Source organism: Hyalella azteca, unplaced genomic scaffold, assembly GCF_000764305.2.
Source record: "Hyalella azteca isolate HAZT.00-mixed unplaced genomic scaffold, Hazt_2.0.2 contig429, whole genome shotgun sequence".
NCBI classification, from domain to species: domain Eukaryota; kingdom Metazoa; phylum Arthropoda; class Malacostraca; order Amphipoda; family Hyalellidae; genus Hyalella; species Hyalella azteca.
In genome coordinates this window covers 53,365-186,930 of record NW_025930780.1, presented here as the reverse complement: position 1 = coordinate 186,930, position 133,566 = coordinate 53,365, and the positions used below count along the sequence as shown (strand labels likewise).

General features: G+C 37.2%; 9 protein-coding genes across 10 annotated transcripts; 4 read left to right on the top strand and 5 right to left on the bottom strand.

Moving 5' to 3' along the window:
* The first annotated feature begins 10,599 nt into the window (after positions 1-10,599).
* LOC108672630 (protein abrupt) lies at positions 10,600-19,502 on the top strand. Of its 2 annotated transcripts, none has more exons than XM_018160335.2 (4): positions 10,600-10,758; positions 11,046-11,672; positions 12,252-12,413; positions 13,266-14,477. In XM_018160335.2, the coding sequence occupies exons 1-4, from the start codon at positions 10,651-10,653 to the stop codon at positions 14,208-14,210; spliced, it is 1,842 nt and encodes a 613-aa protein (XP_018015824.1). In that variant the 5' UTR covers positions 10,600-10,650; the 3' UTR covers positions 14,211-14,477. The 2 variants fall into 2 exon arrangements, with proteins under 2 accessions (XP_018015824.1, XP_018015833.1); XM_018160344.2 differs by lacking the exon at positions 13,266-14,477 and adding an exon at positions 17,503-19,502 and having other exon boundaries at positions 10,606-10,758.
* Positions 19,503-31,035: 11,533 nt separating this feature from the next.
* On the bottom strand, positions 31,036-40,838 carry LOC108672641. Its single transcript, XM_018160352.2, has 5 exons — positions 40,771-40,838; positions 38,049-38,958; positions 37,285-37,419; positions 35,527-36,770; positions 31,036-32,069 (listed from the first exon to the last, which is right to left on the bottom strand). The coding sequence occupies exons 1-5, from the start codon at positions 40,792-40,794 to the stop codon at positions 31,806-31,808; spliced, it is 2,577 nt and encodes an 858-aa protein (XP_018015841.1). The 5' UTR covers positions 40,795-40,838; the 3' UTR covers positions 31,036-31,805.
* A 6,525-nt stretch (positions 40,839-47,363) lies between these two features.
* LOC108672568 (angiopoietin-2) lies at positions 47,364-57,465 on the top strand. The gene is made up of 12 exons (XM_018160267.2): positions 47,364-47,592; positions 48,352-48,429; positions 48,653-49,302; positions 49,518-49,720; positions 50,768-50,933; positions 51,316-51,452; positions 51,658-51,806; positions 52,282-52,413; positions 52,993-53,110; positions 53,315-53,456; positions 56,360-56,635; positions 57,375-57,465. Exons 1-12 carry the CDS (start codon positions 47,500-47,502, stop codon positions 57,463-57,465), a joined length of 2,235 nt encoding a protein of 744 aa, XP_018015756.1. The 5' UTR covers positions 47,364-47,499.
* A 1,759-nt stretch (positions 57,466-59,224) lies between these two features.
* Positions 59,225-64,273, top strand: LOC108672589. Its single transcript, XM_018160290.2, has 5 exons — positions 59,225-59,948; positions 60,876-60,997; positions 61,487-61,584; positions 62,831-62,935; positions 63,350-64,273. Exons 1-5 carry the CDS (start codon positions 59,766-59,768, stop codon positions 63,565-63,567), a joined length of 726 nt encoding a protein of 241 aa, XP_018015779.1. The 5' UTR covers positions 59,225-59,765; the 3' UTR covers positions 63,568-64,273.
* On the bottom strand, positions 64,201-66,461 carry LOC125177693 (mannose-binding protein C-like). The gene is made up of 4 exons (XM_047879921.1): positions 66,385-66,461; positions 66,009-66,139; positions 65,437-65,533; positions 64,201-65,103 (listed from the first exon to the last, which is right to left on the bottom strand). The coding sequence occupies exons 1-4, from the start codon at positions 66,440-66,442 to the stop codon at positions 64,859-64,861; spliced, it is 531 nt and encodes a 176-aa protein (XP_047735877.1). The 5' UTR covers positions 66,443-66,461; the 3' UTR covers positions 64,201-64,858.
* A 4,476-nt stretch (positions 66,462-70,937) lies between these two features.
* Positions 70,938-73,202, bottom strand: LOC108672608 (transmembrane protein 18). Its single transcript, XM_018160312.2, has 3 exons — positions 72,847-73,202; positions 71,723-71,989; positions 70,938-71,478 (listed from the first exon to the last, which is right to left on the bottom strand). Exons 1-3 carry the CDS (start codon positions 72,928-72,930, stop codon positions 71,374-71,376), a joined length of 456 nt encoding a protein of 151 aa, XP_018015801.1. The 5' UTR covers positions 72,931-73,202; the 3' UTR covers positions 70,938-71,373.
* Positions 73,203-76,358: 3,156 nt separating this feature from the next.
* Positions 76,359-79,206, bottom strand: LOC108672559. The gene is made up of 4 exons (XM_018160257.1): positions 79,173-79,206; positions 78,488-78,590; positions 78,114-78,204; positions 76,359-76,669 (listed from the first exon to the last, which is right to left on the bottom strand). Exons 1-4 carry the CDS (start codon positions 79,178-79,180, stop codon positions 76,359-76,361), a joined length of 513 nt encoding a protein of 170 aa, XP_018015746.1. The 5' UTR covers positions 79,181-79,206.
* A 1,243-nt stretch (positions 79,207-80,449) lies between these two features.
* Positions 80,450-101,279, bottom strand: LOC108672549 (monocarboxylate transporter 14-like). Its single transcript, XM_018160245.2, has 9 exons — positions 100,923-101,279; positions 95,255-95,464; positions 94,790-94,982; positions 93,641-93,784; positions 92,465-92,650; positions 91,756-91,870; positions 89,951-90,053; positions 84,160-84,294; positions 80,450-82,231 (listed from the first exon to the last, which is right to left on the bottom strand). Exons 1-9 carry the CDS (start codon positions 101,220-101,222, stop codon positions 81,443-81,445), a joined length of 2,175 nt encoding a protein of 724 aa, XP_018015734.1. The 5' UTR covers positions 101,223-101,279; the 3' UTR covers positions 80,450-81,442.
* Positions 101,280-110,616: 9,337 nt separating this feature from the next.
* LOC108672541 (copine-8) lies at positions 110,617-122,254 on the top strand. Its single transcript, XM_018160234.2, has 6 exons — positions 110,617-110,851; positions 111,240-111,957; positions 112,322-112,457; positions 113,461-113,703; positions 114,471-114,629; positions 120,202-122,254. The coding sequence occupies exons 1-6, from the start codon at positions 110,793-110,795 to the stop codon at positions 120,564-120,566; spliced, it is 1,680 nt and encodes a 559-aa protein (XP_018015723.1). The 5' UTR covers positions 110,617-110,792; the 3' UTR covers positions 120,567-122,254.
* Positions 122,255-133,566: the final 11,312 nt, after the last annotated feature.

Below are 133,566 nucleotides of genomic sequence, written 5' to 3'. Positions count from 1 at the left end.
AGCTGGTTGACTGGGCTGATAAGTGGCAGCTGCGTTTTAACGCTGACAAATGTAAAGTTATCCACCTTGGCAAGAATAATGAACAGCAAGATTACAGTATGAGAAGACACGGTTGCAACGACAGAGTGATGATGTCGAAGTCAACAACGGAAAAGGATTTAGGAGTTAACATCGACAATGAGTTGAAATTTTTCTGTCTCTTATACACATCTAGATGTGTATAAGAGACAGGACTTGGACTGATCAGACGCTCTTTCGAGTTCCTAGATGCAGAAACGATGAAGCAGTTGTTTGTTGCTGTCGTGCGCCCGAACCTAGAGTTTGGAAACGTCGTATGGTTACCGAAATTTGAAAAGGATAGAAATTTAGTAGTGTTCAAAGACGCGCAACAAGGATAGTTCCGGGCTTGAAAGGCAAGTCCTATGAGGAAAGATTAAAGATTATAAAGCTTCCAGGCCTCAGTTATCGACGTCTGCGTGGGGACCTCATTGAAGTAAACAAGTATTATACAAGCTCTCAGGATTACTAGAATTTGAAACAAGAACCAACACCAGGGGCCACGGCTATAAACTTGAAAAAACAGCGTTGGAACACATCCCTGCGTCAACATTTCTTCTTGCTTCCGAGTCACCGACATGTGGAACAGCCTCCCTGATAGCATCGTTGACTCTCCGAGTATGAACATCTTCAAAAACAGACTAGACGAAGCTATGCAGGTGCATATGTTCAGTCTTAAAATGCCTAGCAAATTACGGACCAGGCAATAAGTCCAGCAGCTATCTCAATCAATCGTCAGCTATGGAAAGATCGGGTTCCAAAGGCCGGATCCCTTGTGAAACAAGTCACGAAAAGTTCAAAAATCGGCAACAGGCCATGGGCCTATTTCTTCAACGCCGAAACTTTTATTCTATCACTTAATTAGCCACCATTGTGCATCCATTTCGCCGTAATTCGTTGCATGCTTCAATACGTAAATCTGCGAAGGCACTTAATTAAAATAATAATGGCGGTTTCGCCGCTTATTAGGCCGTCGACATGTCGCCGATTCTCTACATCACAGAACATTCACTGCTTGTTGAGGTCCTGAGCTCGCAATTAACTCACTTCTGTAGTGCTTAACCGCCCGGCCTCCTCCGATTCTGACCAGAAACTGCTGCACAGAGCTGGGATCCAGGGTTGCCAGATGGAGCCAAGAGAAAAAGGCCAATTTGACTCACAAAAAAGGCCCAAAAAGGCCCCATTTGAAATTAATAGAAAATTTTTAAATTTAAGGTAGTTCTAACCATTTGCAGTGCATGCATTTACTCTCAAGGCTTTCAGACAGCAAAAAATTCACCAATTTCATCACGTGTATGAGCTGAATTACCGTCAATGCTACATAAGCCGCCAGCCTGCAGCGAATTGCACGTTACTCGCCGACCGTAAATAAAACCGTATAATACATGATATTGAGGATTCAAATGCGACCTAATTAACAACCATAAAGCTTTTCGTTCGCGTTAGAGAGTTTGGGGACTTTGGGCTCAGTTTTGCTATTTTGCTAACAAAATAGATAGTAAAGGGGAGCGCAGCCGTGCACCACCAATTTTGTGCACCAATAAGCCCTGAATCGAACGCCGTGGATATCACCGGACATCCACCAATCAGCCGTGAACCACTCGGCTTTGTCTTCCTCCGGCCTCGCATAGAACCTGCCGTGCACCACCAGGCCGCGGATCGAATCTGACTTCCGGGCATCGTTAAATTACGTAATTTTACGTTCACCGCATCTGAGGTTAGGTTTCAGATAGCATAGTTCTGTTCCAAAATTTATCGTCTTTCGACAAGTAGCCGTTCGACCGAGGGCTGGTTCGACCTACGGCCTAGATCCGGACGGCTTCAAGTGATGAAGGCGACGTTCCGGAAGGCAGGAATCATGATGGCCCATTACATCCAGGGCAGTAGTGGTCTTCGACAGGCGACCCATGTGGCGAAGTTTTTGACATGTTGGCATTGACGGTAGAATATTTATAATCGGAAGATGAAAAAATTTAAACTCACTTCTGCGGTATAGAGATGATGTGGTCCTTGCAAGACTAATCTAAATATTAAAAGTCAATCCTATAAATTTATCACAACTTTTGAATGCGTAGGAAAATTATATATTGCCTATCATTAGTTGCACAGGAAATAAAATTTATTTGTTCAAAGTGATATCTTGAAGTGACTCACACCAGAAGGCTGAATATATCGAGAAGCTGTGCTGTAACCTCAAAAAATAGTGCTAAATGTACTGCTCTTTAGAAGTGAAAACTATACTCGATTATACGCTCTGTCAGCTCTGCCGTCGATGGTTCTTAATTAATACGAGTCGGCAATTGGATAATAGTCCCATGGTTTAACCAAAGTGTTGCCCAGATTAGGCAGCACTCGCTAGTGTTCCCATCTAAACCGAAGTGTTGACACAGTTTCGTGACAAAATTTGAGTGTACTCGTCTTGGGCAAAACTGAATTTGGGTGCACTCGTCTTGGATAAAATTGAAGGACAAAATTATCATAAAAAAAACGAGAGTTACATTTTTCGTAAAAAAAGGCCCAAAACGGACAAAAAGGCCTAATGAAATTTTTCAGGCCAATGCATTTCAAAAAAGGCCACATTTGCGAAATTTGGCCTGAAAAAGGCCCATCTGGCAACACTGCTGGGATCGAACCCGCACCTCTCTGCTTCAATCTCGGTACTCTGATCTTTAACCACTGGGCCACCCTGCCCAATCATGTTACTAGTGTTGTAAAACGGCAATAATGTTGACTAGTAAATCCGGAGCATTTAGTTTCCCGGTGCTGCGACCTAAGTTGACCGGTAGGGGAAAAGTTCTTTGCGCATAACACCTCATTATATTTTTCGTGCGTTTAAAGCCAACCTCGAGTGGTGTACTGACGATTCATAATAGTCCTCAAAATTTATTTTATATTCACAAGTTCTTAGCACGACATAAATTCGGAAAATTCTGATTATTAAATTAGCTTTTGAACCCGTTTTTAAATAATTTTATTGGTAGGTGTCCAAATGACTCCAAATGAATTGTGAAGAAGGTATAGATTGCAGCATGAAGCTTACGCAGTGAAATTGTTAACTGCGAACTGTATGACTTAGTGCCATAGTCCGTACTGAAGTCAGGTATAGACTATGGATACATTTGGATTGGTTATTTCTCAACGCTAATCATTGGTAGTTAGTTAATTAATTCTAATCTGTGATTAGTTATGGATCAAAATACATAGGGAGCTAGTTCTCAACGGGGTATTTTTACCTAGAGCCCTAGTAACTTGCGTTGATGGCAAGGCAATGATGCATTAACAGAACTCGCAAGTTGTTACGGCAAAAGGGTGTACTTCTCTTCGACAGAAGGGCGGCGCTCACCGACAGTTTCCATATCTCCCGACTCCAGAAACGGATTCTTCGCACTCGTGTATTTCAACTGAGCGCCCGTCACCTGCACTTGCAGATGACGAAATGACATCTGCAAATAATCCATGGAACGTCGCGACTGTTCTTAGCTCACATGGTAGCACGTGAGTTATGACGCATTGATTCGTGTAGCCGCCCTTTAGTTGCTCGTCATGCAGCTGCGTTGATTCGTAGATCCTCCCCGACCCAATGACTATGGTAGTGCCTTCCACGTCTGTGCTGTTTGCAATGCATTGAAGCCGTGGCCGTACTAATTGCGACTGGCGTGAAATCTACCGCCGCCGACGCAGGTTTATTATCGTGGTTGGTCCTGTTTACGTTGGCGTACTTGAAACCAAACCACTGTGAATTTTTGAGGAACGGCTCCTCTGGGCACCGGGTCCAGTTCGAATGTCTGTTGTGCATAAAATTCGGTACGGCAGTCAGCATCATAAGATATATAGAGGCAAGAGTCCGTACAAGTACAACAGATACCCTAAATGTTGCGCCCGTACCATTTATTTTTACAACGTGTGCATGTGCAACATTCCTGTACACTCGGTGTACCATTATTGTATCGTGGAAAATTACCTACTAACGGAGAATGCAAATTATTTTTACGTGACACGCCGCTAATCTGGTGTTAGATCATCGAAATTGATTTGAACGTGTGGGAAAGTTGACCTCCCAGAATCCTCCGCTCCTCATTCACGTCGCCATCGTCTTCCTATAGTATATATACAATAAAATATTCATATGATTAGTATCAATATTTCCATCCATAGTGTACGTTGCATTATTCAATGTGACATATTATTATTCAATGTTGCATTATTCATCATGGAGACATATTCAAAACTTTATTTTAGGAAAAAGTTGAATTAATGTTAGGTTGTAGGTTTTATTTTGAAATATTCATATTGGAGACAGAAGCAGAAGATGAACAACAGACTTCAACAGATGAAGTTTTGTTCCTAAAAACACTGCGTGTGATAAGAAGCACCGTTTTACACTATATCTTTTATTTCGAACATGTTTCGTTACATGCGACAAGTAGGCTTGTGGGGTGCTATAACCACAGTCGCATTTATAAAAATCCATGTGCCCCGGCAGCCTTGCGAGGAGGACATAGCCCAGAGATTTTTTTGGACACAGCCCTGCGAGGGCGGTTCATGTTGATATGGATGAGCGGTTGGGTTGATGGGGGGGTTGTGCTCCGTAAGACCGCGGGGAGACCGACGGAAAGCGCTGCACTGTTCCCAGTTGCTGCTGCAGGGGCCTCTATAAACTGGGGCTCAGCTGAGAGGGCAGGGGCAGCAAACAATTCCGCTTCGTTGTTGTAAAAATCTGTACTTGCAAGAATTAGTTTTTGCTCCTCATGTATCCTGACAATTTATAATATTTCACTACTACGGTGTTTCGTGATTTGCAGCAGGCTGCTCTCCTCAGGTGAAGCAACTGGCTGCTTGCTTCTCGACAGGAGGTGCACGCGGCTTAGAAATTAATTTCCATCGGCAGTTTAGGCGGTTCGACTGCAGGGAATGGCAGATCAAAAATTGCTGGTTCCATATCCTCTCTATGCAGGATGTGAACGCATAGTCTGTCGGCAGATAGGACAGGATGTGCCCTATGTGCCTGCAGGATGTCTGACTATGCAGCATGTGAACGCATAGTCTGTTCGGGGCCTTTCATTTGAAAGTATGATCACCGGCACGGTTTTGAATCTTCGGCTTTTTCCCGCCGTCAATATTATTCCGTTCACGAGATTTTCTAACGGTATGATATTTTCGGAATTGGAACTTCGTGGTAAGTCGAAGACAAATCCTTCGGGGTCTTCGAAATTTTTAACGTGTATCATTGTTTTTTCGTCCAAGGTGTTCAATTTGATGTACCTGTGTACAATTTCCAGAATTTTCGCCACAAAACTTTTCCCGGAATTGCCACGATCGTCGTAATACCAGCAAATGTATACATTTACTGGTATTACGACGAGCGTGGCAATTCCGGGAAAAGTTTTAAGGCATATACAATTGTGCTACAGAATACACAACAAACAATTTCTATCACCACATAGAATGATAGAAATGTNCGTGTCCAAACTCTAGCTTCGGGAACACGACAGCAACCAACAGCTCCATCGCTTCTGCATTAGGAACTCCTTATTAAGAGCGTCTGATCTATTGCGCCTACGGCCGGAAAAGTGTCCGAGCGCTGCCATCAAAACTGGAAATTTGTTTCTTGTAACGGCAAAGAAGTTAAATGTTATTTGTAGTAGTTTTAGTTGACATTTAATCATACACCTAAAAATTTTTCAAAGGATGCAATACAGCGCATATAAAAAGCAAGTGAAGGCTATCTCGAAGCTAATTTTGAATACTGCATCTGAAACTTTTATGGCAGTTCTATGTTCACTATGTTTCTACACAAAATCAAAAAGATCTTTGAATACTAATTTTGACGTCTCACGAAGGTCTTGCGAAAACTTTCCTGTTTGAAGATCGTTGTTGTACATTCCTAGAAGTGTCGGGGAGCGCAGCCGTGCACCATCAATTTTGTGCACCAATAGGCCCTGAATCGAACGCCTTGGATCTCTCCGGACATCCACCAATCAGCCGTGCACCACTCGGCTTTGTCCTCTTCCGGCCATGACCACCACCTGCCGTGCACCACCAGGCCGCGAATCGAATCTGACTTCCGGGCATCGTTAAATTACGTAATTTTACGTTCACCGCATCTGAGGTTAGGTTTCAGACAAGTGGCCGTTCGACCGAGGGCTGGTTCGACCCACGGCCTAGAAACGGACGGCTTGAAGTGTTGAAGGCTACGTTCCGGAAGGCAGGAATCATGATGGTCCATTGCATCCAGGGCAGTGGTGGCCTTCGGCAGGCGACCCCAAGAAATATCAGAACGACTTTGTTAAAATCTTTCGCATGCCAGCAGTATCTTAATAATCAAGTAATAATGTTACTAAGTAATAAGTGATAATGTCACTCGTTTGCATGAATCGCAAATTCACTAAAAACTTTAGAGCAAAGAAAACTCCACAAAAAATCATAGTATCTCTAAAGGAAACGTTTCGAAGTCCAGCTCCCCTCCATCGTCAGTTATCAAAAATCGTCAAAAGATGTAAATATTCACTTGAATAAAGTTTCGTTGTGGATGGCTTGCTTTATAACGATTGTCAGTGCAGTTCTTGATTTTTTTTTTTTTGTAAATTATGCTGTGACTACAGCGTAGGACAAGCCATTACCAGCAGAAACGAAACCCTTTTGGGGAAAACGTATACCGTGATGTTCATCCTATAACTGTTCTGTGTATCTCAAGTGATCACGAACACCAAGTTTTTAGCTCTAGGACGCAATACTAAACGCTTTTTGTTTTATTTGACAGACTTGTTGGTGATTAACGAGTGATTATAGAACTTAGTTGGTGACTAGCCTATGAATTTATAAATCTGCGCTTATATTTGGATGAACTTTTTAATAATAGTTTATTGCGTCATGAAACGTACAGAGTTATATGTTATTGACGATAGATCGTTCTGAAATAACGCAGCTTGTGCCTAACCACAAACACAACTGAATGAAATGATTTTTAAATTAATTTTGGTATACAGTTTACATAATTATTCAAATAATATTATTGCCTAAATGTAGTGCGTGATTTAAGAGAACAGCTAAAATGAGCCAAACTTTACCGAGGTTGTATCCAATCAACTACGTAAACCATCCGTTTTTTCGGACCTCAAAAGTATGAACTATTTGCTACCAAACTGTCCGTGATCGATTGAATACCGCCTTTATAGATGCAGAACAGTTGCTACATGCCAGATTGAGCAACGCCAAAACGAATTTAACGTGATTTACTTGAATATTTTTTCACTTGATGAAGCATTATATAGAAAACCGAATCAATAGAGCTTCAAAATTCAAATGGCCTAAAAATTTTTATTAGTCCCCACTGTCCCACTCGGGCTTCGGCGAGCGTACTGTAAGCGTAAGGCGCAAGGTTTTGTTCCATGGACTTTTGCTCGTCTAACGTCTTGAAAGTTAAATTCCGACTCTTCTCATAAATCCTAATGCTTATTGCATACATCAATGACACTTGAGTTGCATTAATAAAATTTAGTCCTTCCTAAAATAAAATTTTGTCTAAAGTTTTCACAAATGCTGCTGTCAAACTAGGCTATTGAGTGACAAGTGACTTGAGAGTTGTGTTGAGTTGTATGATGGAATTGTTGGAATATCCGCCCGGCAAGTCAAATATGTTTGCACAACGACAATGCCATAGCTAGCAGTACAATGACTGCAATCTATGTACAAATTTAAAAAATTAGTTGATTAAATTGAACAAGCATGTGCTGGATGTGCATCTGCTGATGCTGTGATCTGCAATTCTGCATAGGCCTGGTAGTGCCGTTACTGCCGTAGTGCGGTAGTGGTAGGTGCCTAGCCTAGGGCTAGGTGGTAGGCTGGGGTAGGGGTAGCCACATAGCACATGCAGGACATGCCCACATGATGCCACATCCCACATGGACATGGTAATTTCACATGTGCTGATGTCAGTGATGTGCAATGTGCCACAGTGTCACACCCACATGCACATCACATCAGCACATGTGAAATTGTGAACAACTTAACAAGATTAGCATTTAGTACTTTACTGTACTTAGTGTACTCAAGTAGCACACTGCCCTTTTGTACCAGCTGGCAGCTGCCCACTGTGCCCAGCATAATGATACCTAAATGATGGAAGTTTTTGTCTTTTGAGACTGTTCCTCAAGTTTATTTTTTAGTCCTATCACTCCTAGTCCTATGAGGCTATGAGTATGAGTAGCCTAGACCAGCAAAGTATTTAGTATTATGGTACTTATATCATTAATATAATATATATATCACATTATTTTGATATAATGTTAGGTCTTGTTTAGGTTTTATGTCTGCCTTTGAATTTTGACTTTTAAAGTGATTTTATTCATTTTTAGTTTAGTCAAACTGATGATGGAGCTGGACTCCGAAATGTTTTCAATATCGATATGGTGATTTTTTTGGCGTTTTCTTTGCTTTTAAATTCCTTAGTATTATGGATATTGGATTCCAGCATTATCATACATAAATTATTGGTTTAAATCTTGAGCAAATAAAGAAATTGAAAATGAACTGATTATAAAAAATGTCTGATTTGCAATTGCCACTATGTAAGTACTAAGTAGGTACCAGTCTCATATATTATATATATGGCCAATATGGGTTTAGGTTATTTAAGCTGTAAGCACGTATGCACAATACCCATGGTGCAACGTGCAGAGGGTGCAAGGCACAAGCAGCCATAGCGTGATTAGTGTCAAGGTAGTGAGTTTTTTAGACCTTCCATCAAGTTCATTTTTGAGTCCTATAGGCTATATAGTCAAATGGGGTAAGACAGGATCACAGCCTTCATGGGGTAAGAAAGGACCAGCCCATGGTGTGCATTCTAATTGCACTGAATTTAATTTGACAAAAGTATATGTTAGTGCAATCATTGCCCATCATTTCAGTGTTTGTTTCAACCCTCTTCTGCAAATAATGAATTTCTGGCTAATTTTCAAAGAAAACCTATGTAAAGAAGGGTCACAAAATAGTTAGGGGGAAAATCATTGTGTGAAACATGAAAAATAATTATGATCACAACTCTGTGAGAAGGCATGAGCTATGTTTGAAGAAGTGCACCACAAATGCAGTTAGCAAGAAAACTCATGATGTCTGACACTCAAATTATTATCCATTGGTTTTATTACCAAAGTGAAAAATTTTTCAGACAATGACACTAGGTAATGGAATATACAGGACGCATTTAACAGTGCTCTACAATGAACCAAAGCCAACCCACCTTTATTATGCTTAACAAAGTTTTCTCGTGACAAAAACTTCAATGTGACTGATATTATAGTTGACTTCCCGCAACACAAAACAGTAACAAGTGGTTGTTTAATCAAATAATGTATTTCTAGATGGATAATATTGAATATCAGATTTGTACTTTTATTAAAAACCTTGTAACATAAGAATAACCAGTTGGTCCTGTCTTACCCCATGCCTGGTCCCATCTTACCCCAATGGGGTAAGATGGGACCAGCTCACTTTTTTTAATCTTTACAGAAAACTATGTTAGATGCAAAATGTCAGAGTTGTAGCTTAGAAGCCCATTGCATAGATACACCTTGTGATAGGTTTAGGATTTTTTAATTATTCATGGTATAGATGCTACGGGCTTGTTAGTGATTTCGGTCCTGTCTTACCCCATCTGACTATATATGTATTATGTAGACCAGTAAAGTATCCTTGATACCTGCATTATCATACATAAGAAATTGGTTTAAATCGTGAGGAAATTAAAAATTAACTGATTCTAAAAAAATCTATGGTTTGTTACGAGTCACGACACTATGCAAGCAGCTTTGCCAATATATGAATTTTTAGCCCAAAGCATCACCAGCCATTTTCAAGATACATCGGCGGGTAATTTTTAATAAGAAATGCTGCTAACAACTTTGATAGTATATCCCTTACTATCCACGCACTGCATCATCACAACAGATTTCTGGAAAAGCTTCACTGCATCCTGATCCATCCGACAGACTGACGGACCAGAAACCTTACTGTGTGTACTTGCGGTCTTCCAGATTTACAATAATTTCAAAGGAATTTTTAAAATGCAATAATTTCAATCCAAATGTGTTAGCAAGATCTTCTGAAGGCGTAAATTTTGCTGCTGATGCCTTTTGCCTTGCCACTAATCTTTCAATATTCACCCCTTTTTCTGCACCCTGGCACTGGCACAATACCAATTTCATCTGAATTCTGAATATTGCAAGGAGGCTAGGAGCTGGATTGAAAAAGACCTAATTACTTTTTAATTTTTATGTATTTCGAGATGCCTAAAATTTGAATTTATTTGAAGTTTGACTATGGGAGCTGGTAGAATTCATTGGTAAACAAGATTCTTAAGGAGTGATCTGTTTATTTACATTGCCTTTGTTTGATATTTTTTGATAATATTCTGAAATTTAAGCCCTAATTTTTTATGAAAAGCTAAATTAAATGTATAACCTGATAGTTATGGTTGGAAAATGATTTAAAGGTGCATAAAAATTTTCTAATTACCAGTGCTGTTTATACATTTCAGAAATTTAATGTTAATATTGTATACATTTTCTTAGAATTATAGGATGCTATCAAGTCACAATGACTAATGATTTAGATGAAAGCAGCCAGAGCAGCCATTTGCTCTCTTTGAAATGGAACAACCATTTGTCAAATTTCAGGATAGCTATTGCCTCACTACAAGAAAAAGTAAGTCATCTGTTACTGTTTTTCCAGTAAATATTTATCATTAAATTTGTCTGATACCATGGGATATTCATTCAGGTAATGAAAAGCATTGAATTTATACTTCTTGGGTTCTTAATTACATTGAGTCCATTATAATTGAATGACTTTGGAAGCATTCAAAATCATTTCTTGATTCCTTATATGATTACTTTTTTATTTAAATAATTTTTTCCTGATTTTGTTCATCACATCATTTTAACTATAAAAAGGCATTGAAATACTCTTCATTCCTTCCCTGTATTTTTCAGGCTATGCTGAGTGATGCCACCATAGCTTGTGATGGACACCTCTTCCCTGTACACAAGCTGGTCTTATCAACATGCAGTGATTTTTTTGCCCAACTTTTTTCAAGCACTCCATGCAAACATCCTGTGGTAGTGCTACATGATCTACCTCATCAAAACTTCAATTATTTATTGAGCTACATGTATGCTGGTGAAGTAAACGTACCACAGGCTCATCTCCCAACACTCATCAAAGCTGCAGAAACGCTTCAAATCAAGGGACTCGCAGCTCCAGATGAAGAACCAGCTCAGGGCTTGATATCAGTCATTAATAACCATGCTGAGAGGAACTCAAGTTTAAGTGACAAAAATAATTCCAAAATACTCAAGAAAAGAAAGAATTATCTTTCAGGAAGTGCAAGTAACTGTAATCAACAATCGTCTAGTGATAGTATAGATAATGTTTCCAAGCGTTTGAAAAAATCTTTTACAAATGATTTAGGAAGAAGAGAATCATCTCCTGATGAGGTTGTTCTGCAAAATGATCATCAACAGCTGCAGGATAGGGAGTTTTTGGAGATGCAAGATAATGTGAAGGAAGAAAAATCCCCAGACTCTAGTGAACTCCACAATGAATTGTTTGAGGAGCAGGTAACATTTTAGCAGTAATTGCTTTTTCTTCAAATTTGGATACATATTTAGAGCTGATCTATTAATGGGGCTGATTTGTTGTTCTGCAAATTAATCAATAAATCATTTGCATCAAAGTACATTGATGTATTATTTGCAAGACTAGGTATTAATTTCTTTGTAAGTTGCAAAAAAATGTATGAGAGAAAAGAGCTGTGTCTGATTTTGCAGTTTGTACCACCCATATATTATTATCAGCCATTGATCCATAAAGAAATTGAATTAGAGATTTGAAGGCATGCATATTTTTTACCCTAAACATTTAACATTTGGTATTTGAATAAATTCAAATTCCTGTTACTGTTCATAACTAGTACAGAGGTCACAAATCTCCAGCAGCTGAAGTATGTTGTTTTCATGATAAGCACTAGATTGCTTACAATCTGTCAGTCGCCTTCTCAACTAATCTAACGTTTTGCATTCAACTAATCTAATGATCTAACCTATAATCACACATGTCAATTTCTCCACTTAGGGTAATTCTATTAAATCCTTATTGCATTTTCCCAACGCTTTGATGATATTAATTGTCTCTTATAGGGCATCAGAGTTAAAGAGGAGGGCGAGAGTTCTGACCGAGACTTGGACGACTCGGTAGCTCAAGTATGGCAGCAGCAGCAAGGATCCACAGCAGTAAGCTGGAGTAATGAATCTGCCAGCGATCTTTCTTGGCTACCCTTCACTGCTGCTCGCGACAGAATGGTAAGAGACTACATTGTATGTACAACCTCTTTCATTTAACCAGTTATATTGTTTTCAGGAAATCAGGTTGAAGAAATGAGATGGGATGTTAAATGTTACCAGTTCAGCTTAGGTTGAAGATTTAAATTTTATATCACTCAATTTGACGTTTTTTAAGTTCTAAGACCAAACGGATAGCAAATGTCTATTTGATGTTGTTTTAAGACAACTAGACCAATGCCACTGACGATATTAAATGCAATTTCAGTCCTCAATTGTAGTGCTGTCTTCCTTTAACATTAGCTTTATTCAATACGTGACATGAACTGCCTTGTGGGTTAAACTGTAAAACTGATAACTATCGTGAAGCGTGTCTACTAGCAAACGTAGTGAAACTGAAAAAATTCATAGAGTAAAAGATTATTCTTTCTATACACGAATGTTTATTCAGATGACATTCATACTGTGCATTGAGATTGATTCATACAGTAGTACGGTCTTAGACGTTTTGGTTTCATGTTAGCTGTCGACGTGCAGATCATTTCTCTCGATCTTCATGTCATATTCGATTCGTTGTCAACGTCGTAAACTTAAGCTCTAGGTCATGAATTGGTTTCTCTTGAATGAAGCCCGAAGGATGAACGTGTGAAAATTCTGGTGCGATTGTAGGTTTTGTCTTCAAAGTATTGAGATTTTGTTAACCCTTTTTCGTTTGTATTCTAAAATACTCACCACTTTATACTTATCGTCTTTTGTTGGATGTATTATTATTTTTTAATTGTATAAACGCTACTGAATAAAACATGGTAAAGACTAGTTCGTGTTTGAGTTAGCCCTTCCTTCACTAACTGGCTCCCCTCCCTCGGCTCTCAGGGCCTCCTGATGGAGGTGAAGGATCATGGGGAGGGGAGCCTCAGTGATGGTGCCCTTCGCATGTCACGAGCTCAAGTCAATCCTGATGGAGGAGCAGCGTCGGAAGACCTACCTCCTCTGCTGCTCTCGCCGTCCGCTGTCACAAGTTTGACGAGCGAAGCGCCGGTGGACGCGGCCTCAATGGACACCTCGAACAAATCTAACAAGATCAACTGGGCCAGCAGTGACAGCCACAGGAGAAGGACGAGTTTCGATGGATGTAACGGCAGCGACTTGCGAAACTCCTCCTTGATATTTGATGCCAACCGCGGTGAGGGGAAGTCTTTGGTGGGTACTGGAGGTGCATTTAACTTCTTCAGCGGCATGGCGCCCTCGAAGCTGGGGCACGGTAGAGTCGCTCATCGTCAACTTCTGTGTCCTTATCCGCAATGTGGATACGTTACAGATCGCGATTCTTGGCTTAAAACGCACATGAGGAAACACACTGGCGAGCGTCCTTTCTCATGCCCTCACTGTCCTTACCGGTCAGCACAGAAAAGTAATTTGACGGTCCATGTGCGGAAAGTCCACGCCAAAGATCGTGAAGAATTCCAACACTTTAATGCAGTACCGGGAACCTCTGTGCCGTTTGATCGTTGGCCATCCAACGACAGCATGTCAGATCACAGCATGCCCGGACCCCAGCACCCTAGCCACAGCACCATTGAGCAGGCAACCACCAGACCCAGTTCATCTTCGACATCATTTTCTGTAGTTGATCTCCAGTCAGCTCACTTGGATGCTCTTGGTGCGCTGATGAATCTTCCATCGTCTTCTCTTCAGATACCAAGCTTTTCGGAGCAGCTTTCTTCTCCTCCAAATAATTCCACCAGATCGGAAGCAACGTCTCAAGATACAGTCTCCTCCATTGCAGAAGTCCCGCGGCTTAGCAAATCCCAATCGTAAACTTAAGCTTATTTATTGAATGCGTTACAGGAAATATGTGTAGTGTAACGCATATAGTGTAGTGTAACGCAATATGTGTAGTTCTCAAATATCAATATTTCTCAGTATTTCTGGTCTAGGAAAAGTTATTGCACCGATAAAGGCTGCGTCTACATGAAAACACAAAACAAATAATTATTACTTTTACGAGTATAAGTGTTGGTGTTGTGAGGTGTGTGGTTCATTCCTAATTTTCACAGTAATTTTCAGATTATCGGTTCGATTATCGATCATAATTCGATTATCGATCATAATTCGATTATCGATCATAATTCGATAATCGATCATTATTCGATAAATTATGATAATTACCAATCGATTCGATCGATTATCATAATTTTCAGATTATCGGGATAAGCGTCGTAAAGTTTTTGCTGTACATTGTATGATGGAATTCAAATCCCTGAATCGTGCACCTAGATTTAAATACTAACAATACTATTAATCGGTTTCATAATTTACAGTTTTTCGTATTTTTACAGACGCTAATACATCAATTATAGTCATTATGCCCTCATCACGTATGAGTAATAATCGTACAAAGCACGTCATTAATCAAGTGTTAAATATTTAGACTACAATCAACACTTAAGTGATTGATTTCCCACCCTCTCGCTCTCTTCTTCTCTGTGATGATGTCCTGATAAACATGGAGGTAACTGATTAAATTTTAAAAGGTTTGTATTAAAATTATTTGCGTTTCAATTGTATGTCAGCTTGATGGCTGAGTTTTAATTATTCAAATTTATTGCTGAATAATAATGTTCCTTAATTTTACCTCTGCAGATAAATCTGTACACTGCTTGAATCAGCTTGATGGCTGAGTTTTAATTATTCAAATTTATTGCTGAATAATAATGTTCCTTAATTTTGCCTCTGCAGATAAATCTGTACACTGCTTGACAAATGTGTCGACATTTTTGAGTGCCATGTAGAGCTTTTGAGTGCCTGGGAGCTTTGGTTTCAATAATATCTCAATTAACATGAAATGTAATCGTATATTTGCTGAAGATCAAGCACACCGATCAACCTTACCCTGGTGCATTTGTGGGAATCACAGATCAAATGTTTGTGCACTTCATTTTCTGTATGAAGCTTATCAAACAACATTAAGCGTCACATAACCTTTCATGCTGCATTCCTTGGTGTTACAGAGAAAATATTTTATTGGAATATATTTTCTGAGTTAGTTTATGTGAAACAGAATAACAAAGTCACTCGTGCCCATGCACCACAAAAGCGCCTTTGACACCCGGAATGAAGACGCTGTAGTCAATGCAGTAACGTTGTATTCATGTTAACTTTACAGTGGCTGAACATGATTTTAACATGTCAATGCAGTAACGTTGTATTTATTCATGTCAACTTTACAGTGGCTGAGCATGATTTGTACCAAGAATTATACTGAGGTCTAATGGTCTTATTGTGTTTTTGTGTTGCATTGTTCTCCACCCGTTAGCTGCGGCACGTTTAATGGAAATACGGTCCTGTTGCAGCTTGCGCTTGTGAGCGCTAAATGTAAATCCAGGTGTTCATGCAGGATGATATTAGAATTATATTCTTATTTTGCTTCTAGATTTTAGTTCCTCACAATCTAAAGTGTGCTTATTGAAAAATGGTATAGAAGGAAACTTCATAAATAAGCTATCTGTTTGTTTTCTGTTTTGTGTCAAAGAAGTTCTCAGGTCTTGGTATTGAGTCGTGGCTCGTTGTCTAGTTTTAAATATTATTAAGTAGAATCTCCGGTTTATAAAAGGAAATTAAAATTAAGTATTTTATCAGCAGTGGAATATCAAAGAAAGATCATCAGTTTGGGTTATTGAAACTACTGCATATCATCGTTAGATTTAATTGTTTTGTAGTTTGATATAGTGTTAGTTTGCTACGAATGTTCTAGTTAATTATGTTCAAGTTAAATGTTTCAGTATAAATGAATTCACAGCATTTTTTATTCCACCAATAAAAATGTAATTATTACACCACCGTAGAGTTTCTTCTTATCTTTACATTGTTGCGGTATCTTTGATACTTCTATGGAACCGGGAAATTTAATTTTTGTTTTAGGAGATTGCCACACAAACTGATGGTCATTAATGCCGCGCTACTCCTGGGGCCATACTTTCAAAACTCGCTAAGTGAACGTAAGTACTTACGCTCTATTTTCTTGTCTATGATTGATGGATTCTGTTTGGAAGGCCGTCAATGATTGGCTGATGAACTTACGATCTCTTAACTTTTTTTGAAGGTATAGGCCCTGAGATCTGATCTCGTTGCATCTGTGTGATGTTGTTGACGTTGTTTCGTTATAAAATGTTATAATAAATGCGTTGCGTGTATCAAATCAGTCGTGGGGAAAAAAGCATTTTGTTGAATTACCACGGCTTCCAGTTAATATTTTCTCCGTGTTGGAATGTTAAAGTGAATTTTTACGCGACTGAGATAATGATTTTCTCATTCTCGCGGATAATTTTCCATTACAGTATTTACATTGATTTTTTTAAATTGATTCATGTTCAGCTCCTCGTTTCTTGTAACTCAAGGAAATAGTATTCGGAAATTGTTCACTTGTTGAGTATGACTTCTTTATCAGACCACTTGCTTACACTGCACTTTACTTTCGATATGCATGCTAGCGCATTCTAAGGAAACTACGTATGTAATGTTCTTCAGTGTGCCATCTACGTTAAAGAAATGAATTTTAAAATTAATTCGAAGAGAAATAGTATTTATTCTACAGTCTCTTCACACATGAGTAAAGTGTCGTAAATTCGTACATGCTTTTCGTTACAATCCTTCCAGAGATCTTCAGACTTCTGTTCTGGGCCTTGCAGTTATTTCATGATTAGATTTGAGTAGAAAATTTCAAGGTCATATTCAAATGATAAATGATTTTAATTTTCAGTTCTGATCTTCCGAAAACTGGGCATTGACTCGGCATTTTCAGGGCTAGTGAAACGACACCGGAGAATACGTCTTGATGTCGAAAGATTTCTTCTAAACCTTCATTAGATATGATGATCTATTTCATAAAACCGCGGTATATGTGTTAGGATTGAGCTGCTAATAGATGAACTTTTATGCTGATTTAAAGAATGTCAGGTATTGGTAGGGTTTTGAGAATTGCAGCAGTACGAACCTATTGTTATCACTTACGACCAATTACCGGAGACTCCCATAAAGAACGTACAATCTTATGGAATATTGAACTTATTGAACGCAAAAACATTCGAATTTATGCCGTTTTATGTTTTAGGTGTGTTCCAGCGACGCGGACCTGGGAGCCTTCTCAGCCCATAACAGCGATCCTACAACTGTAGTTGCCTCCGCCCAGAACGCCTTCGCGTCCTCCGTAACCAACTCTTCAGTTGTCGCCTCTTCAGACGCTAATGGCGGCTCGGCGTTAACGGAAAATATTCTCACTGCATCAGCTTCTAGAAATTCTGCGTTCAGCGACAGCGATCAGCAGCTTCTGGCTTCTGTTGGACGCTTGGAAGCATTTAGTTGTGCCACCGGCTACCTGCCTCTATCATCATCTGCGTACGATGGCGGAGGCGGCAATTACCGCAAAACTTCATCTTCTCGTATTTCACATATCATGCAGGGCAAGAATACTGCGCGGGAAGAAAGCAGTGTTTATCGCTACAGAGACAAATATTCTCGAAGCAACGGAGAGGACTCGAGTGTTGGTAATGGGAATTTCTCGATGTCCGGATCATCGGCGCGTCATTTAATGTCGTTTGGTGTATCAGGGACGACAGGTATCCATGACTGTCACGTGTGTCTCAAGCATTTCCAGTCCCGAGCTGACGTGGTGAGACACATGCGAACACACACTGGGGAACGTCCCTTCAAGTGTCCCCATTGTGACTACAGCGCCGCGCTCAAAGGCAATCTTAAGAGTCATATCCTGAGCCGACATCCCGATGCCCCAGGTAGTATCGAATCCATGTTACGCAATGTTATACCCCACAAATGATATCAGTGATGGGCATCCCCCTCTTATATTCATGAAGTATACTCTGAAAAATGAACATGACTTTGTCCAAATAACGATGCACTTTTTGCCTAGTGTAGGTTATCGTGACTCAGTTTAGTCCGGAAAAAGAGCGTATTAGCTCTACGTGCAGAAAGTGTATCACTATTTGGAAAGCACGACCCACTAATTTTTTTTAGTTATAGCTTCCATGAGTCGGTCAAATGGAACGTCATGTTCCGGCAGCTAAATTATATTCTCGTTAACAAAATCTTATTAGTTATTATTATCACCGCCGTTTGACCGCGATTATGCATTAGAGAAAAAAAATAATTTGCTCCTGATTATTTATTTATAACGTGGGCAACCTGGAGATTCTCTTGCCGATTTGGTTGCGCTGTGAGTTTGATAAATCTTAATCAAAGTTGTGTTTACATTCAATATGTTGGTTTAACTTTCGATTATTACTTCAATCTTACTGAAGAAAAATAAGAGTATTAATATAGTAGTATTAATTTGGATAGATACTCGTGCAATGAGCAATCACTCAAAGTTTCATATGTAGTATGTATTTTTATGTTATGATACCGGCTACGATATTTGATACTATTTATAATCATGTTATTAAAGCTTCCAGGATTATGCTGACTCTATGGCTGCTTGCAATGCAGTTTTTTGTGCTCTTTAACCCTTAATCTTCTGCTCTTTAACCCTCAATCTTCTGCTCTTTAACCCTTAATCGTCTGCCCGTTAACCCTTAATCTTCTGCTCTTTAACCCTCAATCTTCTGCTCTTTAATCCTTAATCTTCTGCTCTTTAACCCTTAAATTCCTACTCTTTAACACTACTTCCTATATAGTAGATCGCCGGCTCTATGTGATGAATAGCATTGTCATGAATGTGCAAACAAAGGATTAAATTTACACGCAATATTTTATGTTTCAAGTTTATACGTGAATTTTTATGTTTTTTCTCCTAAGTAGCTGGAGTTTCAGTTCAATAGAGCTTTAATGAAGGTGCCCGAGCTCGTCTACTGAGGGCGATAGGTTGTTGAGTGTTGATGTAATGTTCTAGAATAATGTACATGTAGGAAATATTGTTTCTTTGCCCAAGACATTGCAATGTAGTGGAACTAATATCACGGTACAAAATGTAGTATTTGAGGCAGCGATTATGTATTGGAGTGTAATGAGGCAGCGATTAAGTATTGGAGTGTAATGAGGCAGCGATTAAGTATTGGAGTGTAATGAGGCAGCGATTAAGTATTGGAGTGTAATGAGGCAGCGATTAAGTGTTGGAGTGAGGCAGTGATTAAGTATTGGAGTGTAATGAGGCAGTGATTAAGTATTGGAGTGTAGTGAGGCAGCGATTAAGTACGGTACCGTATTGTAGTGTACTGAATTCTGCCTCTGTTTACACTACTTGTATGTGAGTCGCTATCATTACGTTTTGCGAACAGAAATTTTCTCCGTGAGTAGTGTAGGGTGTGGAAATGTCTTTTTTCTTCGATGTGAGACTTTTTCTGTAACTGCAGGAGATACGGAAAATTGATTTTTTTACACCATGTGACTTCGTTTTTGAAAGAAATAAGAAAAGGAAATATGTTGTCCCATGTGACACTTTTTCTTGAAGTTCTCTAGATTTCTGCAATTCGAGTTTCCTTTTTTTTAACTATATTTGCTTCTTCACATTTTTTTCAAGGCAGATATGAAAAAAGTTTCAATAGCGTTAATTTTTCCTTCGCCACGGGCATTGTTGACGAATTTAATGGTAATGCAAATAATGCCTCACAGTTATCGTTTTTATCAAGATTTATGAACCCATGCATGCTGTGAGGTAAAAGTACAGAGTCCGACATGAACAATGTTTCTGTGAACGTATTTCTGGTAGTACCTATATTATTCAATGTATTGATTCTCTCATAATGGACGCTCTTTCACCCTCGAGCCTGGCTCCGTGTCTTTATTATTTGATATGAATCGCGTCAAGTAATCATTAAGATGAAGCATCGGTAGCTATTGTTGTCTTAGACCGACTCAACGGTGATCCTCATAAGGTTGTTTATTTTTAAAGTAACGCTTTTCAGTGCCCAACCTCCTTGTACTTCTGTTATCGCGTCTAGCTTTATTTAAATACGTTGCATCGCTCGTTGTACATGTTTATAGTTGGCCGTATGTATATAATGTTCCGCCGTTTCTCAAAAGGATTAATTTGTTGTTATTTTATTTCTTATTTTGTTATATGTCTAGCGTCGTAGTACAGATGCTGTATTCTTTGTGCCACTCGCGTCTCATTCACCCTATTTATAGTGACGCTCTTCAAACTAATGTACTTTAACGAGTGTTTCAATGCATGGTTTCACGAAGCCGTTTTTTCGGATGCTGGACTTTTTAATTACATTCGCTTTCCTATCGTTTTCATTCATTGGAAGACTTTTAATTGGAGGTAAAAATGAAAATGAATTTATATTCAGAAATATAAGTCTTTTTTTATATTGCTGTCTAAAATTAATTGATAAATGAATGTTGTTTACACGTAAATCACAAAATGTACTTCGACACATCGATCACTTATTCAAAATTATTCATCGAAAATACCAAATATAAGATTATATCTACCAGTGCTTAAATAGAACTAGGGTTGTTGATAGTTCCAACCAAACACTTTCACTCTAGGGTTGTTGATAGTTCCAACCAAACAGCTTTAACTACGGTTGTTGATAGTTCCAACCAAATACTTTCACTAGGGTTGTTGATAGTTCCAACCAAACACTTTCACTCTAGGGTTGTTGATAGTTCCAACCAAACAGCTTTAACTACGGTTGTTGATAGTTTCAACCGAACACTTTCCCTAGGGTTGTTGATAATTTCAGCCAAACACTTTTAATTGGGGTTGTTGATAGTTCCAACCAAACACTTGTAACTCCGGTTGTTGATAGTTCCAACCAAACAGTTTTCACTAGGGTTGTTGATAGTTCCAACCAAACACTTTTAACTCCGGTTGTTGATAGTTCCAACCGAACACTTTCACTACAGTTGTTGATAATTCCCACTAAACACTTTCACTGGGGTTATTGATAGTTCCAACCAAACACTTTTAACTACGGTTGTTGATAGTTCCAACCAAACACTTCCACTATTGGGTTGTTGATAGTTCCAACCAAACATTTTTAACTAGGGTTGTTGATCGTTCCAACCGAACACTTTCACTAAGGTTGTTGATAGTTTCAACCAAACACTTTTAACTACGGTTGTTGATAGTTCCAACCAAATACTTTCACTAGGGTTGTTGATAGTTTCAACCGAACACTTTCCCTAGGGTTGTTGATAGTTCCAACCGAACACTTTCACTACGGTTGTTGATAGTTCCAGCCGAAAACTTTAACTCCGGTTGTTGATAGTTCCAACCAAACACTTTAACTCCGGTTCTTGATAGTTCCAACCGAAAACTAGGGTTGTTTATAGAAGCAGTTGTCGTAGATGCCATGGAATGCATCGCTGCCCAAGGGCCTGTCAGGCACGATCTGCATGAGCAGAGCTATGAACGTCACCGTCACCCCCAGCAGCGACACCAGCGACTCGCTTCCCAGTCTGATGACGTGACGCGAGGTGACGTTAGAAGATATTTTTTAAGGTAACTCTAAGATTAAATATGTTTGCAGTCAAATAATATTGAAGCTAAATGTCCTGTAAGTTATTTTTTGCCCTGAATGCAGTGGTTAAGTGTTCATAAAGCAAATCAGAATAATGCTTGATGTACGCGGTAAAGTTGTTCAGGAAATTAAAGTCCTGTGCTAAAGATGGAATGAAAATTCTAATGATTCAATAACTTTACTGAATTTAAGTTTAGATTAACGCCTATATTTGTCGAGCAAAAGTTATTGTGAGAAGAAGGCTCGACGTTCTACTTTTAAATATTGTTTTCATTTAATACGCCTAGTTTGAAGGGGATAAGGGTCCAAACCCCGTTAGGTGTTTGAAATATTTTTTCTGGCCTATGGTCGGATACTTTTTAGACAGGCCTCGTATAATAAGCAAATAATTTAATGCCCATGCAAAGGTCAGAGACGGTGTGAATGTTAAAGCTTATTTAAAGTGAGCTCAATACTAATGTGTAGCTCCTTAAAATATGAACTGTTAAAAATATTTAACGCATCTGAAACTTCAATATCAAGACTCACCTTCCCAGTCCCCAAATTTGAAGTTCAGCTCTTCTAGCTTCCATCCTCGCCAGAAGAAGACCCATCCTTCTTTGGCAGGATAATTTTGATTCCTTTGATCCTTTCTTATTAGCAAAAGGCTTGCAATAATTATTTTTGGTGCCATCTTCGTTACCATCGTTTTCATTCTTTTGTCCGTGGTGCCGCAAGGATTGGCCAAACATGGGACTGACGGATAGAAGGTTTTTATTTAACTTGAGATCAGATTCGTGATCGAGGCTCGAACGTTTCAGTGGAGAGAAATTTGATTCACTTCTTGGCAACGAAACTAAATGAGTGGATGTTTTCTTGCTCCTAGTATTGTATTTTTGTCTGTCCCGTGTCATATTTCCATCTATGATCCAGTCTTGGCTGGTTGAATTCTTGGGAACTAGAGAAGAGGTCTGGTGTAGCTCTGTAGACTGCATAACCACCAGCGGCACCTCAATGTCTTCTACATTCTCAACGATTCGAGGTTGATTGCGAACTAGATGTTCTGAAATGTCGAAAATGAAGTTTGGAGAGCGCGAAAGCTGCAGGTTTTGAAGGATTGTATTTTGTTCCAAAATGCTTGTGTTATAATTGGACGAATGATCTCCAATCTTCTGGTTCGTGTTCTCAGTCGGGAAACTAGAGGTCAAGTCGTTGGTGATTTCCTCCGCTTGCTTTTCCGTCCGAGTGCTGCAGTCAGACTCCGAAATTATAATTTTTGGAATCACAAACTTTGTGCAAAATGTATCTTTGTTTCTGGCTTTCTCAACTGATAAATTTCGGCCGTTCTCTAAAATGGTATTTTTCAATTGTAGGTAGTTTTCTCCTGTTCGTTGTATCCTTCCATTGTTCTTTTTCTCTTTGGCCATGCAGATTTGTACAGCTCCAGAATTTGTACTTTCGTTTCGCCTCAATTTTGGTTTGTTATTGAGATTAGCTGCGTATGAAATCCTCATCTCTTGCTCTACGTTCAATTTTGCAATATTTTTCGGAGACATTTTATTTCTGGGGTGGTTCACGTTCGACCGTAGTACCCCTCGTTCCATTCGACACGATTTTCTTGCTGATTCGTCCAAAGCTTGTTTTTTGATAACAACTCCAGAACTGATTATTTTAACATCTGATCCATCGGTTTTATATTGCGGTGCAATTTGCATTTTTGCCGACTTCTCGCTTACTCCACCATCACACTGATTGATTGATCCTCTTGCAGATTTCGATAGGTTATCAACTTGGGTAATATTCCTCGAATTCTGTATTGAACCTTCAATAGATCTCGTGTCGTTGCTGAATGGCAGCTGTCCATTTGTAAATATGTATGCAAGGTGTTCCCAAGCGTTGTTAACTACTGGACTCTTCATCATTTCTCTACTCTCCTCGTGCCGGTTGCGGAGAAACGATATAGAACCCGTTTGAAAGTGGAGAAAACTTTTCAAAATTCCATTGGACATAAGTTTTAGACGCATTTCCTTTCCTCTTGTTCTTGAGACGACGCTTTTGTCTATTGGACTTTTATGGTCGCATTTCTGGCCACGATCTAGGCTGGATGAAGAAGCTGTCTTCACATCGTATTCTTCGTCAACGCATTCATCGAGTCCACGATGAACCTCAAGGTGACAAATAGTGGTGTGTTGTTCAGATTTTTCTTTACTTTTCGGATAACTAGAACTGGTGTTGTTAGGTTTATTGACCTTGATCTTGTTATGCGCGTTAGATATTTCTCCTTTCGATTTGTCTTCTGTCTCGTTGGCGCGTTGGGATGACGTTGTATTCATTCGTCTCTTGCGTGTATTAGTGACTGAAGAATAATATACCTTCAGCAATGCATGATGAACTCGCCAGTACTGGAAGTAAATTATCGTTATTTATCGTCTGCCATCAGTATAAATAACGTTTGCACCGTAATTATTTATATCATGAGTCCTCCCCGTGTTTATAATGCTCCATTTAATAAGATACCGATGGAGCACTCAACTGGTTTCAAGACATGAACATTGAAAGACGTGAATCATGAACACGCGCTTATTAGTGTTGCTTTCAATTATAACAATTGAGCCTGCGTTGCCCGGGATATATATTCCATGAACTTCAACAATCACAATATCCATAATTTCAACATTCCGAATCGTTTCATCCCAGACCCGAGAAACATTTCTGAACTAAAGTAATTTTTGTAATCACGAAGATACATCTTCAACGTACTCGTATATTTCCATTTTAAAATCGTTTTGGGGGTATTAAGGAAATTTGAATTTTATTGATAGTGGACGCAGATTAAATAAATAAAATTACAAAAAATTAAATGTGATTCCAACCCCGATCCCAACCCCATGTTCTGAAATGTTTCCTCTAGAATAAAAAATGTCCGATCTAGGACAACAGGATACGGATCGTGGATTCGCGCTTATGCAGCTGATGATGGGTTTCAAACTAACTCACAAACATGACCAACAAATATATGATATTTTCGTCACGGTTTCTTAGCGAGTTTGTTGCTTAGAGCCAGGAAAATATTATATAAAATTTTAATATTTATATATACATAATATCTATATTATAAAATATAATATCCCCCCAAATAAAAATATTTTGGGGGAAGACAGTCGAATTTAGGAAAGTAAAATGTGATTTTTATTTTGATCAGTGTACGTATATTCAAGAATAAAACGCTAAATTTTTATTTGAGGATGAAATACACGAGTTAAATGAGATTTCTAATCTAAACGTAGGTTCGAGCATAATTTTTAATTAACGTACTTTAGTTTGAAAATTCTTAAAAGGATCCGGAATGACGGGATTCGCGATTAGGGGATTCTGAATTGCGGGATTTGGGATTAAGGGATCCCGAATGACGTTATTCTAGTTGGCGGGATTCGGATAGCAGGATTCTTAAATTGCAAGTATGATCCATCCCGGTAACGCCGAGCTAACCTGCAAATGACGATGAAGACGAATACAATGAACCATGAAATTTATGTGCAAGTACCTGCTCTGAGAGACCATCTCCGCAGCTGCACAGTAAGTAGAGTCTGAAAATAATTTCTACGCTCGGGATGAGAGTGCAGATGAACAACTCCAGGCACTTGCCCTTTAGGTCGATGATGGCTGTTAGGACATAGCAGTTCGCCAGCATCTGGCACAGGAACAACGTTCGACGCACCAGCAAGGTCGCCGAGAACGCCTGTGTGTAAAAATGTCCGTGTAATTAATTCATGTCCGAAACTGCATGTCATTTGACTTGATTTATCTAAATAATCACAAATCTATGATATATTCACTCAGAAAAATTAACCAGTCATATTGTTCAAATGGTGTCACACTTTCTTACCCCACAGATCAAATTGTGGTCTTAGCTTTTATATACGCTCTTTTATCGGGCTAAGCAAGGTCAGAATGACCCACACATGTTCGAATAGTTTATCGCTATTGGACAAAATCTCACTTATTTCTCTGAGTGTTTGTATGGCTCAATCAGTCGCTTTTTTCTAATCGGTTAAAATCAAATAAATGATGGAGTATATCTTTGCCACAACATCCACATTGTTCATGTTCGGAAATATTGGAAATAGTAACCATTTTTCACTTGAGGACCATAATGTATAGGATGTATAAAATAAATTATAGGAGAATATAGTATAAATAGGAAAAATAAAAAATGTATAATAATATAAATTCTCATTTCCTTAGAGAAATACAAGAAATTTATAGGAGGAATCGTGTTGTAAAGGAGAAATTACACTTTTTACATACCTCATTGAAGAAGACTGTAGTTTCGTAAATTGTTTTAAGTTTAAATTCTAGCTGTTGGGATTTTTTACCAGTCCAGTGCTTCGTGTTGCGTATTGATTGCTCAGCAAGTCGATACGTGTTGTTGAGAGCACGTGTTATGCAAATCACGTACATGTCAAGTAGTCCTGGTGTAAATATTGATGTGAATAATGCCACTGTTATACCATATGCTTCAGGCGGCATCACAATAAATAGGAGAAACAAATTTAACAAACTGTATAGTACTGTCACCACAGGCGCTATCATGTACATCGGATGTCCTTCAAACTTGTGCTGCTGAAGAGACAGTAAAAAGTTCCTCAACTTTTCCTTTTCACGGACTGCTCGAATGTAGATCCCGAGAGTGTACAGATGCATCATCAGGTACGGAAATGTGTAAATCCGGAACCACGGCGGGAGGCTTTGTCCGAAGTAAAACCATAATGTGTAGAGTGTAGCCGCAAAAGTTGCCGTTGCGTGCAATAATGTGAAAAATAGTTTTGTTTTGATTAGTTTGCTGATATCTTCGATAGAGAAGATAAGGACTCCATTCACTGACAAAACTGTGTGTATCAGCCAGAAGTGAGACGTGACGTCCGCCTTTCGACGATGAAATTCTCTTTCGGGAGCTGATTGTGACGAATCCCGGCATTTCGTTTCCTCGTCGCTATTGCGCGGACTAACGTCGTTGCCGAAGACCACTGAACATGGACCGCTACATCCTTTCCTAAAACTGCTGTTGAGACGTGACCTCCGTCTGAAGGAGCTGACACTCGCACAGTCTAATTCTTGAGATGGACCATCAGAAGGCCTCCTGCCGGGCGAACTTTTTTCAGCATCATTTGGACTCAGAGTGGGAAGATTGTTGGCAGCGAGGACCAGTTCATCCTTCCAGTTACCCATGCTATTCGACCTTCGTTTTAATCCTGTTTGTTCTTCAGCTGAACCGTTCCACAGGTTACTTCTTGAAATAGTCGAGTTGAGAATTTTTTCATTCATTGTATGATAGTTGTTTCCCTTAGAAATATCCTTGATAATTGCTGATGTCAGCCACTGGAATTCCTCCTTCGTTTCTATCGTAAGGTTCACTCTAGAATTAGACGATTCTTTCTTTAACAGTATTGACTTGGCATCATCAGTGTCAACGGTCGAATGCTGAATCTCGTTTTTTCCAGCTTGCAAAAGATTTAGAGTTTTTAATGTTGAGGTATCAGCGGTTTTTGCGTTTCTAAAAAGTTTTCCGACATCTTGCAAGTAAGTGTCATGAGCTTCGATTTTTTGTTTTGACTGAGTTTTCGAGTTTCCTGCAGCCACGCTCAAACTATCATCATGATTATTGTTGTTCCTTCCCATTGTTATGGAAGTTTCATCCCTTTGCAATATATTATGAAACCTGACCTTGCTTCTGAAACAAATTCCTTGATCTGCATCGTATTCTTCTCTTTCTTTTGATCCTTTTTGCCTGTTTACCTCACAGGCTATGTGGAACGCAAGAACGTTATCGGACATTTCCCTTGCTGATTCTTTGAGAGAGTCTGTAGCTCCTTCAGTGATCAATGTAGTCGTTGATTCTAAATTTAAGATATTTTTTTCTTTGCCCGTTTTTATTTTTTCCACTGCTCCGTCAACCTTTGTTTCTGTAATCACCTTATTTATCGTGTTGGGTAGTAGCACAGTTCCATTTCCGACATTCTGCCTCTCAAACCTGGCTGCACAGCCAACGCTTGTACTTCCATTTTCATGCTTGTACATTTTTTCATTGACCGTTTTATCCTCTTCCGTAAGTCAAATTATTCATCACTCGATCCCAAGCCAAGCGTTCGTTGCTGTTTTCCAAATCTTTTTCGCTATAAAAAAGAGATATTGTTCCATGTTAATCAAACCCAACATTTTTGGTTATTTCCCACATTTATCTCCATCAATTATTTAATATTTCAGGACTGAATTTGCTTTGATATATTTCATCCTTTACTTGCAGAGACTTTAATTTATTTCTGCAAGTGCTTTCATACACCTCGCGGCCTTTGTCTACTTACCTGCCAATGGACGGCAGTAGTGCAAAATGTTCACTCAATTTTCTTACACTAATATATTCTATATTTTTTTGTACCGTTGTGAACTGCTTGTTACAGTACAGTAGGCATTTCTTGCTTAGCTCAGATTATAATGCAATGGATGATTAACGAGTTATTTTAATTCTTACAATGAATTCTGTTTAGAAATAAGCTCGATTATTGTATTATGTATTACCAATTATTATCGTTAGTTGTTCAATTTCAATGTTGTTCAATAGTGGTTCAATGTTCATTCTTTAAAGTTACCATATTTTTTCTGTATTTAGTTCTGTGTTGAAATAAGATAAGAGATTGTATTTTTAATACTCGTTCAAATGATTAACGTAATGAATAAATTAAAGAAAAATTAATTTTTTTACAAAATAACGTGAATCTGCTTCAATAGTACAAAGGCAAATCGATACTATTTCATATCTTAAAGTCACTTTGAAAACTGATTGTTATTCTATTTAATTAAACATTTATTATTTATATAAATTAAAACAAATCAAGTCACTAGATGGAAATCCCTGTACATCTCTATAACTGACTGTAATAGTGATGGAAATGTTCTGAAATTAAGGCTTATGCGTCCTTCGTAAGCGATTCAACTAATGCGCTGAAAATTTTCAGATTTTTAACACGTAAATTTAGTTAAAACGCACATTATTTTAGCTCAAATTTTAGAGAGAATAATGCGCTGGAATACAAATATTTATGAATACGTTCAGTTTCAAATTTATGTTATGTCCAGATATGGATAATGTTCTAGCCCATTTCATTTTTTTGTTTTTAATTCAACGCTCTAAATAGCTAGTATTTTATAGTTTGGATTATAGACGAATAGACAATCAGGAAAACCTATAAATATACTGACAATATTTACTGTAGTGTTTTAAAATGAAATATTTTCGTAATATTTTCATATAAATCGGGTAGCCAATTTGAACTAATGAAGTTCAAATTCGATAAAAAAAAAATTAAAAATTAGATTTGATAAAAATCGATAAAAATTAGATTTGATGTTAGCTAATAATCGCAACACGAAACAATTGAACGATGGACCCTTAGCACGACGAAGCTGCCGCAGTTGTTGGGGCTGTGTTTTATAAGGCTTTCATCTTTCTCGTATCGTCGTGATGGTCGACTTATCGTCATGATGATGGACATATCGTGATGGATTTATCGTTATTATGGACACGCTTAATGTGTGTGTAGCTGATGGTATCATAGAACTCGAGTACTGAACAAACTTGGTCATCAAATTTATCGATGAAATCAGGTAGCGAAATCATACTTGATTTAATTACGATTTTTATTCACGGTATTCAGTAAGCCCTGATTTATATTCAAGTTTTTGCACTTCTAGCGCGTTGATCCATCAAAAGCTATTTTGATGTTGTAATATGTAAATAGTTGATATATAAATATCTTCACATGTTCATTAGAATACATGAATGCATGTGAACTCAAATACAGCATCTCAATTTTTTCTATCATAAGCGCTATACCTTTCACTGAATGGTGGATGCGTATCTGTAAGGAAACATTATGCTCACTATTACTGTCAGAGTATAACTGTCAGCTAATAATTGATTATTTGTACTATGCATGTAGTTTTTAACGATGTAGTTTATTTTACAGAGTCGTGCCATGAAAAACAACCCGTATAATTTTAGGCATTCCCAACTTATTCTATATTAAAGCAGTATTGGAAAACAAGCTTGTGAGATATCCAGCTTGTTATGTTTTCCTTTCTAATGGGCAAGATAATGTGTTTTCATTAACCACACCGACCTTTATCGTTTATCAACGTGCTAATGGACCCTGATTGAGTTAACGTTGAATATTCTTCGTTCTGGTACGGAAACATTATTATTATATTATTGATGTTATTAATATTATTATTATATTAAATTATTTGTGTATTATTATTATATTACATTATTTGTGTTATTTCTCGTATGTTTCTTCATATTTGGTAATGACATGGGTTTTTAAGAGCAACATAACAAGCACTATATACGAATATAGAATCAGCTAATTTCTCTATGGGAATTTAAAGCTTAATAATGTTCTTAACATGCGAGGAATGCGTCGAAAGATTTTTACAATCATGAGTTCATGCAGCGCCTAATTCAAAATCATGAGCTCAGTGCCTTATTCAAAATCTGTGAATCTTGATGTACTTATCAAGTTTGTGCCATGTTATAAAATTTGAATAAGTATTGAGGACTTACTTATTATGCACTTTCATATAGATTAAAATATTCTATATACCGAAACTTAATACATACTAACTCTATATCAACTATTAACTTAATACTAAGCTCACAAGCGCTCACACGGCCGCTGTGAAGCTCAATAATTAATGATGATATAAAAAATTTATGAAAATATTCCAAGGAATTAAAACACCATCCTCTTGAGAAATTTTTATGATGAAATTTTACTACCACGTATAAAAGCATCTCAACCGCAAATAATTCAGTAACGAGGCCAATTGTTTGGCTGAATGATGTCATTTATGGTGAGTCACTTAATTTAGGCTTCAAAAATGGTTATTCAGAAACTACACTGGTTATTTAATTAATTAGGAATCAAATTTTAACTCAATCATCCATCATCAATTCTATAATTTATTATTTTACGTTTACCTTTAAAATGTTGATCCTTAAATTGTGGTGAATCAATAAAACTTCAAAAAAAGGATGTTTAAAAATACACTGATCATTTAGGAATCAAATTTTGACTCAATGAACCATCATGAATACTAAAATTTATTATTTTACGTTTACCTTGAAAATTTTGACGTGACATCTGCTTAGTATTTTGCATTTTTATTTGAAACAAGAGAAACTGCATCGAAAAAGTGAAGATCGTGACATGAATGCGATCAGAAGGCCTTAATCACTATACGTGAGCTGTTTTGAAATATAATTTTGACTTTTTGACAACACGTAAATCACGAATTAAATATCTCTCCTTCTATTAAATCCTGCTTTAATTTCAGCCAGACACTGAATTCTGGAGTGGCAGAAATGCCTCTTTAAAAGGTTGTATTTTTCACAATTGACAAAGAATACATTCAAGTGTTCTCGACTTATCCCATTTGCTGCATGTATGAATGAGTGAAAAATTCTCTATTCAATATTCGAATAAATTATTTAGCTGTGATTGGCCAAAAAATACTACGCATAATATACGAACAAACTATAAGCACTTAAATCAATTATGACTTCTAGGTCTGACTATTATTAGCAGATTAAAAGTCTGAATTTCTCTTCCCCTTGTACTTTACTCCTGGAGAGAACAAACAATTAAACGTTCATTCTTTCGTAACAATGCGATAGTTTATTGAGTTAAAATTTAATGAGAAGCATACATCAAACATGACATAAGGCTGTATGTGAGACATCAATCCAAAAACCATTTTGCGATTTATACTAAAATTCAATTTCATTGTCTATCATTTCTACCGTAAAAATCGAAATCTATTACAAAATAAATGACAATCTAACTCATCATCACAACCTTCATTCATTACTCACTCCCTTCAAATCGTCCATTCATTATCCAGCCAACTCAGGCCTTGCGGGCAAGTATTCCACATTAGCCTGAAATCCAGAGAATTTATCAGCCGTGTAGGAAACTTTTCTGGTGATGCCGTCTGGCTGAACGAGCGAGTAACCACCAACAACTGTCCCGTCGGCGAGCCTCGCCTCATGCGCCGCCTTATGGTCCCCGGTGCTGGGGCTGTGCACCGCGTAATGGTACGTGTATTCCTTCTGATTTTCACCGCTGCCCGGGGCGACGCCAGCGATCCACGGCCGATTCTAGGAAGAAAGTTTTAATTATTCGCGTTTTGTTTCAGCCTCAGGTAGACAACGTGTTGTGATACGTTGTACGTGTCGTTGAATAATTTTTTACGTTTCTCTGATAAGCAACGTATTCTGTAGTAGCCAGACTGTTCAGTGTGTGCAATAGCTGTGAAGTTTGCTTTGTAAGTGCTACAGAATATTCAACAGGAGAAGAAACAATAAACCCAGTCGTCTAATAGCTAGATGATCAATCAAACTAATGTTCAATGGTTTAATTACGAGGTTGTATAAACATTTATTTGAGTCCAGTACATGACAATCTCTGGACGGAATTCATCCAGAAATATTGAATTTAGGTGGAAATTTTCAAACTATTATGTCGTAGTTTCGATCCGGTTTAACCCTTTGTATGCTGACAGTAATTCTTGTCACTTAACTCATGGCTATGAATAGCATACACGACGGTTAATGCATCTATAGGCGATATTCTTAACCATCCGGCCTCAACTTAACCACCAAGATTTTTAAATCATTTGGCCACCTTGCCGATTTAGACCAGAATTTTCTGAACCAATTGCTGGTTTCGAGCCCCCAACTCGCTGCTCTAATCTTGGCGACCAGAACCATACTTTCAAAACTCGCTAAGTGAACGTAATCACTTACGCTCTATTTTCTTGTCTATGATTTGTGGATTTTGCTTGAAAGGCGGTCAACGATTGGCTAATGAACTTACGATCTCTTAACTTTTTTTGAAAGTATGGGCTGAAGCATTCACTTAACCCAAGCATTATCATTCCTTTCGACACGAATAGAATTGACGACAATTAATGTATCCTTACACAGAAGACACTAATCCGAAAATAGCGCAATATATCATAAAAATTGACGATTAGCTGCTTTGAGCGCAAGTGCGTGGTAGACGTTACAGCGCGTGAAGTGTGTCGCCCACCTACACTTCCCGGACCCGCCTCAGCATCGGCCTTCACAGTCACGCTCCACGCGAGCATCTAATTTTACATACGCGCTACGACAGGAAGCCTTCAATGCCTGGCTGATCTCGTGGCACACTTGCTTTCCATAGTCAATATTCTCGCCTCTGTTTGGGGATAGCGTTAATGATGTCCAGAGTGTCCTTTTGTCTTGTATGTGTGTGTGTGCTTTGAGGGGTGACTTGAGGGGTGCTGTGAGAGGTGCGTGGATATGTGCTCTGAGGAGTGCTTTAAGAGGTGCTGTGAGGAGTGCTTGAAAAGCGGCGTTGAATACAAGAAATTTGGCTCAAAAAAAATTACGCATCAGGGATTTTCCACACAAAAGACGCAAAACGCGATTTGTTTCTGCATTTGCACCCGTATCATCAGCTATGTACCCTATTTCTGATATCACAACCATTAGTAAACCTAAAACTTGCTTTCCATAGTCAATATTCTCGCCTCTGTTTGGGGATAGCGTTAATGATGTCCAGAGTGTCCTTTTGCCTTTATGTGTGTGATTTGAGGGGCGCTTGAGAGGTGCTGTGAGAGGTGCTCTGAGAAGTGCTTTAAGAGGTGCTTTGAGGAGTGCTTAAAGTGCATTGAGGTGCTTAAAGTGCATTTGAGGGGTGCTTGAGAGGTGCTGAGAGGGGTGCTTGCGAGGTGCTCTGAGAAGTGCTCTAAGAGGAGCTTTGAGGAGTGCTTAAAGACAATAAATTTTGGCTCAAAAAACATGACTCATCAGGGATTTTCCACACAAAGGACGCAAAACGCGATATGTTTCTACATTTTGCTCCCGTATTATCAGCTCTGTACCCTATTTCTGATATCACAACCATTAGTAAACCTAATTACGCTACGTGATATGCTGAAGGTAATAAGCGCAGTCTGTTTTATTATCGAACGGAAATTCCCTTGTGAATATTGCCCATTTAGGAAGGTTACTGCGTTATTCCCAGGCTCGGTCGTTCACAGGAATGTAATTATATTTCAAGAAGTTCTATAGTGACGTGCCTCAACTTCAAATGTAAATTACATACTGGATTAAAACTAGCATTTGACGGTAAATTCATAATCCAACTCGCAGCTGCAGCGGACATTACAGCATTAATGGACCAATTACTTCATGCTAATGGATTTTCAAGGAATTCTACTTATTTACAGTAACGAATATTTGACGCATTTGTTAATTTTAATTAGAACTAATATTTACTGCTTCTATTTGTATGTTCGATTCACATTTCTTAATCACGATTCATTTGATTTGGCTTGAAAATTTTCAAGGAAGTTTATCTGTTGCGATGCATATACACAGACATATAGAAATGTCTATACGTATCAAAACATGCAAGTCTCTGTGTGACCCATATAAAAACATATAGAGACAGCGATGTTGTTTTTAAATATTCTGGCAAAAAAACTTCCCTGATAACGACGACCAAGAATAGCCACGCAACAGCTAATGAATTAACGATAAAATAAAACATTCTGACAGCTTCCGGCTCGAGAAATCCTTGTTCTCTTTCAGCTTAAAGTGATGGCAGGAACTCCAGCGAACGGGTCCAGGAGTAAACTATTTATTATCACGTGCTAGAGTGAAAAGCATTCAGACGCCTAGACATTGCACATGATTCATGAAACTTGTAGTCAAAGCCAACCTTCCTTTGGTTTCCGGTAGTCAATCTTCAGATGTAGCAAAGGACAAAGTTTCAGAAGTATAGATTAATACATCCGGTTCTGTCATCACCAGAAAATAATGAGTTCTTAATGTGAAGACGTCGCAGTAATAAAATTAGAGTAAAAAAATAGACTGAGTAATAAACACAGCTACAGGAAACGCACCGAATGACGTCATCACGTTAAACAATTCCTCGTTTGCTTACCGACCGTGAACCTGACTCGGCCCACACTGCTGCTCTGAAGACCGGAATCTTCGCATGCATGCGCGATTTTTTAACCAAATAAAAAATTGTTAATTACGTAAAACAATTTAATTTTTTACTTTTGTATACTAAAATAATATTTTTTACGGCGCGTTAAGTAAGATTCATGGTTTGAGCAAGGTTAAAAATCGTCATAAATCTGTTGCATATATAATTATGCACGAGGTAATTTTGATTACGTTAAGATTAAATTTGCAGCTCTTGCTTGGTTCGGTATTTCTTTGGGCCTCTTTAATAAATGCGTTTATGAATATAAGGTGAAGTTTAATGTTCGTTATCAATCGAATATAAAACGATCGCATCGCTTGGACTATTGACAGGCAGTAGAATTCTGCTTCCTCATTATTAACAGTTTGTGCTGTGATTGCACCTAAATATCGGCAAAAAACGCAAATTCTGATTCACTTCTGTTCGTGAGCGTCCCATGTACTTTGACACCATCGTCGGATTTTAGTTCGATTATTCACGGAAAAATCATAATAATTGCACCGAGGAAAATTTTTATCTCCTTCCTATTTTTCTGGGGGGGGGGTTGAAGCTAGAGATTCATAGTGCACTCACCTTGTTATTTCCGTGGCTGAGATGCTCCCCGGAATGGTACTGGGAGCTGTAGTCCGTGAGCTGGTTGAGGTTTTGATCAAATCTGGTTAGGACGTTCGGATTCTGCCGAGGTCGATATCTTGACGACCCTCGCCCAGAATGAGGGCCTTTGACTTTCGAGTACTCAGTCTCTATAATCGGCGCAATGGTGCTGGAGAGAAATGGTCGAAGAGTTGTTGAGAGGAAGGGTCTTTCTGAAGGCCTGAAAGTGCTTGCGCTGAAACTCTGAGGAGGAAAGGCCGTGGTGGGCGAAAACCTCAAAGAGGAAGGTGTCACTACTGCAGTTTCTTCGTGGATGATATGGAAAGGTCTAGGAGTAGTGTGGGTGATGACAGTGTTTTGTCCTCCTAATCCTATTAAAGGATTTATCTGGTCAGATTGAGTGGGAGAGGCAAAATTGAAATATGTTGAAGGATTAAACGAATCGCGTAATGTGGTCGGGCGTAACGATGCTGGCCTGAGAGCAAATGAATTTCCTCTGTCGTTATTTGCGATTGATAACAGGCTATCGTCATGAGAAGTGATAATAGGTCTCCCTGTGACATCGAACGAAGGGAAAGCTGATGGTTGTCTGACGAAAATATTTGAGTTTATTTCACCTTCATCGAAGAACTCGTTCTGAAATGGAACCTTCAAATTTGGTTCTCGTGGTCTGACAAACGGAGAAAGATGTTGGTTATCAACGTTAAGGAAGTGATCTCGAGTCAAGGGCCGGCGCTGATCATTTTGAAAAGTCGTAATGCTCTCTAATAGCGACGGTGCCGCTGTTGGTCGATGAAAAATAGTCCTGTCGTCAGCAAATGCTGCCAGCTGCCGAGGCGAAAATGCAAAATTGTTATCAGTAATTCCCAATAACCCTGGCGATAGGGTCGAAAATGATACTCCCGGTGATGGTGTTACCCCTAGGAAGTTGTTGTCATGACGAATGAAAGGATCATTTTGGTGGAAAATCAGATTATTGCCTCCGAGATAAGGCTGCAAAAAATTGCTTCGGCCGGTTACGGGAAGGAGGCCTCCTTGGGATTCGAAGAAACTTGCTAGATCCCCTTGCTGCTGATTTAGCAGGTGCAGGACTGAGTGGTCATCTCGGGGGTGTGGCACGCGTTTTATTTGTCCGTTGTCGCCTTTAGCTTCAACGTCAATGCCAGCTTCGCTGATGAAACTGTGATGTGGTCTCACTATTCTCTCGGAATCCAAAAACGATTCTGAGAATCATAAGAAGAAAATAGAAGAATTTTAGAAAATTATTCAATGATTATAAACTTTTATAAAAAATTAGGGAATGAAACAAATTAACAAGTTGTTTTTCAAATTTAAAAATAAACACATCACGAAAATTGTATGAATATGTTCCCTATAACTCAAATAGCTACATAAAAAAACTTGAAAACAAAATTTTTATTTGTGTATCTTCAATGTCTGTCATTTCAACTTGTGACTTCATGATTAAATAGTCGCTCAAGATATTTTTTTAGACATTCTACCTCTTATTGTTGGTTTCTCGTTCATAATGCTATTTTAATTTCTGCACCTTAACGAAAATTTTCGTTTAGTTTCATGCCAGATTTAGCGCAGGATCAAAAATTTAAAATATATAAAATGCTACGGTGAAAAAATTATGATATAAATTTTGCAACAAAATAAGATTCCATCTTGCTTAATAAAATTAGCATGAAGTCTTATCGTAATTTATAAAATTATTATAAGATAACATCATACTTTTAACTCCGGCGCTGTCGAGTGCCTTGGGCTGGAGCTTCATGAGCATAGGCTGCTTGCCAGGCTTTGGCGTCCGCACGCGCACGTCGAACGCTGGTCGCTCCGATGACTCGGCGCTACTCTTGGCAAGCAGCTCTTAATAGTGAAGAAATAGGCGTAAAATTTTCAATTGTATGAGTGATTAAGCCGCTATTTATGTATTCCTATGAAGTAAAATGTTTGAACCTAGCATCCGTGTGGACAAACTTTTTATAATTAGGGGTGGACAAACTCTTTCATTATTTTTAAACATGATTGTTATCAATGGACCGCACGTACTGAATTGTACTCGTAAATATTCTGTATTTTTCCATTATGATTCACCTCTAAACTGAGCCATTTGCCCAAAGTTATCACCGTTTATATGTCATTCGAAACTCAGAAATTTCGTTTTTTTTCTTAAAACATTATTATTTTAATGTAGATAATTTAAGCCTATTTTTGCACTTTAGCTGGCTTCTGTTTCAGTTTCAGCTATTTCAGTTTTCGCATCAAAACATGCAAGCATTATATAGCTGCGTAATTAAATCTAAAAATAAATATTTGAAAGACTTATAGTTGCCTAATCAAATATAAATATGAATATTTTGAATAATTACAGCTGCATAATGAAATCAGGATATAAATATATGAAAGGATTATAGCTGCCTAACCAAATTCAAATAAAAATATTTGAAAGAACTACAGCTGCTTAATTGAAATATATTTTTACACTGGGTACTTACCATCAACCAATTGATGTTGTTCAGCTAAAGCTGCTTCTTTCAAAGCGTTCTTTTCTTGGAAATGTTGTTTGACAGCACCGCGTTCCAGGTTGGGAAGTGGAATGAAATTTTCACGGCCTTCCACCCCAGGCGGAGGAAACACAACAGGGAAGAGGTCGTCCAATGGACCGAAGACTTGTGGTGATGGTCCTGATAAGGGTTCGTTGCCGGACAGCGCCGTGTTTAATTGAGAAGTTTTGAATGTTTGAGATTCTGGCATCTCATTTACGAATTTTTCATCTTCCGTGACTGGAGAGGCAGTAGCCGTTGAAGAATCAATTTCCGCTGCGTTAGTTGGCGGATATGAGGTCTCGACATGAAGGCCATCAGCAACGGTCGTTTGTGTCTCTTTTTCCGGATCAGTTATTTGTAAAGTGTTTGCAGTAACAAACTCTTTTATACTGTCTTCGATTTTTATTTGTTCATCATTATTTTTTCCTGTAGTTGCATCCGATTTTTTCGAAAAATCCTTGGGCGAAGTGGGATCTAGCACCAAGTTATCTTCTTCATTAATCAACTCACTTGCACTTGAAGTTTTCGGTTCTTCCGTTGCTTTCGGAGATGTAAGAAACTTTATCAACATGGATGATACCTTAAAGATTCCTTCAGGTTGATGGGAAGCAGTCGAGGTCTCTGTCTCTCTCTGCTCTGAGTTGCTGGGCTTCAGAGAAGCAGTCGAGGTCTCTGGCTCTCTCTGCTCTGAGTTGCTGGGCTTCAGAGAAGCAGTCGAGGTCTCTGGCTCTCTCTGCTCTGAGTTGCTGGGCTTCAGAGACGCAGTCGAGGTCTCTGGTTCTCTCTGTTCTGACTTGCTGGGTTTCAGAGACGCCGTAGTGCCGACCACCACCAACAGCAGCAACAGCAGAACCAGACGCTGGAAAAATGTTTATCAGAGAGAATAAGCTATCCAACAAATTAAAAGAAAGAAAAAAAACTGAGTATATTTCTCATAAATTATCTTATTATTTGCGTTTTTGCGTTTTAAATTCTTGGTTAACTTGCAATCTAAGGAAACTAATGCTATAATAAAATCATAAATCTCAACGGAAAGTTATGAGCCAATTCTAAAAAGTATGAGGTATATTTTATTTTGTTCCATTAGACAGGGGTGTATGATAATACAACGGGAAACACAGTAAGAACAAATTGAGTTACATTGGAAAAAAAAAGTTTTTAATAATTAGCCGGAGCTGTCCAATAACACACAATTTCCTTACAAATTTTCTGAACAAATGGCTTCAACAACTTAACTTAATCACATGCGTTGATAGCCTAAAATGAACATAATAAGAATGATACAAATTTGAACACTGCTATAGGACAACAGATTAACTATACTCTTTTGATTAATTTGTCACTTAAATATTAAATTAGTTTCAAACAAATATTAAATTTAATTTATTTAATAATTCATAATAATTTTTAATTTATCATAATTTCAATTACTTCATAATTAATTTATTTTTAAAAAATTCAATATAATACCAGCGCTCTATAAATATTCTACGCTGAAATCACGTTCGACATCTGGCAAGATCTGTCGGCAATGTTTCAGCACATATACCTGCTATATTGTTATAGAGTAAGAGTCTGTGTTATCTCCCTAGCATTACACAGGAACTGTGTTCCTAGCAGTAACCTTGGTCACCCTAAGATTGCATATGGCAATTTGGTGCTCTTATCTATCTTTTCACACATGAGGTCGTTCTTTATCGAAGTCCTGCTCAGTTCACACTGCAGGAAACCCTTTAGATAATTCGTCCTTGTTAACTAATTTGCAGGTATTTTCTCCAGGTATTTATTAATCAGAGAAAAAATCGATTGAATCAATTGAGATTCAATGAAGAAATTTAGGAGGCTGACATTGTGTGTAACTAAATGAAATAAAGTATATAAGGGGGGGGGGGTTTCCAGAAACACGTTTTTCATTGTAATTAAGGTAAACAAGCACTGTGCTGTAATTTTGAACACTGACCTCAAGAACATTGCCACTTAGCGTGAAATCTAACATTCATCAATAACAAAATTAGCTGCAGCACATGAAGGGCTAACGCACTTCATGTGCTGCAGCTAATTTTAATACTAATTCTAAAACTAATTCATTCTGTCAAAACGAATGTTAATATTTTTGATTGTCGCTGTACCGCTACCCTTGCATTTCATAGTTTGTAGGACTGTGTGGATGTCTCAGCCCGTTTTACAGCTGTATTTAATAAATTGGAAACTGATAAACTTTAGTGATTAATAGATTAATATAAATTGCGTCTTTTTATTTAATTAAAGAAAAAATGAAAACAGATTAATTGACTGCATTATGCCCCATTTGGACAGACACTTTACGTTTCTTTATAATTTAACGCCTAAATGCACACACTCGTGTTCGTCATTAGGTACCAAAAACGAGTGCTTGTATTCACGCCAAGAATATGAAATATACTGGAATCACTCATTAAGCATTATAGCAACAATGGATTTTCATGAATTTATTAATTCATCGAAAGGTTTCACCTCGTCAATTATTTCATATGACGAGATTACGCATGTAATCCCGTAGAATAAAATAGAAATATCGGCACTGAAGAAATAGGCCCGTGGTCTGTTGCCATATATAGGCCATAATCTCTATTCTGCTACTGAGAGACTTGCTGCTTTCATCACTATTGAAAATTCAAGCCCTTATAAGTACCTTAAATACACGTGACGTAGTCATGACTAGCGGATAGCAAAGACACGCGTGCTCTCACATACGCTCACTGATCGTCACTTGTCTGCTCACGAATCGCGCGTACGGTTTTACTCACCGACCGACCTTGATCTGCTAACCGACCGTTGATTATTACACCGGATCCTTACTTCTGCACACCTCGCCGTATCCTTACTTCTACACACCTCGCCGTATCCTTACTTCTGCACACCTCGCCGTATCCTTACTTCTGCCCACCTCGCCGTATCCTTACTTCTGCACACCTCGCCGTATCCTTCCATCTACACAACTCGCCGTATCCTTCCATCGTCATCCTCAGAGAAATGAAGGCTACCTTGTTGAAATTTCGGTGCACTTTTCCCTTAAGTGGGCCATCCTAACATAATTTGACCCAGCAAAAGAGCGTATATGTGCTACGTCTGCTCTTAATTTGGCTCTGTGTAAGAAAATCTGTCATTTGGATAATATGACACATTTCTTTGTCTGAGTGCACCGGCTCGTCACTCCGTCCTAACCATGGTTGAATTAATACAGTATTAATTCAACCATGGTCCTAACGGTTCAGGAACAAAAAGCCTAATGTGATCCAAAGCAGTCACAGTTGAGTGCGATGTCTGTTGCTTATTTGCTTCCACCGGCAACAAGTAGCTTGTCTGAACTTTTTTCAGGGAATATAATTTGTAGGTTCGTTTATATAAAATTACGCATCCGTGTTTCTGCAGTCCGTATGCTAGATCTCGCTTGCACAGGACTTCAGTATTCATTTAATAATAAATAAATAAATAATTTAATAATTTTTTGCACAACTATAGACGATTATCTGTATTGCCAAAACTTCTTTATCTGCCGTGCTTTTAAAACGTGACCAAATACAAGACGCAGCCTAAGTTCCGTTACATACATACATCCGTTACATACATCCCCAAAAACAAGACACAGGCCACATCAGGCCTACACTTCAGCGCCGAGATCACTATGTTATAGCGGCCTATTTCTGGAGAATGATTGGTTAGTTTGGCTAGAAAAGCCTTCACTGATAGGCTGACGGATTTCCGAGCTATAAACTAATAATTATAGTACATCCCCTGAACAATAATATTGCTCCAAATTACGACCTGTTTATGATTTAAGCGCAAATTTATCAAGTGCGAATTACCCACGGCTAACCGCACGTCCTGAAACGTCGAGCACCTGCCATCGTGGGAGCCTTCAGCTTCAATTGTACAAGTTTTGGCCGGGTTAGTTCACAATTAATTCAAGTAATAACAAGGATTAATATAAACCTTTATTACATCGACTGTCGTCATTAATATTTGTACTTAAAGACCTGGTAACGAGAGATACCGCCAGTAAACAAACAAATAAAATGCAATGTGTGAAATTATATGCAATTCGAACTCACGTAATGATCCAATTATCCTAAGCATTAAAATCCAAACGCTTTAAGATATGACACTGCAATACAGTGGCTGTGTTATCATTTTACGGACGCGCAATAGCGAGTGACGTATCAAGGAGCATCCGGTGACGACACAACGAGAACTACACCTTCAAATTATTTGGAACGGTTGTTCGATCAAATCCCCTTTTTTGCGTTAAATACCTCGAGAAATCTTAACAATCTTTCTCAAAGTGTTGAGAGCAGCAGAAAAATTTTCATTTACTTGCAACCCTCGTCCAAAACCTTATAGCAATCAAACCGTTCATAGCAATCAAGCCGTTCGAAAGTTTCAGATGAGTGTTAATCTTCCTGAAAATTGGGCCATATAGTCGCATATTAAAATCTTTAACTTTTTTATTCGTGCTCGTTTTTCGAAAAACATCTCCTTCCATATTTAAAACCCCCCTGAAAAAGAAAAATTAATTTTTTTAAGCGCCGAACTTGGATCACGGTTTAAATATTCCTAATGTTTTTCGTCTGTATATATGCCGTTATTATTATAGCGTTTAATTATTGTCTAAAAAACGTAATTAATAAATTGTACTCCGTGGAAAAAGTTTGAAAAATAATTCCTGGCGTGGAATAATTTTTTTTTAAACTTTAAGTAACCGGAACGTGTGACAATTAGGTGAGTCATCCCTGTAATTTCCTGCGGCAAAAAACGCATATAGTGTAGAAAAATAAAGATTATACTAATTGAACTTTATATAACCCTAAAACTATTTAGATACCTTCAACTGACGCTTTTAGATTTGGGCAATCACATCTATTTTTGATAACAAGGTTTTTTAGTAAGAATTCCTTTTATAATATAAAATTAAAGTAATAATTAATTTCTCTGAATACTTACCAAATATCATATTAAATTTCTATTATATGTATGATGTATCCACAATAGTTAACGATATCTGCATACATAGTCAAATAGTATGCATAGTCAAATAGTATGAAATAGCATGAAGATGTATATTCCTTAGATTAATTCCTTATTTCCACTTCATTACGGCGTGCAGTGTTATAGTATTTAAATTCAGTATAGTATTTAATATATAGTATTTAAATTCAGGAAATGAACTCATATCGCACGCTTGATAAGAAAAAAAGCGATGCAAGAACTATAATTGACGACAATTATTCATTTGACCTCGACTATGAAAGAAACTTCGTTCTTCTGCAAGCGTCTGAAACACCAAAAGTCGTATTCACTAACGGTTTATCATTTGTCCTTAGTATCACCGTTTTAATAAATTTTTAATAAATTTAAATTTTATTAATCATTTGTCCTTAGTATCACCGTTAAACATTTGTCCTTAGTATCATCTTTTATCACTTGTCCTAAGGATAAGCAATCGAATCATTACGGTGATGTCCCGCGCTCCGTACCTCGATAGAGATGACGGTAATCACGTACAATGAACATGAACAATGATAATAATTTTCCCACAGAATTTTGCCATCTTCCAGAATTATGGAACACCGAGTGTAACGCTACTGATATGGGAAGAATAGACATGGCTTTCGGAAATGTTGAATAATGTTGAAATTATTTTGATATAACGACTGAGTTAGGAGTATTACGCCATGCAGTGAACTATTTTGATTAATTTTCACTCTTCAGTAAAATAATTAAACAACTGTAAAATTAAACGTAACTACTCAGAAACACCAGAATTACAACATTTCTCTTGTCATGAGCGAATTTTTATAATTTCCTATCAATTTAATGGCTATTTGCTATTCAATGCTATTTTGTTATAGGAAGAATATAATTGAAAATGTTGCAAATGTATATCTGCAGTTTATTTTCCACATGGGCACTAATGGGCAAGATAATGTGTTTTCATTAACCACACCGACCTTTATCGTTTATCAACGTGCTAATGGACCCTGATTGAGTTAACGTTGAATATTCCTCGTTCTGGTATAGAAGCATACGTGTTAATGCGTTAATTTATCGAGTATTTATACGCATGTTGCATCGTATTTGGTAATGGCATGGGTTTTTAAGAGCTACATAACAAGCATTACATACTAATATAGAATCGGCTAATTTCTCTATGGGAATTTAAAGCATAATTATTTTATTAATATGCCATCAGGAATGAGTCGAAAGATTTTTACACTCATGAGCTCAGCGCCTCATTCAAAATCTGTAGAATCTTGATGTACTTTTCAAGTTTGTACCATGTTATAAAATTAGATTAAGTTTTGAGGGCTTACTTATTATGCATGTTCATATAGGCTGAAATATTCTATATACTGAAACTTAATATTACTAACTGATAATACTAACTACAGGGTGTACCAGAATTAACTGACCCTTTTAATTTGTTAATAAATAAAAAACTAAGAACGTTATGAAGTTGAAACTTGTTTTATTTAAAAGAAGAACATTTTTATGGTAATATTGTATCCTATTTTTTAAATATAATATCTTTTAAATGCCCACCACAATTGTTTTGACAAAATAGGGCTCTTCTCTTCGTTGCTTTCATAACCTTCATTAGTAATTCTGGCGAAAAATGTTTTTTTTTCATTAGAAAAAATTATTTTTTTTTTTTTGAAGGACTGATTCTTGTTTTGAAATGGATCCTGTAATCACGTTGAATTTCTGTTATTGACATCGTCCTGATGTAGGTTTGCAGAATTTTCGTTCTTTCTTCTTTACTGTAGCGAATCATGATGAAAATTTAAGGCTTGATAATTAAACACAAATTTAGCAAGCTATACAGGATGATGACGTAACTATGATACAATATTACCATGAAAATGTTCTTCTTTTAAATAAAACAAGTTTCAACTTCATAACATTCTTAGTTTTTTATTTATTAACAAATTAAAAGGGTCAGTTAATTCTGGTACACCCTGTACTAAGCTCACAATTAAGCGCTCACACGACCGCTGTGCATGATGCTCAATAATAATGATACAAAAATTGTTGAAAATATTCCAAGGAATTAAAACACCATCCTCTTGAGACATTTTTATGATGAAATTTTACTACCCATAATAAAAGTATCTCAACCGTAAATAATTCCCTACAGAGGCCAATTATTTGGCTAAATGATGTCACTTATGGTGAGTCATTTAGGCTCCAAAAATGGATATTCAGAAACTACACGGATTATTTAGGTATCAAATTTTGACTCAATCAACTATCATGAATTCTAAAATTTATTAGTTTACGATTACCTTTAAAATGTTGACCCTTAAATTATGGTGAATCAATTAAACATCAAAAAATTATATTTAAAAATTACACTGATTATTTAGGAATCAAATTTTGACTTACTTAATTAATCAACCATCATGAATTCTAAAATTTATTATTTTACGTTTACCGTGAAAATTTTGACGTGACTTTTGCTTAGTATTTTGCATTCTTATTTGGAACAAGAGAAACTGTTTGGAAAAAGTGAAGATCGTGACATGAATGCGATCCGAACGAAGGCTTGCCTTCCTTTAACACTATATACGTGAGCTGTTTTGAAATATAATTTCGACTTTTTTGACAACACGTAAATCACGAATTAAATATCTCTCCTTCTATTAACTCCTGCTTTAATTTCAGCCGGACACTGAATTCTGGAGTGGCAGAAATGCCTCTTTAAACGGATGTATTTTTAACGATTGACAAAGAGTACATTCAAGTGTTCTCAACTTGCCCCATTTACTGCATGTATGAATGAGTGAAAAATTCTCTATTCAATATTCGAATAAATTATTTAGCTGTGATTGGCCAAAAAATACTACGCATAATATACGAACAAACTATAAGCACTTAAATCAATTATGACTTCTAGGTCTGACTATTATTAGCAGATTAAAAGTCTGAATTTCTCTTCCCCTTGTACTTTACTCCTGGAGAGAACAAACAATTAAACGTTCATTCTTTCGTAACAATGCGATAGTTTATTGAGTTAAAATTTAATGAAAAGCATACATCAAAANGACGGTAATCACGTACAATGAACATGAACAATGATAATAATTTTCCCACAGAATTTTGCCATCTTCCAGAATTATGGAACACCGAGTGTAACGCTACTGATATGGGAAGAATAGACATGGCTTTCGGAAATGTTGAATAATGTTGAAATTATTTTGATATAACGACTGAGTTAGGAGTATTACGCCATGCAGTGAACTATTTTGATTAATTTTCACTCTTCAGTAAAATAATTAAACAACTGTAAAATTAAACGTAACTACTCAGAAACACCAGAATTACAACATTTCTCTTGTCATGAGCGAATTTTTATAATTTCCTATCAATTTAATGGCTATTTGCTATTCAATGCTATTTTGTTATAGGAAGAATATAATTGAAAATGTTGCAAATGTATATCTGCAGTTTATTTTCCACATGGGCAAGCTTTACTTCAGTTAACTGAGTTGTTGTATACATATAGGAGCGTGCAGTGTGTCTCTCTGATGAGCTAAACAGACAATGCCATACAGTAGAGTCCCTCAAGGCTCCCTCGTACCTCTCAGTTTAGCGAGAGACTTGCCGCTTTCATCACCATTGAAAATTTCAGTCCGTACATTTTAATAATCAAGGAAATCATTGCCAGTTATACACAACAATTTTTAGCCATAACAATAATAAAAGAATCTGGCGAGAAATGCTCAGAGGGGCTTATAATTTCAACACGAATTTTACAATTCTAACGAAAGCTTGAATGCATAAATGCTATTGCATTCACAGTGCTCGGAATAGGTGCAGATAAATGTTGCTAGATTTTCTGGAGTTAAACTATGGAATGACAGTTTTCTATTTAATATATTAACCGTGATTTCTCGGTTTGTGACATAATTTTAAAAGCTATATGAACGAAAGAGATTTTTGTTCTATTTTTTGATGTTGAGCTTAAACGTTACTATTAGGAATCATTGTTGCCGCACTTTGGCATATAACAACAAATGGACATTTATCTTACTAGTGATTATTCGATACTCTTTCTCACCTGACTATAGTTTCACAATACAAAGCTAATTTTTTTGCACTTCACCTAAAAATGAACGTAAACTATTTTCCACTGTTAACGAGCGAGATCACCCCATCTTTCACACATGACTAAATTTAAGATGGGTTTAAGCTTATAAAATAATTATAAATAATAAATTTGAAAAAAGTTCTATTAAATCACTGAACCTCTCACCAACTTGAAAAGATTCCACTCCTTCAGAAACTGTTCTCTCACGGTCCATAATAGCGTTACCTTCTAATACCATGAGCTGAAGTAGAGCATTTTAGTTGATACATTGCAATGCTGCCTTCAGTGACGATATTTATGACAGTGCTGGTGGTTGTTCATGGTCAACAACTTCCTGGTCAAAATCAAGGAGAAATCTCGACGCAGGTATATTCATATCGTAGAGAATACGTGAAACATTTTAAAACAAGAATATTTGAAATTAATTCATTGTTAAAATAAACTACTGAGAAAATCACAACTAAATGAAAACCCTTTAAATGATTAATTTAGAATCTATATCAACTGATTTGGCTAAAATTACGACTAGTAGTGAGATTCAGTTTTCAGAGAAATAATTCGCTTCATTTGCTTCCGAAATTGAAATTATCTTAACTTACGTTAGTCAAAACCTACGTTCCCAGTAAAAAAAAACATGGTTCAGCATCATTTCTTGTTCCAATGAACATAAAATTAAGCTGACAAAGACTGCATCTTTGATGCTCGATAGTCTATACTATAGTATATGTAGCTAATGAGTATCATAAATCAACCAAGTCTGATAACCCCCATACTTTAGATTGTAATAATTCGCTAATTAATATTTACGATATTATTCATTTCATTTGTGTGGGGAAGTTCAATGTGCTTTAGAATTTGAGAAAATATGTAGTTATGACAATCAGAATAGAAATTTTGTTATGTCTCACCTGACAATGAGTGTATGATATTCTTTCTCATTTAGCATACAGGGGCCATATACTTTCAAATAAAGCTAAGAGATCGTAAGTCCATCAGCCAATCATTGACGGCCTTTCAAGCAAAATCCACCAATCATAGACAAGAAAATAGAGCGTAAGTCTTACGTTCACTTAGCGAGTTTTGAAAGTATGGCCCAGCTACTGAACCTTACCGTAACTGTTTCAGCCTCCAGCAGTGGGACGGCAGCGCGCCTACACTGATCCTGACAGCATCTTTACGATTCACAGCGTCAAAAGAAATCCGGTGGGATTTGAAAATTCTTTAATCATTTAAAAAATTATTTCTGCATTTTCTTTTTCTTGTTAATAAATAATGCTTAATAACGTAATCCGGTCTTTCAGTTAACGCTATAATGGTTGATGATTTAGAAAAATTTCTTGTATGTTACTGAGCCCATTATGGTTGTATTTAAATTTAGTTGAAGTTTCATGTATTTTTAGGAAAACCACTTTTGATCTTCCGACAGGACCTCAGCCCAGTCATTGGGCCATCTCTCGCTCCTAGCTATGTTCGATTTCATTCAGAGAATGAAAATGTAGCCAACACTTACAACCCGGAGCCCACTTCGAGCTATGGCAGAATTTCCATGCGTGAAAATTCACAAGAATCTGTGCACAGGAGCAACATGGATTCTAGGGTAGCTTCGAGCTCGGCATGGGGAGGCCGAGGCAGCGGATTGTTGTACAGGAACCGCGGGCAAAGTTTGCCATGGACCGAAGACGCAGCAGCTGAAACTGACAGCCATGTGGGCAGTGGATCTAAAGATGATCAAAGTTTCATGGGAAGAGTGGAGAGCAGTGACGCTAGAAGTAGAAGGTTGGATGTTGAACCGACTCGAGACTATACATCTATTTCATCACGAAGTGATAGTTCTCGTGCTACTAGAGGGCCTCATCGCGGCGTAGGTGTAGGACTAGCAAGTAGCCGAAGCCAAGATGAGGGTGAAGAAGCTGGGAGAATTGGCCGTTACAGAGACAATTTTTCTAATAATCGTGTTGAGGAGCGCCAGAGACTGGATGGTATAACTTTGTTATTGCAAAGAGTCGGCGACAGACTTCTTGCTATTGAATCTGCCCAGACTCAACGGGCAGAACGAATCGACTCAGTCAATTACAGGTTAGCGGACGTCTCATTATGGCATCGAAAGTGACTGTTATCTTTTTTAATGACTATTTTTTTACACTTATTTATTCCGTAATGCGGTAAAATTCATTGCAATGCAAAATCCTTTCACATGAAAAAGTAGCAGGACAATTTTGGATTTGAAAAACGATTAAATCACATAATTTTTCCGCCAAATGTTCCAACTTGATGCACCGTATTTTTTCTAGAATAACTCGTCTGGAGGTCTCTGGAGAGGAGCAGAAGTCAGCCATCAACGAGCTGTCGGCTGCTGTCAGACACCGGCTACAGACGTCAGATTTTGAACTCGAAAAGATCAGAGACGGACTGGACGAGCTCAGAGCTTCGCTTGTGGCAATAGCAGCTCAGAATACCAAAATTCAGGCGTCCTTGGACGTGCAACAAGCTGCAGGTAAATTGCAAACTTGAATCAATGAACTATGTGATATAATCGAGACATAACAATTTAACGTGGTTTGGTAAAACATGCAACAAATGTTTATCTCAATTTATTAATTTCATTTTTATTTTACTTTTTGTTCATTGTGTTGGCATTGGTATTCTTTTTTCCATTCTTAGTATTGAGTGAAATTTGCCAAAGCCTTAAAATACTGATTCCGGTTGAATAATTTGCTCGTAATTTGATTTAATGGGTGGCGGGGCGTTTGCAACGCTCCTCATCATTGTCAAGCAGCACGGCCCCTTCTTGCGAAGGGCACTACTTCAATGATCCAGCATTTCCAAATACGAGTGAAGCGTCTCCTTGTTTTTAACGAAAAATTATGATTTTATTGCTTCGTTCCTCCCAATTATCGATAAATTAATCAAGTCTCCTCCCGTTCCTTTAAAAAAAATGAAAGTTGAGTGACCTTCTGAGTCTTTCTGTATTATAACACTCGTCGTATATCTCTGTTATTCTGTCTCTGTATCTTTAAACTCTCATGTATAAATAATGTCTTTCCGGACATTATAACATAACATAACATATTGATCTCGGCGCTTAAGTGTAGGCCTGATGTGGCCTGTCACCGATTCTTTTCATTTTCGTGCCTTGTTCACAGAAGATCTAATATCGTTTCATTTGACCGGATCTTTTCATGACTGACGATAGTTTGAAGTAGCTACTAGACTTCCACCTGGTTCGATATGGTGCTACTGCTGACAAACCAATTATACTGCTGACAAACCAATGAACATTGATGAATTTCATGTTTGTGCCTCCATTCGCGGTATGGGTAAGGCCACTTTCAATAAATACTCATTAGCACTTATCTAAGGCACTACTGTAAAAACTCAAGTACACGTAGACGCCGATTTCTCGTCCTTTTTTGTAGGTTTAACTTGAAACCCCGATAGTGAGTGACTGACGGACTAACAAAATCTAATTGTTTTTTATTGTGCTACCAAAGCTGCAATTTTTTTAAATCTTTTAAAATACCGAGCATGTAATGCGTTCAAGGCGCCGCGGCATCTGCTGCGTCTGAGGGCAACGCCGAGGGTGGGCAAGGCGCTCGCCTCAAGTCTGTGCTGGCCGCGGTGCACGGTGTCAGAAATCTGGGCCAAAACACCGCGCGGCAATTGGAGTTCTTGACGCAGAACGCCTCCGTCTGGAACAACGTATCCAAGTGAGATTAAAACTTTATCCTTGTTTGCTTGTATTTTATGCAATTTTGTGCAATCGAGTCCCTTTGGAAATTGATTATGAGATAGTAGACTATCCGCAAAGTGATGAGGTTTGCAGAAAAATGGCAACGTCACAATGTCATCACGTGTTAAATATCTTTATAGTTGAAGCCATACTAAGGCATATAGTAACTTCTGGATGAGTGGTGCCGAACGAATAAAATAAGCAACAAGAATCTAATATTAAAAATTAAACAATGTTTCTTTAAAAATCAGACAAACAAGGTTCATTGAATTGCCTCATAATGCCTGTTGTAAATTTCAGTAAATAATACAAAGTTCTAAAGTTTTAAAGTGTCGAATTTTTTATGCAATGCCTTGTAGCTCTCTTCAACGTCTCAGCGAGAGCGCGGTAACTAAAGCGTTTCTAAGGAGCAGCTTGGCGGAGCTGAAGAGCAGCCAGCTCCACACACCCATTGTCATACCCACTTCCTTGAACCACAGGAACCCTGAGCAGCTAAGTATGATTATTATTATCATAAAGACTACTTGATACCTTAATTGAACAACTTTAACACGTTCTGTGAAAATTTTCAATCGGGCTAGTATGTTCCTCATTAGTGGACATAAGTAATCCGAATCAATGGTAAAATCCACACATTTACTTGTTATTTCATTATAAGTCACACATTTACCATATTCATCATCAATGACATGAATTCTCAGGAGATCCCATGGACTGCTACGAGGTGCAGGAGCGAGCGAAGAAGTCCTCGCAGGTCGTCAGTTCCGGTGTGTACCGCATCCAGCCCAGGGACGCCTCTGGTCCCTTCTTCGCCTACTGCGACCTGGAGACTGACGGGGGAGGATGGACGGTGCGTAAGATCTCAAGAGTTTGTCTAATTTTCCTGGTTAATTTAATTAGTGCGATTGGTCACATTAATGAAGTCAAAATTCGAACAACTTTTAAATTTTATTAATTATATGAGTGCGCCATGATTGTTCAATTTAAAAACCACATGGCTCGGTAAGTGGCTCGGCAACGACCCTGAAGTCAAATAGGTTCGGCAACGATTCTAAAACTTAAAGGTTCTGTGGTGAAGTTGAAGAGTTTCAGTGATTGCTCGAACGTTGAATTTTGCTGATGAAAATTCTGACTTTGAAGGGGCTCGATGACGACTTTGTCGTTGAAAGGCTCGGGGTCGACTCGAATGTTAAAGAATTTCGGTGACGATTCGATTGTTGAAGAATATCAGATTTTCTTAGACGATTCGATTATTATTGAAGAATTTCGAGGACCTCTCTGACGTTAAAGAGGTACTATGACGACTCTGCCGTTCTCTGCAACAGGTGTTACAACGTCGTCTGGACGGTTCCGTGGACTTCCTGCGTGACTGGCAAGACTACAAGTATGGCTTCGGGAACCTCGCTGGCGAGTTCTGGCTTGGCAACGACCACATTCATGACCTCACCGCGCAATACGTACGTCTCTTAATTTCAATAATTCGCTAGCTAAGGCAGAACACGAAAGGAAACAGAGGACTTAAACTAACCATCGAAGGGTAGAGGTCGACGCGACGCACTAATGAATTGTCTGCTAACAAATAATTCTAGTTATAATACACATGAACTTTCATCGATCCATTAGTGTTCCTTTTTCGTAATTTTATGACACACGTGATGCAGTCGGGAACATCGAACAAGTAAAACTGGCATAGATCACGCCGAAAAAATCGTTCGTGTTGCTATATCCCTTTCCCCTGTGAATCAAGTCACGAAAAATTCAAGAATCGGCAACAGGCCATGGGCCTATTTCTTCAGTGCCCACATTTCTATTCTATTCTATTGTATATCAGTCCTGACAATGCTTGAATGCAATATTTGAGTTTGCCGCAATTTTCGACTAATATTATTACCTTCTGAAACTAAAAACCAACGCTCCTCATTATACCGACATTGACCTGGTGAACTAGCTTCAATTTCAGTGACATGATGCCAACAATTTCTGACATTAATACGAATTTACTTAAATTTAAAAGCAAAGAGACGTATCATTCTCAGGTCAGTGAGCTTCGCATCCAGCTGGATGACTTCAACCAAGTGTCGGCGGTGGCTCGGTATTCTGCCTTTGCCATTGGCAGTGAAGCAGAAGGCTATGCCCTCAAGCTTCTATGTGAATTATAAATAGAATTGGGAATTATAATTAAAACAAATTATATATACAAGTGAGCGAGAGAAATAGGTATTGAAAGTTTCAATGTCTCAGTAAGAGGCTTAAAAATAAGCAACATCTTTTGAGTATTTCCATTTTATTTACAAGAAAACTGCTGAAGTTTGAATTTCGAATGTTATTAATATAAAATCTTCAATTATTTCTCACTAAATAACTGTGGTTCAGGGGACTCTCTGAGCTACCACGTCGGCCAGCGCTGGAGCACCATAGACTCGGACAGCGACGCCTGGCCTGAGCAGAACTGCGCCGTGAACCACAAGGGCGCTTGGTGGTACCGTGCCTGCGATACCAGGTGATGAGATACCTATGGCCGATACCTATACTATACATACCTGGTGATGAAATACTTATGGTATGCCAGGTGATGAAATACCTATGGTATGCCTGGGGATGAAATACTTATGGCTGCGATACCTATGGCTGAGCATGAGTCGGTAGTGGACGCATGGTTGTTTGTAGGCACCACTGAAATGAAGAAACTATAATACGATTTCGAACCTGTATACAGATGGGTGCACCTAAGCATGCAAGAACAGGTTGGTTAAGATACTTGCTCAAAGCATTTTACTCACGTATTAACGTATTGCAAACGAATAGTGCCGGCTAGATTTTCGCTCATTCACAGCTGAAAAATGGCAGTTAACCATTCAAATTTTCAGTTACTACTCCAAAATAAATTTCTTGGCCTGCTGGTCTTCAAAATCAAAATAAGAATTAAGTGAATATTTTGCAAGCTATCATTTTGGTGGAAGAGCACGGCAATGAGTCGAAATTGTTGAATGATGTAGTAAACTCCTTGAGTGAGATGGTGCGCTCGCTGAGTAACAAACTGAGCTCGCTATGCAATGAGCTGACTGAAGTGAAGGCTCAGTTGCAAAATACGGAAGTAAAGAACAAGACAGCTGATTTATCTGAAGTCGCTAATGACAGCTCACGTGAATTGCTTGATAGAGAACGTAGGAAGGCCAACCTGGTTTAGCAGTATCCTTACTTCTGCACACCTCGCCGTATCCTTACTTCTGCACACCTTGCCGGATCCTTCCATCGTTATCCTCAGAGAAATGAAAGCAACCTTGTCGAAATTTCGATGCACTTTTCCCGTGGGCCATCCTAACATAATTTGACCCAGCAAAAGAGCGTATCAGTGCTACGTCTGCTCATAATTTGGCTCTGTGTAAGAAAATCTGTCATTTGGTCAATATGACACATTTCTTTGTCTGAGTGCACCGGCTCGCCACTCCGTCCTAACGGTTCAGGAACAAAAAGCCTAATGTGATCCAAAGCAGTCATCGTTGAGTGCGATGTCTGTTGGTTATTTGCTTCCACCGGCAACAAGTAGCTTGTCTGAACTTTTTCAGGGAGTATAATTTGTAGTTTCGTTTATATGAAATTACGCATCCGTGTTTCTGCAGTCCGTATGCTAGATCTCGTTTGCACAGGACTACAGTATTCATTTAATAAATAAATAAATAAATAATTTACAACAAATTTAATAATTTTTTGCACAATTTTAGATGATTATCTAAAATTCGTTAGTTAATAAAAAAAGTAAAAATCTATTCGTTAGTTTGCCTAGAAATGCCTTCACTGATAGGCTCGCGGATTTCTTACCTTTTAACTAATAATTATAGTACATCCCTTGAACAATAATTTTGTTCCAAATTACGACCTGCTTATGATTTAAGCACAAATTTATTGAGTGCAAATTACACACGGCAAACCGCACGTCCTGAAACTCTTGCACCTGCCATCGTGGGAGCTCGTACTCTTCACGTGCAACTTTTGGCCGGGTTAGTTCACAATTAATTATGATGAAATACCTATGGCCGAGCATGAATCGGTAGTGGACGCATGGTTGTTTGTAGGCACCACTGAAATGAAGAAACTATAATACGATTTCGAACCAGTACAGAGATGGGTGCACCTAAGCATGCAACAACAGGTTGGTCAAGACACTTGCTCAAAGCATTTTACTCACGTATTAACGTATCGCAAACGAACATTGCCGGCCAAATTTTTGCTAATTCACAGCTAATAATATGCGTTTAAAAATTATTTTTTAAAGACAACAATTCTAAAGAATCCGTTGTCTCCGCTGTAACACATCTACAATGAATTTCTGATTTTATTATCAAATATTAAAAAAAATTAACTTATATGTTATTTTGAAAATTAAAAAAATCAAAATTATTCATTCTGTCAATTGATTCATGCATTGCCTCCGACTTTACACAAGTGTGGAAATTTTCAGATCGATTGGACTGGTAGAAGTGTGTTATATTCTGCCTTTGCCATTGGCAGTGAAGCAGAAGGCTATGCCCTCAAGCTTCTTGGCCACTACACCGGTGATGCAGGTGAGGGACTCAAGTGTATCTCACCCTGCCTTTCAATGTTTAAATTAATTCTAAATTTCCTATTCCACATTAGTTGCACGCGGATTGGTTACAAGTGCAGCAAAAACGGTACTTATAACAACAGGATTTCATTTACAGAGTGGCAACATATAAGTAATCATGTTCAGTAATGTTGCTGTTGGTAAATGTAACTTCTTCCTTTCATGCTTCTGGTATTGATATTTGTCGCACTATTATGAGCAGCCCCACTCTTGACCGGTATGTCATCGTAATTATATCTTTTATCAAAGGTATCCACACATATCGAAATGAATATGATTCAGTATTATACTGTGAAATTTTTTACTAATGGACTACAGTGCGTGTGAGTCATACATAAAATTTGAAATTAGAATATAAATAAATTAAATTTTCAAGAAAGCGAGAGAAATAGATCTTGAAAGTTTCTGTATCAAATGACACGAATTTAGATCTATGAACAAGGCACGAAAAGGAAAAGAATCGGCGACAGGCCACATCAGGCCTACACTTCAGCGCCGACATCACTATGTTATGTTGTGGTATGTTATTACTTATGTCGCTTCTTCCAAAATCTTCACGTTCACAGAGAACAAACACCAGAGAGCGAAATCTAATAAAGATCGTAATAAATTTTTCGATTTTAAACGTTCGTGTTCAACACCTATACGCTTGTTGGGAACATTTAAATGTTTTTCGCATTATTAAAGTTGTTTTGGTTGATTACATAAGCATTTGGTAATGCACTTAATGTTTAATACTCATGTTAATGGCACCCAACTTTCCTTCCAAAGCGTTTCCATTTCCGCTGGTTTTGTCACAGTAACTTGAACGGCCAGTATCTCCACGGTCCGGTACCACAGGATCACGAATACAGCGGAATTTATTGGTATGATTTCCGTGGTCCGCTTTATTCTCTGTGGCGGACGAGCATCATGATCCGGCGGGGCGGCCGAGTGACTGAACCAGTAACAAGTGTGTCATCGGCTAACACAACAAGTGTGTCATCGATCCCCGCACTCACCACAACTCCACCATTGTCACCTCCACCTGAAGTAGTGACCGACACCTACCCAGTCGACGAGTATGATGCCGAAAGGTAATATTGAGAATGTAGGCTCCAGTTAACGAATTAATTTATTGAGGTTCAATTGAATGCAGTTGCTGGTTCGTGTCGTGATTTAAATGCATTCACTCTGAATAATAAATGTGTTACAATGACCAAATAGTGGCACTCTTTGCACCGATAGAACTGATACAAGGAAAACTCCTGTATCGCTTTTTACACAAAGTCTCAAACATTTCTCTGATTGATACGCTAGTATAGCTTATAAAGCGGAGATGTCATCGATAAATATCACCGGCCAAAATATTATGGCTCTTTTATCTTCACAGTAAAGCATGTCATATCATTGTAGCGCTCATGAAGAGGAAAACTTAAGCCTGAATGGGATTCTTGTAATTTTCGTAACTAGTTCACAGATTTAAAAACTATCGTCAATAACTTTTGGCTACAGAGTGGACGTGGACAATGGACAGGCAAGACTCTCGTTAGCATTGAAGATGAAGGCTTTAATTACGTTTAATTAAGTTTTGTCGTGAAGTTATTGAGGTACCTTAGAGGTCCGGCTCTGACACAATAGGTCTTTTATTGAGAAAAACTTCTCTGAAAGTTAACATACATATTTTCCAATAAATTGTAGGCTAAAAACAAAACTCATTTTGGTTAAAAGATAATCAAATTTACCGGCTGTATTTTTATGGCACATTTACCCATTAAATGAACTTTACTGAAATCAAATATATTTTGTCACTGAAAACCAATTAATTTTTTTCAGTGATAATTTGCAAGAGCGTCACCGACAACAGCAGCATCAATGGCGAGAACAGCAGCTGCAGTGGCAGGAACTGCAGAAGCAATGGGAATAAATATCGAATTCACTTCTTTCCTCAGAGGAATTAAATAATTCTCACGCGTAAATTCAACACTCATGTAAATTCAACACTTCTCACAAGTTATTGTTCGAAGATAAATTTTGAATATACGTTTATCAAATTTTCGGATGAAATAGCGTTCTCATTTTAGTACATACTGACGTTGCGATGAGTCTGTACGTGAAAACTTTTTATGCTACCAACCAACCTCAATGCACTTATTGGACGAAAGTTTAAATTTAAAATAATTTTTTTACCAAATAAAATAATTTTGTCATTAACTTGAATGTAATTAAAATTATCCATATTTTTTAATAAAGGTCGAAGATGATCGAGCATTATTAATGTATGCGAAAAATGCAATAGATGACATGTTATATATTTAAATGCAACTACCTCGCTCCTCCTAGCACACGCATCATTTTTGCTTGCTCATGCACATGATCATGCCGGCCTAAACTATACGAATGAAATACCTCACATAAAGTGCGGCCATACAGGTTAGTTTTTAGCGAGAATATCGAGGGGTAACTTTTTATCAAAGTTCTTCCTCGCGAGCCAACCCTTAGGAGAACAAAACCACCAACTTTCGTAGAGATTACGTCAAGTGAAAACGGGCGCTAATGTCAAAATTTCTTATTTGCTATACTATATAGTCCGAAGTAATTTGCCATTTCAATGATGCAAAAAGTCTTCTTAGCTGTTTCCGCACTATTGCTATAAGTAAATTTGGACGATTTAAGTACAGTTAATCAACAAGCTTTGTCCTGGAGTCTATTCTTCATGATATTTCAACAAATTTTTTATAAATTCATAAGTTTTTTCCACGACGACACATGGCAAGATTTCGTAATATTTCTGATTTGACACATAGAACAAAGAATAAGAATCCTTGTGAACATAATGTTACTCGTCCGAATGATAAAACTCCTGTCAACCAACAAGTTTTTTAAAAGAGGATTAATGTTATTCTTGAGTCATAGAGATTTTGAGTTAATCTTCTGCGTTGGCCGTTGATCCCATCTTTTTATTTACAGCTTCTGAAAAGTTGTATTCTCTTGACCTGATTATGATTTCCTACAAAATTTTAGAGATTTAAAATCGTGTAATTTTATTTTTATTTTTTTTTTATTTCTTTGTAGTAGAAAATTTTGTAATTTTGAAGTAGAAAGTTTTAGCAATAAATTACAAAGAGATATACTTCTGATATTATTTTTTTGCCTTTGTGCGCATCTAATGAAATTATTCGGAGGAAATATTTTATTCTCGTATGAAAAATTCTCTAACTGATAAAACACATAACGAAAACATATCAATTAATAGCTTGTCAAAGAGCTCAGTATTTATACCGAACATAATAAGCTCCACTCAGTTTTCCCATCATCTCATACTTCGTGTGCACGTAACCAAAAAGAAAGCTGGAATTTTTATGATTACTGTTCATACGTTTGTGAGATCACGAGCTCTGCCAGATGAAGAAAAACAGAAACTATGCATGCGTGCTAAGTAGCAGCTCCTAGCAATTATGCCTCGCAGTCATGCTGAAAATTCTACAAAAAGTCGTTTGCTTCCCGCGTCTCACGGCTTCATAGAAAATATCAACGACAAAAAAAACATACACGGGCACAGTCTCTTTTTACTTCAGTCCGAAAGCGAGAGCAAAACTTGTTCGTAGACCGGACTCCTCGGTAAGAAACGAAGGGGAAACTCGTATACTTCAAACAAACGAGGCACGTTAGTGCTTACTGAGCCGCATTGCGGGAAGTACGAAACCGATGTTGGTGCCTGACAATAAAGGTGGAAGGTTTCAAAAAATATTCTATAAAACTATCAACCTTTGAGATATCTCAGCTTCTCCCTTCGCAAGAAAAATACATTAGTTTTACCGTTGAAAAAAATCATCGGTAATTAAGAGGGAAATTTTACTTTCGACTTCTATTGTGTTGAAGCTGTGAAGTGGAAATGTACCCTCGCTTTTAATTGTGTTCTTATATAAAGCACAGGTTGTAAAGTTGCTACAAGTATGCCCCGGTGACGTGAACAGAATGATAGATAATATTCGGTAATAAAGTCAATCTCAAAAGCCACTTTCTAAAAATAAACAAACAATACGGTAAATAGATTCCAGCACTTCATTTACCAATGCACTAGTGAACGAGGAAAATTTTCAATTTTTTGTGCATTTAGTTGCATAAACTTATTAGACATCTGGAAAATATTACTATTTTAATTTCGAGCTTTAAACAAATAACACTTCTATATCAAGAATAATTAGAATCAAACTTAATTTAACAATGAAGTTTCCACAACATTCCCCGTGTGAAAAGTTATCTCGCCCCTGGTCCACCACATCTGTCCTCCGCATCCTCGTCTCTCTTGCCACGCTCATGCCGGCAGTGGCTGCACAAATGTATGAGCGAGGCTCGTGTCCCACATACTATTCGAGCATCCTCTTCACACCAGAAGTTATGCTTGATGTAAGAGGCTCAAATAAAAGTGTTGTTGTTATGTCGGAGTAAATAATATAAATGGTCACTTGAGTCCTTGGAAAGCGCAAAGTGATTGCAGATTTTCGGGCGAGTTTGAGGATGAATTCTGAAACGATGATCAAGTGCTGGCTTTCATAGCATGTCCTTATTTAGAATTACTTTGAAGTCCAATTTTGTACCTAATTTGCCTGTTGACGGATGAGATATTCTATGCATTTCAGTAGCAGATTTATACACAGATAATCTATAAATTTATTTTTGCGAATAAATTCCTATTATACCAAAAAATTTCCAGTGTTGACTAAAACTCTTGATATTAGAGCTGATCTTTATCTAATGGTTAACGTTCCAATGTATATTAATTTATGAACATTTATCCACTCGGAACTAATAAACGAAAACCTCGTTAAATTCGGCTTTAGATAAGCTTATTCAATCTATTATGGATCAATTCCGCAAGGTTATTTTTCCAATGAACTTCGCATGAATCTATCTCCTTAAATGCACACAGATTAATTTACACCATTTATACTAGACCGTTACATTTGTCGAACAGTAACCGTAACGTTGCCCTAACACTGACCGTAACATTTCCAATACTTTGACCGACCGTAACTTATTGCCCCACAATGACCGTATAGCATTGCTCATAACATAACATAACATAGTGATCTCGGCGCTGAAGCGTAGGCCTGATGTGGCCTGTCGCCGATTCTTTTCCTTTTCNATTTAGAATTACTTTGAAGTCCAATTTTGTACCTAATTTGCCTGTTGACGGATGAGATATTCTATGCATTTCAGTAGCAGATTTATACACAGATAATCTATAAATGTATTTACAATGACCGTATAACATTGATCATGTATTCGTTCACCGTAAGACTGTCTCACGATGACCGTATCTCGCTATGCCAGCTCATCAGCAGAGGGGAACAGTACCTGGTGATGGCCGCCGGCACTCCTACAGACACGGACACATCCTGTCACGCCCTCAGCTTCCATAAGGAGCAGACCTACACCTACTCCTACAGGGACAGGTACGTACTGCTACTTCTACAGGGACAGGTGCGTGCTGCTACTCCTACAGGGACAGGTGCGTGCAGCTACTCCTACAGGAACAGGTGCGTAAGGCTACTCCTACAGGGACAGGTGCGTACAGCTACTCCTACTCATACTCCTACTGAGGATGTAATTTAATCATAGATGTGTTATAAAAATTTCTATATTTAAAGAGCACCCTATGATTGAATTCGCTTGATCTTTCTCCTCCCGTGTCAATAAATTGATGATTTAAAATAACTTTCCTCTGTTTTCATCCCTTATGAAACATGTATGCGATTTCGCTCCCATCCTAGTAAACACGCATGCAATTAATATAGCATTTTAATTAATTAATAAGCAGTTTGTTAATTTAACTAATGAATAAGTAATTAATTAATTAATAAGCAGTTATTCATCTTAAATTTATACAACGGGAATGTTGTTACTTAATGTTAATGACGCGCACGTCACACTGACACGTACAGACGAGGAGTCAAGAAGATACTGAGTGGCACGTACGTCGTCAACTTCCCCACGCAGACCTCCACAGGCAGCATCATCATCAACGACTTCCCTCATGATGGTCTGATGGTTCTACGGTCTATTATAGATCTTACGTCTATAATCTTGTTCTTTAATCGCATTTCCGATGATTCTACGGTCTATTCTAGGTCTCATATATATTATATTGTTCAAATATCACATGTCTGATGATTCTACGGTCTATTCTAGATCTCATATATATTATATTGTTCTGCTATCAAAACATCTATAACCTTGTTCTTTAATCACATGTCTGATGGCTCTACGGTCTATTCTAGATCTTACATCTATAATCTTGTTCTTTAATCACATGTCTGATGATTGAACGGTCTAGTCTAAATCTTACATCTGTAATCTTGCCTTTTAATCACATACCCGATGGTTCTATACGGTCTCTTCTAGATCTTACATCTATAATCTTGTTCTTTAATCGCATGTCTGATGGTTCTACGGTCTATTATAGATCTTACGTCTATAATCTTGTTTTTAATCACATGTCCGATGATTCTACGGTCTATTCTAGATCTTACATCTATAATCTTGTTCTTTAATCGCATGTCTGATGGTTCTACGGTCTATTCTAAATCTTACATCTATAATCTTGCTTTTTTTATCACGTGTCCGATGATTGAACGGTCTATTCTAACTCTNGTTGTTCTAACGCATTTCTCTGTAATGTGATTTTTTATCATACTACATTTTCATAGCTACAAACTCTAAATTGAAATTCACCTAATTATCATTCTAATATGTCCGAAATGAATCTACAGCAAATTCTTATGATCGCAAGGCATTTTAATTTCTACCGCTTGCAGTCTTCATTAATAATGACTTCATAATTAACCCATAAAATTAGCCACAAGTAAATGTGCCACCCAATTTAGCATTAAACATTCATATATACATATACATCATCATATATATTTGTATTGAAAGGTGGGTACAGTGTAAGCTTCCTATAGTGAAAATCGCATCACAGCGATCTAAGTTTTGGCAAGAATGAATTTAGTGTCTCTTAATACCTACTTTATCTATTAGATTATAAAATAATTGACTTTCATTTAACTTTTGCATGTTAATAAATATCACTGCATTGAAGATAAACAAATACAATAAAACATAAAGATAAAGATACAAGATAAACAATACAATAAAACTGGTGGCCACATAATATCAGAATTTCAAATTCAAAAGAAATGAGAATTTTAAACTTTTTTCTCTAGCGCTATCGAAGTGCTCAAGTTTAATGGCTGAACAGCCTTCCATTTTCTGAAATGTTTTTACAGTTTTAGGAGTGGACGACTCGGGCCCCGTAACTCTGCAGCCTGTGGCATATAGCAACGGCATCACCATGCTGGTCTCCTGCACCTCATACTACTTCTCCTACTCTCGTGAGTAGGAGACATTGTACTACTTCACCCACTCTCGTGAGTATATAGGAGACATTGTACTACTTCACCCACTCTCGTGAGTATATAGGAGACATTGTACTAATTAACCTACTCTCATGAGTATATAGAACACATTGTGCTACTTCACCTATACTCTCGTGAGTATGTAGGAGACATTTTACTACTTCACCTACACTCGCGAGTATGTAGTAGCTCGAAGTAATGAACATTCGATCAGAATGTCATTGTAAAAGCTTTCCCATTTATTATCACAGAATCGATCTAATCAATCCAATAATATTAATACCTACGTCACTATAACAGTGAAATAACAAGCTGAGTTATTATAAACTGGACCAAAAACTTGCCCAAAAGATGAAACACTTCCGTTTAAAGTGTAGCGGCTCGTTGCAGGCCGCTTCTTCGTCTTCCTGGACGACGAAGCCAACCTGAATTGGGTGAACCCTCGGGACATCGCAATGGACTTACGCAAAAACAAATACCTCCCTGAGGAGATGAATTATAAGTTAGTGGACCAATCCTGCGATGTCTGCAAGCGGACGACCGGATCCTGCGTGGATGACTCCATCGTGCAACCCATCAGAAGTCTCTTCAACTCCATAGATAACTAACTTTCATATTATTTCATGACATTATAGTGACATTTCATGACTTTCATATTGTTTCATGTGATTTATAAGCGACTCTGTCCCCGGCCACGTTGGAGAGTCGCTGGGATTTAGCCCCTAGTCTCTTGTTTAGACCCAAAACAAGGCAAATGACGAAAGGTATCGCTCGTATCGCAACTACGCTATGCTCGGTTTTAGATTTAGTGTATATTGATCAGTAGTTGCATGGCTGTTACATATCTAAAACACCACGACGGAAACTTCCCAACTAGTGAATTTAATTATGATTTAAAATCATAATTTATTATTATTAAAATATAAATTATTACAGAAAATACTAATTAAAATGAATAGGGACTGTGCGAATGATTGATAGTCACCCGTAAGAAGGGAAATGTAACATGTTACGACGATTACGTAATTAGTATACCAAACGAAATAAAGTTTAGCTCCTCAATATTCACTCCTCTCCGAGTATTGTAAAAGTATAATAATATATAAGACCTGTTTAATATAAATGAATTATAACAAAGCATCCATTAGTTTCTGACCAAATTTGCTCATGGCGGCATTGTTTAATGATTTTTTCAGTTCATTACAAATTGATATTTGAGAATTGTCTGTGAGGATAATTTATTCAATATTGCCCTTTACATTAAGAAGAAAAATTCACATCATTAGCTAACTAATATAAGTGTGTTATATACTTCTTGGTGTTTTACTGTGCTATATCACCAACAACCAACAATTTTGTTGCACTACGCAGTGCAATTTTCATTAAATGGCGTGAGAAACAATATACTTATACTAGCCGACCACTAACCTAGCTAAGACCGTTACATCAGAAATTCATTGGTAAGTGAAACAGCTTTAATGATTTACTACAATAAATGCCAAGATATGAGAGTATCTGGGCTGCCACGAAGTGGCCTTGTCCAGCACAGCCCCAGCTCTTGATATATATTTAACATGGTGCATATAAGTCTTTAAAGCTTCCTGCTGCAGCAAATTCTAATTTGTTTGAATCGCCCTTCCTCAAATTATAGCTAATGTAAGTATATTATAATAATAATTCCTCATATGTAGGCTAATAATTAGAACACATGCAGACATTTTGGTTACTTCTCAGGTACCTTCCGAGAAAATCAGAATGGTAGCTTTGTGACTAAACATGCAACCCTACTGTAAAAATTTACCGCTCTCATTCATTTGAAATGAGAGAACTTTCACTCAACCTTATCTTCACTGTGCACTGGCTCGATAAATTTTCGTGTGTTTCCTTCAATGACTTAGTTCAGTGGACAGGTCTGTAGCAGACGTAACTGCCATCAGGATCGGTAGTGTAGTTGCGAGGTGTAACGTCTTGTCCTTGGGCATCGCAGTTATTGGTGCCAGGACTTTGACAGAGCACAGGATAGCTGTTGTATCCGCACGGGGTATCCTTCCACTTGCCAGAAGTGGACATCAGCACGCAGTCTTCAAAGTAAACCAAGGTGAAGCCTTCCAGCAAGCCGAAATTGTTGTAGACTATTTTCTGACCTGTGTGATCGCGAAGGGGTAAGTAACGACTAACGACACAATGAAATTTGAAAACGAACACAAATCTGATCTTGGAAAGAGCAAATTAAGGAGCATGCTTACTACCTAAACTTATATACTAGTTCATGATTTTATCATATCATATCATAGATATGTCGGCTCTGAAGAATAGGCCTGATGTGGCCTGCCGCCATATCTTGTACTTTTCGTGACTTGTTCACAGGAGATCTGAATACTGGTCCTTTGACCGGATCTTCTAAACTGACAATAGTTTGAAAAGTAAGGATTATGAGTAAGGACTCGGCGGGTCACTCTAGCAGGTCTGCAACTTACCATTGGATTCAAGCCGAGTTTCAAAATTCCATTTGCGAACACCAACCCAAGTGTCGCCTATGATGAGGCTTCGAAAAACTTCGTTGGTTGCGGGACTCTTTGAAATTGTTAAAAAAAATTACCCATCAATTCCATATAAATACATTGCATGACTTAACTATATGTCAAAATGTACTGTAGAGAGACACAAATCTTGGGCTAAACATGAACTTGTCATCGTAGGTAAACGAAGAGATTTGAAGGAGATAAACCCAAATTAATGTCGATAAATATCGCGTACTATTTTATATCGATAAATTCTTTACAACCGGTATACGTGTCATATAGTGACGTTGCGATATTTTTAAGATGGAGAACTCTTTTCCAATAACGAATGGCGATGGACAAAGAAATTATTGATCATCATTAATACCGTTAACAAACTTTATTCATAACCAATGCAGAATGTGACTCTCTTCCATGAAGACGAACAATGAAATTGGTTATCAATAATCACCTTAATAAACTTCAGTAATTATCGAAACAGAATGCAACTGAAATTCACTATTCTCATTCCAAAATTTGAAACCGACCGTGGGTGCCGCGGGATAACCTTTAATGTCGGCGCAACGCTGGCGGGAGTCGCTGTAATTCCCTACTTGGTTCAGCAACTTATAGCGAGTGTTGCCAACCAGCGTGCTGCTCATCATCATGTTGTGGGGACCTGCAAAGTTTATTGAGAAAGACGGCATTTTTATGAGTTCAAGGAACAGCTTTCAACTCATTAGAAAAAGACGAGTTCGCATGTAAAATATCGTACTTTATGTGCATCTATAAATTGTTCAAAATCATTCTCGCTCTGAACCAATGCTTTGTTATTCACGTGGGAATTCAGTAAAGAACAACGAATTTTATAATACAAGTTATATAGAATATTATATAAGTTTTAAAAAGTTTGAGTGCAATCACCGTGTATGCGGCAAGAGTTGGAAGCTCTGGAGAAGCAGAATCCGGCACAGTCGTTCATGGCATGGCAAGCTGTCAAGCACAGCTCCTGCGTTACCAATAAGTGATAAATTGCGTTACCAATAAGTGATAAATAGAAATAAATACATCGATGACACGCAAGAACCTTAGTTACATAAAATAATGGGACATAATGTCGAACACATTTAAGAATTGAAAAAAATTCGAGTGCAAAATGGAAGATACCGGTGATCAGAAGCAACCAATGTTAGTTGAGCACTTTTTACATTTATGACCACATATCAGGATTCAGAAGCATGAAATTTTATATTTAATTTAACACGTAAATTTTATTGCAACAATTATTTTTTATTCTCAGTAATCAAATCTTAAGAAATTTGGGTTCGTTTACTTGTACTAAATACGTATGTTTGTGATAGTGTCAAGCATTAAAGCAGGTTTTATTCGAAAATGATTTCGTGCGAATTGAGAACGACCGTTGACTTCAATTTCTGTATGAAGATAATATAATAGAATAGAAGTGTCGGCGTTGAAGAAATAGGCCCATGCATGGCCTGTTACCGATTCTTGAACTTTTCATGACTTGATTCACAAGGGATAACTTATTGTAGTGCAAAAAACTTATTGTTACTTATTAATAACTTATTGTAGTGCAAAAAAGGAGTTTCATTTCTTGTAAACGCCTATGGAGGAGTTTAATTCTAGCGATTTTCTAGAGGCATACACTAGAATCAATGTTATTCTTGATTTTGACCGATTTTAGCCGCGACGTGCATCTGTAAAAGCAGATGAAATTGTACAATATTTACAATATTTATGCCAGTAACTTCCTTCGAAATGAATATGGTTATTAATTATTGAAAACCTGTCAAACTTAGACGTATCACACGTACATAATATCAGAGTTATTCAAAACAATTCAGTTTATTTTACCTTTCGACATTAATTTGAATGCTAAACACTTGTTGAGTTGAATAAATGAATTTCAATTAATGTATATAACGCTTTCTGTAGTGTAGGGAATTCTCATTAACAAATTAACATCGATGATTTCTCATCATTGTTACATTAATACATCTCATCATTAATTCTCATCGTTAACAGATTAACATCGATGATGATCAAAGAATGTATAGGCAATGGGTCAACCCATTGTCTTCTAATGGTACCAGGTTTCTTAGGAACGAAAAGGATTGGCAGCGATAAAAGTATGGGTAGACATCTGCCTAAGAAATAGTGTTGGAGACAACAGTGTGGTATTTCAGTTTTACCCTCTTAGGACGGTAGAGGTACTCGGTCCTGTAGTCGGAGCAGAACAGTGCTTTATTTCTCCGGAACAGCGCCGTCCACAGAGCAGCAGTTGAGGTCAATACGCATAACAACAGCAAAAGAGTAACTTGCTTCCTCATCTCAGGGATTATTCCGCAAATTTACGATTGATATATCCTAATAGTAAATTAGTAATGACCTTCGAATCACACAATCTATAATTTTTCTGCAAATTTGCAACTCGTGTATCTTAATAGAAATGACCTTTGAATCACGCAACGTAGAATTTTTCTGCAAATTTGCAATTCATGTATCCTAATAGTTAATGATCTTTGAATCACGCAATCTAGAATTTTTCTGCAAATTTGCAATTGATATATCCTAATAGTAATGTCCTTTGAATTGCACTATTCTGAATCTGGCTAAGCTGCTACGTTTTTTTCAACAATTCGAATGAACGCAACCTAGTACTGAAGGCTTGCGACGGTATATGGCACACACACCTGAGAAGTCTCGCTGCTTATCAACCTCGCCAGGTAATTAATGACAGGTCACGACCTCATGATTATACCCAACATAATTATTGTCATCGGTGAACAACTGCACACAATTAGGTAGTCGAAGCAGTATGTATCGACAAGACAAATGCAGCAGCCCAGGCGTTAATGTTATCATTTCTTAGCCATTTTTAAAATTAAAATATCACGTTCAGACTCCCGATAATATCTACAGCCTAATACAGTATTGTAAATTCAAGTTCTTTATCTGCTGCCGTATGTCATAATAGTAAATAAACTTTTTCGCAATTGTTGTAAACATGAATATGCATTGTACTGTGCACGCAACCTTCCATCTAATCTAATGAGACACGAACGAATAGTTCGCACCGTCGCATTGAACTCGGCATACACCGTATAAAAAAACTCGAAATTCAGAAATATTCTTACGTCTTTTCAAACGATGGTCAGATATTGGAACCTAGAAAGAAATTGTAGGTAGTTTCTTGCCATTATGTATATAAGAACATTCATCTGGCATAGATACATTCGATGTAGACGCTCAATTGTCAAGGTTGTGCTCACGAAACACATGATGCAATTAGAGATAATCTTGAATGTTTTACATGATTATAAATCAGAAGCTGTGAGCTTATGGCCTTGTGTCATGAGCGCTTTAATTTACCAGTGCCAGGTTGTTATGAAGCAACGAGTTTAATATGCTTGCGGGCTGATAAATCGTGAGAGATAAAAGCAGTCAACGCTAATGTGAAGAACACATTGGATCACAGATCACACGGACTCCAATTAAGCAGTGTGCACATGTGATAATTAAGCAGTGTAAACAATTATCATTTCTCAGCGACAACGTGGACAATATTTAGCATGGGAATACTGCCAACGTTGAGTCTCATCACGACGAGGGGTGAGATTTGTTTCAATTAAATTAGTTTATGATATAAATGATTCGTGCCGTCGGAAGATCGATCTAGATTTCGTTCTACAGAATCTGAGTGCGTGCGTGACAGTGTAATTCATGATGAATCGTTACTCTACAGTTCATACAGTGATTCATTCCATGGCGACATAAAAAAAAGTTTTTTTTATCAGCAGTGAAGCAGTCAAACCAAACATATCGACTTAACAAATTAGAAGTGTGACCAATATGCTATGCGAACGCATTGTAAAGCTAAATAATTATTGATTGTTGTTCTTTCTGTAAGATAGACATCAAATTAGGTGCAATTATTAATCACAAAAACCTCATGAAGCCTAGATAGTGCCCAAGGTTTCACCATGTCGCACCCTCAACACGCAAGTCATGTGACAGCGATATCGTTCTCATTCCTCTTTAAATAAATAGAGAACTTCATGTAAAATACTCTTGCACCCAAATCAAAAGGTCACCAAATATTCTGCCTGTAAATTCAGGTAAAATTACAAATATGAATATGGAGACAGGTAGGAACTGTTGGATGGAAGAAGTTGCAATTTTCTAACCTGAAATTCTGTGCTCGAGTGGCCGCGAATACCCTCGACGATATTACTCGAGGAAACACGGTTTGTGATCACAAGAATATTTAAAATGATTTGATACACAAGAAGTGTGCATATACAAGATATTTTTCTAAACACGGGTGGTTAACTAACGCCCAGAGAATTCATTGATTTAAATTTTAAGGGTCAAACAATATTCTTCAAATGACGTTGGTTGATCAAAATGCAGGTTTAATAAAGTAATTTTAAATTATTAACGACGTTGGGAATGTAGCATCATTCATTTTCAAGTTAAATGGAAGCACTGAGTTTTATACGAAGCATCGTTTCGTGAGCGCGGTGCTCGTAATGGTGACTGAATGGCTCCTGGAGATATACCATTTAAATGCTGTGAACGGCATACAGCAAGCACACGCTCTAACTACTATCGACATCATCTTATTTGAATGCCGTTTCGTATTTGAAGGATTAGTATACAAGATTCCTAGATGTTTCTATCAAGGTCGAGAAAATTCTTCTCGACTCGTACGAATATGTTTGACCAACGTTTCCAATTGCCGTTAGGGATGTTAGTGACTACAAGGGATATTCAAGTAGTAATTGAATTAAGTCTCTCGATCGTCAAACCCTATACTACTACCTTGTCATTCCTTAGTTGCTATACAACAAAAGTTTTATGATTTAATTGAAGAAAGTTAAGCATTTTAGTATTCGCTAATTACAATTTATTGCTCCGAAGCTTCAGCGCTTGTAGCTGGTATACGGAGAGTACCTATAAAATTCCCTCAATACGTATTTTGGAGAAATTATTTCATTATGAAAACATCGACGTCTTGCTACTGCACAAAAAACAATGATGCACTCCGCTGACCATTTTTCGCAGAGGAGAGAGATTACTTCCAAAACCCGCCGGTGGCTGAGATCTAGTTTCTTACACTCAAAAAGTTTGTTGCGTGGAACCCTCATCACGCTATTTCTTCGACTCATCTGTGAAACAATCGGAAGTTTCGTGTGCGCAGTGCTTGCCGTGATGTGGCTGAAAGGCTCCTGGAGATATACCATTTCAATACTGTGCACGGCATACACCACGCTATCTTTATTACACATCGCAACTACGATCAACATCATCGTTTCGTATTTAAAGGACAACCAGCACAGAAACTGGTTAACTTCTTTCATCGCGCTGTAAGGTTTCCAAGCGCCGCTGATTGCGATTTTGTTCTACTTGCTGCTCAGCAACTCAACGTACGTCGTTTGGAAAATGATAACGTCTTGTAGTGCAATTTTAATTGTGTACGTTTCATTCTAAATCTATCATGGGATGGTGGTGACAAGTTACTTTTGCTAATGCTCCGAAGATTCATTAGAAAACTCTCGGGAAGGCGAAAGATCCGACTACAAAATGGGTTTTGTGTTATAAAATTTCTCTCCGCAAAACTAGACCAGAAAGTCGACCATAAAAACGAAAAAGTAAAGACGTACGTGAGTTAACTCTAATCGTCCGTTTGTAAGTAATGAGTATCCCATCAATCCTGACAATAACTTGAATTTGTGGGTTGAACTACTGACATAGACTACCGCATTTGCTATAACTATATCATACCAATTTTGCAACTTCAGGCACAATTGTGGGGACAAATAAATTATTTCTTAAAAAAATTGTAACAGCATTACAGTGAAGAAGAAATGATAATGTAGACCTTTTTTATCATTGATCCTTTTTGTTTTTGCTTGTACTGCATTCAGCATGACCTATGAGTTCCTTCCTCTTGAGAGAAATGAGAAGATGAGCTGACTGGTAGACCCAGAGAATCTGAAAATAGAAAAATTCAAGACAATAAGAAACTTTTTTCAGAATATCATTTCAAATCTTTGTCTAAATAAGCTGTCAATGTAAAATGAAACTCAAATTTCAATGGTGACAAAAATTAGAAAATGAAGCAGAAAATAATTACAGACTGAAGTTCAGGGGTTTACATTAATTTGAAATTCTTAATGACAGAATCAAGTTTTATCATAACATTAATTATAAAGCAAGGAGCACCTGGATTTCTTACCATGATGAATAGACTTATGCAGATCAAAGGCAAGGAAAATACTAGGCTGATGAACATCCCAGATGAATCAAAGTATTGCTGTCTGCTGAACTTGTTCCAGTTCTGTGCTCCATACTTGTTAATTGTTTCAGCATTATAAACAACACTAAGAATGAGCAGGAACAGCCCCACTAGTACATAGAAGAAGTGTCTCAGCAGCAGAATAGTGACTATCAAGATGATGTACGAGGCAAGTGTTGCCTGCAACCAGCCCTCGCTCCAGTCAATCTGTAAATAAATTCAAACAGAAGTTCTATCAATTAAATTAAGGCTATTTGTATATGTTGACATTTTCAGTTACTTGCTGTTTCATTAGCATATCTATATAATTTTGCAAGATTACTCTGAATACATTAAGCCTATATTTCTTATGCAGATAATAAAATGATTATACTAAGTCTCAAGTTATAAAACAGAGTTGTTAGGGTTATAGTATCCATTATAATTTATAACTAGATACCATGAAATCATTAACATTAATCATTTACCCTGAATAAAATTTAGAAACATCATTTCTAAATGTTTATTGCTTGCCTTGACATAATTTATGATCTTTTATTGTAGCTTTAAAATATTTTATGAAAAATACCATGAAAATGCAATAGCCATTCAACATGAAAAATCCCTACTTGTCTGTGTATTTAAAATTTCAATACAGTTCTTACCCAATCCATGGCAAAAATTCATTCAATGGTTAAATGATTCAGCAACAAAGTGACAAACCACAGATTTTACATAATCTATTAATTTTTTGATTTCATCTTCTTATTGGACTCAAAAATTAACTTGAGAAAGTCAGGAAGTCTCTGCTTTCAGCATTCATCATTCAGCAATAAGTCAATAACTCATGTCCAGGAGGCAGTTATCATATCAACTATGTGTGGGTGACACCGTGACAGTGACATTAGATAGGAATTAGTTTTGCTCATTGAAAATTTTATATAAAATATTACTGAAAAATATTTATTATCTAGCAGACTAGCAGGACTAGCACAGGCAGTAAACTAGCAAAAATAATAAGAAACCAAGAAGGTTATTCTTGCGAGGCCGTGTGAAAGACCTTAATGAGCTAATATCTTACTCACACTCATCAAAAATGACCAAATTCCTGTAATCTGATCTGTAGCCACAAAGGAAGAAGAATCTAAAAATATGTCATCATGATCCATTTTGTCAGCATAGGCCTAGGTACGTACGTAAACTAGCTAGAACAAGTGTATTTTAATTTTCAGGAATAGTTTCTCAGTTCTTTAGTATACACAATCAGTTAAAGTTTAATGTTGAAAATAAATATTACATCTTTAAAATTCAAGTAGGCATATTATCTCTCTAAATATTGAGAACTTAACGGGATGACAGCGTGGCAAATTGTCAACCAATCATTTGTCAAAATACAGTCTGGGGCTCTGCGTCTGAGCCTCTGAACTTTGGAACGTCACGTTCCGTTGGCGGAAAACTGATTGAGATGCACTTTTTTAAGGAAACAATTTCATGTAACGAAAAATCTTTATCTCATACGAAAACGCTGGTTATCCAAAAATTTTGCGTAGATTAATTATTCTGCTTTAATATTTGGATTGAGGCTCAGTAAGTAACATTTACTCATTGAGATGAATTTATATGAGATCAAACCAAAAATAATCAGTAAGTACATACTTCTCAACACAAATAATAGTTTTCTCAGCCATAAATATCTTATAATTTTAAAACTTTGACTAAGCAGCAATTCATGAATCATGAAGTTAAAAAGCATAAAGCGGATTTAATCGCGATAATCTCCAATTTCCGATGTTTTTGTTGACATTTCGATCGGTCAGAGTCAGAGTGGGATCGTGAACGAAAACCTCAAGCTTGATTTTAATTATCAATTAAAGTATGATGTTGCTATCAAATGGATATACAAAGTTACCAATATATTTTCTGCTCTTTTGTGCATCGGCTGTTATTCGATTAGCCGAAGGATGGATGGTAGCATACAGCACAGAATTGGATCAAGATCGCCTTCAGTACATTGAGGAACGATTAATAACGTTTCAACAAATATGGCTTGAGACTTTTCTTTGGGGTTTTATCAGCCTTTTTTTGGTTCATGTTCTAGCAACAATTATTGCCTTCGCTACTCTAAGAAAACATCCCTTTGGCAGGTAAGTCTGCACTATCTACTGAACTTGTTGGGATAAAATGCTTTACAAATTACAAACAAGAAAAAATTTCTTTCTGAAGCAGTGATTAAAGCTTGTTGCTCATTTCTGAAGCCACAATATTCAATACTTTCTACCAAATTTGTATAAAATGAAGGATCATTGTACTTATTTGGATTGCTTCTGAAGTCATCTAAAAAAATTATACCTAATAAAATAAAGCAATAACATTTTGATAGAAAGTTTGATATAAATTGTAATCTGTCTATGATATGCTTGTCATAAATATCTATTTAAAAAAATATTCATACCTATGTGCAGTAATAAATATATTTATTAAATATTATTACTGTTTATTAGGATTTTTGAAAAAAAACTTGATTAATCTTGTATTTATTATTTAATGTTTCTAACCTAAGTCTATATGGTATATTTGTTTTATCTACAAATCTATCTTTATGTACATTTAACATTATATCTTGAATTTGCCTAATTCAATTTCCATTTTTGTAATTTTTCCAACTTGCAGGAAAATTTTTTAGTTTTAGCAACTGCACTGTTGGAAAAAATTATATCTAGACTTGGTAATATTATATATATTGTTGCTGCATATTGCATGTAAAAGTATATATAATGTACTGTATTTTCTTTATATGCATAAGTTTGACTGGTCTTAGAAAAATTAATGTAATTAAACAATAATAATTTCTTGTACTAACTTCTTAAGTCAATTTATTTGGTAAGATAGTTTTGCATGTAGAAAAAGCAGCTGTTTATTAAATTTGGAACAAAGACGAATAGTTACTAAAGTAGGTAGGTTTATTACTATGTGTTATGCAAGATTGTATCATTCAATTCATAAAAATTAAATAATCTTTTAATATGATGACTTACATTTAAAGGAAGGCACTTTAATAAAGAGAGATATTAGCAATTATTCCATAAATTCATTTGCATTGAGCAATCTTGACTGTATTTTTTTTTTTTTTTTTTTAATTTAATTTTTATTTGTACGTTATTATTGTATATTCATATCGATTGTTCAAAATAGAATGTGTTCTAGTCATGAAAAGGCGTAATTCTATTTATTCACTGAAACTCTCCTTCTAAATCGGATATGAGCTAATAATTCTTTCAACTCCGAAATAATAAGTACTTAAAGCATTTATTTCAATATAATGACGACTTAAAAGAATTTGCTATGTAGTAGTTTCTAGCTATGTAGTCCAGCAGCTATCTCAATCAATCGTCAGTTATGGAAAGATCGGGTTCCAAAGGCCGGATCCCTTGTGAATCAAGTCACAAAAAATACATGAAGCTAGAATTTTTTCGATTTTGAAACAATAAAAAAGAAAAAAGTCCCCACAATTATGTCGCGAAGCCATGAGAGGTGAAGCCCATCTTAATTCTCCATAGGCTGACACTGTAAACTTAAAAAATATAATCACGTCACCACATTGCTCCACACATTAAATTTATTTTTCAATCAAAACTATCAAAAATTCACTTCGTTGGATGAGTCACGAGTGTTAACTCCAAGCTAACACATCGAAGTCTAATTTCGCGGTTTGGATAAATAACCACAATCCGACAATTTTTTTTATATCTAACGTCTGTTTATTGAAAAAAAAAACAGGGGAACAAGAACAACTTGCAATGTTTAATGCTTCTTTAACTTGAAAATGAATGTTTGTTGCATTCGAAACGTCGTTAATAAATAAGAATTACTTCCTAAAACTTGCCTTTTGATCTACCGTCCATCTGCAGAAAAGTTCCATTCACTGATAATAGAAATCAACGAATGCTCTGGTCATCGATCGCACGTGTGTAAACAAGTAAATCCTGCCATTTAATATTAATTATTGAAAAAAATATATCTATGAGCAGCAAGATAGTTCGGCAGATGGTTTATGTTTAGTTTGGTCTTGAAAAGTTAGTCTTTGAGTTGTCAGTATTTACTGATTACACGACTGCTACCGTGCACGGGCGAAAACATGCGCTTTGCTGTGAAGACGACGTACGTCTTCGGTGTGGGCGACGCGCAAATAAAAAATCTTTCGTGCGTTTTCTGGGGAAACTTGTTTCTAAAAATTTGTGCACCGTACAGATTCAACCGAATTGGCTTTTGTTGAAATTTGTTTTACATCATATAGATTCAAGTTGTGCATAAATTCCTATTAAGTCGTTTTGGGCTTCAAGCCGTCGTTACTTATAAATAATCATCCTGCATGGGTGCAAAAATCTACGCAGATAATGTACGTGCTGGTTTTAATCATTTATGAAATGTACGTGCTGGTTTATTTATACATGATTAAAAACTAGTGTGCTCATATAATTCAGGATACAGAACATGTGAGCTCTAATAAATGTTAACAAATTAAATAGCGTTACCTTTAATGATAGGAAAGCTTCATAATCACGTGCTGCATTCAAAGTTCCTTTAGTCGTAAGTTACATCATTTAATTAAAACCAAATCATGCCCACAGACTACAACGAAAAGCTTTCTTTCAACGCCCAACACACAAACAGAACTCGCAAAATTTTGAATATATAATTGAACTTTGTACTGAGTGTTGGGCTGACCGAACGTTGGGTGGTTAAATGAAGCCGGGGCGTGCAGTGAGATAGTGGGCTCACTCTCCCTCCTCTGTCGCCGGCCAGGCAGATGACCGACACCTAAGTCAACTCTGCGCGTGGACGCGTGTCCAACTTTGGAGTGCTGGTCCAAATGGTCTGTTGCTTCGACGCCTTCCACGATTGTTTTCTCTTTACGATACCAGGTACCGAGCGGGGAAGTTTGCAGTTAACCATTTGTCTATTAACTGTAACTCTAAATATCCCTTTGCAGTTCATAACTTCTAGATGCGGATAAAACCGAAGGTGTCCGAGCAGGGAAATTTGTAATTAACCATTTGTCTATTGACTCTAAATAACCCTTTGCATTCCTAACCTCTAGATGCGAAGTAAACCGAGGATGGTTTTCTTTTCCGTAAACAAAGGGTTAACCCTTCGTCCGTAGGAAACTCCAGTTGGAAGGATATTAAGCTAAAAGAATATAAGAAATTATTTATCCAACATGCGGTACGTTAGTCATTGGGTTAAGTTTTGTTAGGATTAAACCTGGAACGCATAACTGTCAATTGTGGTTGGTGAAGTGAAGAAAATTCCAGTTTTAATGTTCGAATATTTTTCTTGATTATTATTAAATAAAGTTGAAACAGTTGGAAAATAGGCATGCTAAGGTACTTATTATAGCGTAATTGCTTTTGGAAAATAGTTTACAAATGTATGAAATAACATATTAGTGAATAATATACGGGACAAGGTATTGAAGGTAAGAACATTCAAACATGATGAATCCCTGACTTAATTTTCTTTTGAGAACGACTTTTCTTGTCCTGCAAGAAACGCTTAAAGGAAACCCCTTCAGTTGGGGAGCCACATTAATGTGCTGCTGAAAGTGCTAAAGACCGAAATCTTTCGTTGAGCCTTCGATTGTAGTACATAGACGTTTTTATCCTATTTCTTTCATTTCAAAACATTTTATTAAATATTTTAATATACCACGTGCCCTCCAAGTTCTGATTGCACCAGACGTCACGATAATTTCTTCTTAGAATGATAATAACAGTAAAAATTGCTTGCCGGTCAACGAAACGAGATCCGTACCAGGATCCGCAGCTCAACGGTCACGCTTTTTCACTAAGCAAAACTCTCATCTCAACCTTTGGAACTTCAGGTACAACAACTTCAACCTGCGTAACTTTAGATACAATAACTTCAACCTGTGGAACTCCAAGTACAACAACTTCAACATGTGGAACTTCAAGTACAACAACTTCAACCTGTGGAACTCCAAGTACAACAACTTCAACCTGTGTAACTTCTAGCTCAAGAACTTCAACCTGTGGAACTCCAAGTACAACTTCGACCTGTGGAACTTCACGTACAACAACTTCAACCTGTGTAACTTCAGGTGTGATAACTTCAACCTTTGGAACTTAAGGTATGATAACTTCAATCTGTAGAACTTCACGTACAACAACTTCAACCTGTGGAACTTCAGGTATGATAACTTGAACCTGAGCAACTTCAAGGACAATAACTTCAACCTATGGAACTCCAGGTATGATAACTTCAACCTTTGAAACTTCAGGTATGATAACTTGAACCTGTGCAACTTCAAGGACAACATACAAAAGAAGCTCACCTGCCAGACGGCCTGTAGAGTGCGAGTGATGGCCGATGGCCTGACCAGTTTCATCTCTGATGAGACGCATCACTTGCGGGTGCAGCAACGGCTAAACACGTTAAAAAGTTATTAAGTAACAAGAATTTTTTAGAGGAAGACTTGAAAAAAGAAGACGAACATTTCAAAATCGTAATCATTTGTTTCTATAATTACGTCATAATTCACAAAGAAATAATATATCGCTCAAAATAACTTTCATCCATTAATCTCATACGATGTTACTTCTTCGGAAATTTACACTTATTATCCTTCACGAAAAAGTTTTTCAAAACTGTTGTATTGAGGCATTGAGCAAACAAAGAAATGTTAAACTAAACTAACTAAAACCTTGCCTTGTGGAAGCGGTCAGCCGCCACGTCAGGGTGGTTGGGGTCAGGTGGCAGGGACACGGTCGACAGACATGCCTCCATCTGCCCGTCTCTCGTATCACTTATCCTATGCAGCCAAATTAAATACATTCAATTTAATTTAATTTACTTGCCCACAGAAGATCTAAAACCAGGTCTTTTGACCGGATCTTTTCAGGATTGACGATAGTTTGAAATAGCTACTAGACTTGTTCCGGGTAATCGATATTCGATATTAAGCTACTTCTAATTGCGTTGCGCTTTCAGAGCAAAAAGTCTACAATTAAAATTTACTCCTAGTCTTAATTTCAAAATAAGAAAACATCCACCCAGCACATACGAATAGAGTTTTTTCCTGTGTAACTCGAGTGTTAATGCCTTAATTTGTACGTATTCACTTAGTCACCCTTAGAAGTATACCTTGTACCTCGTCTTTATTAGAGAGTATATATAAAGTTTTTATTCGAATATGACTCGTTTCTTCATTCCCAGGTTAATTTGTACGTGTTCGCTTAGTCACAGTCACCCCTAGAAGTATACCTTGCACCTCGTCTTTATTAGATAGTATATATGAAGTCTTTATTCTAGTATGACTATTTTCTTTATTCTCAGGTTAATTTACCTATTCACTTAGTCACAGTCACCCCTAGAAATATACGGTGTTCAGTACCTCGTCATGAGAGGAATAGCTCCCGGGTACTCGTCGTCTAAAAATTCATTTGCATTGAGCAATCTTGACTGTATTTTTTTTTTTTTTTTTTTTTGCTGTCATCAGGCCTGAAGTCTATCATAGAAAAGTATAGCAAAAATTGTACAGATAAATTTTAAAGCCCAAGGATTGTATATTCTTTGCTTTGGACTAACTTTTTTTCCTAGCTTTGCAGCCTCAAAGCTTGCAACTGGCAATATTTTTCATGTTTCATTGATTAGATAAAAAGTAAAAAAATCACATATAATTGACCATTGTGCTATTACAGTGAAAGGGATGATGCAGGCATTGATGAATCCGAGAAAGGATAAAAATTAGAGAATTCAGCATGATTTGCATAGTTTTTGGATTTCAAAAAAAAATAATGACTGTTCCTTATTCAACTTTAGAGTGCAACAAATATATACTTAAAGGATAGCAATATAAAGAATAATCTGTGTCTTATTCAAGCCTTGGGCCTCTAAAAATTAATCAGTACAACTGTAAACAATGTTTTTTCCTAGTTTGATTCAGATATATTGCCAAAAATTATTCATTGCTATGCTCAAATACATTTCCACAATATTCATAGTGTATATCTATAATACTTCTAGGGGAATTAAAAATCATTAAAAATTGTTGAATATTTTTGACAAATATCAACTTATTTTTGATTCAGCCTAGTCAATGAAAATCAGTACATGAAAATTTCCTATTTTTTCAGATTCACTGGAATATGTGTCCTGGTCTATGGCACAGTTTCCAGTCTACTGGTGACTGCTATAACAAGTGCTGTTGTTGCATTTCTACTGAAGAACTGTGGCTTCAACTTACAACCTGTTCATGTTAGGTTATGTGGATTGTCACAGTGTGCTCTCTTTTTATTTTTCTCATCTTCTACACTTATGGCAACACTCTAATTTTAATTATTTTCGTCACACTTTTCTGCAGTGGATGGTTGATGCATTCTTTCTTTACATTGTATATACAAATATCATTTAAAAATTTGTGAAATTTCATGTAAGAGTCTTATTTGTAACTATTTCATTATGCAAGAATAAATAATTGTTAGTTTTTTGTCCTTTCTTTCACGTCACATATTTTTATACGTTTTTACCCTGGACTTGAAAATATCATTTCATAAACTTCAAGTTTTTGTTTCAACCTGAAAATTGAAGTGCATGAGCAACTGCTAAAGTCATCAAGTCTTTCATTCTGTCCGGCTACTCTTATTCAGGGATAGGCACACTCAGTTTAAAAGATAGTTTTATTTTATTTATTGGATCAATCTTATTTGAAATATATAAATGGAAGAGACAATAAAATAAGCATACTAAAATTATCAGCTAAACCAAAGATTTGTAATGTAAACAGTTTGTGGCCATAAGCCTGTATATACATAGCTATGGTGAATAAATATATATTGCAAGTTCATGTGTTTCATTCAATAGTACTTTCTCCTGGGAAACATTGAAAGCTCTTGTAAATAACTAGCTTTAATGTCTGATAGTAGGTATATGTACACTCCTCTTCTGCAAGACTATTTATCAACGATTGCGAAGGTTCCACAAATACACTGTCATTGTTTACCATAACATGACTGTCTTTCTATCATGGCTTATAATCATCTAGCCTTAAGAGTCTTTCTTTCATCTATTGAAACTTCTAAATCTACTGAGCATTAAAAAGTTATTAATCACGTTATAAGATAGCTACAAAAACATTTCAAATATCAACATGTGCTTTAACTGTACAAACGTAACGGTGTACAATTCTGTAAAAAATGATTAACTAACAATTGAAGAGACACGAGATAAAAATTCGGATCATACATGTACGATAAATTCGGAGGCTGAATTATTGACTAATTTCAAGGCACCATTGGTTCATCATTGTATAGAAGCTGTAACTTTTTCATGTGATTCCTAAATATTCTTTGTGCAAATATATTACCGGTAATCTTACTCTCAAAACTCATATAAATCATCAGGCATCAAGTGAAACTCGACCAAAGAGAATTTATGATTTCATCAGGAACATTTTTAGCATTATTAACACATACATTTAATAGTTTTAGCACCAAAACATTCGTTGTACGTTGAAAACTGTCATAGAGCTTTACGTGAAAAGTAAAGAGACGTAAACGCTTTACGTTTAGAGTCTAAGATCTAACAACAACGGAAATATTTGTGAAGGGAAATACTTAGTTGTGTTTCTATTCAACTCCTCAACGGCAGCATATGAGAAACAGTTTAGAATTTGTTCACCTCTTGCTGCAGCTTTTTTTCGATCCTAGTGTCCTCCCAGCGCTTGATTTTCCTGATCGGTATGCACATGGCGCCAGAGATCGCGTAAGTCAAGCCAAAAACATAGAAACTCACATCGAAACTTTTAGTGAGGTCAACGAACCCCCCAGCGATGGGCGACCCAAGACACGCTGCCACTCCTTGGATCAAAAGCAACAAACCAAAAGAGCTCGTGAGTTTCTCCAGACCGAGAAGCTCCACTAGTAAGATTGACCTTAACGAGGCAAACACAGCTACGCTCAGACCGAAAACTATACCGTAGCCATACAAAAGTGAAACGTTCGTTATGAAAGGCAACAAGATGGTTACTGCGCCACCGATTATCAACGCCAAGTTGTTGACCAAGATAGCGTCGACTTTCGGGCGGTCTGCGACCCAACCGCATATCACTCGACCAATTGTGTTGCAAATCCCAATGAGCGACATCAGAAAGGTGCTGCTTTGTTCAGCCTCTTCTTCGTCTTTGAAACCGAACTCTTCCCACCTTTGGTTTATGAACGCTGGCAAGAATGCGTAGGGAATGAACAGGCTCATCAAAGAAAGGAAGCCAGAGGACGCAAGCACTTGGAATGTAGGCGATGTGCAGAGGGAGAAGTCGAAGGTCTTGGCCAGGAATGCTTTAGATGCGGTGGGGCATCGCTTGCAGCAACCGCCTGTCTCTTCGGCCGCGTGTTCCTCATCAAGAGCCGCATCGGGCATGTGTGTGACTGATGCTCTGTACTCACCCATTGATTCCTGAAGGATGAATAAAGGACGTTAAACTCCCACTGGCTCGCCAACCATTCAGGATCATTATTTGCAAAGAAGCAACTGGTCTTTGCAATAAACTCCTGACATGAAACAATAAGCTTTTGAGTACCTATTAAAGAACAATTGTACGTCGTAGTAACACAATCAATTCAACTCTGACCAAAAAACAGTCACTGATTGCTGGTGGTAATTTTTAAATATGGGCATTTTGTTCGCGTTTCGTCTGTCTTTTTGCGTGACGCGAGCCGTTGAAAGATTTTAGCCCGCTTCTCAATCCCAGCATTCTAAATAATGTTCTTAGTATCATTGTTCGCTGTGCACTGAAGGTCTCACGAGTAAAGAAAAGACATTGGTACTCAATTAGAAACTGAAATACAGTCATGTAAAGTAATTCGTTTGCAATTCCTCAATTTTTTCATTTTCACCCTAATCACGGCAATCAGTGATTTTCAACTCAGTGATGTGATGATTTTCAACAATCAGTGATGGCAATCAGATTTTTTATTCAACTCTATAATTGAACTGTCAAAATGTCAGGTCATTCAGTCCCTTTACAAAGTAATTAATTATCTTGTAAGACACTTAAAATCAGTTCCTCCCGACAAGTACGGTATTTTATTCAACTAGTAGGAAGATGGTCAGCTGCATAATAGGGCATCGACCAGCGATATTCAGCTGCATAGTAGTGCATTGAGCAGCGATATTCAGCTGCATAGTAGAGCATTGAGCAACGATATTCAGCTGCATAGTAGTGCATTGAACAGCGATCGTTTCATCATCAGCTGTCAGAGCTCAACGCTCAGAAATAGACAGCCATCAGTCCTTCATTATACAGCAAGTGAGTGTAATGAGTAACTGGGATACTTGCTCACGATAACGTTGAGCGCCGATCATAAATGTGATGCTAAATTTAACACAAACTGAGGCTTTATCAATTGGTTTTATGCTTGATGCCTAATAAAAATAATCGGTATTGAGGAGAAAATTTTCGTAGAAGAGAAGTTTAAAAGAAGGAATAATGGAAAGTCTTTTGCAGCTACTGAGTTGGCACTGGACACATATTGGGTCCAGTGTTGCCAACGCGCGTGGCAAGGTTTTGATTCTTAATATTTGTAAGTAATTAGTGTATATCTATATCGATTGTTCAAAATAAAATGTGTTCTAGTAATCAACACGTTGACTACGATTGCTTCATCTTGTACTATTATTACATTTTTTTGTACGGTACTGTTTTTAAACAGGGTTGCCAGACGGTCATTTTTTCTGGACAAATTCCGTGATTTAGTTTTTCTCAATTGCGTTGGCCAGATAAAATTTATGATAGTAGTACTTCCTAACTAAATTTTAAATACTGCAAAAATAAAATAAATGGAATTTTTTATAGCGGAACCTACAAATAAACTAGTATATATTGAGTTTTTGGCCTTTTTTGTTCTCGGGTTTGGCCGATTTTAGACAACCTGAATTATGTACAACTACGTCCTGGAGAATTAAGTTTCGTGGTACGCATATGTACCACTTCGGAGTCAACGTGTTAAAAGGCGCAATTCCTCTACATATTCACTGAAACTCTCCTCTAAATCGGATATAAGGTAATAATTCTTTCAACTCCGAAATTATAAGTAGTTGAAGCATGTATTTGAATATCACAATAATGACGACTTAGAAGAATTTGCCTCATCGATATAATAATATTCACTGCTGTTCCATTAAGCAAAGGAAGTTTCTAGCTATGTAGTCCAGCAGCTATCTCAATCAATCGTCAGTTATGGAAAGATCGGGTTCCAAAGGCCGGATCCCTTGTGAATCAAGTCACGAAAAATTCAAGAATCGGCAACAGGCCATGCGGGCCTATTTCTTCAGCGCCGACACTTCTATTCTATTCTATAAAAGCTCAGTAGCGCTACTCTTACCGAACTGTTGTACTGCGGCAGCCGCGCCATGCTGCCCGCGTAGAAGATGTCGTCTCTGAAGAAGGGCTTCGAGTGCACGCTGTGTATGGATCCTCGCGAGCCTCGGTGACTTGTTTGAGCTGCAACATAAGAATAGCGTCACGATCTCGTTTCCATACGAATTATTCTTGGGGACATAAAAACATTGTCGATTTTAGAACGTTAGAGTCACTTGAATACTCTTCAAAAAAAATTATGAAGATTTTGAGTCACTACACATTATGTCATTATTGTATGTCCTAAAACTTTATGTCAATTTTTAAACGTTGGGCTGTAACACTAAGTTAGAGTCACTTGAATGCTCTTCAAAAAAAATTATGAAGCTTTTGAGTCACAGAACATTATGTCATTATTGTATGTCCTAAAACATTATGTCGATTTGGGAATGGTGGCCTGCAACACAAAGTTAACGTCACTTAAACGCTCCCCGTACAAATTATTCCCGGTAACATCAAAATATTTGATTTTGCTAAACTTGTACTGTAATTCGTTAAAGATCACTAGAAGAAAGTTACATTTTCCTATAACTTTATTTAGTTGAATGCGTCAATGTTTTGCGGCAATTTATCTACTGCAAAATCTCATTATCTTGTTTGATAAGCTAAAACCAATGTAAATTCCTGCACTTTGTGCAAGTGTTTGGATGATCAATTTGCCCAAATTTAGCGACTACATTCTATGTAAATCGTCTTGTGTTTTGCCTAAAATATCCTAATTAGAGATTATGTATTTATCAAAGATCTTGTTAAGACATTGTTCCCTTACGAAATATGAACATTTGCAACGTAAACCATATTTAGGGACTCGATTAAGAAGTTAAAAGAATGGTGACGGAACCGTGCTCTGAAATTGATGGTGTAAATAAAAGTAATAAAAGTATAATATAAGTAATAAAAGTAATAAAAGTATGTTTGCATCGATGTCGAATCTAAGAAAAAGCGAATAAAACAGAACAGGATGGAGATAACTTGTCAGTAAATCTTAACGTTCATCATATTTTTTTAAGAACTTGACGAGCTAAACGTGCTGAGCTACTGACGTGTTTTCATCAGGTGCAGTTTCAAATTCATCGAAGTGAATAGCGTCTGTGCTTGTGTAACGTGCACAGAATTAATGAGGTAAAGTATTATTGTTAAGGTGTATGAAAAACTTCATAGTGTAACATATATAAGACAAGCTATCATATGCCCTCATAAATATTGAATGAATATACAAACCCACGAACATTCAAGCACGCTGAAATATCAGGTATTATTCTATTAAATGAACCGTCATTATTTTAAGCACGAGTAATTAAATAATAAACAATATTTTGACGCTATTTTGGTATTGCAATAGCGAGAACAGTCACATATAAGTCTTATAGAATAGGTCGATCATCACAGGAGAACAAAAAGAGACTACCTACGTTTTAAGAAAAATACATGAAGCTAGAATTTTTTCGATTTTGAAACAATAGCCCTCGCTCCAGTCAATCTGTAAATAAATTCAAACAGAAGTTCTATCAATTAAATTAAGGCTATTTGTATATGTTGACATTTTCAGTTACTTGCCATTTCATTAGCATATCTATATAATTTTGCAAGACTATTCTGAATACATCAAGCCTATATTTCTTACGCAGATAATAAAATAAATATACTAACTCTCAAGTTATAAAACAGAGTTTTTAGGGTTATACCGTAGTATCCATTATCATTAAGTCCATGAAATCATTAACATTTATTCATTTAACCTGAATAAAATTTAGAAACATTGTTTCTTGTTGTTTATTGCCTTGACATACTTTTATGATCTTTTATTATAGCTTTAAAATATTGTATAAAAAATTAGTTGTATGTGCTGTGTTTACTTCCTTGTAAGTTGTAGAAACATGCGGATTAACTATACAATGATAACTTTTCAGCATTAAATTTAGCAAGCAATGCTTAGCCTTATTTTTATTTAGCTTTCTTAACAAGCAGATACTGGTAGAAATATAAATCAATTCCAACCAAAATAACCTAGAAATCAAACAGTAAAATCCAACAAATAAATCTAGGTGGCAACTTTATGACCATCACTCCATCTGAGTCCATCAGTCTTCTGTTTGAGTGGTATCCATGAAAATGCAATAGCCATTCAACATGAAAAATCCCTACTTGTCTGTGTATTTAAAATTTCAATACAGTTCTTACCCAATCCATGGCAAAAATGCATTCAGTGGTCAAATGATTCAGCATTAGGCAATAGGCTACATAGTGACAAACCTCAGATTTTATATAATCTGTTCATTTTCTGATTTTCTCTTCTTATTGGACTCAAAAATGAACTTGAGAAAGTCAAGAAGAGTCTAAAAAAGTCTATGCTTTCAGCATTCACCATTCAGCAATAACTCATGTCAAGTAAGCTATCAACCATGTGTGAGTGACAGTAGGTAGATAGGAATTAGTTTTGCTCATTGAAATTTAATATAAAAGGTTATTGATAAAGATTTATTATCTAGCAGACTAGGGTAAACGCGGTATATTCCGACACATTAAGGACGCTTCGAGAAATGAAAAACTATAAAAAAAAATCGTATGCGTTACGTAAGTTCTGTTGCCTTCACATGACTCACGCATGGAACTAAAACAAAGCTTAATATAAAGGAAAAGCTGGAGAGGTGACGGAATTACCTACGATGTCGGAATATACCGCGTTTACCCTAGCAGTAGCATTAAATTGCAAGAATAATAAGAAACCAAGGTTATTCTTGCATGGCATTGTGAAAGACCTTAATAAGCTAATATCTTACTCACACTCGTTAAAAATGACCAAATTCCCGTAATCTGATCTGTAGCCACAAAGGAAGAAGAATCTAAAAATATGTCATCATGATCCATTTTGTCAGCATATGTAAATTAGTTAGAACATGTTATTTTAATTTTCAGGAAATAGTTTTTCAGTTCTTTACTATATACAATCAGTTAAAGTTTAGTTTAATGTTGAAAATAAACATTACATCTTTAACATTCAAGTAGGCATATAATCTTTTTAAATGTGAGAACTTAACGGGATCACGTCGGGATGACAGCGTGGCAAGTTGGCAACCAATCATTTGTCAAAATACTGTCTGGGGCTCTGAGTCTGAGCCTCTGAATTCCGGAACGTCACGTTCCGTTTGCGGAAAACTGAGTGAGATGCACTATTTTAAGAAAACAATTTCACGTAACGGAAAATCTTTATCCCTAACGAAAACGCTGTTCATCCTAAAAGTTTTGCGTAAATTAATTATTTTGCTTTAATATTCGGATTGTGGCTCAGTAAGTCACATTTACTAATTGAGCTGAATTTATGTGAGATCAAACCAAAAATAATCAGGAATTACCTATTTTCTCAAAGCAAATAATAATTTTCTCGGCCATAAATACCTTATAATTTGCAAAATTTGGCTAAGCAACAATTCATGAATCATGAAGTTGAAAAACTTAAAGCGGATTTATCGCGATAATCTCCGATTTCCGATGTTTGTGTTGACATTTCGATCGGTCAGACTTCAGAGTCAGAGTGGGATCGTGAACGAAAAGCTCAAGCTCGATTGTAATTATCAATTACAGTATGATGTTGTTATCAAATGAATTTACAAAGCTACCAAAATATTTTCTGCTCTTCTGTGCATCGGATGTAGTTCGATTAGCCGAAGGATGGATGGTAGCATACAGCACAGAATTGGATCAAGATCGCCTTCAGTACATTGAGGAACGATTAATAACGTTTCAACAAATATGGCTTGAGACTTTTCTTTGGGGTTTTATCAGCCTCTTTTTGGTTCATGTTCTAGCAACAATTATTGCTTTTGCTACTCTAAGGAAACATCCCTTTGGCAGGTAAGTCTGCTGTCCAGTGTCGGAGTGTCCAGCTCCAGTGTCCACTAATTTAGGTACTAAATTGAATATGGCTTTCCCTTTCTTTTCTTGTTCGAACATTTGAACTTGTATGATTCATTCTCCATTGGGATAAAAGGCTTGGACAAACAGGAAAAAATTTTGTTCTGAAGCAATGATGAAAGCTTATTGGTCATTTTTAGAGCCACAATATTAAATATTTTTATCAAATTTTTATAAAATGAGGGAGCAAGGTACTGTCAACCAGGGCTACTTGGGACTGGCGGGGTAACTTGGGACAGTCCTCCGACACGGCATAAAACTGTTATAGTAGCTAAACTAATTGGAATATTGCAAAACTAAATATAGTGGTGTAAACATCATTATTTTTCCTATCTATGTAGTATAAACTATAAAGGAAGTCAAAAAATACTACATTTACTAGCTTTGAAAAATTCCTGAAAAAAATGGTGAAAAACACTATTTTGAAAAGTTACTTCAGCTAAGGTCTGTAGTAAAAAAAATATTCGCCATATTAAAAAATTTTACTTGCATAAAAGTTGCACCCAGGGGTTAGCTTGAAAACGTTATTTGAAGAATTTGCATACCTCAATCCCCCAAAAAATGGCAGTCATTTCTGCACAGCGGGGCTACTCGGGACACTCGGGGCAACCTGAATTATGTACCTCTACGTCTTGGAGAAATACATTTTGTGGTACGTATGTGTACCACTTCGCAGTCAACGTGTTAAAGTATAGTAATATAAAGAATAATCTGTGTCTTATTCAAGCCTTGGACCTCTAAAAATTAATCAGTACAACTGTAAACAATGTTTTTTCCTAGTTTAATTAAGATTTCTATACCAAAGTTATTCATTGTTATGCTCAAATACATTTCCACAATATTCATTGTGTATATCTATAATACTTCTAGTGGAATTCAAAATCATTAAAAATTGTTGAATATTTTTGACATATAGAATAGGTCGATCATCACAGGAGAACAAAAAGAGACTACCTACGTTTTAAGAAAAATACATGAAGCTAGAATTTTTTCGATTTTGAAACAATGAAAAAGAAAAAAAGATCCCACAATTATGTCGCGAAGCTATGAGAGGTGAAGCCCATCTTAATGCTCCATAAGCACACACTGGAAACTTAAAAAATATAATCACGTCACCACATTGCTCCACACATTAAATTTATTTTTCAATCAAAACTATCAAAAATTCACTTCGTCGGATGAGTGTTAACTCCAAGCTAACCCATCGAAGTCTAATTTAGCTATTCGGATGAATAACCACAATCCGCCAAATTTTTTTATATCTAACGAATGTTTATTGAAAAGAATATATTATGAGCAGCAAGGTAGTTCGGTAAATGGTTTAGGTTTAGTTTAGCCCGTTGAAACCACCTTTGAGCTGTCAGCATTTACAGATTACACGACTGCTACTACCGTGCATCGGCAAAAACATGCGCTTAGCTGTGATGACCACGTACGTCTTCGGCGTGGGCGACGCGTAAATAAAAAATCTTCCGTGAGTATGCGTTTGCTGAGGAAACTTGTTCCAAACAATTACTGTGCACAGAAAAGATTCAACCATATTATTTTTTCATCATATATAACTTGTGCAAGGCGGGTTATGTGCCATTTACCTATGGCGGGTTTATATCAATTCCTATTAGTCGTTTTGTGCTTCAAATCGTCGTTATAAATGTTCATCCTGGGTGTAAAAAATTCGTGCTGGTTTATTTATAAATGATTAAAAACTAGTGTGCTCATATAATTCAGGATAAGAGAACATGGTGAGCTCTAATATAAATTAAATAGCGTTACCTTTAATGATAGGAAAGACATAAAACTCAACAATCGTTTATTTCACGCAAGTTTCGAGCGCGGAACCTTGCCTTGTGGAAGCGGTCGGCCGCCACGTCAGGGTGGTTGGGGTCAGGTGGCAGGGACACGGTCGACAAACATGCCTCCATCTGCCCGTCTCTCGTATCACTTATCCTTTGGAGTCAAATTAAATAAATTTTCAAACATACGTCTTTTGATTGCGACATACCAGTATCAACCGTTTTTCATTTGATCGCAACATCTAAACCGTTTTTTTCTTTTGATTGCAAAAAATCTCAAACGTATGTTATTTGATCGCAACAACTCAAACGTACGATACTACCCGTGAAAAACCCACATTTCAAATATCTCTAAATGAACTAAATTCCCCTGATTAATTTTCTATAAAAATTTCAAATTTTCATTTTGTAATTAGGGATCAATAATATTGAAAATAACTTATACATCCAGAGGAAAATGGTTGAGGCCTTATGAGTAAGTATTGCCAGATGGAATCCTTCGTTTCCACTCTATATCATTTTCAACATAACATAACATAGTGATGTCGGCGCTGTAGAGTAGGCCTGATGTGGCCTGTCGCCGATTCTTGTGCTTTTCGTGACTTGTTCACAGAATATCCAAAAGCCGGTCCTTTGACCGGATCTTTTCAGGACTGACGATAGTTTAAAATAGCTACTAGACTTCCACCGGGTAATCCATATTCGATATTAAGTTACTTCTTACTGCTTTGCGCTTTCAGAGCAAAAAGTTTACACTTAACGTTACTCCTAGTCTTAATTTCAAAACAAGAAAACATCCACCCAGCACATACGGATAGAATTTTTATTTTCATGTAACTCGTACGTGTATTCCCATGTTAATTTGTACGTATCCACTTAGTCACCCCTAGAAGTATACCTTGTACTCCGACCTTATTATACGGTATATTTTAAGTCTTTATTCTAGTATGACTCGTTTCTTATTCCCCAGTTTAATTTTCCTATTCACTAAGTCACAGCCACCCCTAGAAGTGTACCTTGTACTTCGACCTTATTATTGAGTATATATAAAGTTTTAATTCACGTATGACTCGTTTCTTTATTCCCACGTTAATTTGTTGTGCGTATTCACTTAGTCACACTTCGAAGTATACCTTGTACCTCGTCTTTATTACGAAGTATATTTAAAGTTTTTATTCCCGTATGACTCGTTTCTTTATGCCCACGTTAATATGTACGTGTTCACTTAGTCACAGTCACTCCTAGAAATATACGGTGTTCAGTACCTCGTCATGAGAGGAATAGCTCCCGGGTACCTATTATAGAGTATATAAAGATTCTTTATTCCCGTATGACTCGTTGCTTTATCCCCACGTTAATTTGTACGTGTTCACTTAGTCACAATCACCCCTAGAAGTGTACGGTGTTCAGTACCTCGTCATGAGAGGAATAGCTCCCGGGTACTTATTATAGAGTATATAAAGATTCTTTATTCCCGTATTACTCGTTTCTTTATCCCCACGTTAATTTGTACGTATTCTCTTAGTCACAGTCTCCCCTAGAAATATAGGGTGTTCAGTACCTCGTCATGAGAGGAATAGCTCCCGGGTACTTATTATAGAGTATATAAAAATTCTTTATTCCCGTATGACTCATTTCTTTATCCCCACGTTAATTGTACGTGTTCACTTAGTCACAGTCTCCCCTAGAAATATACGCTGTTCAGTACCTCGCCATGAGAGGAATAGCTCCCGGGTACTTATTATAAAGTATATAAAGACTCTTTATTCCCGTATGACTCGTTTCTTTATCCCCACGTTAATTTGTACGTGTTCACTTAGTCACAGTCACCCCTAGAAATATAGGGTGTTCAGTACCTCGCCATGAGAGGAATAGCTCCCGGGTACTCGTCGTCTACGGCAACCACGCGGCCCGTGGCGGCGCTTAGGGGCCGGAAAGCCAGGCTGTAGATGATGCACGTCAGGACCAGGCCTGTGACCGAGAGAAATCCATCTCAATGCAATGACATACACAATGCAATTCCATACATACACTCAATGTAATTACATACGTACACAAATTTGAAAAACTTTTAGAATTATAATTTGTAATGTGGTTCATTTTTGTCCTAATATTTGCGTAGGCTGATGTAGTGGTAAACGCGAGTGATTACATGAAGAAAAAACGTATGGAATTATGGAGAGAATCAAGGGAGTTCCAAATCTGTCCATAGTTACATTATCAGTTAATGTTTAATAGGAGTTGCAGAGCTTATTGCAAAGGCAATTAGAGACGAAACATTGATTACATTGTCGCCAATCAATGGATCGATCAATTTTGACTAATGGCAATTAACTCAGATGTTTAAACAGCAACTTGCGTAGTTAAACTACTTAAAAGTTAGAGCGTCTTCAGGCTTTTTTACATTTTAGTTCATCTAAACAAACATTTTTTATTTAAACGAACACAGGCTTTTTTACATTTCAGTTAATTTAAATAAACATTTATTAATCAACATTCCAATAACGAAGTTTGTCCCTAGTCGGAACGATTCAATTAATCACGTGAACAGATCACGCCTCTTACATGCATTGACTAGAAGAACGCCCCTCCACCCCACGCTCCCCAGCAGGTATTTGTTGACGGGTGCGATAACGAAGGTGCCGATGCCTGAACCGCACACGGCGATTCCGGTAGCAAGCGCGCGTTTTTTCTCGAAGTAGAAACCTGTTGCGATCACCGCCGGCACGTATATGAAGCCAAAACCGATCCCTGAAAACCAAGCATTCATATTCTGAGACCATCGTTGCTCGTAGAAATAAATTATTTAAAGTTGTTATAATTTAAAACTTTCAACAAATTTGAAACCAGTGATTTTCTGGTTATTGTCCATTATGAATAGTTATTAGTTTTTCTAATCATTGATAATTATCGACGCATTATTGCAATACTTTTGAGCTGTGAGATAACTTTTGAAAGCCTCGCCTCGTCTACCGCAATCCACCACATACATTCGATTATATGACACGTCAAAATTTATGTTCGGGTAGCGATGATTTTGTTAAACTTATTTTAATGATTATAACTTTTATTTGTTCAACGGTTTAATCTAACTGTCTAATACACCTAGAAAAATGAATGGGTTATATTGTCCAAATAGTGACACACTTTCTGCACGTAGCACTGATACGCAATTTCAGCTGAGCCAAAATAGGTAAGGATGACTCACACAAGGGCTATAAGTGCATCGTTATTCGGACAAATCTCACTCATTTCTCTGAAGGTAATATTTAAAAGGCACAAAAATACCTGCGAAGACGCCATAAGATTGTACAAATCTCACTCATTTCTCTGAAGATAATATTTCAAAGGCACAAAAATACCTGCGAGGACGCCATAAGATTGGACAAATCTCACTCATTTCTCTGAAGATAATATTTGAAAGGCACAAAAATACCTGCGAGGACGCCATAAGATTGGACAAATCTCACTCATTTCTCTGAAGGTAATATTTCAAAGGCACAAAAATACCTGCGAAGACGCCATAACATTGTACAAATCTCACTCAATTCTCTGAAGGCAGTATTTCAAAGGCACAAAAATACCTGCGAGGACGCCATAAGAATGATAAGATTGTCCAAATCTCACTCATTTCTCTAAAGATAATATTTCAAAGGCACAAAAATACCTGCGAAGACGCCATAACATTGTACAAATCTCACTCAATTCTCTGAAGGCAGTATTTCAAAGGCACAAAAATACCTGCGAGGACGCCATAAGATATGTAGAGGAACGCGAGGCTATTAGCGAAGTACGATATCCCTGACGCCACGGACGCGCCGATAGAACCGATGATGCATACGGTACGAAAACCGTATGCTGATGCCAGACTCGACACGAACGGTCCTGAAAATAATGCGAGAAATTAGCTTATCTAATTAAATACTTTAAAATAGTTGTGTTTTATGCATACAAAATAACCCAGTTTCATTCGTTTCAGTTTCTACAATTCATCATGTGTTTCACAGAGATGAAGATCATGATATTTTTGTGGACAGTACTTTTTTGTATTTTCAACCTAAATGTCAGATTTTCTTATTATAATGTTATGTGTAGCTATACAGTAATTAAACCTTTTATTATTCTGTTAATGTTTGCGTATATTCTCATCTCGTTGAACATGAATGGGGGCAAAATTCATCTAGCGACATTTACTGTTTATTTCTCGTTGTTTAATTTCGCTGGAAAAGCACAAAGTGGATTGCTAAGCCCTTTGGCTTCCGAGCCACAGGGTTAGCCAATGTCTGGTAATCAATACATTATAAATATTAATGATACGAAGAGTATTGGAACGAATAGTACTGACAACGGTTAATTCTTTTGAGGACAAATAGTAAAATATGTTGCATTCCATTCAAGCAATTGTATGAGCGAAAGAAGTCATTAAAAAGCAATTGCATTTGCCACGGGCCGTTCCATCAACTTAGGCCGCTACGAGTACTTAGGCCGCTACATGTACTTAGGCCGCTGAGTACACTTACGGACGCTACGTGAGCTAAAGCCGCTATAGGGTACTTAGGCCGCTACGTGCGCTAAGACCGTTAGGTGTACTTAGGCCGCTACGTACACTGAGCCAGCAGCAAAGCTTGCATACTTGTGCTAGTTTTGATAGGAAATAACTGGTAAAAATAAGGTTCCCAGTGAAAATATTCTAGTGGGAACCTTATTAAGTTATTTCTAACAGTTACCGGTATTTCCAGGGGAACCTGGGGGAATCATATTTTATTAAGAATTAGTTGCTAGAAAAAAATGCTATTGCTATTCCCCAGGTTCCCCGGGAAATAACTGTTAAAAATAAAGTTCCCACTAGAATATTTTCACTGGGAATATGGTCCCGGTTCCCTCCCTCACCAGCCAGGAGGTAGAAGCCTCCGAGCAGCGATGAGACCCACGACACTTGAGCGTACGACGCCTCGAACTCCACCATGATGAAGGGCAGGAGCATCCCGGTGGTGAAGATGATGCCGTCCACCATGACGTTGCACATGAATGATGCAGCCACCACCACCCAGCCCCAGCCTCCGTCTGGGGGTAACACCTCCACCTGCATCCAAAACCTTTGTATTATTAACTAAATGTATTTAAGCTCTAAATTAGCGACTTGAAACCACTTTTATTTGACTCAAACTTGGCACTTTAAAACCAGGAACTTAACAGTTATAGTGCTACATCGCATGAGATGAGGTAACTAAATTTTCTTCAAATTAATTACAAAATGCTTCCTACTGGTTAAAAAATGAATTTTTTTTATATTAAGCTTGGTAAAAAATTAAAAAATTAGTGTATACAAATAAATCCAAACTAAAAATTATTCACCCTGGGATCAGATCTGTCCTCGAGATCTTCATCAGATCCGCCGATTTTGACCTTGAGTCCGGAGTTCGGCAGATCTGAATCTGAGTCAACAGAATCTTGTCTTAAAATTTGAGAGGATCTCTGCGGTGGGACGCTTTCAACGGATGATGATATCTCCTTCAAGGAGCTGTCATCACCTCCCTTCATTGGATCCAAGTTCGGATAGATCCTCTGCAAGGGAGAAATATAGCATTAAATAGCGATGTGAGCGTAGGATATATTAGGTCATAACGTCTGTTAGCGATTAAACGTCGCGGAACTTTTCACAGTTTGTTGCGTATCTCGAACACGCAACTCACTACTCGGCTGTCCACTGTGCTTAAACGCTCGACAATCTCGCCAATTTTGAGCAGAACTGTCACAGGTGCAGGGATTTAAAACACAAATTACTGTGGCAATCCTGGTACTATCACTGTAACCACTTGGCAACTGTAACCACAATAAACTGGGAGGAAACTTCCGAAATCGCTAGAAAGTCTAGTTAAATATATGATTATAAGTAAATTAAACCGATACGAACGAAGACTTGCATCCATTTTTGAAAATTCAACATTGCATCCAAGTTTTTTGAGTCGTGTGATTTGGAGAGTGCATAACTGCGAAAATGTCTTCAGCCAACGGAGGCTATTTAAAGTAGCAAAAATACCAACTAACAGAACACTTGCTCGGAGCTTAGAGTTTACGTTATATTAATGTTAATATTAATAGAGCAACCGTCCCGGAGGAAGCTGAACTGCATGTTGTTTCTAACGTCAAACTAGCTTTCAATGAGAACTCGAATAAGTTCGGGTAAAATTTAATTTAGAACATTACATACATCAAATAAAGTAGCGAAAACTCTATGGAATAGCCTTTGAAGTATTATGGCAGTTGTGGGCATGGTGGCATTTGTTGACGCCATCATATGTCATATGTGTACAATGGTCGATAGAAAAAATTCCGGCTAAAGTCAATCTAAAACACAATGTGTAATTCAGCAGCGAAAAATGTTTATGAAATAACCTCTTTATGTATTTGCAGAAGTGTTCATTGTTGCACTCATTGGTTCCATCATATGTGTTCATCGGTCCATCAGATCCATCGGACACAAAAAGCATATGTTAGCAATACGGCTATATACACTATATGCGTATACGTACACTCAGTGTATACGCATGCGTTGCTCTGAGAGCTTCTTTGACGCAACACATTGCTGACCCTGAAAACTCAGGCATCGACGAGGTCGAGCTAAGGAGGATGTTATGCTGCTACAGATGATGTGCTAAACACACAGTATGTGTTCCTCCTTCTATGCAGCGAAGCTAACGCACCAAATGAACGCCTTATACCATCAGGTTATATAATACCCTGAAAACTCAGGCATCGACGAGGTCGAGCAAAGGAGGATGTTATGCTGCTACAGATGATGTGCTAAACACACAGTAAGTATTCCTCCTTCTATGCAGCTAAGCTAACGTACCAAATGAACGCCTTATACCATCAGGGTATTATATAATACCCTGAGAACACAGGCATCGACGAGGTCGAGCAAAATATGTTATGCTGCTACAGCTGCTGTGCTAAACACACAGTTAGTGTTCCGCCTTCTATGCAGCTAGGCTAATGCACCAAATGATCGCCTCATACCATCTTTGTTATTAAAACGGCGCTTTTCTTTTTTCGTTATCAAAATCCGCACCCGGAAAACAAAAGCTGGATAAACAGAGTTCGAGGAAAGGAGATTTTAAGCTTTGCAGATGAATCGTCGTGCATTCTATTAAAAACTGTATGATTGCAGCCGGAAAATGTGGAAGTTATCCCTTAACAACGGATGGCAAGTTCAAAGTCCAGTAAAGTTAAAGTCGTCAAGAATTCATTATTATTGCATCTGCGCGCATTGCGTATTCTTGGTGAGTGCGGGAAAGCTGTTTTTAACAGGTAACGCAGTGTTTATAAAATAAATGAATCACAGAATCAGGATAAATTGAAGATGAACTGAGATGGATAAAATTATTTTCAAAAGATCCCAGAAAACACAGCATTTAACAACTAAGGCCCAAAAATATAAAAAGTATATATATTGATACGTAGAAGCAGAAACAGTTTGCTTATTTTCAATTTTCAAATAATAGAAATAGAAAACTTGAGTAATTTTTGCACGGTACGACCTTGAATTTTTCGTTCGTTTCCGCAACCAATGAGCAGTCAGCTAATTAACCCATGAGAAGTTACATAAATTTATTTTAAAGGGAAGGTGTGGAAGTCAATATCCACAGCATAGGAATAATGTTAGTCTCTCAAAATAGGGGAGCGTTCAGGTTACATACAGTGTGTCTCTAGGAATTTTTTCAAGGAGGCAGTTGATTATATCGATGAACATTCAAAATAGATCTCGGTTAACTACTTATAAGAAACCAATGTCATTTCAATGCGAATTCATAAATAATCCGTTAAGGTATTAACATGCTGGTAGCAATAAAAACTCTCGTTCGGGATCTATATACTGGTGTTAATTAAATTAAAATAAATCCCCCTACAAGTTTCGAAATAAAACAGAGTGCGGCGTCGGGTTGCCTTTACAGTCAGAGGCTGCATGCACTCAAAGATGGCGTCATACAGACTTTAGCAGCACAACATTATTGTTATTATTTCACTGTCCCGGATTATTATTCGGCTCTCGAACATACAGTCCACTGATGAGAGCCACCTCGAGCCACCTCGCGAGCAGTACAATATTTTCTGAGACTATTTGAAATCCTGAAGAAAACGACTCATGCAAACGCAATGAAAATCTTTTTCCAAGAAACTTTGACTTAAATGAGATCTTCAGTTTTTCTTGGTACAATTTTCATGCCAATGGCTTCTTATTAGCATAATTTTTGTTCTCGTGTATGAAAAACATTCGATTGCACCAGCGCCGTTGGAGGTTGAGTTTCCTGCCTTAATTGTTAGTCGTATATAGTCGATGTGGTGAAGTCATTCTGATGTTGCGCACCTTCACCATCGACCTCATTCAGTTCATCCAAACTACTTGAATCCTTCATAATTTTCAATTTACTTACTCCTAGTTTATTTATTAGGCTCTGTCAGTTTTGCCAACGTCTCCTTCATGGTTATGTTGCCATGGGCATCCGTATCGTAAAGCGCTGAACACATGCAGAGTACTTACACACGGGGTCGACTGAGCGGAGCACGTGCCAAGATTCGATCAGCTGACACTGCGGGAAGAAGGGGGGCGACTTGCTTCTCCGCGTGCGATTAATTATAGATTGTGACGAATGGATTTTTGTTTATTGACTGTAACGGCGCTAACAGTAGGCTATTAGGGTTAATCTTTCGTTTATTTACGGTTACTCTGGTCACCAGGCCTAACGGCGTCGGCTAATTCATCTGCTGTAGGCTAAGGGTTAACCTTACGTCTATACCAACGATGACACGAGTTACCAAGTACGAAGAACATTGGCGCCTGTTTATAAATCCACAAACATAGGGTTAATGTTGGGGTTATGCACCATTATTAGAATGAGGCAAATACAAGAGCATCACTGGGTTTTCAGGAGAGGAGATTTTATTAGATTTAGGGTTTTAAACACCTAAGATTTGCGATCATATTCAAGTTGATAATGACTGGTTGTATGATTATTTATTTAAACCTATATTTAGGCCACATTGTATTGGAATTTTGAAAAATATTTTAATGCACAATATATTTTTATTTAAGATATCATTTTGTATTTATTATTTAATTATCACTTTAAAAAACATCAAATTATAACCCGCGGCTTATGAACATTTTAGGAAGCTATGCTCCCTAATATGGGTCTATTACCACTTAGCAAATACAAGTACAAGTCAATGAATAATTCTACTCAAATATAAGTATATGCCCCTATAGCATATAAGATTACACCTGATTCGGGATTATCCATATCTCTTTCAAAGAGGATTAAATTTTGTGCCAAACAATTGATGATTTTTATGACAAAACACATACACAACAAAAATTACGACTAGTTTACGCTTGCATTGTTGTTAACATTGTTTGCAAAGCTTAATCACGTAATTGATAGCGAAAGCCAGACGATGCAACAAGTTCACAGCTATATATAACCTCCTCTAGACGTCTCGTTGATACGAGTGTTTAGCCAGACTGTGGAGATTCTTATCAATCTTTATAAAGCTAATGCATTTAACAAAGTTCAAATATTGCTCAAACAACGTTTTAATGTTGTTCAACTATTTTTATCTTCATTTATGAAGAAATGGGTTGATATAGGTCTGCAGTGCCAGGCACAGTGATAAATAGAATAGAATAGAAGTGTCGGGACTAAAGAAATAGGCCCATGGCCTGTTGCCGATTTTTGTACTTTTCGTGCCTTGATTCCGCAAAGGATCCGGCCTTATATGAGCCCGATAATTCCATAACTGACGATTGACTGAGATCGCTGCTGGACTTTTGCAAGGCTCGTACAATGATTTGTCATTTGATATTATGTCATGAAAACTTCACAATTAGGAAATTTTAGTTCCTTGTGATGCAAAATTAAGCGAAGTAGTAAACTGATTCGGAGTAAAAATATAACTTCACGGAATTGAATACTGGTTTTGAATTTGCAACAAAATTGCAGTCCAGAAAGTCCCTACTCAATTAGCAACATCTTTTCCGTTATTGATCACGCGAATAATCAATGTCTATTCTCGAATTTTAGAATTATTAAACATCATAAAATCATTTAAATCATTTTTGATGGGTTAACTCTAAGATGAATAATTAATTAAAGGTAGATGTGTTCGAAAAAAGAAATCTTTCAAAATATCAACGTCAATGCAAGCCCAAATAATCTTAGTAACCATTACGATCGAAACCACCCATATTAGACCTAATTGTTATCATCTCTTTGTGTCTTTTTATAATTATTTTACAACAAAAAGACCAGAATTTCGAACCTAAAGATGGACAGCAATCGGGACTTGAATGTGGAGACTCGATATTTACGTGATACTCCCACGAGCGAATTCTTGAATTTCAAGGGAACACTTCAGTAACGAAGAACTGAATCAACAACAACAACAACTTTCCAACAACAGCATCAACAACCGACAGTTGGACCAGCTTCATATTCACCAGAAAAATAAACCATCCCTGCACCCGCCGCCCTGGGAGCGACGTGGCTTAACCAATGGGACAGACCCATGGTTGAACTATATAAGGTTGTTCAACCATGGACAACCATGAATTCATGTTTAATGAATTGAATTCATTGATGTTGAAAGAATTGAATTCATTCATTTTTAATGAATTCATGTTGAATTCAACCGTTCAACAATGAACAGACTTACCAACCATCGGTATAACTCCAGATAGGATTGAAGTGTAAGTCATGATCAAGAATTTTGCTTTTATTGGAGATCGCAAGCCGCCGAGTGGTCTGATATTCTGATAGATATATTCGTGGTTATTTTTATTGATATTAATTTTAATATTAATAGTGGACTTTCCATCTATTTTATCTTGAAAAAATGAGTTTAAACGACAGTTAGTACCAAGGTATCCTATGATATATGGCAGCGGCCACGCGTATTCCAACAAATTTCAGGCACATAGAAACGAATCGCAATCATGAACGTATAAAATGATGCTTGCACGTACCTGCCGTGAGTTATCTGCTTCGGTATCGTTGTTGACACCGCAGAGGTCATCGGTCTGAACACATTGCTTTTTCCCATTGTCGAGTTCAGTTTCGCTACATCCTAACTGGGTATTAGCAGGCCGGTCTTTGACATAATCAACATTTTCCTTGTTTCCCAAATCAGAATTGGGAGACTTTTTCGAAGGCGTTGGTGGTACCAATTCTGATGTGCCATTTGTTTCAGCTACTTCTTCTTTTTCAGTTTTAGTTAAATCAAGAGAATGAACTGACTCGTCTTCTGAGCTACATTTGGATGACATTTTAAATCAATTTCTACTTTCTCTCAAAATAAACATACATTGTTTTCATGTAAGAAAAACCTCTGGTAACAGATTTTATTCACATTAAGTGCGTACAATGTACTACGGAGCATGGTACACAATCCATTGAGTTACAATACTATTTAAATTCGGTAATAGAGTGATCATCACATTTTTGTATGTGACTGTGATAGGGCCGCAGCAAAGGCTATAGTAACTCTCGTATTCTACGTCTGACTGCAGCAAATTTGATCAACATTAATTTAAAAATGCTAGAATAACATTGCTGCAATACCAGACACATTCAAATTGTCGTAAGTCCCTCAATCATGCGCGAGCTCAGTCATAAAATCTTGATTTCAATATCGTCAATTTAAACATTATGTTAAATTTATGGTTAGGTGTTGCACTGGACATTATTTAAAATTTCCTAAAAATTCTTTGATGGTTTAGTTTATTGAAAGAACATATTTTTATTGTTCTGGATAATTACGCCCAATCTAATGACCAATTAGATTGCCACCAAATTGTGAAAGATGGGCACATGTTAACCTTGTTGTGCGCATATTGCCATGGAATGTCGGCGCATTAGTAGATAAAAATCACGACGGCTATCTGCGCATTGGAAAAAAATTCTTGTTTTTCAGCTCTAGACCACGCAAAATAAATTACGCGCTTTTTCAAATTCAATTAACCTCTGCTAAACACCAAACGTATGACATTCTCAACCGTAGCATAACGCTGAATTTTCAAGGTCGGTAACAATCCTCGAAAGTGTGCAAACTGACGCACCCTTACGTCGTCATAAATTAGTTTTTCAGCTGCACATTGATTAATTATCAGGTGCACAGGTAGAGTCAATTCAACGGCCTCGTAAACAACGTAATGAATACTTATTCTTAGGTCCAGAAGTCTTAGTACATTTAGTACAACTTCAAATGTGTGATGAAAGAAAAGCATTAAAATGATGGAGGTTAAGTAGATTTTAAAGGAATTTAAGGGATGGAGCGAGATAGAGGATAAAACGTATTTTATCACATTGCTCTGGAATGTGCTAAAAACAAACTTGCCATTGATAAATTAGGATCTCTTTAATCATTTAACTAATATGTTTTCCTTTCAATTTAATGCAAAAGTAACTTGAAAAGAAGTTAAGACATAACTTTATAATTTGTCTATTCTTCCTGCCATGCGAACAGTAATTTTCCAAGATGTTTAAGCGTAAGTTGAAGCAAGTAAGCGAAAAGATCCTACAAGAGCACTCCCACGCTAGACTACTAATGGACGGGTAGCTAAGCCTGCTCCCCTCCTTGCCCACGTATCTTTCGCGACTGATAAGATAAATGACTACCTCGTCACCCAGGAATAACATCGTGTAATGTTTTTAAAACATCATTATTTACTTAATGAAGATATTTTATCAATCATTTAAGTGTTGCAGGTCCGTCAAGTTACAGGGGCCCTATCATAATGCAGTATCGCGGCAGGGTGTCGATCAAGTTGTTTTCACCAGGTGATAATCAAAATTCTCTGAAGCATCCTAATATTAAATTAAATCAATATGTGTGCATAATCTTAGAAAACAAACAAACAAATTTTTATTTTTATTAAAATAAGTGAGAAATCCATTAAGTTGGCGCGCGCGCGTTCCAGTTTTTCTTGAGATAAATGAATCCATTTTGACCAAGGAAAGAAGTGATGGCCTGAGAAATTACCAGAGTCAAATGTTATTTCCTCTTAAATGCTAATTGCGTACATTAAATAATATCATCTAATGGGAGTTTAATTGTTGCCATAATATAATTAGGGAGTTCGTTAATAGAGACCATTCGCCCCATGCAATGAATCTGTATGAGTTTACTAATTTAACTACAAAGCATTGGCACTAATAACTCAGGAATATATTTATTATATGATTTTTCCCTCTCACTTCTGCACGATAAGCTAAGCAAGCGAGTTTTATGGCCAACTATCGGAGACGTCCAACGTCAATCTCTTGATATCCCGGAATGCATGTCATATCTTAGGCTATAAAACAATCAAAAGCTTTAATGTATGATTGTTCTAAGATTGAGAAAGGAAGGATTTGTCTTGGTGGGTTAGCACATGTCTACGAAATATCTATGGTATCTCAGTTACATGGATTTTCAAATAAAAAGATTTTGTCAGCTAGCAATTCAAGCGACTGTTGAAAACGGCTGAAAGAGATGTAAGTAACTTTAAATTTCTGGCAGTAATTTTTGTTGCAATGATACCATGCTTAGCGATCCCTTGTAGCTATATATATATGCACCTATTTATTACCAGTGACTTGTATTTAAGATTAAATTTATCAGTTACTGTGGCTCCCGAGTTGCAATATTAAAGGTAGCCAGCTCATTCGCCGAAAACACACTCAGAAAAATCAATGGGTCATGTTCTCTAAATAGTGACACACTTTTTTACGCACAACCCGAGCAGAGAGAGGACGTTGAAATGAATATAAAGATAAAGCGACTCTTTTCGGCCGGGCCAAACTGGATCAGGATGACCCACATAGAGCATCAATTGCATCGCTATTTGGACAAAGTTTCCCTCATTTCTCTGGGTGTAAGCGCTGTCTGGTGCATGCAAGTGCAAGGGTGTCAAGGATTAGGTTCACTTTCAAACACGAATGCATCGTGGCATCTTAATTAACTTCTTAAGCGTCAAGCACCCCCGACTAAATGCTAACGAGTTCCTGGGCAGACCTGAATTAAAGATAATGCTGCTACTTCCAAGTTCAGGGATATGGTAAAGCCTTAAGATATAATACAATATCGAATTCGAAATTACTCAAAAACTGTGATGTAATTGGTGTAAATGTTATATGAGAAAATACAGCACTAACTACTTTATACAAGCGAATAAATTCTAATAAATAAACTTAAGTACTGTAAAAGAAAAAAAAATTTCCCGAAATTTATATGTAGTCATTTCTGTCATGCATGATGTAGGTTATGACATGTATTAAGTTTCATAGAGAAATGGCTTTGATATACCTAATTAGTGCATTAAAACGAGAATTAGTTCCGCTCAAGTCAGTTCCAACGTAAAACAAACGAATATAAATTTCAACAATGTAAACTCACATAAATGCCATAACGTTAGACAATCTATATTATAGATTTAATATACATCGCAAATAAAGATTGGCAGAGTAAAGTGGAATTTTTTTACCACTCGAGCATTAAATTCGAACTATTTCTTCAAAATTAAATGTCTCTATTTCCTACAAGAAGTTTAATGCAATGAATTTCTAAGTATAGAGAAGTTTTTGTGTATCCAAAGAACGTTTTTTTGTTGGAGATCGTAGCAGCCACGAGAGGCAGAGATAACAGCTATCATATGGAAGACGCTCTCGACTCACCGACACCTGAAGGCCTCACAAGACAGCTCCTAGGGAACAGTCACGCGGACCGTGACATAAATAAATAAATGTTTAATATACGCTATTTTGGCCTTGTACAATACTTAGATCATTAGTCTCCCTGAGGTAATTTTTCACAAGTTCACCAACAATTATTTTAAAAATACGGAAAACGCCACGTGAATTCATCATTTTAGTTAATAACCCGGTGTTGAAGTTCATTCTTCATGCCAGAAAACTTCGTTGGCATAAGAGAAACTTATTAGGGATGAATCTCGCATAACAGATTCGACAAGTGGCAACTATATTTATAGTGCCAAAGATAAAGCGCCTATGGCTTTCAGGAATATATTCTATCAGTGATTAATAACCTTAACAAGCTTCGCCTCGTTTTCGTTGAGTTCAATTCGGTGTTATTATTCTTGATGAAGCCGTTTGACATGATTAGTGAGACAACTTTTGCTTGAATATACGTGTATCCACAGTCTTAAAACCCTCTAAAAATTCAAGCAAGTCTGCACAGACTGTATAAAACCCTCAAATATTATTTTCAATGCAAATTCAATCGAAAACGCGAGGAGTTACAAACTTACGGTACTCATCTAACGTAAACATTTTTAATAAGGGTATCATCAGCATTTTTGCCTGGAAAAATAAATATATTTAGCATGCATGACCATAAAAAAAATTCAAATATGAAGTATGCATCACGCATAACCACAACAGTAAGGGATGCTCTTGAATATCTTTAACGAAACAATGGAGAGTGGCCAAAAGCAAAACAACGACGTTGACTCCCATCGGCGACTTAATATGTAAGAATATGATCCTCTTTATGTAATATTCTCATACAAAATTCAAATTTTTTTACTTAGTCATCCCACATCATTTCTTTCTCTATACAATAAACACTTAATCCACTACTCTTACAATCACAGTACGAATGTATGACAGCATTAGAACAAAATTAAACTCACCTCGTTCCCTTTCGGGCCCATGTTGCTAGAGTTCTTGCTTTTCGAACCCGTGTTTGAATCTCAAAATAATGAAAGTTTTCAATTAATTACGTGCATTCGTAATACTTAACAACTTATAGTTTTTACGACTGCAAGGCAGCCGCAAAATAGCATCAATAGCTATGAATTTAATACTGTTACTTCAGTCAAAATTACTCATACGACCAGGTATACGTCACAATGACGAGCTACAGCGCACGAAAAACGGTCACTGATGCTCAAGTTTCACAATACAATTTTGGCCGCATACATATCGATAACACATTTACTTAGTCAATAATTTTAACGATAAACAGTTGCCACCTTATGAGTAAACTTAGTGAGATCTGAAACTTGAAAGCAACACACATTAAATGCAACAAAAATTGAAAATAGATATAAACAGGGATATACAAGAAATGTATGTAGCGCATATATTAGTCTTGAATGCTGCGCATATATTAATCTAGGTTGTACCGGGTGTGCTTATCACTAGTCAAGGCACCAGATGATACCTCATCTGCTTTTAGTGCTTTGGCATGTAGTTGCCGCAACAGAATCTGTATGACCGAGTTTTTGTTTGCATTATTATATTCAGAGTTGCTATGATAATACATTCAGAGTTGCACAAAGTTACAGTACCATAATATAGAAGAAAATTTCTATTAAGTTTGTCTGTTGTACTTCTGTTTGATAGTAAAAATTATCATTATAGCTTCCGTATAGCGAACGAAAGATACTCGTTGAGAGGCACAGTGAATTTAAAATCCACCAAGTAAGCAGTGAGCACGAACGGCTATGAACAAGATTCACTTTATTTAGCTAGAGAAGCAGGAACTAGGAAGAAACGCCTAATTCGACACAATGCTAATATATTTGTGCCCGTGTGATGCTGCCACTAAATAATTGTTTAGTTCCAAACAATTTTGTGACTAAACAATCTTTTAACTGTGCTAACCTAACTTCAACTACCTAGCATTTTGTGCTGGAGTGTTTTTGGCTTGTCGTAGAATCTATGCCTTTCGTGGCTTGTGCGAGGTCGCTCGGCAACAGCAACTTTTCTTAAAAGATCTCGCACACGACTAAACTCAAGTATATTATATAACTAAGATAACATTCTAAGCTGATGTGGTGAGACACTGAGAGCTCGGCGCGTCTTGACCATGACTATGAGGAACGTGCCTTCGAGCGTTCACTGGGCAATACGCCAGTCGGAAGCAGTTACGTCCACTCACACTCGTCCCTGCTTGGATACTGCACATCTCTCGAGAGAATTGGGAGCCTCAGAGACGAACTGAAAACAAATGGCTATGCACTACGCGCTTGGCCGCTTGGCAGCTTAGTTCCGTTGTATTTATTATTTTTCCTAACAGTGGAAGCAGCAACTAATTTTTATTTATTTATTACAGAGGATAAGTCCGTCAAGCTAAAAATGAAATGAATTGTTTTTTAGTCTTATGATGTCTTTTGATGGCGGTTATTATGCCTTATCCTCTAAGAAGGCATTATTTATAGCGATCTTGATCTTTTGTTTAGTGCTTTTCCTCGCTCCGAGGCGGGTCACTGACATGCAATGGAAAGCATGCTCTGTAGTTACCGATGCTCTCCTAGCATGGTAGAGATTGGTTCATTGGTAGCACATCGGTTGTTATAGAAGTGTTCAAGTGTTACGTGACCTTAATCCAAATTTTGCGAAACGATTTTAAAGTTTTTAAGGAACCATAGCATTTGGTGGAGCTGAAGTGAATTCTAATCTCATATTACAAGTTTTTTATTGCATTTATTTTGTAATAACAATAAGTATTTCAGAATCAAGTTTTTCAGAGCCTCATTTTCAATTCAGAGTCAAGTTTCTCGGACTCTTATCATCGATTGGGGTGCCAGTCGTGCAACTGAGTGTGGCATTTCCAGGGATCATGGCGCACGCGATGAACTTGGAATTTCCGTTAATTTCTCAGTTGTTGCCTGGAACAATGTCAGGGTCAGTAACTTCATAGCAACGCACCAACAGACAAATCCGTGAGACATCATGACATGCATTTTGAAGCTAAACACAAGCTCAGGTCTAAATAATTTATTGTGATTGAAGATCATTGTGTATTAAATAATATAAATATGTGTATTAAATAGCACTATCGTCAATGATACGATACATCAACTGACATTTAGTAGGCTTCGTCGATTGTCAATAAAAATAGAATAATAATTCTGAACAATTTTTCTGCGTGAGATATTCTATAATCACGTAAATAATGCGAAGTTATTTAATTAAGTTTTACTAGAAAATTATCGTTCGACTATGTTCACAGAAATTATTGTTCTGATGTAATGAGAGGTCGACAACGTGTTGATGAGCGTTGTGGTGATGACCTCGGGTAATTGTCGTTAACTTGAGTATTTCGATGCAAAATTCTGTTCCAGATTATTTTGGACTTCTTAAATGCACTAAAGGGTTAAATTAACTTTCTTATATAGATTTTTTCAGTGAGGCACGATACTGCCGATGAACATTTTAATTAAATATTAGTAATTTTATCCAGCATATATTCAATAAATTTATCTCATAAGATACAAGAGGAGGTAATTAATTTCAATAAAATCTAGAATAAGTTTATTCCATATTATTTTCGACTGGTCTACTATACAATCACTGATCGTGATCTATATCAACAACACGCATTTATAATTGTATAAAGAACGCACTTTGACTTGTTCAGATTCCTAGCATTCTAGCAACAGTTGCGACGTTTGACTAAAATGACTTTAGAACTTTTTATGCTGGCTAAGAGTTAAAATCAACATACTGCACATTTTTCGTAGCAATTTCATCAAACAAACTAAATTTTAGAAATGAAATACTATGTCAATTAAAAGTGCAATGAAGAACGGCAAAGCAGTGGTCATGCCGTACTTTACCGTCCTTCCCGGACGTTCCCCTTCAAATGAATTCAGCGTGATTCTGGTGAGAAGCGATCAATGTACTAAGCGCTCACTGCCGAAAATAACTTCAAAGCCGGAAAATGCATCGTGCTTAGTCATATAGAATGTAAAAGTCTCGTGAGCGATAGACTACTTCCATGTTGAATAGTCTTTCGCTACTATGTAATTACTATCTGTCTCTATTCATTGAAATTCACCCCTATTAAACAATAATAGGTTTAAGATTAAAATTTTATCAAAATTCGAGATATATTACATCTTATATCTACAAAGGACTAAATGTGAATGATATTATACACATCTCACACTTGATCTGATTTATATTGGTAACCGAGCTCGGTATATGTATATAGTTAAAACATGCGTCTACGTACTGTGTTAGGTCTGCGTGAGTATGGCTGGCTTATATACAAATACCGTGCATCAAACATAATTTAGTATATTTTGCATCAAACAAAAATTTTGCAATCACTTCTCTAAACGTAGGTCCTTTACTTTGGAAATGCAAATCCAAACTTATTCTTCCATGACGCAGGTATAGAACGAATTCTTGGAAGCTCAAAAATTTCCGCAGTTGCCGTGACGCAAGAGAGGCTAGCTTATCTAAATATTGAATAAGTGCAACTCGGTCTGTGAGTGTTGGGACGGCAGCCGTTGGCGCATGGCATCTATCTGGTAAAAATAGTTTGATAAGACGAAAGCTTCAACGAAGGTAAATCCGCTTTGACAACGTATTCGTTCGTATTATTTTTTAGTGGTCGTGTACACACTACACAGTACTGTATATGTAAATCGAGTCGAATACCTACCTAAGTCTAAGTGAATACTAACTTTGAGTTTGAAATTCTTAATTATTATTTCCATAAATAATAAATCGATGTCAGTTGTCAGGAATGTATGCTAGTGTGATATGAACGTCCAATGTCGTCCACATTATCCATACCATCAGTTGTCACTTTGTCAGTACAGACTACAGAGTAGGTACTCAGTACTATGGTATGTCCAGGTATGATGTGTTGTGATTGATGTCATTGTCATGGTCAAAAATTATTAAACTGACTTACTGAGAGTTGAGAGCCTGAGGGGAGGTCAAACAGTAAGTCATTAATAATTGAAGTCTAATGATCTTCAAACTTATGTTATAAATGAATAAATTTTGTTCACACTCTACACTACAGAGTACAGACCACAGACATGACTTTAGACTTATACTAATCAATTAGTCACCTTAGCTTTGCAGCCTTACTCTTAGTCTCTACTCTCTACTCTCTAACTGTCTCTTACTGACCTACCCCTGGCCCTTGGGCCCTTGACGCCAGTCAACCCTCCCAGGTATGCCTTGAATTTTTTTCTGATTTTGAGCATGCTTATGATGCTTTTGCTTATTAAGATTCCTGCTAGATGAATTACTTCCTAATCCTAAGTTCCTATCTAATTTTCTATAAAAATGCACAATTGATTGGCTATGTCTATGTGAGACAGTGAGATTTCAATTTTCAAGGGAACATTGAAAATGTATTACTTTGAGGGCTGCAAGATTTTCATATTAAGTTACGGAAATTTCAATCCTGTCCCTGATGTCCCTAAGGATCATATCTAGAAATTTTACTTCCCTGAGATTCTGAGAAATGTACTAGGTTGCTACTCCTTGCTTGCTGCTTTATGCTTTGTACAGATATTTTTCTGGTTGTGATTTGCAATGCACGGCACAGTTCAAATGTAATATTTAGGCATGTGGCAGAGTCTGAACGGGCATATTAATATGTCTAACATTTTTTTGCCAGTTTTGCCAGCAAGCAGCAACCATTGAGTCAATCTCTGAAGACTTGTGGGATAAATTGGTAATGCATTAGCGTTAAATGTAAAACCTCCTATTTTCCTGTTTTATTTCATTTGACCTTAAAAATAATTCTATTTTATTTGCAGTTTATTGAACTGAGACAAAAAGAATGCACTAGATCCTCATTTAAGAATTTAAATTTAATTTTAAAAATTAAGCATTGATAATTTTTTGGCTAAATATTATTAGTCAACCTACATTTATGATAGTCTTTTCCTATGATTGTAATGTTCTTCCTCTCAGGTAGTCAGAATATTTAATTTGTAGTGAGTAAATATCCAGAGGCAACCTGAGTTAGAGTACCGGTACCCAGACCAATAGTGTAACTCCTTTTATTGTGAGCTCATTTATTGAGTCAAATTCTTTTACTTTTCTATAGGATATTTTTAATTTTGTTTCTGCACGTCATGGCTGGAGGAACTGCCATCAACCCTACATCTCTTATAGAGCTCACCATCTCTTGTAGGTAAGTTGCTCTATTATGTTTTGTTGGTGCTTTCAAATGACATGAAATATATTTTGGGAATTGAAAAATAATTCATACATGACAATCACCTTCATCATGAAACAATGAAGTGATCTTTATTTTAAAATGAATGTTTCACAGCTTACTTCATGGTTAAGATAGTATATAACTTCTGACGTGCTACATTACAATTTTGTCAGGTGTAGGTGTGCAAGAAAATTAGATGCAATTCTTTTGTTACATGTAAATGTTTTTGGAACTTATGCCTTAGAATTCAAAGGTTGGTCACAACCTCATACACCATATCTTCCATACTAATGCAACAAAAGCAATGTTTCATCACTATTATTAATTCTCATTATCACTATTTACTGACATTGTTTTTCAGAAACCTACGTGACACAGACGTTTTCTCAAAGTCAGATCCCATTGCAGTTTTATACTACAAGCCTTTTGCTACAAATAAGTGGCTAGAACTGCGCCGCACCGAGTGCATCAGCAACACACTCAACCCTGACTTTGTCACCAAACTCCCTATAACTTATCATTTTGAGGAACAGCAGCACCTGAAGTTCTGCATCTATGACATTGACTCAAGAAACCCAAACCTTGACAATCATGATTTTCTAGGAGAGTATGAGTGTTCTCTGGCAACCCTCGTCTCAGAGGGCAAGGTGGAAAAACCTCTGGTGGACAAAGGCTGCAATGTCAGCTGTGGCAATATCATCATCGTTGCTGAGGAGATGAGTGCTTGCAGAGAAGAAATGACCATACAATTTATTGGTAAAAACTTGGTCAACAACCACTGGTTTGGTAAGATAAGTCCTTTCCTGGAGTTTTACAAGGCCAATGAAGACAATTCCTTCACATTAGTTCATCGCACAGAACCTGTTCGCCACTGCATCAATCCTGTGTGGAAAGACTTCAAGGCGCAGCTGCGAAGTTTCTGCAGTGGCGATTATGACAGAACCATCAAAGTGAACTGCAGGGAGTTTGTCAACTCTGGGAACCATAAACTGCTAGGGAGCTTCATGACCAACGTCAGGACACTGCTCCAGGGTCCTGGACCCCAGAATGTCTACTTGCTTATTGACGAGGACAAAAAGGTTTGCCTTTTCCGTGTGTTTCATTCTCTCAGAACTATCGCATTCAGTGCAGACCTGCCAGAATTGATTATTTACGTTACCTGAACGTTCGTTATTCATTATGTATCTACTGCTCAATGATGTATATGTCTAGTCATCATTGGGTTCATTATTGCTCATATTTCTTATACAGAATAGTTGTTACAGGCTCATTCTTTTTTTTATAACCTATTGCAGAAAATACTGCCACTTATGATAATAAGTTCTTATGAAAATAATCTTTCAATTTTCGTCCTAATTTTATTCAACCTTTTTTTGTGATTTTCTTTCAAATATATTTTGACTCACTGAAATCGTTTAATAATAGCAATAATTTGTTTTACAGAAGCGTAAAGGCAGCAGCTACAAGCCCGGCGGAGAAGTTCACGTGTCCATGGCTCACGTGCAGGAGGTTTTCAGCTTCATTGATTACCTGAAGGGCGGCACCGACCTGAATGCCTTCATCGCCATAGACTTCACAGGTGAGTTTAGTGCTGCTCTGCTGTGCACCTGAATGCCTTCATCGCCATAGACTTCACAGGTGAGTAGATTGCTGCTGTGCACCTGAATGCCTTCATTGCCAAAGACATCACGAGTGAGTGCAGTGCTGCTGTGCACCTGAATGCCTTCATCACCAAAGACATCACAAGTGAGTGCAGTGCTGCTGTGCACCTGAATGCCTTCATCGCCAAAGACATCTCGGGTGAGTGCAGTGCTGCTGTGCACCTGAATGCCTTCATCGCCATAGACTTCACAGGTGAGTGCTGTGCACCCTGAACGTTTCCGTGTCGAGTGGAATCTCTGTGCTGAAGTCCTATGATTGTAAGGTATGATATTCATATGTTTGTGTACGAGAACTATAGCCACCATCAGTGATAGTTGCACGTAAAGCTGGGATCGAGAGATACCGTATGTAGAAAAAGGATGATTAATTTATCACCAGTAAGTAGTCCCGAACTCATATATTTAATTTGACTGAACTTATATTTTGTCATTTACAATCAATTAATTACATTATTAACACGTTGACTACGAAGTGGTACATATGCGTACCACGAAATTTATTTCTCCAGGGCGTAGTGGTAAATAATTCAGGTTGCCTCAAATCGGCCAAATCCGAGAACAAAAAAGGCCGATAACTCAATATATACTAATTTGTTTGTAGGTTCCGCTATTAAAATTCCATTTATTTTCTTTTTTGCAGTATTAAAAATTTAATTAAGAAGTACCCCTATCATAAATTTTAGCTGGCCAACGCAATTGAGAAAAACTAAATCACGGAATTTGTCCAGAAAAAATGACCGTCTGGCAACCCTGTTTAAAAACAGTACAAAAAATGAAATAATAGTACAAGATGAAGCAATCGTAGTCAAAGTGTTGATGACACCTTCACATTATGATTATGTTCAACAATCATAACCAATTAATTTGCTTGCTAATGCCACGGCCGACGCCAGTATATTATATAGAATTGTCATATCACAGCCTCGAACGGCAACCCCCAGTCGCCCGACTCGCTGCACCACATCGACGTGACCAACTCTGGCAAGCAGAACCAATACCAGCGCGCCATTCAGGCCGTGGGCGAGATCATCGAGGACTACGACTCTGATAAATACTTCCCTGTTCTGGGCTTCGGGGCGCGGGTACCGCCTGACTTCAGCACCGTGACACACCTGTTCTTCGTCAACGGCGACGCCACCAACCCGTACTGCTACCGCGTCAGAGGTGGGCTGTATCTGACCGCAGTGAAAATGATTGAGAGTGTGTAAGTCTATGTAAGTCCCAGGAACTATGCTTGATAGTTCCTGGGCGTAAGATTTTATAGTTTTTGGGCTTAAGGCTCGATAGTGTTCGGGCCTAAAGCTTAGGCGTGTTTGAGCCTAAGGCTTAATAATGTTTGGGCCTAAAGCTTAATAGTGTTTGGGCATAAGACTCAATAGTGTTTGGGCTTAAGGCTCAATAGTGTAGTGCCTAAGGCTTAATAGTGTTTGGGCGTAAGGCTCAATGGTGTACGGGCGTAAGGTTTAATTGTACGCTAACGCTAGACGTGTTGCAGGCGTGTTGGATGCTAACGCTAGACGTGTTGGATGCTAACGCTAGACGTGTTGGATGCTGACGCTAGACGTGTTGGATGCTAGACGTGTTGTAGACGTGTTGGATGCTAACGCTAGACGTGTTGGATGCTAACGCTAGACGTGTTGGATGCTGACGCTAGACGTGTTGGATGCTAACGCTAGACGTGTTGGATGCTAACGCTAGACGTGTTGGACGCTAACGCTAGACCTGCTGAACGCTAACGCTAGACGTGTTAGACGCTAATACTAGACGTGTTGCAGGCGTGTTGGACGCGTATCACTCGTGTCTGAGTCGTGTTCAGCTCTACGGACCCACCAACTTCGCCCCCATCATCACTAGACGTGTTGAACGATAACGCTAGACCTGCTGAACGCTAACGCTAGACGTGTTGGACGCTAACACTAGACGTGTTGCAGGCGTGTTGGACGCGTATCACTCGTGTCTGAGTCGTGTTCAGCTCTACGGACCCACCAACTTCGCCCCCATCATCACCCACGTGGCTCAGTTCGCCGCCGCCCACCGTCACGGCGACAAGTACTTCATCCTCCTCATATTAATTGTGCCCTCACCTGAAGGCACCTGAAGGCCTCACAACACAGCTCCTAGGAAACAGTCATGCGGACCGTGACATAAATAAATAAATGTTTACGCTATTATAATAGCGTATATAATAAATATACGCTATTATGGTCTTGTCCAATACTTATATCACTAGTCTCCATGAGGTAAATTTTCAAAAGTTCACCAACAATTTAATTAAAAATAAGGAAAACGCCACGTGAATTCATTATTTTTGTTTATAACCCGGTGTTGAAGTTCATTATTCATGCCAGAAATTTCGTTGGTAAAGGAGAAAGTTAATAGGGATGAATCTCGCATAACAGCTTCGACAAGTGGCAACTAGTGCCAAAGATAAAGCGTCTCTGGCTTTATAAGGAATATATTCTATCAGTGATTAATAAACTTAACAAGCTTTGGCCCGTTATCGTTGAGTTCAATTCGGTGTTATCATTCTTGATGAAGCCGTTTGACATAGAATAGAAGTGTCGGCGTTGAAGAAATAGGCCCATGGTGAGACAACTTTTGCTTGAATATACGTGTATCCACAGTCTTAAAACCCTCTAAAAATTCGAGCAAGTCTGCACAGTCTGTATAAAACCCTCAAATAATATTTTCAAATCAAATTCAATCGAAACACGCGAGGAGTTGCAAACATGGGTACTCGTCAAACGTACACATTTTTAATTGGGTATCATCAGCATTCTTGCCTGGAAAAATAAATATCTTTAGCATGCATGACCATAAAAAATTAAAATATGAATGATGCATCACGCGTAACCACAACAGCAAGGATTGCTCTTGAATATCTTTAACGAAACAATGGAAAGTGGCCAAAAGCAAAACAACGACTTTGACTCCCATCGGCAGCTTAATATGTAAGATTATGATCCTCTTTATGTAATATTCTCACACAAATTCAAGTTTTTTTTACTTAGTCATCCCACGTCATTTCTTTCTCTATACAATAAACACTTAATCTACTACTCTTACAGTCACAACATGNATAGCAACGCACCAACAGACAAATCCGTGAGACATCATGACATGCATTTTGAAGCTAAACACAAGCTCAGGTCTAAATAATTTATTGTGATTGAAGATCATTGTGTATTAAATAATATAAATATGTGTATTAAATAGCACTATCGTCAATGATACGATACATCAACTGACATTTAGTAGGCTTCGTCGATTGTCAATAAAAATAGAATAATAATTCTGAACAATTTTTCTGCGTGAGATATTCTATAATCACGTAAATAATGCGAAGTTATTTAATTAAGTTTTACTAGAAAATTATCGTTCGACTATGTTCACAGAAATTATTGTTCTGATGTAATGAGAGGTCTACAACATGTTGATGAGCGTTGTGATGATGACCTCGGGTCATTGTTGTTAACTTGAGTATTTCTATGCAAAATTCTGTTCCAAATTATTTTGGACTTCTTAAATGCAGTAAAGGGTTAAATTAACTTTCATACATATGTATATCTTTTCAGTGAGGCACGATACTGCCGATGAACATTTTAATCCAATATTAGCAATTTTATCCAGCATATATTCAAAGAGCGTGATCTATAGCAACAAACCGCATTTATAATTGTATAAAGAACGCACTTTGACTTGTTCAGATTCCTAGCATTCTAGCAACAGTTGCGACGTTTGCTTAAAATGCCTTTAGAATTTTGTATACTTTCCGTTATGAGTTAATCAACATAAAGCACATTTTCCGTAACAATTTCATCAAACAAACCAATTTTCGAAATGAGATATTATGCCAATTAGAAGTGCAATGATGAGCGGCAGAGCAGTGGTCATGTCGTACTTTATCGTCCTTCCCGGACGTTCCCCTTCAAATGAATTCAGCGTGATTCTGGTGAGAAGCGATCAATGTACTAAGCGCTCACTGCCGAAAATAACTTCGAAGCCGGAAAATTCATCGTGCTTAGTCATATAGAATGTAAAATTCTCGTGAGCGATAGACTACTTCTATGTTGAATAGTCTTTCGCTACTTTGTTATTACTATCTGTCTCCATTCATTGAAATTCACCCCTATTTAAACAATAATAGGTTTATGATTACAATTTTATAAAAATTCGAGAAAAATTACGTTTTATATCAACAAAGGATTAAATGTGAATGATATTATGCACATCTCACACTTGATCTGATTTCTATTGGTTAACGAGCTTGGTATATGTATATAGTTAAAACCTGCGTCTACTTACTGTGTTAGGTCTGCGTGAGTATGGCTGGCTTATACAAAATACCGTGCATCAAACATAATTTAATATATTTTGCATAAAACAAAAAATTTGCAATCACTTCTTTAAACGTAAGTACTTCACTTTGGAAATGCAAATCCGAACTTATTCTTCCATGACGCAGGTATAGAACGAATTCTTGGAAGCTCAAAAATTTCCGCAATTGTCGTGACGCAACAGAGGCTAGCTTATCTAAATATTGAATAAGTGCAACTCGGTCTGTGAGTGTTGGGACGGCCGCCGTTGGCGCATGGCATCTAGCTAATCTGGTAAAAATAGTTTGATAAGATGATAGCTTCAACGGTAAAATCGGCTTTGACAACGTATTCGTTCGTATTATTTTTTTGTTGGATTTGTTACTCTTGTTCTTGTACCTACTGTATAATGTGTAGGACTGTAGGTATATGTAAAACGAGTCGAATAAGTGTTAACTTTGAGTTTGAAATTCTTAATTATTATTTCCCATAAAATGGGCGATAAATAATAAATCAATGTCAGGAATGTAGGTATGCTAGTGTGCTATGAACGTCCATATTATCCATAGGTACCATCAGTTGTCAATAGTGTCAGTACTATCACTACTATGATCAGTATCTGAGTATGATGTGAAATGTGAATCATGTGATTGATGTCATCAACTGAATTGAACTGATCAAGTCATTGACTCATTGTCATGGTCAAAAAAATTGTTAAACTGATGGACTTACTGACTACTGTACTGAGGCCTGAGGGGAGGTCATACAGTAAGTCAGTATTCATTAGCTAACAGCTAGTAACAATTGAAGTCTAGTGCATCTTCAAACTTATTTTATAAATGAAGAAATTTTTTTCATACTCTACAAACACTACAGACCACAGGCACAGTCTCACTGTTACTCTCACAGACATGACTTATTGCCAAATGTCAATTAGTCACCTTAGCTTTACAGCCTTACTCTTAGTCTCTGTCTCTTACTGACCTATCCCTTGACGGTCAACCCTCCCAGTCCCAGGGGCCGGATATGCCTTGAATTTTTTCTGATTTTGAGCATGCTTTTGCTTATTAAGATTCCTGCTAGATGAATTACTTCCTAAGTTCCTATCTAATTTTCTATAAAAATGCACAATTGGTATGTGACTGTGAGATTTCAATTTTCAAGAGAACATTGAAAATTTATTAGATACTTTGAGGGCTGCAAGATTTCCATATTATGTAAGAAAATTTCAATCCTGTCCCTGATCATCCTGATGTCCCTAAGGATCCTAACTAGAAATTTTACTTCCCTGAGAAACATACTAATTTTTGTATGTGCAGACTTTATTCCTTACAATCTAGAATGTTTTGGTGCTCCTAATGTCTCTACTTTGATGTTGACCCCTCCACCTGGCTGACAATTTAGTGAAAACTGTAGCATTTGAAAACTGATAGCTGTTTACATAATTACATTTATTCACTTGTCCTTGTTTTTTGAAATCTTGGAGATGTGGCCATGCTGTATTCAGTGATGAGATTGTTAATTGTTACTCCTTGCTTGCTGCTTTATGCTTTGTACAGATATTTTTCTGGTTGTGATTTGCAATGCACGGCACAGTTCAAATGTAATATTTAGGCATGTGNCTCGTAGGCGTGGTGCCATCTTGGAACTCGATGCACAAGAAGTTTGTGCATCGAACCTGTGATTTATTTGTCATATTAATTGAATGATTGTGTTTCTTCCTCATTAAACTCCACGAAAAATTAGTTGTTTTGTGTCAATAATTATACCTTAATGTTTATTGGGTAAACTATTAATTAATTATCTGATTATTTTCATTCATTGGTGCCATTGAAAGCCAATCAACCATTGTATCGTAAAATATTGCTATTTATAGCAGCGTCGCAATGATCTGCTCAGAGATGTAATTTGCAAGTGACCATTGGACGTTATTCTGTTCATTCATATCAATATTGCTGAATTCCCGCAATTCTTTTACTAGTAAGACTTTTCGGAAACCCCGCTGAATTCTCACAAATATTTGGAGTCAGAAAGCACAGTCAGAGAAATGACCGAAACTTTGTCCAAATTGCGGCGCAGCTTTTACCTAGTGTGGGTCATCCAGACTCAGTTTGGCCCGATAGAAAAAATAGTTCGCCGTGAAAAAGTGTGTCATTATTTGGTTAACCTGAATTATCAATTATTCTGAGTGGACGTGTCTGAGCAACTTTTTCAAGGAAGGAACCGCGTCGGCGATTATCGATGTCAATTAAATGGTCAATTTAATTAAACTTCAATTTTGGATGTCAATTTAATTAGACTTTGGAAATTATTTTGAGCGGTGAGAGGAACTTGAGGTAAAGGAGGACATCGGTACTTCGAGGTTCATGATGGCTGCAAGTCTTATCAAATGACGCAAGTGTTTCTGTACTTATATAGTTAAATTGACCGTATTTCCACTGAACAGAGAAGCCACGTGAGAGGTAAGCAAGTGTTAGAGCCTGAAACGTGAGTTTGTCTAATTTTCTGCGCATGACTTAGTAATATACCCGTTACATGACATTAGCTAATGCCCGTAACTTCCTATGTCGTCGTACTATACCCATAAGTACAACTTTGTACTTTGCATATAGTACTAGTAACTACGACATTGTCCTTTGTCAACACCTATTACATTGTATAGTACTATTAACTATGACATTGTACAAGGTCATCAATATTTAGCGTTACAACTTTGAGTGGCTAGAAATATGAAATGAAACACAATTGTGAATGTTTGAAAATGTATTTATGTAGGCAGAGGTTCAGCGATACAATTCCCACAATTTCATTCAATATGTCCACCATCTGCATCAATAAACCAGGGCAACAATGCACCAACAAGGATGGCATCTCGATAGTTCTTCTGCTTCAATTTCACCCCTTTGTCAACAAAAAAGAAGGGACTCCTTGAGGACTCTGTTACGGCTGCCCAGACCATCACTGAGATCGGGCATTTTTTCCTAGTCACCACACGGGATCCTTCGTCCCATTCTTCGACCAAATTCGATCATTTTGGGAGTTGAAGTGGTGTTTAACATTGAATATCTTCTCATCACTGAAAGTCAGGTTTGGCAACGTGCCATCATGAATGCGGGAAAGAAGAATCTTGGATCTTTAGGGGCGTTTGTTAACAACTTGAGCAGACAGTTGGTGTTTTTTGACATGCTTGAATGGAGATAACTTTAGGTCCTTCCGGAGAACAGTCGACATGGTTCCATTTGACTGTTTTGCGAGTGTATTGATTTTTGAAAAAAAACAATGTAACGCTAAATATTGATGACCCTGTATAGTAAAACCTAGTAACTATGACATTGTACGATGCTAGTTACCATCATCATGTTGCAGGCAATCGTGCGTGCCTCGGTGCTGCCGCTGTCCATCATCATCGTAGGCGTGGGCGACGCAGACTTCAGCGCCATGGAGGAGCTGGACGGGGACCGTGTGCGGCTGTCGTCTGGGGGCCAGACCGCGGCCCGAGACATCGTACAATTTGTGCCGTTCAGGGACTTCCTCAAGGGAGGGAAGGTTGATAATAACACCGCTAGAATTCGTTTGGCCCGAGAGGTGCTCGCTGAGGTGCCTGATCAGTTCATGTCTTTTATGAGAGAGAATAGCGTTAAGCCTGGCGCTGCCGGCAAGGGGCCAGCTCCCGCCACCCTGCCCATGTGCCCTACTCTTTTGCAGACTTAAATGCGGCCAGATATTTCCTAAAAACATTATTTTTTTCTTTGGTTCAAGTTTGAATTAAGGGGGGCTTGCATGTTCAATCGAAGATCGTTTTTTTTTTCGGAGCAATGAGTGTTGACTGAAGTTTAAAAAAGAGCGTCCCAAAAATTACAACCTTTTCCATCAAAACATTTTTGTTCGTTTGTTTTGAAAGGGAGTGGTCGTTTGTGCAATGGACTTGAGGGCAAGTTTAGCCTTTCCTGCTCGATGTGTAAAAGACTCTAGATGGTTTGTATCCACCAAGGACATAATATTTACGGGCATTGCTGGGCTGTTCAAATTCTTGAGGGTATTATACTTCCTTCCTACAGTTGTCCCGTTGTGCAGCTCTGTCGTAACTGTTGCGCGGCTCATTGAAGCTTAACTCTTGGTAAGCATCAAAATAATGCTTCCGCTGACTCTTGACTACGACTAAATCTGACTCGACTCCTGCTGTCTTGTTATGAAGCATGAACGTTCCTTACTAAACACCTGATAATTGTTCACTCCTTGCTTCTCTTTTTAACTGCCGTGCCTAACAATAAATTTTTTTAAACTTTGAACTTTCAAGAGTCGTGGCCAATCTTTTTAAGTAATGTTTGCTGTGTCTAATTAAACTATTTCTTTATTATCTTCCATCAAAAATACAGTTTGTGAGCGTTTTCTCCTTGTGTCAATATCGAGAAAAAAGTTCGACAATGTATTGATCTGTTATTTTTATAACGGTTCAAGAATGCCTTTCTTAATGCTTGTGAATTCTATCGAACCCTGCGTTTCTTGCTCACTTTAATGCGGAGTTATATTAGTGTTTAATTTAATGAGGAGTTATATTTGTTGTGTTTGAAGGGTATTCCTGTACACGTTTTTCTTTTGATCACAGTTCACTGCATCCTTGTGATATCACTAACCAACGCATCGATATCCTATTGTGCATCTTGCACCGGCCAATGAATTGTGTGGCTTCACTTGTACAATAAATGTTAGACAATAAGTTATACGTAAGTCGGCACACAATATATTTGTGTAGGTACTCATGTATGTCGTATTGTATTTTGTGGGCTTCGACATGTCCAGCTTACGCTGTTACATTTGAATGTTAGGAACACTTGCGATGTTTTTAAAATTAGAGCTTTTTTGCACCTTGATTCTCACTGCTTAACTTTGTGATGAAAAATTCGTATTTTCTAGACCAAAATAGGCGTATCAGCGAAGTTGGCGCAATTTCCTGGTCTTGGTTATGCTCGCTGTCTGAATAGCGGCTAAAATAATTATATTAGTTAAAAATTCGATAAGGCTATGACAAATGCACTAGGTTGGCTAGACTGAAAACCTTCCGCATAGATTTTCTACTTTTCTATGCTCTATGTTGTGTTAGAATCTTACTGATCCTTCATGTGTATTTCTAAGTGTCGTACAAGTAACTGCCAGCTGCTGCGGTGTGCGTGTAGGTGCTTGTACACGGGGCCAGTAGTGGCGGCCAGTGCCACTTTTAAATGCTAAGCGCCACTAAATATTTGAAACCGCCACTCCTGGAAAGGTTCAAAGGGCCACCGTATCCTTCTGTGGCCAGTGGCTCATATACAGGAGACCAGTAATACGGTGATTTGTATGTGAAAATTCTCGTGGCCGCCACTACTGTCCCCGTGGACAAGTTCTCGTGGCCGCCACTACTGTCCCCGTGGACTGTCCCCGTGGACAAATTCTCGTGGCCGCCACTACTGTCCCCGTGGACAAGTTCTCGTGGCCGCCACTACTGTCCCCGTGGACAAGTTCTCGTGGCCGCCACTTCTGTCCCCGTGGACAAGCACCTTCAGGCGGAGCAATACACTCTTAGTCTTTTTTTAAGCGTTTACATAAAATGCCATGGAGTGCAATGTGCCACAGAATGATATTTCTGCACTTTTTCATTTAACTATAGAAACTCTTGTGTACTCTTACTATTGTTATTCAGTAACATGACTTTTATTATTGTTTGAAACGGAAAATAAGTACCGTATATATAAATTCTGCTCTTCAGAGCGAAACAAATATTTGTACAAGAAATGAACTTGCTCAACCAAGACCATTGATGCGTTCTTGAAATATAGTTAAAGAGATGATCCAATACTCCAAAAATTCGTAATGTCTAGCTTAATAGATTTGCTTGACGTTCGTTAGTTCGTGCTATTTTCCATTTTCTCCATCTTGGTGGGTTATTATTACCAAATATCTTCTTCATGTTCCTTCAAAGAAATTAGGTAATAGTTTACTAATTATACTAATACCTCTTGATGCGAACAATGCGGTGTGACGAACGCTGCACGCTCTGTCATGTTTGATATTATTGCATGTACTCCTGAAATTCTCCTGCATTATGGTCTCATTGTAAATAGAACCTTAATTCTAATTTACTCTATTGTAGGAGAGAACAAATTGTAGCAGAGAACCATTTGTCCTCGACCATATTGAAATAAAAGCACGTAGACTTTAGTCAAAGATTACAACTGTAAGTGATCTGAATACAGACGAGCCTTTAGCCTGGAACCCATTTCCGTGTGTATGCGTGTGCATATGAAGTATCCCTGATACTTGAGAATTGAGACACTGAGCCTAGATACACGAGACACTATGTCAAACTATGAGCTGCTCGATACATGATACTTTAGACTCAGTGTCAAACTATGACTTGGTTCATTATTCGTAGCTACATAGCAATTATAGCTGTCCTGGAATCAGTCCGCAGTTGCATGACGGCAGCCTAATATCACTGTTATATTTTCTTCACTTATAACACTCTTAGGTTTCCTTCATCTGCATGTTACAACGTTGTAGTCTCGTTTACCGGAATAAAATCCGTGTACCGTGAATTTTGAATTAGTGTATCATTAATAAATTGGAATTTTGAGGAATTTTTTGAGAGATTTTCGCTCGATTTCCCAGCTGGACAATGAAAATTTCTCTACTGAGGCTTACTTTGACAATCAAGCGCACAATGGTAGCCCTGGATTTTGATATCCTCTTATTCACTAACGATAGCTTGAGTTGTATTGTTAGGTGTTGACTTTGAGGTCGTGCTGATGTTGACTTTCAGGTCTTGAAGATGTTGAATTTGAGGTCGTGCTGATGTTGACTTAGACCCACATGCGCAAAGCTTGAATGATGCCCACCAAAGTGTCTAGTCATCAGACGAAGTCGATGCAGTTCATCAGAAATCCGTTCATCGTGCGAAATTTCATAGAAAGTCGGTTCATCGAAATTCACTTCGACGACGCGAATTTCTGTTGCCGTTTACAGTAGCTCTGTTGCGAACTTGTGCTTTTCTTATGTTCTACAACGTCTCACATCAATGTTCTGCATTCTTCTTCATGCCTTGCACCTCCCACAATATTTACAACACTATTCAGAGAAATGATCGGGTCTAAATAGCGATCCCACTTGGACGATTTTGTGTGGCATTGGCCCGAGGCAAGTGAGTGTGTCACTATTTGAGCAATTTGACCCATTCATTTTACTGAGTGCACGCAACCAACGCTCTTTATTGGTCAACGAATTTCTTTATATTGTCACGCCGCTACTCCTGACATGATAGTTTGTATCAAATGTTACTGGACATTTTTTTGTTATAATTTGAGAAGAGGTATTGTATTTCAGCAACGAACGCCGCGCGGTACTTTTACTTGAGGCTGAAGTTACAAATTAGTTTTAATGGGAACACGAACTATGTTATTAATGACAGGAAGACAATCGATGAGGCATTTTGATCTAAATGTTAGCTGGGTGTTTAGTAGTGATCAACATGTTGAACGCATCTATCTCCCTCAGCACGCTATTGTAGTTCCTTGTCAATTCGTATAAGCTCAATTATATTTCAACTGCTATCTTTATTTGCCTCAGGATAGTATGCCATTTATTTCTGCCTTGTGATGTGAACGTATATTAAGTATAAATCCCTTAGCATTGAACTCAGTAGACCCTGATTCTTATTCGAATCTAATTCCCTCTGGCGAGGATAGTTTTAATTGGATATATATTGAGTAGAATTAGTCTAATAGCAAAGATATTATATTCAATCATATGTAGCCTAGACTGTCATATTCATGTGGTGCCCAAACTTGATACGAGGTCCTCAATGTAGTAACCTATTTACTTTCCGGTAGTAATCGAGAGACGTTAGAAAATATTTCTTTAAATTCCTTCACATTAACCTATGTATCAATACTGCTAACTTTAACTCAAATCTATGCTGCTAACTTAAAATAAAATTCCCTCTTAGAAATCAATGCTTAAAAACTATTAACAACCGCCGTTATAACTGAGGCTCGTAAAATGCACAATAAGTCTCTCTTTATTGCTCAATAAACCTCTCTTTAATGCACTATAAGCCTCTCTCTAATGCGCTATAAGCCTCTCTCTAATGCACAATAAGCCTTTCTCTAATGCACAATAAGCCTATTACACAATAAGCCTATTGCACAATATGCCTCTCCCTAATTCCATCCACTTTTGTCCTTTAACTCGCATTTTTTATGTATGGATTTCATCTGCGAGATTGTGTGGTGGTAATATCTAAATTTTTCTTACTGACTTACCTGCCTTTCATCTCTACTGGAACAAGATATTTATTTATTGTTCATTACTTATCATCATCGCTTATGAACTATTTCCATGACTCTATGTTCAAAATTGTGTTATACCTAACGCCGCGAACGAGGAGTGGCTACAGTGAAATACAATATTTATCTCGAATTCTCGATTTTCCACAAATTTTCCTAATTGCTTCTGCAAATATTCGTTAAGTTAGCTTAAATGGATTCCAAGAAGTACGATTCATTTCACAGCTCCTTGATTAAACAGGTTACATTGCACTTATTTCAGTCTTATTCGAATTGTAAGTCTGTGAAGATCCGATGATTTTTACAGTTTTTTTTAATTATGTATAACGATGGAACATTTTCAAGGATAAATGGAAGTTCAGTAGCAAAATACTCGGTTGAATTAAGCTGAAGAAGTGCTAATATTTTCAACGAAAAACTTTTTAAATCTTTTATTCGTGCTTCATAACGTATGTTATGTGATTTCATCTATAATTATGTAGCTACATCGATATGGTACTATACTGCTTGATATATGAACTATCCCCGGCATATATTATCGTAATCTTTTAAGTTTAAACATTTTATAGGCTTCAACTGTTGTGCCTATCGTAAATATTTATATGAAATGTCCACATTCATCCTTTTATAATCTTCTATCACCATCATCTAAAATTACCATCTATGCTCGGTATGTTTTATGACAGCGTGGAGCACTCGCTTGGTAACGTCACAAAACAATACCTTACAAATATAATGAATGAATAATGAATATAATGACCAAATATAATGAAGCTTCTGATGCTTTGCAGTTCCTCCTAGGATTGTGGTAGAAATTTAAGTTCTCAACTCATGATTGCGTAGAGTTTAAACTACGAAGACGTTGCAGGTTAAAATTATTCGGGTGCAGCTCATGTGCATGATTTAATAAATTGCGTTGATATTTTGAACTTTGTATTGCTGTGAATATATGTTGAGGGTTGCATTCAATGTTGCGAGCAACCTACTGCATTTTGAAATTTATATGTCATATGATATTAAAATAGTTTTCGTTCTATGTACATACAAACTACATGTATATTTATATACGCGGTCATATTTTCAATATATTTTCCTGGACAAAACCCCATTGTACATTTATAAACTATTTGGGTTTACTTGTAACTAAATGTGATTCGTTTGATGTTTGTGCTTGACGCTGGCGTGTCCTTGCATCCTTCAGTTTCCTTTAGCAAATTTTTCCTGGAAACTTATTAGAAAATTTTATGTGAAAAGGCTGGACCTACCGAAATTTTTTTATACTCGTACATTTTTAGCTAGTCTGGAAATTGAAGATAACCCTTTTTTTGCTTCTTTACTAAAGAAATGAAGCATATATTGAAATTTATAACGTTAACATTTGATTTTCGGCTTAAATGCGTTATCTTACTGTTGCCAGATTCTGTTGGTAATTATGAAGGATGAAAGGAGCGCCTCTCTGGTACACGTATTCTCTAATCTCCATACTTCCATTTACGTAAAAATCTCTTAAGTGTGTGCGCTAAGCCCTTCTCTTTTTGTACTGCGAGCACCTTTTTATTTTCATATATTTTCATACCTGATATTCGGAACTTTTCTTAGCCCCACGATGCACATGGAACGATTTTTTCTTCTCACGGACCTTTATAATCACAGGCAATGATCAAGCACGGCTCGTAATAACAGTTTTCTTGGACCTAAATTCCTTTAATTGAAAAACTTGATCGGATTTTCTCTTAATCAGTTTGGTTTTCACGTAATCTGCACGCGTGAATTCGTTAACACGCTCCTTAATCTCCTTGTTGAAATTAGGTTCTAATTCAATAGTGTGACTAATAGATGCTATTATTATTCTATTGTTATTAATATAATATTAATAATGATATTCTATTAATAATATTCTCATAGAGAAACGTTCAGATACACTGACCAAATATCGATGCACTTCTAGCCCACGTGTGGGCCATTCTGACCCAGTTTTACCCGGTAAATGGACGTATCAATTCTGCATGATGAAAGTGTATCACTTTCAGCATGTAGACCCTATATATTTGGACAATTCGACTCGTTTATTTGACTGAACACGTTAGTTTTTGAACGGTCGCTGGTTATATCAACATTGTTTTCTGATGCTGTGTCTTGATATTTTCTTTAGTTATTATTCGCTCTGTTGATTTCTTACAAAATTTTCACTATTGTTCTTCAGTATTGTTTTTCAGTATTGGTTTGAATTCCACTCATTCGTTTGATCTCTTTCGTAGACCAGCAATCGGCAATGAGCAAATTTTTTGAAAGGAAGGACTTAGCTCCAACTGAGCGACAAAGCAGAAGGTAATTTTCTTCTGCTAGGGAACCTTTTATAGTTTTATGTTAGGTTTAAACTCACACCACTACTTTATACTATCTTGTTAGTTTCGGTCGTTGGTCAGGATATTATATAATTATAATTTCCTATAATTAAATAAATGGTCGGGAAATTCCTCATCAGTAAGACTACTTGTAGGGATGTACCTTACTGGTCCTGGAATCTGCCATTAAAGGACACTTATCTTCAACTGGGAACACTCTTATTTCTTACATATGCAATTATTTATTATTATTAGATCTTTTATTATAAAATTATTTATTATTATTATTATTATTATGAAATTATTTTGAGCGCGGCATTCATCTACAGCCTATTTGTGTCCGAATATATATACCTACGAACTGCACGATATCACTTTAACTTGAAGTGCAATTGATCTTTTAATTCAGAACCACGATGAACATGAAATGAATTTCAAAGCTGGCCGAGAGCAGTCAAGCTGTAGCTCTGGGCCTTACGAACTGGATAAATTTTCTCGACAGATTCCAAACGTTCGTTCATCTTATTACTTCTCAAAATAAAGGCAACATGTTGTTACATTTAATTCTTTAAAACAAGTATTTGAAACTGATAAACTGGCGAGCTATTGTGGTGAGTGTGTTGAGAGGAAAATCTCTGTTGTAGTTATTGATGTGACATGACATGCGAGCATCTCAGCCAACTCTCGGACCAGCGACATGCCATGCGATGTTACGGTCAACTTCTCCCTCCCTTACTCTCCTTCTTTCTCTTTCTTTATTTCTGTTTCTCCCTATTATTTAAATTTTTTAATATCGAATATATTGTTAGAAAATAGTTGTTTTTGAAGTTTATGATTAACACGACACTGGACAGCAGCATGGTTGAATTAATTACAAATTCAACCATGGGACGGCAGCTCTATGGGGAAATTCGGGTGCGCGGTGACGGAGGTTGACTCGTTCCTCTACCTGCATTTTGACCGGAATTTTCCTGTAGAGCGTCGTCGTGTTGGGTACTTATTATGAATTAAATTTCTTCTTCAATTCCCATCGCTCGTCATTCCTTCTTCAACTCTTATATCAATCAAAACAAAATTATTTTATCCATCGATCAAAACAGAATTATTTTATCCATCGATCAAAACAGAATTATTTTCTCCATCGATCAAAACAGAATTATTTTCTCCATCGATCAAAATAATTTTTTTTTCCGACCATTTCGCACCGAAAAGTTATTTTTCCTGCTATTCCTTCCCGTTAATTTATGTCTTCTGGACGGAAATTTCGACTTATTTGTTCACTATAACGATCTCGTTGTGAGCTCCAGGGATTTCATCAAAACCTCCTGCCGATTTGACGGCTACGACAACACGCGATTTCAAGGTGAGTTATAATCTAACTAGGTTCTTAAGGAATTGTTTAAGATAAGATATTTTTATTGTCCGTCCACAGAATCTTCTGTCAGAAATAGAAGTGATGCAGTGTATCTTGTGCAACAAAAGCACCAGCTATACATTTCCTTTAATGTGCTCAATATAAGATTATTATGAACGAATATTACCCTAATTATTTTTTGTTTAAATAGATAACTAAGTGCTAATGAAATCATTTACTCGAATAGACATTTTACAAGTCATGAATTTCCACCGGCACCCGTTCATTAAAATGTACTGAATTGAATTTCCAATGCAACGTATCTCATATAAGTTTTTAGTTTCATATTTTTCTAATTCTTCCTCTAGTCTTTCCGTGCAATAAAAATTAAATGTCCTGCTTTAGTAATATAAATTGCATTATTGAAGGACGGTAACTATTTTAGGAACGATATTTCGTGTGCTCTAATATTTTCCCCCGTTGAAATAATGTGACATTTTTTTCAGGTTTGGATGAGACGGACGATTTAATGTCAGGCGCCCATAAAGTTTTATTAACCAACTTTACTTGCTTGGAACTCACTATATATTTATTAGTATACTTTCTTGACCAACTAGTATCTACCGTAGAAATAATTAATGTTCTTATAGTAGCGTTCTATGGATACACTAAATGTCTAAGGTTGGATAAAAATGTCGTGTCTTGGTGAGAATTGCCTACTATTAAAAATCCCTCGAGTCTCCTTGCACGAAAAGCGACTACTATTTTTCAGAATATTAATAATTAGTAGTAATTATTTAGAAATTTCTTACAAGATTCTACTTGACATGTTACTGCTTGACGGGAAGTGCTCGATGACAGACGTCTGATATGTCACTACTAGATAACGTATGTCTGAGGTTTATCAATTCTTATACGAGTTAAATCTGATAAAAGAATACAGTGCCAAGATGCGGGAATATTTCTGGGGTAAATCGCAATATTTATAACAATTAAGTGTCTGACATCATCGACTAATCATTTAATCGAATATATACCTCATAAAGCACCTGGGCTTTGTCTGATGTGAGGTGTTCAATGCATTGACAAATGCGAATCTTATTTTAAATTATTAGAATCGTCTTACTAGCTATCATAGAAAGAAACAATATTGAGCATGGCAGGTATTATCGATCAGTCGTTGAGCATTGACAGTCTCTGCATTTATAACACAATCTCTTAAGAGCGATCAAGTTTACTGGGGTGGAAGTCTCCAAAAAAATGGTGCACTTCAAGTTATTGTATAATATCAATATTAAGTTATTACATGCTGGGACTGCATACATTAAATCTAATACGCAAATGTTATACTCACTGCAATCTTTGTACCGCCGTCTACCTTCTGTTGCCAAGACTCATTCAATTCTGATGATGTAACGTCACCAACCGCCACAGCTCGAACGTATGACATTCCCTATACGACGAATCTTGTGTTACTTAAGCGCATGTTGTGTGACAAAATTTGTATTATCTAAGCGCATGTTGTGTGACGAAACTTGTTATCTGAGCAGCGCATTTTATGTGACGAAAATTGTGTTATTTTTGTGTATCATATACGACGGAACTTGTATTATCTTAGTGTATCTTGTATGACAAGTTTGTGCATCGAACCTGTGATTTATTTGTCATATTGATTGAATGATTGTGTTGCTTCCTCATTAAACTCTACGAAAAATTAGTTGTTTTGTGTCAATAATTATACCCTGATATTTATGGTACATTCTGTACATTATTAATTAATTACCTTATTAATCATTCATTGGTGCAACCGAATTGATTGCTTAACATAAGCCAATCATAAACATTGTATCGTAAAATATTTCTATTTATAGCAGCTTCGGAATGATTTGCTCAGGGGTGCAATTGGCAAGTGACCATTGGACGTTATTCTGTTCATTCGTAATATTATTGAGCGTATCTATAAGACTGCATTTATAAATCAGTGAATTGTGAGATTAAAAATGCCTCATGCGGGAATATCGCTTAATTCCCGCAAGTCTTTTGCTTGAATTCTCACAAATATCACAAATTAAAAACCCCGCTGAATTCTCACAAATATTTGGAGTCAGAAAGCGCAGTCAGAGAAAAGAGCGAAACTTTGTCCAAATAGCGCCCCAGCTTTTACCTAGTGTGGGTCATTCAGACTCAGTTTGGCTCTTCGTATTAATTCGCTGTGAAAAACTGTGTCATTATTTGGATAACCTGAACTATTAATTTTTTATTCTGACTGGATGTATCATCGGCCTGCTAAGCAACTTGTTCAAGGAAGGAACCGCGTCGACGATTATCGATCTCAATTTAATTAGACTTCAATTTTAGATGTCAATTTAATTAGAATTTTAATTCTTTTGAGCGGTGAGAGGAGTTCGAGGTAAAGGAGGACATCGGCACTTCGAGGTTCTTGCCTTGCTGCAAGTCTTTTATCAGATGACGCAAGTGTTTCTGTAGGTTTCACAAGTTTCTGTACTTAAATAGTTAAATTGACCGTATTTCCACTGAACAGAGAAGCCGCGTGATAGGTAAACAAGTGTTAAGGTGTGGAGTTATTTTAATCAATTACCTAATCGATTTTCGAGAACAAATCATTTCCAATGAACTGAAAACAAAGCCTCGCTCTCTCGCTGTAAACATGATGACCGCGTCAGCGTGACTCACTCCGGCGAGTTTCGATTTCGAGAAAATCTTCTGCACGTGCCTCTGGCATCTTCTCAGTTGTCTCAGGGCAGTTGTCTTTTGATAACAAAATAAATGATAGAGATTTTTTGATTACAAGAATGAAATGTTAGATGATTTTTTGATAACAAGAATAAAATTTTAGATGATTTTTTATAGCAAGAATAAAATTCTAGATGACTTTAGATAACAAGATTAAAACGTTATCTATTTTTTTGCTGACAAGAGTAAAATGCTAGATGATTTGTGAGAACAAGAATAAAAAGCTTAATACTTTTTAACAAAAAGCAGCTGAGTCGCTAAGAGCTCAGGCTATAGAATTTCTACTGAATTGTTAGTTTCCCGTTGATGTTTAGACTTGAACTTTCGTTTTTTATTGCCAACGTTACGTTAAAAAACAGGGTAAAACAAAACTGATATCTTTAAAGCCGATATTTATACTCTTCAAGATGACGAGTCGTTTATGCCACAGTCGTAAAACGTATCCTCTTATACCACTCGACACATGCTTTTTTTAACATACACGTATAAAAATACCTAGGTTATTAATACGCAGCTATGTTATTCAACGAGTATTTTAGGTATAATTAACGGACCATATCCACGAGCTCTCTTTTAATTAGGGTAACAGAAATAGGCAGCGCGGACTGAGCCAAGACTCTTTTGTCTTCTCAAGAAGACTTTAGTCCTCGGATTGTTTGCACGCGCGTTTTGATAGCCTGCCAATCCCCTCTCCCCTGACGCGTACGGTGCTGCATCGAATTTATGTCACTCGATTGCGTGAATCCAAAAATTAACTTGAAATGTAGAAAACTCCACAAAAATTCACCGTATCTCTGTTGAAAACGTTGTTAGGGTTTTATAGAGCACGTTTTCAATAGAGATTTTTGATGATCTTTTTTCGATTTTAAATTCCCAGCACCGTAATTTCATAACCTGATAGCAGCGGTTCACAAATAATGTTGACTATTGCGCAATAAAAAATGCTAGAAGAAAATAACATTTACTGATACCATAAATGTCATAAAAATTAGCGTATTACATCTACTACTAAGCTTGTTAATAATGATATTTATATTTAAATTATTGACCCGCAAATACCCGCGAAAAATATATAAATTAATGCTGTCTGAGAGCCATTACCTCTGCAGAGAGTCGACCTTGACGATTTATTACCTCATGTGGTGCTCAGTCTGTGGCGTCAGTAGGCCTATTTTAGGGGGCTTCAGCCCCTTAAAATATTTTTAAGCATTCATAAATAATTTTAGGTTCAGTTATTAGAATTATTATAATGCAAAAAAAATCTATGTAAAGTGGGCCAGATATGTTGATGCTGTTAACATTAATTACTTCCTTTGTTTCTTGTTGTACTATAGTAAAGATTTGTGTTGGCTTATTGTGAAATTCAACGCGTCTGTCCTTATTGAATCATCACCGCAGTTAGTACCCGACCCAGTAGAATCGTTACCTCAGCACATGCCAGAACCTGGAGAATCATTACTTAAGGTGATGCCCGACCGTAATAAATCATTACTTTTATATTCTTGTCTTCTACTGCGTGCATATCGATGAACGATAACCTTGCTAGAAAGATAAACACGTAAATGTTATCAGGAGATAAATCGNTTGTCTTCTACTGCGTGCATATCGATGAACGATAACTTTGCTAGAAAGATAAACACGTAAATGTTATCAGGAGATAAATTGTGCGTGCATTGATCGTGGCTAATTGTTCGCACTACTGAAGGTATACAGAAGCATGGTTATTAAGAATAATCTGTGTTATTAATTTGAGTGCATTTGTATATCACAGCATATCACATGAAACTTAACAACTAATAAATTTCATTGGATAGAACAGCATATCACATGAAACTAAACAACTAATAAATTTCATGTGATAGAACAGCATATCACATGAAAGTAAATAACTGATTAATTACTTAATTAATTCCTATGTTCCGTCTCAAGGTGAACCTGAA

Excerpts from the sequence above, each read along its gene's own strand:
- LOC108672549 (XM_018160245.2), bottom strand. The coding sequence starts at position 101,222 with ATGTCATCCAAATGTAGCTCAGAAGACGAGTCAGTTCATTCTCTTGAT. Across the intron at positions 94,983-95,254 it reads AGGACAGATCTGATCCCAGG|GTGGAGGTGTTACCCCCAGA; the intron begins GTGAATAATTTT and ends TTTTGGATGCAG. Across the intron at positions 84,295-89,950 it reads CGGCCGACCGCTTCCACAAG|TATTCTTATGTTGCAGCTCA; the intron begins GCAAGGTTCCGC and ends AGATCGTGACGC.
- LOC108672559 (XM_018160257.1), bottom strand. Across the intron at positions 78,205-78,487 it reads CGGCTGACCGCTTCCACAAG|CCGTTGCTGCACCCGCAAGT; the intron begins GCAAGGTTTTAG and ends TAACGTGTTTAG. Across the intron at positions 76,670-78,113 it reads CTCTACAGGCCGTCTGGCAG|AGAAAACAATCGTGGAAGGC; the intron begins GTGAGCTTCTTT and ends GGTATCGTAAAG.
- LOC108672641 (XM_018160352.2), bottom strand. The coding sequence starts at position 40,794 with ATGACTACGTCACGTGTATTTAAG. Across the intron at positions 38,959-40,770 it reads CTACGTCACGTGTATTTAAG|CGTCTGGTTCTGCTGTTGCT; the intron begins GTACTTATAAGG and ends ACATTTTTCCAG. Across the intron at positions 32,070-35,526 it reads TCAGCCACGGAAATAACAAG|AATCGGCCGTGGATCGCTGG; the intron begins GTGAGTGCACTA and ends CTTTCTTCCTAG.
- LOC108672630 (XM_018160335.2), top strand. The coding sequence starts at position 10,651 with ATGACTAATGATTTAGATGAAAGCAGCCAGAGCAGCCATTTGCTCTCT. Across the intron at positions 10,759-11,045 it reads TTGCCTCACTACAAGAAAAA|GCTATGCTGAGTGATGCCAC; the intron begins GTAAGTCATCTG and ends TGTATTTTTCAG. Across the intron at positions 11,673-12,251 it reads ATGAATTGTTTGAGGAGCAG|GGCATCAGAGTTAAAGAGGA; the intron begins GTAACATTTTAG and ends TGTCTCTTATAG.
- LOC108672589 (XM_018160290.2), top strand. The coding sequence starts at position 59,766 with ATGAAGTTTCCACAACATTCCCCGTGTGAAAAGTTATCTCGCCCCTGG. Across the intron at positions 59,949-60,875 it reads CACCAGAAGTTATGCTTGAT|CTCATCAGCAGAGGGGAACA; the intron begins GTAAGAGGCTCA and ends TCGCTATGCCAG. Across the intron at positions 60,998-61,486 it reads ACCTACTCCTACAGGGACAG|ACGAGGAGTCAAGAAGATAC; the intron begins GTACGTACTGCT and ends TGACACGTACAG.
- LOC108672568 (XM_018160267.2), top strand. The coding sequence starts at position 47,500 with ATGCTGCCTTCAGTGACGATATTTATGACAGTGCTGGTGGTTGTTCAT. Across the intron at positions 47,593-48,351 it reads AAGGAGAAATCTCGACGCAG|CCTCCAGCAGTGGGACGGCA; the intron begins GTATATTCATAT and ends TAACTGTTTCAG. Across the intron at positions 49,303-49,517 it reads ATCGACTCAGTCAATTACAG|AATAACTCGTCTGGAGGTCT; the intron begins GTTAGCGGACGT and ends TATTTTTTCTAG.
- LOC108672608 (XM_018160312.2), bottom strand. The coding sequence starts at position 72,930 with ATGGATCATGATGACATATTTTTAGATTCTTCTTCCTTTGTGGCTACA. Across the intron at positions 71,990-72,846 it reads TTTGGTCATTTTTGATGAGT|ATTGACTGGAGCGAGGGCTG; the intron begins GTGAGTAAGATA and ends ATTTATTTACAG. Across the intron at positions 71,479-71,722 it reads GCATAAGTCTATTCATCATG|ATTCTCTGGGTCTACCAGTC; the intron begins GTAAGAAATCCA and ends TTCTATTTTCAG.
- LOC125177693 (XM_047879921.1), bottom strand. The coding sequence starts at position 66,442 with ATGAACGACTGTGCCGGATTCTGCTTCTCCAGAGCTTCCAACTCTTGC. Across the intron at positions 66,140-66,384 it reads CAACTCTTGCCGCATACACG|GTCCCCACAACATGATGATG; the intron begins GTGATTGCACTC and ends TAAACTTTGCAG. Across the intron at positions 65,104-65,436 it reads AACTCGGCTTGAATCCAATG|GTCAGAAAATAGTCTACAAC; the intron begins GTAAGTTGCAGA and ends GCGATCACACAG.
- LOC108672541 (XM_018160234.2), top strand. The coding sequence starts at position 110,793 with ATGGCTGGAGGAACTGCCATCAACCCTACATCTCTTATAGAGCTCACC. Across the intron at positions 112,458-113,460 it reads CATCGCCATAGACTTCACAG|CCTCGAACGGCAACCCCCAG; the intron begins GTGAGTTTAGTG and ends GTCATATCACAG. Across the intron at positions 114,630-120,201 it reads AATTGTGCCCTCACCTGAAG|TTACCATCATCATGTTGCAG; the intron begins GCACCTGAAGGC and ends GTACGATGCTAG.